The sequence below is a fragment of the Boleophthalmus pectinirostris genome, unplaced genomic scaffold (assembly GCF_026225935.1).
Source record: "Boleophthalmus pectinirostris isolate CB_2022bp ecotype Guang Dong unplaced genomic scaffold, ASM2622593v1 HiC_scaffold_22, whole genome shotgun sequence".
Lineage (NCBI taxonomy): Eukaryota > Metazoa > Chordata > Actinopteri > Gobiiformes > Gobiidae > Boleophthalmus > Boleophthalmus pectinirostris.
In genome coordinates this window covers 13,678,266-13,800,161 of record NW_026571190.1, presented here as the reverse complement: position 1 = coordinate 13,800,161, position 121,896 = coordinate 13,678,266, and the positions used below count along the sequence as shown (strand labels likewise).

General features: G+C 37.2%; 9 protein-coding genes across 10 annotated transcripts; 7 read left to right on the top strand and 2 right to left on the bottom strand.

Moving 5' to 3' along the window:
- The first annotated feature begins 484 nt into the window (after nt 1–484).
- Nucleotides 485–31,020, top strand: LOC110155976 (probable G-protein coupled receptor 158). Its single transcript, XM_055158437.1, has 12 exons — nt 485–1,044; nt 4,126–4,234; nt 11,069–11,165; nt 13,346–13,566; nt 14,301–14,369; nt 19,369–19,478; nt 20,166–20,404; nt 25,964–26,102; nt 26,197–26,299; nt 27,667–27,807; nt 29,027–29,673; nt 30,837–31,020. Exons 1-12 carry the CDS (start codon nt 485–487, stop codon nt 31,018–31,020), a joined length of 2,619 nt encoding a protein of 872 aa, XP_055014412.1.
- Nucleotides 31,021–31,159: 139 nt separating this feature from the next.
- On the top strand, nt 31,160–33,025 carry LOC129410376 (probable G-protein coupled receptor 179). Its single transcript, XM_055158436.1, has 5 exons — nt 31,160–31,271; nt 31,410–31,732; nt 31,877–31,964; nt 32,322–32,365; nt 32,411–33,025. The coding sequence occupies exons 1-5, from the start codon at nt 31,160–31,162 to the stop codon at nt 33,023–33,025; spliced, it is 1,182 nt and encodes a 393-aa protein (XP_055014411.1).
- A 1,152-nt stretch (nt 33,026–34,177) lies between these two features.
- On the bottom strand, nt 34,178–39,362 carry mrpl45 (mitochondrial ribosomal protein L45). Its single transcript, XM_020920116.2, has 9 exons — nt 39,205–39,362; nt 37,547–37,666; nt 36,708–36,900; nt 36,027–36,144; nt 35,850–35,948; nt 35,591–35,639; nt 35,360–35,509; nt 34,956–35,129; nt 34,178–34,791 (listed from the first exon to the last, which is right to left on the bottom strand). The coding sequence occupies exons 2-9, from the start codon at nt 37,607–37,609 to the stop codon at nt 34,693–34,695; spliced, it is 945 nt and encodes a 314-aa protein (XP_020775775.1). The 5' UTR covers nt 37,610–37,666; nt 39,205–39,362; the 3' UTR covers nt 34,178–34,692.
- On the top strand, nt 38,412–66,025 carry npepps (aminopeptidase puromycin sensitive). Its single transcript, XM_020920115.2, has 23 exons — nt 38,412–38,727; nt 42,511–42,595; nt 43,426–43,503; nt 43,589–43,710; nt 47,693–47,800; nt 52,160–52,360; nt 52,915–53,011; nt 53,101–53,134; nt 54,572–54,686; nt 55,514–55,678; nt 56,289–56,393; nt 56,462–56,522; nt 57,552–57,661; nt 58,539–58,751; nt 59,460–59,594; nt 60,816–61,035; nt 61,755–61,897; nt 61,991–62,047; nt 62,409–62,516; nt 63,118–63,273; nt 63,410–63,457; nt 64,289–64,432; nt 64,521–66,025. The coding sequence occupies exons 1-23, from the start codon at nt 38,605–38,607 to the stop codon at nt 64,551–64,553; spliced, it is 2,661 nt and encodes an 886-aa protein (XP_020775774.1). The 5' UTR covers nt 38,412–38,604; the 3' UTR covers nt 64,554–66,025.
- Nucleotides 66,026–66,863: 838 nt separating this feature from the next.
- On the top strand, nt 66,864–69,847 carry cunh6orf120 (chromosome unknown C6orf120 homolog). The gene is given in 4 exon segments (XM_020920128.2): nt 66,864–67,013; nt 67,949–67,979; nt 68,316–68,760; nt 68,763–69,847. Coding segments are annotated over 2 exon segments (570 nt in total). The 5' UTR covers nt 66,864–67,013; nt 67,949–67,979; nt 68,316–68,357; the 3' UTR covers nt 68,930–69,847.
- A 1-nt stretch (nt 69,848) lies between these two features.
- mrpl21 (mitochondrial ribosomal protein L21) lies at nt 69,849–71,556 on the bottom strand. The gene is made up of 2 exons (XM_020920126.2): nt 71,229–71,556; nt 69,849–70,615 (listed from the first exon to the last, which is right to left on the bottom strand). Exons 1-2 carry the CDS (start codon nt 71,535–71,537, stop codon nt 70,319–70,321), a joined length of 606 nt encoding a protein of 201 aa, XP_020775785.1. The 5' UTR covers nt 71,538–71,556; the 3' UTR covers nt 69,849–70,318.
- A 1,734-nt stretch (nt 71,557–73,290) lies between these two features.
- On the top strand, nt 73,291–97,117 carry wipf2a (WAS/WASL interacting protein family, member 2a). 2 transcript variants are annotated; one of them, XM_055158137.1, is made up of 9 exons: nt 73,291–73,689; nt 85,468–85,606; nt 86,207–86,339; nt 86,751–86,864; nt 90,228–90,588; nt 90,997–91,235; nt 92,590–92,820; nt 93,214–93,315; nt 94,022–97,117. In XM_055158137.1, exons 2-9 carry the CDS (start codon nt 85,547–85,549, stop codon nt 94,066–94,068), a joined length of 1,287 nt encoding a protein of 428 aa, XP_055014112.1. In that variant the 5' UTR covers nt 73,291–73,689; nt 85,468–85,546; the 3' UTR covers nt 94,069–97,117. The 2 variants fall into 2 exon arrangements, with proteins under 2 accessions (XP_055014112.1, XP_055014111.1); XM_055158136.1 differs by having other exon boundaries at nt 90,997–91,271.
- Nucleotides 97,118–99,394: 2,277 nt separating this feature from the next.
- On the top strand, nt 99,395–103,314 carry LOC110155973 (cdc42 homolog). Its single transcript, XM_020920149.2, has 4 exons — nt 99,395–100,377; nt 100,545–100,603; nt 100,701–100,730; nt 101,702–103,314. The coding sequence occupies exons 1-4, from the start codon at nt 100,101–100,103 to the stop codon at nt 102,215–102,217; spliced, it is 882 nt and encodes a 293-aa protein (XP_020775808.2). The 5' UTR covers nt 99,395–100,100; the 3' UTR covers nt 102,218–103,314.
- Nucleotides 103,315–104,525: 1,211 nt separating this feature from the next.
- hoga1 (4-hydroxy-2-oxoglutarate aldolase 1) lies at nt 104,526–116,194 on the top strand. The gene is made up of 7 exons (XM_020920114.2): nt 104,526–104,974; nt 106,965–107,093; nt 107,515–107,642; nt 107,960–108,094; nt 111,463–111,559; nt 114,763–114,896; nt 115,618–116,194. The coding sequence occupies exons 1-7, from the start codon at nt 104,767–104,769 to the stop codon at nt 115,765–115,767; spliced, it is 981 nt and encodes a 326-aa protein (XP_020775773.1). The 5' UTR covers nt 104,526–104,766; the 3' UTR covers nt 115,768–116,194.
- Nucleotides 116,195–121,896: the final 5,702 nt, after the last annotated feature.

Sequence of the window (121,896 nt, the reverse complement as noted above, 5' to 3'; positions counted from 1 at the left end):
CCTAGACACATCTGACATTTGGATAGTGAGAAAGTTGCTCTAAATAAACTGGCATTCTCTAATTTTCTAATGAGAGCAGCTTCTCATCCTTACAAAACCAGTGAAAGACATTGAAATTGCCAATATTTTCAACATGGCTGCTTGGACCTCTGTCTTTATTTTGGGTCTTTTACCATTTATTTACAAAGCTCAAATCCCCTCTGAAATATCAAATTTAGAGGCAGACAATAGCACTTTAGATTTGACCAACTCTACCACAGTTTCCAATGCAACTTTTGGTCCATTTAGTCCTGCCAAAACAATTTTAGTTACAACCCCGTCCATAGCAACCACAACAGAAAAAGATGAGTGGTCACCAGCCGAGAACTACTTGTACACGGGAGATTCGGCTATGCTAGAAATATCACGTTGTAATCGAGCTTACAGCCCAACTGGACAAGATGGACCCTTACCTTATAGCTTTGACGTACCACTAAGACCAGCAATGGATGCATTAGCTAATACTGCCAACTTTCTCAACATGATCTACCAAGCTAGCGATTTGAGAGAAAGCACAGTGGAAGAAGACATGGAGTGGTATCATGCATTGGTCCGTGCACTTTTAGATGCTGATGGGCTAATTCAAAAGGCCTATCTAACATTTGATGCGGATCCGGCAGCACAAACTCCACAGCTAGTGCTACGTGCAACTCGTAACCCAATGGCTAAAATTCAAACTATCATCTTGCAAGATTTATCAAAGTATTGGAATACATTGCACCCTCCTGCTCCAGCGCCGGACGATTCATGGTTTAGGAATTTAAAATTTCCAGTGAATAATCGTCCAATAGCATCGTTGTCCAAGAGAGTGTTGTTGAACGATTTGAGCACACTGGAGACCCCAAAATGGCGGCAAAGTGACAGTTACGTGACCAGTCGCAGTGGGGTGAGGTGGGCCAGTGCTCCCTTTTTGGACTGTGAGGATGGGCGCTTTGTGCCCGGGTGGATGCTAAGTTTGTCCACGGCTTACTACGGACTCAAACCGGACCTGACTCCAGAGTTCAGGTAAGGACATTAAAATATGCTAATTAACCATTTACTATCTAATGACTGTGAAATTCTCTTAACACATTTTTGTCTTATCGAACTTTTTCTGCCTGGTGATAGGCTTTTGGTTCCTCATGGAATTATAATGTCAATAATATTCTTAATTTGGGGATGATTAACAGGTTATTTAAAAGTGCACTATGTAACCTTTCTTTTGTAGGACTGTACATGTCTACATGGAGATGTCATTGTGTGCCCGGAATGTTCCATAGTGAGGCATTCAACATATCTAATGTGCATTTATTCAAATACAGATGTTTTTGTTCCTCAAAATTCCTTGAAGAAAACACATTCTTACTGTCATTTGACTCACCTCTTCACAGATCTGGCATGAAGACAGACTGAAATACTATAGAACATTCAGGAAAAAGAAATTGCCAATTGCGATGATTTTAAACAACTGGATCCTGACTCAGTTAAGATTGATTTATTGCACAGCCCATACCTCATAAATATTTAAAAACACAAAGGAAACCAATTTTCCTGTCATCTCTCTGACCTTCATCCTATAACTGAATAAAACCTAAATCTCCCTGAACATGTGAAGTATGTTAAAGTGCATGTGACAGGTTTTCATGTTTTTATAATTATTACTTGGTCTGCTGAGATAGCACTTGTGGTAAATATTTTTCATAATTTAACACCAGTTAAGTGATAATGAGGAAAAAAGAAGAAAAATTAAAAATAATGCAGAAAGTAGCAGGGAGTTTGAAAATGTAATGTCTACTTAAGTCAGCACAGAAAATTCCAACCAAAATGCAGAGACAATTTATGTGCAAGGAATGCATTTTTCTGAGATTTAAAAAGCTTATTCAACTAAATAAAGCGTTTTCCTTTTATTTTTTATTAGTTTTATCATTTTAGATAATTGCAACATAATGGACCAAATTTTGCTAAATTTAACCCACATGTACAGCATTTTTACAAAAAAAAAAAAAAAAAACAAAAAAACCCCTAAAGTTAAATCTTAAATATGAACTCATGAAATGAGTAATCTAATTTGGGGGCGATGGTAAAAATAGATAATGCTGATCTACCTATGGTCTCTCAGAGAATAAGCACACTAACACACACACAAAATCAGTCATTGAAATGTTTTTGTCCAAAGAGGAAAAGTTGATTTATAAATTTTGTTATCTTCAACCATTCTACCACCATTGTTTTATCTTGTTTTGAAAGCTATAACAATGTTTATCTTAATGTACTTAAAATTGTATGTGAAATGAGCCAACATAAAATTATTACATAATACATTTAATTCAAGTCAACAATATTGGCTAGTGTTTGTACATGGGTGAAAAAAAAAAAAAATCAATTGAGTATCACATGAAACTTGAATAGGCTGTAAAATTTACCATACAATTGCAGAAACATCACTATATGCCCATATTTAGATTTATAATCAGCAACGATCGACGATATACTTTATAGTCCAATGTCATTTGCATATCTCCAAAACAATTGTGATATCATTATCCATTTTTTCATTATAGTGTACACCAGGGGTTTCCAAACTTTTTTAATCAAGGGCCACATATCTAAACACAGACAAAGTAGAGGGCCGATATAGGGCCATAGACTGGTGCTCAATACAGTGAATAATTGAAATGTGTGCATGTTTAACATGTTAGAATGAGCCATCAGTCTTTAGTCATGCTAAGATCCTTAAAACCACACAGTAAATATTAAATATTGGCTTCATCAAGATAGATTTTCAAAAAACTTGCGGTAAAAAAAATATTTTTTAATTGATGCAAGGTAATTTGGGCCAATTCACCTGGACATCTGAGGGCCAAAAAACATTTGTCCGAGGGCCGCATTTGGCCCCCGGGCCATAGTTTGGACATGCCTGGTGTACACTGTACCCCACTTCTATCACTTAAAGTACTGCCATAATAAGAAGTTAAGAGTGCTTTGTCTGCTTTGCAAAAATAATTAAAATCAATCATATATCAAAATAAATGAACGTAGCAGGTAATTGCTCAGATGTGGTTTAGGCCTGGTTTAGTTTTACATTGCAGTTTGTGGTCCAAGTTTTGTTTGACAGAATAACTAAATACTTTCCCATGTCTTCCCTTTAACTTGACTCTTATTTAGGCTCAGTGACATTTATGTTGCAGATAAAAGGGAAGTTTGATCAAGTGGTTTTGGAAATGGCAAATAAAAGGTGAAATTGTACAACTGAATTTAGATAAAAGCCAAAACATTGCTGTGTCGTATGGAAACAAATGTTCATTGTTCAAACAGATATTTTTGGAATGATGAAGTAAAGATGGAGTAAATATTATGTGGCTGGCTCTTTACTTTTCTGTGCAATTAATTCAAGTCATTTGTGCATCAAAACAGTTACTGACATAAGCAATATTTAGTTTTTTGGGTAGTCTCCAAATTGTACTAAAATATTATTATTAAATAAATAATTATGAATGTTACTGCAGAAATAAAAAGTCACTCAAACATTGATGGATCATCTGAAGGGGCTCCTTACAAATAAATACATATTTACCCAAGTGAAATTAAGGGAAGTGTCTTGCCCAAGGTCACCTGTGCAGTAATGGTGTTGCGAGGGAGTCAAAACTATCAAAAATCAAATACTAATCAATAAATAGATGGTATTGAAAGTTAATACTCATTTAAGAAGGTATAAATACTAAAAAAATCACATTAAAGGTGCATTGTGTAACTTTTCTTGTGGAGGGTCTGTCAAATCTTTTCTCCATGGAAATGTTATTGCTTTGTCTGGAATGTTTCACAGAATGGCATTAAACCTTTCTATCTTCACAGAGATTACAAGTTACAGGTCTATTGGTATTTTTGAGCTATAAACTCACCAACTGTGCCTTGAATAAATGTAAGGTAGAGCTGTTTAATGTCATAATATGGAACTTTACAGGCAGAGTAATGACATCTATAGAAAAAAATCAGCTTTATCAAAACTAGTATGGTAATATAAAGAAAATATTATTATTTTGGCCCTGAGTTTTGAGCCTATTCCTTGCTATTAAAATCATGACACCACTAACTTTATTTACTTGACAGAGGCGTGATCCGAGTGGACGTGAACATTCAGGACATTGATGTGGACCAGTGCGCCTCAGGAAACAGCTGGTTTGCCGACACCCACCAATGTAACCGCACCAGTATGGAGGTATGTGAAGAACACTGTAATGCCAGATCATCCAGAACATTATGAACACTGTAATATAACATATGAAAACACTGCAAACACTGACAAGTGACCGACATTATAATGTTTAGATTTATTTCAAGAATTCAAGAGTGGTAAGGATTTAAATGAGTTGATAAGGATTAGAAAACAGGGTCAGAGCGCCTTCAAAACTACAGCTCAGAGGTGATGCTGCAAGCAAAAAATTTAATAATGGCTTTTTAAAAATGTAGTTAGTCAAATCAGAATTATCTTCAATTATCATATGCTTATTACTAAGTTTTCTATTGGCTGAAAAAAAATGTGTTCAGATTTCACACGTACATATTTTTTATAAATTAATGCATATTGTACAAATTTAACCACATTTGGTAGCACATTCCTTTTTTGCAGTTGTATACCATAATGTTGCAATTAGATTTGTGCTATATATTTAAAAAGAGAGATTGTATTCAGAGTTCACTTTGTCAACAACTCCAGGAGCATTAAAATTTGAAAGAAGACTAAACTACAAGATTTTCAGTGAAAAGGCAGGATATTTTGTTATTTGCAGAGGACTTTCTTTTATCAAAATAATTTCTGCCTTTGTGATTTCATGATTGTGCCATCTCAAACTGCAATAAAATTAGATTTGATTGCAATATATTGTTCAGCCCTACAGTGAACAGTGAATATGTTTCTCTCAACTGGCCCCTGTTTCTTGTGGCCTCTGGTCACTATAGCCTCAGGCTCCGTCCTGTTAAAGGCTGATGGTTGGTGGCAGTGATGATCTGACGGATTAGAGCTTAATCCAGAGTCTGACACACTTCTGACTGAACAAGAGCAGTCTCCTGGAAAACCACCTCCACAGCGCAACCATTACTTTAGCATGTTAATAGCTCTTTGTTGGTGCTGCCAGATGAATCACAATCAAAACAAAATTGCTATTTCAATGGTCAAAATATGCAAATAGCAAAGACTTATATTTACAATAGGTAAAGATAAACTTTATTGCTCCTGTAGGGAAATTTGTCCTCGGATTTGACCCACTCTTCAATACCACTAGGGCTACCTGTCAGGAGCAGTGGGTGCCCCAGAGCTACACATGGGGACCCAACTCCAGATCTTGAGGTAGGCTTGGTCAGGTCTACCTTAGCTGGAGGATCTATAGTGCATGCTTTGAGTTTTGCAAAGAACTAAATAGCTTGTCTTATTATGTATTAAACTCACAAACTCTGTAGGTCAGAGCTCAAACAGTCTTCTGATATACACTGGATTCTTATATAAGTCTAGAAGTGCATATTTTCATTCTTATCTGAAATGCTTCTGTACCTTTTCTGGCCACACCGTCTTGTCAAAGCCTGATCTTGGAAGCTGTTTTGCGCAGGGTTAGTACTTGGATAAGAGACTGCTTGGAATAGCAGATGCCACCGTGTCGCAGCAGTTCTATTACAAACTGTTGTTCTGTTTTGGGGCAAGACACTTCACCCATCTTGCTTAATATATATATATATATATATATATTCACTCACCTTCCTTGACTCGCATATGAACTTACGTGACATTCCATTCTTAATCTAGAGGTTTTAATATGACATCGGTCCACTCTTTGCAGCTATAACAACTACAACTCTTCTGAGAAGTATGTCCATAAAATTGGGAATGGGATTTTTTGACCACTCTGCGCATTTGTGAGGTCACACACTGTTGTTGGCCAAGAAGGCTCTCAGTCTCCACTCTAGTTCATCCCAAAGGTGTTCTGTCGGGTTGAGGTCAGTACTCTGCAGGCCAGTCAAGTTCATCCACACCAAATGCTCACATCCATGTCTTTATGGACCTTGCTTTGTGCACTGGTGCACAGTCATGTTGGAAGAAGGGCCATCTCCAAACTGTTCCAACAAAGCTGGAAGTATGGAATTGTCCAAAATCTCTTGGTATGCTTGGTAATTCCTTTCTCTGGAAATAAGGGGCCAAGCCCAGCTCCTGAAAAACAACCCCGCATCACAATCCCCCCTCCACCAAATTTTACACTTGGCACAATGCAGTCAGACAAGTACTGTTCTTCTGGCAACCGCCAGAGAACGCATCTCCACTGCTCTAGAGTCCAGTAGCGGCATGCTTTACACCACTGCCTCCAACGCTTTGCATTGCACCTGGTGATGTATGGCTTTGATGCAGCTGCTCGGCCATGGAAACACATTCCATGAAGCTCTCTGTCCACTGATCTTGAGCTAATCTGAAGGTCACGTGAAGTTTGGAGGTCTATAGCAAGTGAATCTGCAGAAAGTTGGCAACCTAGCACTCTGTGGCTGAGTTGCTGTGATTCCCAATTGCTTCCATTTTATTATAATACCAGTGACAGTTGACTGTGGAATATATATGAGTGAGGAAATTTCACAACTGGACTTGTTGCACAGGTGGCATCCTATGACAGTACCATGCTGGAATTCAAAGCAACCCATTCTTTCACAAATGTTTGTAGAACAGTCTGCATGCCTAGGTGCTTGATTTTATAATCCTGTGGCCATGGAAGTGAGTGGAACACCTAATTTTGATTATTTGGATGGCTAAATACTTTTGGCATATAGCGTATATATCTTTGTGAACAAGTGTTTATTATACAGATTTTTCACACTGCATAAGAACAAGCTCCTAATATCATAATTTTTTCCTGCCTTTTTTGGTTTTTAGAGATTGCTTAGATTAGGCCTTTGTTATAAGAATAGTTCAAATTTGTAACCAAAGGATTGTGAAAAATACTTCATACAGCCTTAGACAATAATAATACAATAATACAAACTTTTACAGAAAATAAGCATTGTTAGAATTGTTGCCATAGCTGTCCAGCATGGGAAACTGACTCGTGTGTGACTGACTATGAATCTGGGCTAACAACTTCCTTCGAGCAATCACATCTAATTTTCATTGCAGAAATTGAACCACCAACCCGTGGGTTCGTGGGTAAACTGAGTAAATTATTCTCTGGTTGAGTGTTTTTTGTGGATATTTGTGCATATTTCTTTAAAAAACAGTGAATCCCCCATAGTGTTATACAGGCCAGATCCTCTATCTAATTTGATCATGAAAATATTGCATCATCAAATTCTAGTACATGAACAGAACCTGTGCCCTTTTAATAAATCCAATTGAATGTGGTACAACAAACCTATTCATCACAATTATATTCCATCACTTTGTTGCATATGTGCTTGATCTTAGGCCTTTGCTGTCTTGGTAATGTAATTGATATGTAAGCTGACCTAAAGCTGTTCACAGTAAACAAAAGCTGTGGATTTCCCCTGTGACAACAAATGTATTTCGACTTACATGTAGACGCGATGAGGCACTGCTACAGGAAAAGGCCATGGGCAATTTAATCCTATGGTTAATGTCAGTGGTAGCTCGTGCATTAGCCTTGTGCTGCTACTCCAGTTCAGTGTGAGTGAACCCAGGATTATAATGCTCTCAGTACAAGCATTATGTGTCCATTTAGCTTTTAACTTAGATTAATTGCAGCAGCCAGTGACAGAGTATGAGACAGAGGAAGGATAAGAGAACTTTTTTGTTAAATTATTGCAACAAAATATATGGTTTCAAGATTGAATCTTTAATACTGTGCTTGAAGTATAACTAACCACCTTCATGCTGAAAGAAACCCTAACTCCCCCTCGACGTACAATACTGTGCAAAAGTTTTAGGCAGATGTGAAAAAAACAAAGAATGTTTGCAAAAATATAAATACCGGTAATGATTGTTTTTATCAATTTACAAAATGCATATTGAGCAAACAGAAGAAAAAACTAAATCAAATCAATATTTGGTGTTACTACTAGGGATGTAACAATTAAAGAAATATTGTGATAACGTATCGTCCGAGGTCTCATAATAATATCGTGGGCCATCACAATATATCAAATTACAAGTCACTTTGCTTAAATTAAGAGTTATGGTGCAGCAATAGACTACAGAGGCTACAGACTACAAAGAAGGAACTACACAGACCATGATCCTTTGCTCCATTTCAGTGTAGACTACAAGAAGAAATAACAGTTCTAAGCACTTTTAAGTCTTAGTTCTTTGGATTAAGTCTTGTCAAGGCATTTTAAGAGGAAAAAGTAGCATATTAGCCTTCACAAAATATCACAATAAATATTGTGATATGGGTCCGGTCAAGCGGTAATGGAGGGAAACAGGGGCAGATTTTTTACATTTAAATAGTTCTTATTCAGAAACTAGAGGGACTATTGAAATAAGTAAGGTATCAGAATGTAGGAAAGAGTTAGCACTCCAACAGGGTAAAGTTAACCCTGCGATATTCTTTCAAGTTGTTGACAAAAAATTTAAAACTCATGTTGGTAACGGAGGGAATGAAATATGCAGCACTTTTTGGGCAATAAATACAAACAGTTCTCCCTTACATATCCTTAACAAACTGGTTTGAATATTTGCTTAATATAGTTTTCTACCATATGTTACAAGATTAGGTTGAAAATCGTCTTACTTTTTGAGTAATGAGATTTTTAATTAAAAAAGGTCATGGTAACGGAGGGAAAAGTAACAGAGGGAAAATTGTGCAAGCAAGTAGAAGGTGCATGATTTTACATAATTTGTCAACTTTTTTCTTCCGAATACTTTAATATTACTTAAAAATGAAAGGTAATTATTTCTATAAAATATGTCAGTCCTTCCAAGCTAATTTTTATCATTTTAAATTTAATTTTTTTGAAAAATCATGTACCTTCATCAACAGTTCAAAGATCGAATAACACAAGATATGATGAAATACATCCATTTATTTACATGATTTGCAGGTCTTTGAAATTTGGGAAATAATTTTTGTTCCATGTTTCATACATGGTCTGTTTAAAACATATGTAACTTTAGAACCAAAAATGGTACAGAAAAAAGGTAAACAGTTTCATAAACTAGAGTACATATGCTATCTGTTGAATACATTTTTATTTCAGATGCATTAACTTGAATTTTTGGCCTTGCTGTATACTTCTGCTTGACCGGGCCCAGATGTATATCGTGAGAATATTGTACTGAGAGATTTGAATATTGTTACATTCCTAATCGTGAGCATTCCCACCATATTGTGAGCTTTCACACGAAATATCGCAATAAATATCGTACCGTGAGGTTCATGCCGTGATGATATCATATCATGAGACTTGGATATTGTTACACCCATAGTTTACTACCTTTTGCCTTCAAATCAACATAAATTCACACAAAGGGGTACACACAAAGTCAGGGATTTTGTAGGATTATAGTCAGGTGTATGATCAACCAATTATACCAGACAGGTGCTAATGGTCATTAATGTCACACGTAGGTTGGAACACAGTCATTAACTGAAATAGAAAGAGCTCTGTAGGAGACTTAAACTGGGTGAGAAACAGCCAAACTTTACTACCAAGGTGAGGTTGTGGAAGGGTCTCATGTCACAGGTCATACACCATTGCAAGACTGAGCACAGCAACAAGGCACAATGTAGTTATACTGCATCAGCAAGGTCTCTCCCAGACAAAGATGTCAAAGTAGACTGGGGTTTCAAGCTCTTTTGGAGAAGCACAAAGAAACAGGCAACATTGAGGACTGTCAACACAGTGGTCAGCCAAGGAAACTTAGTGCAGCAGATGAAAGACACATCAAGCTTATTAGCCTTCGGAATCAGAAGCAGTCCAGCAGTGCCATCAGCTCAGAACTGGCAGAAAACAGTGGGACACAGGAACACCCATCTACTGTCTGGAGAGGTCTGGCCAGAAGTGGTCTTCATGGAAGAGTTGCAGCCAAAAAGCCATACCTCCAATGTGGAAACAAGGCCAAGTGATTCAAGTACGCATAAAAACATAGGTTACCAAAAAATGGCAGCAGGTGCTCTGGATTGATGAGTCAAAATTTGAAATATTTGGCCGTAGCAGAAGGCAGTTTATCTGTTAAAGGGTTGGAGAGCAGTACAATGATGAGTGTCTGCAGGCAACAGTGGAGCATGGTGGAGGTTCCTTGAACATTTGGGGTTGGGAGTTGGAGATTTGGTCAGGATTAATGGTGTTACAGTATTATCAGGGAGGCATATGATTGGCCCCACAGGACAATGACCCCAAACATACAGCCAAAGTCATTAAGAACTATCCTCAGCATAAAGAAGAACAAGACGTTCTGGAAGTGATGGTATGGCCCCCACAGAGCCCTGACCTCAACATCATCGAGTGTGTCTGGGATTACATGAAGAGACAGAAGGAATGTGAGGAAGCCTACATCCACAGATGATCTGTGGTTAATTCTTCAGGATGTCGGGAACAACCTACCAGCCGAGTTCCTTCAAAAACTTTATGCAAGTATACTTAGAAGAATCGATGCTCTTTTGAAAGCAAAGGGTGGTCACACCAAATATTGATTTGATTTAGATTTTTCTTTTGTTCATTCACTGCATTTTGTTGACTGACAAAAATAAATGATTAACACTTCCATTGAAGGCATTCCTATACAGCATTTTTTCCACACCTGCCTATAACTTTTGCACAGTACTGTATACAGTATACCCTGTATTGTGAAAGTACTGCACAATATCCATGCAGTCACCACCTTCTTAAAGGGGGAGGAGTACGAGAATTACCTCAATATGCACAGTACATTGAAGGTGTATTGTGTGTCTTTTCTTGAGTAGGATATACAAACTGGAAATATTCATAACATTACATATTGCTTAGCTTGCAGTGTTGCACAGTTTTGCTTTAAACAAACTTTCATTTATTCAATTACAGGCAAAACATAAATCACAACATAACATACATAACATAAAGCCTAATCTTATTTCTCTTGTCATTTCAGTGTGTCCCGATTCCCGGTCGTGGTTTTCGACTGGGACAGTACTGCTGCAGGTGCAAAGAAGGATTCTACAACCCAGTGATCTCCAACCAGGATTCAGGTAGGACGACATCACATGAAACACTAACCAAAGGATACCTGACTTGACACCTGCCACTACTACTACGACTAGTGCTGCTATCACTGCCACCACTTCTATTTTATCTAAATTATTAATCTTAATAATGGCTGTGTTGTGTTTTGTCTTTTGTTCACTCCAAATGCATACCTCAAGTACTACTATTCTACTACTATTAATACTGTATTATTAAGTTTAAAGTTACAGTATGTAACTTTCATGATTTTATGGACATAGAAAGTTAAAACCATACTTTGAATCATTCTCCATGGAGATAGATCAGTTTTATGTCATACAGTGACAGATTATATCCAAAGGAATAACATTTCCATGGAAACAAGCAGGTGGAGGCCTAGCATTGTGGAGATGCAAGCCAATCATAGGAGCAATAAATACAACCAAAATGAAAAAGACATGCTTTTATTTGGGTTTCTATTTTTTGGTCATAAAAGTTACATACTGTGCTTTAATGTCTGATATACGCACAGCGTGTGTAGCGTGTGTATCCTTTTATTAACTCCTAATATAATAACTACTACTGCTACTAATGTTAATGCTAATATTACTACTCTTTATATGTTAGTTATAATGATGCTCTCTTTCACTATTAAATTCCTGTTGGATTTTGAGAGCGGCAGACAGAACAGGTGGGCAACATTAGGAACAAACATTACATAACATTAAAAGACACTTTGAATAGACTCTTTTGGGCCATTATCTGTACGCTTTAGTTCATTTCAGCCTCAGTACCAAACACTGCATGAGTCATAACTTCACAGTGGCCATCTGTTCCTCGTGTTTTCGCCCAAACTCTTCTCTGGGATTGTGTGGTGAGGGCACAGATGTCAGCCATGTTGTCTTCCTCCATGGAAACAGACAGGAAAGGAAATATTTTATCAAGACTAGAAGTGCTGCAGGCACATAAGCATTTGGCAGATTTTACTGCTTTTATATTGCTACAGTGAAAAAATAGGAATTTTGGAGTCCCTGCACATGAGGCAATATATTGTCCAGGAGTGGTTGACGGTACAAACGTTTTCAAATCAAGTTTAATCATATTTGTTCTTATCTGTTTGACCAGATAATGACAATACTGAATTTATACTAAACTTAAAGGGCATATGGTTTTTGTTGTGTTTTAGTAATTATTACTTGATTTGGTGGGATAATATGTTTGTATGTTCTTGTATATTTATTAGAGATTTTACATCAGTTAAGTGGCAGTTTGCAGAAAAAAAAGTTGAAGAAAACCACAAAAAACGTAACTAGACCATTGACCAACATTATGGTTGCAAGGAAACAGAGAAGTACCTCTGTATATGTCAAAAGGAATTATAAACTTCACCAAACATTTTAAAACACTCAGACTACACTAGGCACATTTTTTTATAATATCTTTCTTATAATTATGTTGACTATAATTTAGTGCAAAAAGTGCATATGCACTTTAAGGGGAGGAGAGTGTATTCACACTTTATTACCTCCTAGTTTGAGCCCAATTTCATTCATATGCAGATATGGTTTAGTCCTGGTCTAGACCTAATAATAATTCAAGACATAGGCCCAGATAAATATGCTTGGTAGGACAACAACTGAGATCTACAATTGTTTAAGAATAATATTATTAATAATAAATATAATTATATTTTCAATATTATATAATATTTCATTATCATCCCTGACAACTGACAGGTTGAGAACCACTCCTCTGCAGAATCTTTACTATTAGAGTAAAATTACATTTGCTTATTTAAGAACTAAACAAGGACTGACCGAAACCAGGACTAGCATAGGTCAGAACCATTTGTAATTTAGCACAAAATCAGAAATGAACCAAGCTAAAAATAAGTTAAACTGAGACTAGAACTGAATTAAAACAGAATCAGGTCTAATTGATCTCTCTTATTGATTATTGTTTGCTTGAGCTTAGATGCCGACCATGTTGTGTTTCTACTGTTGGTGCCATGGAAACAGTGGCAGGAAAAGTGGTGTTATTAGAATTAGTGTTTTCGAATCATACTGGATCTTATATTGATCTTTCACTTTTTCTTTAGGGTTTTGAGAACTAGGTTTTAGTTTCATAGAAAATGACCAAGTCTTGAAGTTGATTCTGTTGGAACTTTGTTAGATTCTATATCTCATTTAACAAAATTATCTTGTAGTCACTCCAGATGCCCTCCCAGTGAACAGCAGCGATGCTTGTTACCCGTCCATGCCAGTGTGCCTGCCCTGTTACCCGGGTTGTGGTCGCTGTCAGGACGGTGCCCCCTGCAGGGTGCAGGAGGACTGGCTGCTCCGGACGGCGGTGCTGGGCATTCAGGGGGTCTTCATGGTTCTAATATTCGTCAGCATGATGGCTGCCTACAGACACAGGAGAAACAAGGTTATTACTTTCAAACTAATGCGACTACTGGGTTTCAGATTACGTCACAACAATCTATAGGCAAATACTTTTTAATACAAGGGAAGCTGAAATGACTATGAATAAAATTTTGATTGTTGTTGTAATATAGCAAATAGGAATTTGGCCTATTTCTTATTAAAATAAAATAAATTCAACAGGGAATCTGGTGGTTTTAACAATATGAGTATGACATCACTTTCTGAAAATCACCAATAACATTTATGTTGGAACCTATGTGAACCTATATGAGTGAATTATATTGAGTTTAAAATCAAATTGTGATCTGAATCCTTATGTTATTTTGGTGATATGTCCATATTGTTAATTAATTAATTAATTAATCATTGCATTTATATAGTGCCTTTCAAGATACCCAAAGCGCTTTACAGTTCTCTGTTAATTCACTCCACTCAGTGGTGCTAAGCTACTACTGTAGCCACAGCTGCCTTGGGACAGACTGACAGAAGCGAGGCTGGCAGTCTGCGCCATCTGCTCCTGTGACCAACACTCATGCACACACCACTTTCATACTAGGCAATATGGGTCTCTTGCCTAAGGACACAATGAGAGTTATATATATATATATATATATATATATATATATATATATATATATATATATATATATATATATATATATATATATATATATATATATATAGTCCCATGCCACATTTGAGAAACTGTAACTACACACTTTCTTGTCTTTGCAGAGGATCCGAGCATCTGGTTTGCTTCTATTGGAGACCATTCTCTTCGGCTCCCTTCTCCTCTACTTCCCAGTGAGTCCACTTTCTTGTCTATATACTCTCTACACCATTTTACATGAAAGAAATAAATGGCTGTCCGGACGGAATATGGTATACAGGTCTATTGTGCTGTGTGAAGCAGTGACCCACTGGTTGCCCCATGCCTAAAAAACAGATCCCAGCTCTGAAACAATGCCATTAACATTGGATCCTGGCGCAGCAGACTTCATAATGTTTTGGATGTTTTGAAAAGTGCTATATGAATCCAAATCATTATTATTACTACTATATAGGAGGTAATTGGTAGTGGGGCAGCTGTAACTACTGTATAGTAGCTACTAATACAGAGTGTGGAATATGGAGTGAACGAATAATGCATACAATTGTGGAGCAACTTTTCAGCATCTGGAAAAATTCTATAAAGTTTGAAGGTTAAAGTAAAAATTTTAGAAGCAGTGTACATTTTTTGAGAGTGTTTTCAAAGGCCATATCTTTAGTGTGTTTGAATGAAGATGCAAAGGCTGTTTGATAGAGTATATGTATAGCAGAGTAGAGTATGTAGAGTACAGTATATATATAGTTTTATATGAGTGAAGCAATACCAAATATATATATATATATATATATATATATATATATATATATATATATATATATATATATATATATATATATATATATATATATATAGTGTCTGAGGTATCAAAAAATATAAATTCTTGATCAAATGTCATTTAAAAAAAAAAATGCATTGTTTATTTTTTAGTCTGTACATTTATTTAATTTTTAGATCAGTTAAGGCTGGTGTGGAGCAAAGATGATGATGCCTAGCTAAAATTCTTTATTATCAAGGCATTTCAATGCATTTTAATACAAAACATATTGGTATCAGCATAGAATCGATATTATGATACTTACTTGCCATTGTATTTCTTGGTATCAAATTGAAACAAGTATCAGTGGTATTGCCCTTCACTACTGTTATTTCTGATCTATTGTTTTCATGTTACCTCCAGTACATTTTTATAAGATGATGAGGCACATTTTCCTCTCCCCTAAAAAGTGAATTGATTGGATTAGGGGTGCTTCCAGCCGACTGCTCTGTGCTAGATTACTTCTTCATAATGGACGAGTTGTAGCGAGTTGAACGAGGTGAGCGGTTTGTCTCTGAATAAATGGGCCACGAATGGTTTTCATAACATCATTAATCAGAGCAAAGATCAATTTTTCCAATTACGAAGGCGGTAAATGAAGGTGACGTCTTATACAATGATGAGAGAAGCTCAGTGTTCCTGTGTGAAGGTTGTGTGAAGTCAGTGATGAGAGGTTTAGTTCAATAATGCTCTGCTTCATATTACAATACTGTCCACTACTTTCCAGAGGACAGTTGCAATAGCAATTAACAATTAAAACAAAGTATTATATTTTTTGAATTGGGACACTGTTGTGGGCCCAAAGTGAGGTAGTTTCACAATGATTTTTTTTTTTTTTGTATGCATTCCTATTGTGAGCAGACTTGCCTCTTTTACAAATCTGACCTGTAACTTAGCCTGGTTGTGCAACCTGCTTATCTCCATTGAGATAGTGATACTGCGGAACATTCTAGACAAGTAACATCTCCATCAAGAAGATGATAATAAGATTGCATATTGATTTTCATAGTACATTATTCACTTCTCATTTATGGCGGGGTTTCTATTATTTCAGAAATCACTTTTTTTCCCCCTTTAACCATTTTTGTGACAACAGTAAACTTTAGTCTTTACTGTTTGGTCTAAATGTTTTTAGTTGGTAAGCCAGAATTCCGGGCAGGTCTAACCCATAGACTGTATATATAAATTGACATAGCTAATGTGCTAGCTGCTGCGTTCCAAATAGGAAGTGAGCATGTGGGCTCTTCCGGCTCCTACTGACCCTGGCTCCCACATACATTGAATTATTATTGCTCCTCTCTCTGTAACTGCTGCTGTGAGCCTTGTCATTTTGGTCTTAAAATGTTTGTATTAATCCACTATACATGATCCTGGGGAATTTTTTTTTGCTTTTTTTTTTTTTTTGCGATTCATAATATGCAGTCTGGTCCTGCTAGCATCGCAAGCTTCATTTGAGTGTAGCCGAACGCTATGGGTGACACACACACACTCGCTTTGTCCACTTTTTTATACAGTCTATGGGTTAACTACTAACACTATATACCACCACACTACCGTACATTCATACAGTTAGAGGAAGTGTCTTTCCCAGTGATGCAAACAGAGAGTCAAACACCCATCGTTTACGATTAGATACAAAGCTGACATTATACATCCTATAATATACAGAGGTGGAAGGAATAATGAAACATTGGACTCAAGTAAAAGGACATGACGAGAAATGTACAATTACAAGTACATATGCTACCACATTTGTACTTAAAAGTATAAAGAATGCATACTACTCAGAGCACTAGTTATTATTTATACACTTTCAGTAACATTTTAGACTTTTATGCAAAACTTAATAAAAAACAAAACAACAAAAACAAAAACAAAGCTGAATTAATTTATAATAGTAAATTAAGTTTTAAACTGCATTCTACAAAAAAAAAAAATAAATAATAATAATAAATTAGAGCAGACAATGCACAACTCAAGGGATATTTCTGATGAAGTAACAACATTTTAACATGGCTTAAAGCTCACAAGAGTCAGTTTTGTGTATTTGCTATCTATTTGCTAGTATTTGATAATTTGCTATTTGCTAATCAATATTTAGATTTTATAGTATGCAGTAAAATATTTGCCTGATTCATCAGCCAGTTTCACTTCATAAAAGCCATCTGACCTCACAGTGTTAGAATTCATTCGCTCGACAGTAGGCGGGTACTTTTCATCATTTAACCAATCGCTGCTATTTGGTAGTCACGTATGCAATGCGCCGCTAATGGGCTAACTGGTATATTAAGCTTTTCCCAAATCCCGTACAAAGAAGGGCAATAACGTCTTTCCCCTTGCTAAAATTCACCAAACATTCTCTAGTCTCTAGGTGGCGCCAGCATGGCTAGGAAAATATTCTCTTCCTGGAGTAAAAAATGGTGGTATCAAAGAAGAGGAGGACAAGAGGCTGATGATTTTGCCGCTGTGGTGGAGATGGGGAGGAGTGTTGAAGCTGAAATTTGTTGGAGGGCGAGAAAGTATATTTAAATAAATGGCCGGGGATGTGACAGGGAAATGTAGCAAGATGAGATGTGCTGATGACAACAGACAGATGACAGTAGGTAGGAACTAGTAAAGAAATATTATATTGTTTTTCTATGCAATTAGATTCGTCTATTTGACATAAATAATAAAACTGATAATAATGACTTGGATTTATAGGGTTTGTTAACCCACTAAATACTCAAAGTTGGCAAGTTACTATTGCCACAGATACCATAAGAAAGACTAATGGAAGCAATGCTACCAATTTGTGCCATCAGCCCCTTAGACCAAAATCGCTCACATGACATTCATACATACTCAGCGTGGGTGAAGTGTTTTGCCCAAGGACACACTTCTAATTGGTTCAAGTGGGAATTAATCAACATTTGGGTGTTGGGTATCACATTCCTCAGCCTCCCCGGTAAGGTCTATGCAAGGGTACTGGAGAGGAGAATCCGGCCGATAGTCGAACCTCGGATTCAGGAGGAGCAGTGTGGTTTTCGTCCTGGCCGTGGAACACTGGACCAGCTCTACACTCTCCATCGGGTGCTCGAGGGTTCATGGGAGTTTGCCCAACCAGTCCACATGTGCTTTGTGGACTTGGAGAAGGCATTCGACCGTGTCACTCGTGGTGTCCTGTGGGGGGTGCTCTGGGAGTATGGGGTCCGGGGCTCTTAGCTAAGGGCTGTCCGGTCCCTGTATGACCGGAGCAGGAGCTGTGTTCGCATTGCTGGCAGTAAGTCAAACCTCTTCCCAGTGCATGTTGGACTCCACCAGGGCTGCCCTTTGTCACCGGTTCTGTTCATTGTGTTTATGGACAGAATTTCTAGGCGCAGCCAGGGGTCGGAGGGGGTCCGGTTTGGGGACCACAAGATCTTATCTCTGCTGTTCGCAGATGATGTTGTCCTGATGGCTCCATCAAACCAGGACCTTCAACATGCACTGGGGCGGTTTGCAGCCGAGTGTGAAGCAGCTGGGATGAAGATCAGCTTCTCCAAATCCGAGGCCATGGTCCTCGATCAGAAAAAGGTGGCTTGCCCTCTCCGGGTGGGTGGAGAGTCTCTGCCTCAAGTGGAGGAGTTCAAGTATCTCGGGGTCTTGTTCACAAGTGAGGGGAGGATGGAGCGTGAGATTGACAGACGGATCGATGCAGCTTCGGCAGTGATGCGGTCGCTGTATCGGACCGTTGTAGTGAAGATTTACCGATCAATCTACGTTCCTACTCTCACCTATGGTCATGAGCTTTAGGTAATGACCGAAAGGACAAGATCGCGGATACAAGCGTTCGAAATGAGTTTCCTCCGCAAGGTGGCTGGGTGCTCCCTTAGAGATAGGGTGAGGAGCTCAGTCACATGGGAGGAGCTCGGAGTAGAGCCGCTGCTCCTCCACACTGAGAGGAGCCAGTTGAGGTGGCTCGGACATCTGTTTCGGATGCCTCCTGGACGCCTCCCTCTGGAGGTGTTCCGGGCATGTCCCACCGGGAGGAGGCCCCGGGGAAGTCCCAGGACACGCTGGAGGGACTATGTCTCTCGGCTGGCCTGGGAACGTCTCGGGATCCCCCTGGAAGATCTGGAGGACGTGTGTGTGGAGAGGGAAGTCTGGGAGGCCCTCCTCAGACTGTTGCCCCCGCGACCCGACCCCGGATAAGCAGAAGAAAATGGATGGATGGGTGTTGTACCTGGTTTTCCCAACAGTCTTGCATCCCAGTATTAACCAGGTCTAACCTTGCTAAGGTTCTTAGATTAGACAAGATAGGGCATGGACCATGTGTGATTGCTCAACATGTGATGCGAAAACTTTAAAATAATAATTATAATTTATTACCTAATTGTGTTATTTTTTGTCCTCTGCAGGTTTTCATCATGTACTTCAGGCCCAGTACATTCAGGTGCATCCTCCTGCGCTGGGTTCGAATGTTGGGATTCTCCATCGTCTACGGCACTGTCACTCTCAAAATGTACCGGTGAGCTTTATGTCAGATCTGTGGACTATACCACAACAGCATATATCCTGAATGGCACTGGATGGATGTCAACAATGGAAAGAATCTGAGGTGTCAATCTTTAGTTGGAGCCAGTGGCGGAGCATAGTTGCATTAGGCCCTGGTGCAAGTCTAGCACTAGGATTCCCCTGGGAAAAAAATTTTGTGAAAATACTCACCTTACAAATTATTGTTCTGATAAAAGAATCTTAAAAACATAAAATGAGAGTGATGTAGTGATGTAGTTTGAATTTTACCCAAGTCACACACTGTAGCTATGTCACCCAGGTCACCAGGGCCTTTCTATGTGGATTTCACATGTTACTTCCTGGGTCTAAGTAGGTTTCTTCTGGGCACTCCTGTTTCCCCAGTCAATCCAAAACATGCACAATAGTTAATATCCTTCAAGACTAGCTCAAAATCAATTTGGCTTGATGAAGGATGTGTCAAATGTAGAGGTAAACATTTTTTTGTGAGACAATAAAGTAAACCTTAGCTAGTTTTGACATGAAAAGCGCTTAGTGTTGGATTTTTGTATGAAAACAGCCCTGTAAATAAAGTTTGATTGATGATTGATTGATTGATTAAATAAAAATCTGCTAAATAAATCAAAATATGAAACACCCATAAGAAAATAAAAAACAAAAAAAAATTGACTTTTCTTTACAGTGTTTTGAAAGTGTTCTTGTCGCGTACCGCCCAGAGAGTGCCGTACATGTCCAGTCTGCATGTGATGCGTATTCTGGCTGTGATGCTGATGACGGTGAGCTGGTTCCTCTGTGCGTGGACCGTGGGTGTCCTCCAAAACAGGGACAGGAACATCCCCGTGTACCTGCCCACCACCACTTCTGACGGGCAGGGATTCAACCTCTGCTACCTCGACCGCTGGGACTACATGATGGCTGTGGGTAAGTGAGAAACAACACACAAGGGAGGTTTTGGCGACATCTTGTGGTAAAAATGTAAGCTGCTTTAACATGGAATAAAGAGCATTTTGCAGAAGTGAAAATTTTGTCTTTTACAAATTTGCACATTCAGAGAGACCTCAACCTGCTCAGATGTGAAGCGCTAGTTTATCTGTATCTTAGGCATTATATATGCTAGTACAGTCTGTGATTTCTACACAGTTGCTACATGCCTTAATTTGATTTCTTTCTATTTATTTAAAGTGCAAAGGTTAGCTTGTGAACACGTGGTAAAAATATCAGTTTTCTATTGCCACAAGTGGAAAGAACCAGTTTCCCTGTTAACTTTGGGTTGTTAGCCTCTATGTTGGAGACATGCTACTCCTGTGTAGTGTTAGGGAGTAACGGATTACATGTACCGCTGTTACGTAATCAGAGTACAAATTATGAATAACTGTATTCAGTTACAGTTACTGATTCAATGAGTGGTAATTGGATTTCAGTTACTTTGCTGAAATAAGTGGATTACAAGGCGGTATTTTCCTGTTTTCACATTTTGTGCTACATCCCATTTATTTATTTTTTTATTTCGGTAATTCCACTCATTGCTGGAAACCCAAACAGAACGTGGCAATAAGAGCGATGTAAACGTCATGTTAACGTTCGCGGCGTCAGTCACACATTGGACGAGGTCGAAGAGCCAGTAGAACAGAGCCAGCAATGCATTTGTGTCTTGGAAATTCTTCTCCCGACGTGAGATATATAAAAAAAAAAAAAAAAAAAATATATATATATATATATATATATATATATATATATATATATATATATATATATATATATATATATCTATATATATATATATATATATATATATATATATAATATATATATATATATATATATATATATATATATATATATATAAATCGCCTACAACTTAAATGTCAAACCGGAGCTACTGGCACTGGGGAAAACAACCTGCATAGGCTAATGATATCTGCAGTACTGTCCTATAGTGACCTGCCACATGAGGGGACACGCACGCAAACAAACACCTTCATCATCATCATCATCAACCTGAGAACGCGCGGACCACGTCTCCTTTCGTAGTTACTGTGCGGACACCGCCGTCCTCCCATGCGCTGCGTGTGGACCGTGTTTTCTCGCGTACACTGCAGAGACCGCGCTTCCTCCTGTGAGCCTCTAAACCAGAACTAGCACCAGAACTAGCACCAGGTCTAAACCAGGGCTAAATCAGGTCTAAACTATAGGACTAAACCAGGTCTAAGCCAGGACTAAACCAGAACTAAACCAGAACAAAACCAGGTCTAAAATCAGGACTAAACCAGGACTAAACCAGAACTAAACCAGGTCTAAAATCAGGACTAAAACCAGGACTAAACCAGAACTAAACCAGGCCTAAAATTAGGTCTAAAATCATGACTAAAACCAGGACTAAAACCAGGACTAAACCAGAACTAAACCAGGTCTAAAATCAGGACTAAACCAAGTCTAAACAATATTACACATAACAGTATGTTGGACATAATTTAAGGTGATCTCATATAAAAATAATTTCTTTATCAATAATATTTTTTTATATGGTTAAGGAAAGAGTCCTAATCCTAACAGATCCTAGTCTTTGCTTCTCTACAGTAAACATTTGCTTATTCATGGAGACTTTGGGTCAACAGAAGAATTTTCAGGATGTGGTTGCTACATTCATGTCGTTTTAAAAAGCATGACAATATCAAGTATTCCAAAGTATTCAGATTATGTTACTCACTTTAAGTAATTTAATGGATTACGTTACAAACTGCATTTTGGGGTATGTAATCTGTAATCTGTAGGGGAATACATTTTAAAAGCAACCTTCCCAACACTGCTCCTGTGCACGCTCTTTGTAGTATACATCACCAAACATATTCATAGTTACTTTGAGGCACAGAGCTGTTCTGCCTCTACAATTTGACTGAACCAGTTATTTACAACCAATTATAGATGCAAAAGTAGACGAGTAGCGCTAGCTGCCTCTTTCTCAGAGCAATAATGTGTCCCTTGAGGGTCTCCGTACATTATTGATGAGTATTGGCAGTTTGGTCACAGTTTGTAATTGGACTGGAAATGAAATGGAGAGTGATAGGTGATGACATGGGACTAGTAACAGCAAACATTGATCCAAGACCCATTTGAACATGTGTGTTTTCTGTATGTTAGGTGAGTAATTAATAATAGATCCCATTTTCACAAATATTAATTTACACAAATTCTAATGACATTTTCAGACCTGGAATCAAATCTTACATGTTACACTCCTTGGGGAAAAATATTTCAAAATATTTAAAAAATTCAATCAAGCCACACAGTATTGAATCCAGTAATGATTTGTAAGTACATGTTATTGATCCCCAAAAGCAAGTTTGTTCCCTGGTCTTGACCTGTCAGGGGCAGTTTATGGTTAATATCTCTGTAATTACTGGGTCTATCCACATGAAAAAACTGGTGCAAAATGTCTTCTCTGTCAGTATTATAACTAAAAAAGAAGAAATTCATCTCAGAAAACTGTTAGAGAATTTTTATGTTATAAGCATTTCTCATGTAAAGGTAATCATGATGTAGTATAAGTTACCAACATTGGCTTTTTGTTTTACTTGTTTTGTTGTGTTCAAGCTGTATCAGGTGATCTTGCTGATGCACCAGCTGACTCATTAAAGATAATGTACCAGGAGAAACAAATAGTAATGGTAAACATCAGGAGGTTAACACAGAACTCTGGGGAATTGCTAGAGGCTATCTACCACCTGGAATGTGAAACCTGTGTATAATGGGGGGCTGTGTCAGTGGAAGCTTGTCAGTCATGAGATAACATGTGAACAATAGGTACTGTATTCAAAGTAACCTACTGTATGATAATTGTGTGCTCTACAATAAAAGGACGTTGGAGAGAAGAGAGCTTCAGTTAGGATGAGACAGGCAGCTCTCTCCTACTCCTTGCACAAGTAAAATGAACCACTGTGTCCCTGGCTTGTTTTTAATATTTGAGGTCGGGGTAAATTCCCTGACAAAAACCATGCCATTATTCAACTACAAAAATGTGATTGTTGTCAGTTTAAAAAATGTTAAGCCAAGTTTGTGGACCAAATGATAAGGGACAACATTTGCAGATCATATTTGTTCCAGTGAATCTCCCATAGGGCCAAAACAATATGAAGAAAATAAACATACTGTTTACAGTACTACAAAACAGAAGCCTGCATGCCAAAGCCCGCATGTCTCCCTATAATGTATAAAATCTGCTAACCCTATAGATCTCTACAAATGTGCTGAAATGCACAAGATTATTGTTTAAGTTTTACAGTTCATGTTTCATTGTTCTATCAAATGTGTTAAAATGTGATCTTGACTGGAATTCCACAATTAAAACATAAATTGGGACTAATCACAATGCTTGTCAGAAAAATAATTTTTTGTCATATACAGCTCTGGAAAAAATTAAGAGACCACTGCATTTTTTTTCTGAAATCAGCATCTCTACATGTATGACAGCCATTCCATTCCAGCATCTGTTGAATTCCAACACACGCACACCTCATTCTGCTTACCGATGTACTGATTAGGTGATCAGCTGAACCAAATCATATTTAAGGAGGAAAGTATAAAAACACTGCTGTGTTCATCACTATCCTCTTGCAATAGGACCAGCTGGATGGCAAAAACAGTGCTAGTGGTACCTCAAAAATAACTGGAATCAAATAATAACTATTGACCATGCCAAAAGAGTTGAAAAGACAAGTTTTGAGTGAGGAAAAGAAAGGTTAAATTTTGGCTTTACTGGCAGAGGGATACAGAAAGCGTCAGGTTGCTTCCATCCTTAAAATGTCTAAGACGCTGGTTCATAACAACAAGGTCAAGCAGCAGACACTGGGCACAACGAAGCTACAGACCGACAGGGGGCGGAAACGACTCTCCACTGACTGGGATGAGGGTCAACTCATTCAAATGTCACTCAGAAACCGTAGGATGACATCAAGAGGCCTACAAAAAGAATGGCAGCTGGGGTGAAGTGCACAGCAAGAACTGTTTAAACAGGCTCCTAGGGGCAGGACTCAATTTGTATAAAGCTAGAAAAAAGCCCTTCATCAATGAGAAGCAAAGAAGAGCCAGGCTGAGGTTTGCAAAAAAAACATAAGGATTGGACCGTTGAGGACAGGAGTAAGGTCATCTTCTCTGATGAGTCCAATTTTCAGCTTTGCCCAACACCTGGTTATCTAATGGTTAGACAGAGACCTGGAGAGGCCTACAAGACACAGTGTCTTGCACCTACTGTGAAATTTGGCGGAGGATCGGTGATGATCTGGGGGTGCTTCAGCAAGGCTGGAATTGGGCAGATTCGTCTTTGCGAAGGACGCATGAATCAAGCCACATACAAAGTTATCTTTGAAAAAAACTTGCTTCCTTCTGCTTCAGAAAATTATATGTGTTGGTGTTATGGTTTGAATTGCATAATACTTGGAAATTTTTCCTTTTAATGAGACAGCTGAGATCATTGTACATTCCAACTTGGACAGACAGAGTCTAAATTTATTTTCTTTTAACAATATACAAATTTGAAGGTATTCGTAGAAATCCTTAACAGGTATATGAAATTCATCTCTAATTTGTTAAAAAGATTTTATGATATTTAATGACCACAGGTCTGAAAAGTTGGTAATGCCAGCAGAAACCCAAATGTTTTTTTAGTCTTTTCACATCAATCATGTATTATATAGAATATAGTTTTTACTTAACCTTTCCATGTTTATTGCATTACTGATAAACACAAAGTCCTCCAGTCTAATAGGACTACATGTAAAGGATTCCAGTTCAACCCAGTTCAGTTGACTGTCTCTTTATCTTCTTTAAAAAAAAAAAAAAAAACAACAGCAAAAAAAAACAAAAAAACAATTGCCAATCATTCTAATTTGGGCAAACCAATAGTAGAGTCGGAAATTGGCCAGTGATACTCCTAAGTGTTTTGGTTTGGTTGGTTCTCTGATGCTTCTTCCATATAATATGAAAACAATGGTATACAGTATTTTAAAGAAATTAATTGACAAGCACCGAGGTAGATTCTGAAACAAATTATTTAGTCTAGGAAGAACATGCATTCTGATGATGTTAACGGCATGCATTAACCAAAAAAGGTATTGGTAATGATGACCATTTGGTTAAATCTTCTTTTATTTTTTCAATTAAGGGTATATAATTAGCACCAAATGAACGATTTGGGTCAGCTGTTATTGTCAGCTGTTAGAATTCTAAATATTTGAGAGCCTTTTCAGTAACTTGAAATGGGAAATTTGGCAATTCCACAGGGGGCATGTTAAAAGGTAAAACAATTGATTACTAAGATTAATTTTGTATAAATGCAAAAGAATATCATCAGCAAACAAAGAAATGGTATGGATATTCCCACCTGCTGTTATTCCATTTATTTTAATGTTGGACAATATTTGAATTAAATAGCAAAGTCCAGCAAATATTATATTAAAATATTCATTCTATTTTCTAATTGTGTAGCGGAGTTGCTGTTCCTGTGCTGGGGCAGCTCTCTGTGGACCGCTGTGAGGCCTGTGCCCTCTGCCTTTCACGAGCCTCGTTACATGGGCATCGCCATCCACAATGAACTGCTGCTCTCCACCATGTTCCACCTCTTCAGGTATGCATGTCGTATATTATGTCGTATATTGTTTATATACTGCCAAAATAACATTATAAAAGTAAAAAAAAGTGACTCTCAAATCTTCTTCAAGGTTCACGTTCCCATCTCTGCACCCCGACTGGATGCTGCTGTTGTGCTTCACTCACACTCATTTCACCATCACAGTGACTCTCGCCCTGCTCTTTCTGCCAAAGGTAACCTGCACAACATAATACAGAACCAAAGAAGTGTCTCATGATGTGACAAATCTGGGTTGATTGGGTCATTAAAGCAGTCAAACACATCTCTTCAAAACTGCTTTCAAATAACAATGAATTTTAACTTACTGTACCTTTCTGTATGCTGTTTTGTTAGTCCTTTGAGTGTATTTATATTTCATTTTATTTATTTTGTATAAACCTCACATGAGCGCATAGTTTAAAATCACATGAGTGTAAAACAGAATTCTAGGTAGAATTTGCTTTTGCTGTTTAACATCTAATGCAGATGGTTTATCGTTAATATCTCTGTAATTACTGGGTCTATCCACAAGGTCTACTTTATTGTACTTATACTGGAAATATGTCCTTTGTCTTGGACATACTTATACAATTAGCTAAATCAAATATATCCTCTCCTGCCTTGACATGGAAAAAGTCATCCACTTGCTCATCTTCTCCCATCTATTATTACAACTCCCCTCTCTCTGGCCTTGACACCAAATCCATCTCCCACCTCCAACTGGTTCAGAACGCAGCGGCTAGTCTTCTTACTGGTTTTAACCAACATATCACCTCAGTTTTAGCTGTGCTTCATTGGCTACCTGTGCGTTTTAGAGTTGATTTTAAGATTTTACTGATGTTTAAAGCTAGTTTATGTCATGCAGTAAGTTACATCTCAGAACTTTTAACTTCCTACAAGCCTCCCCACAGTTTTAGATCATCAGGCAGGTCCCTGTTTCAAGGTTGAGGCTACAGCTAGGCTAAGGTGACCTTCTCAGCTTTGGAATGACCTGCCTAAGAAAAAGGTTGCCATTTGAACATTTTTAGTCAAGAAGTGCATGAAATGCATGTATGCATGAAAATGGGGGTGCATTAGCCACTCCAGGCAAGGCTAGTGCCCCCTCAAGCGCTCCACGTCACCTCTCCTGGTGAGGAGATAAGCTTAGGCACTGATGATACTATGTAGTGTTATCTTTGTTAAAGCAAATTTAAATTATTATCAAAATTATTATTTTTTATTTTGTGATTTATTTAGTATTTTTAATTAAATTGTTTGGTCCTACCTATTCTGCTAATTCATCTCTGATTGTCTGCTTCATTATCTAGTTTTTAAGCTTCCTTACTGCATGCTATCTTGCTGCTGATCTTGTATTAGGCTTGGTCAGGATTACATTAGCTAGAGGATTTATTGTGCATATTTTAGGTGACACTGATTAATATGACAAATTTGTGGAGCCAGTAAATGGTAAGGTCCAAGATTAGTGGAAATTATTATATTTTGCTGGATTCTAGAAGGTTGTGACCTCAACATGTTCAGTATTTTAATGTGCTGACTAGCTTGCTTCGTACCTTCTGTCTAGTTCCTGTACGTGTCCAAACCGGGTCGTGAGGAGATTGCAGCTGAAGTGTACGAAGACGAGGTGGACCTGAGGCGCTCCTATCTAAACAACAGTTTCACCTCAGCCTGGAGCGAACACAGTGTGGACCCAGAAGACTTCAGGGTAAAACATGAAAGATACCAGCAATACTACAGAGTGGACAGGGACATTCCGCAGGGCAACAAGAACAAATGAATATAAATGGATTTCAGAGTGTTGAAAATTGGGGCATAATATCTGAAGGAGAAGTGCAACAAACATTAAAATTACATATATAATATATATATATATATATAGTCAGCATTAAGCTTTTGTCACTTATCTGTAGTGGCAAGAGTAACTAAAGCCGTTATTTAAGTTAGAGTACTATTACAATGTAAAATATATCACTCAAGTTTGAAATCTACTCTAAAGTTACAAAGTAAATGTAACTGAGTACTACCCACCTCTGCCTAGAAATTAACCACTTTATGAATGGTCCTCACAACGGCGCTTATAATACTGAAACCCATGAATAAGCTAAGTTCAGTCACAATCAAGTAATGAAGATTAAACTGTCCTCTAAGATAAAATTCAGAAAAAGTAAACTATTGTCTTAAGTTTGTACTTTGTCTCATTTGTGATTCATGCTGTTGTCATTCATGCTGTTCTGTACATGGTTCCAGTAAAATTGTCCTGTTCTTTAAAATGTTACTGTTACAATTTCGACATAATTCAGTTTCACACCTTCCTACGTTAGCCGTTATCATATTTTAGAATATCAGTTTGACTATTTGATAAAGGGTAGGTATTTATTTCCCCAATTCCTTTGCTTTCCATATCTAGAATAATTTTTATCTGTTTTTCTTATTTATTATTTTCTTACTGGTGCTATTTTTATGTAAATATGTTTACAGTCAATGAGTGTTATTATTATTTTTTTGTCTATAGATATTATTAGGAACCTTGAGAGGGAATATATGCAAAGGTCTAAGTTTATTCCATTATATAAAAAAAAACATATTTGTCTTTTTATTTTATTATGAGTTTACTTTAAGGGAGAAAGGGGCAGGAGACCATCTTTTCAATATACACATTCACCAAATAGTCCAATATATTAACACCTTTTGGTACATTTTGAGTACTGAAAATGAGCAAAAAGATGATCAAGTATCACCTTTTTGTTATGAACACAAATGAAAATAAACCTGTCACCAAACTGATTCAACGCCGCTGGTCTATCCTCCCCTTTTCTCCACATTTAACTGTCTTTCCTGTGAAGTGCTTCTCTTATTGTCTTGTCCTATTCATAACCATTCCATTCTCTCCTCTTCCACCCCTTTATGATTCCTTTGTGTGCCAGGACGAGCTGAAGAAGCTATATGCCCAGTTAGAAGTCCACAAGACCAAGAAGATGGCTGCCAATAATCCTCACCTCCCAAAGAAACGCAGTTCTCGGTGCGCAATTGGACGATCCATCATAAAACGTATCACAGAATTCCCGGAAACTGTAAGTCGCCAGTGCAGCCGGGAAGACAAGGATGGATCATTCCGAAGTCGGAGTATTTGCCATTCGGATTCATTCAGGAGAAGCCCGGATAATGCTAGCATCAGTTACAGGAGTTCAATATTAACACCAACACCGTCAATTCGGAAGTCTCAAAGCGACCATCATTCCATTCAGGAAAATCAGCCATCTTTGCGCAACACGTCAAGGTTAAGGCCAGATATGATCAAAAGATGTTCACAAAGATCAGAAACTGACTCGTTGGATATGCCTCCTGGAGTGTGCAAATCAGCAAGCGCACAAAATTTAACCATAGACACGAATTTGCTATACCCAGACCATACAAGACTGCACAAGACATGGAGCTTGACAACAACACCTACACATTCAGTTGAAAATATTACTAAAGTTGAGCGATCCAACTCAGTGCTTTCAAAATCAAAGGAATTCATATCTATTGGTGAGCAAACGAGAAGTGCTTTGCAATCAGAGTCGTTTGACAGGTCAGAAATTTGTCCATGGGAAGTAGAGCTGGATCATTCCACAGACAAGAATCAAAAACATGTAACTATTGCAAATTCGACTGAAGACAAAGGAGGAGAAAACACGTCATCAGCCTCTCCTGTAGCACTGGTATGTCCATGGGATCACCTACCACCACCGGTTGAAAAGATACCATCTGAGGACCTAGAATCGTCAAAACCACCGCTAACAGTATCCGCTAGTGCACCCGCAACTCCACAACCTAAAGTATTCAAAGATCATCGAGTTTTCTCATTCAGAGCTGCTACGACAAAATGGCTATCTGTAAAATCGTTTGTGGAATCTATCGATTCAACAAATAAGTCTTGCAGTTTAAGTCGGGATGATTCCCAAAAAAGTCACGATGGAGCTGCTACTACTTCAAGGTTAGGAATGTCGAGCAGTACTAGGCGTCCAAGTGATGAGAGGAAAACATTGCAAAAGAGAAGTATGACCACGGTAGATGGGAAGCCAAATCTTGTCAAGCAGCATGCTATTAGGTTGTCTTCTGGTGATTCTTCTGAAAGGAGTCCTATAAGGCTAGCTGTTGTGAGATCTACAATTTGTCCATGGGATATTGAAGATGTGCAACGAGAAGCTACGTATGAAAATATCAGTTTGTCAAGGCAAAATAGCAAAAGAAGCAGTGGAAGTTCATGGGATACCGCTAGCCATTCAAGAACGCCCTCAATGCATAGAAGAGGTAGTAAAAGGCTAACTCCAGCTCGTAACATAGCAGATAGTGCAAGACAGCAAAGTTTTAAAGCTGAGGTTTGCCCATGGGAAGTGTCCGAAAGGGTCAACATTTGTCCGTGGGAGTCCCAAGAGCAAGAAAATAAAGCAACACAACAAGGAAGTGGTCGCGGTGATGTGTGTCCATGGGAAACTGAAGCCATGTCTGCCACTTCAGCTGGTCATAAAGAAGTCCAAGCACAGCCATCTTTGAAACGCAGTACAGACTTTTGTCCTTGGGAGTCTGCCGAACTGCAAGTACCTGTAATCAGACAAGACAATGAGTACGCCAATGTTTGTCCGTGGGAAAGCCCAGAAGTTGTGTACGAGAATTTGAACCCATTGGATTCTAGGGGATCACTGAAGGTGCCTCAAAAACAACCTGGAATTGTGAAAACAACGTTATTTCCAGGTGCACAAAAAGATTCAAAATCGCCAGTGCATTTAGGAGTACCAGTGTCCAAGATGGTCGAAAGCTGTCCGTGGGATTTTCCAGATCCGCCTCCACTTTTAGAAACAATTTGTCCTCGGGAGGAAGGAAGTATGGAAACCTTAACTGTCATGAAAAAGGACTCAACAACACAAATGACTATTAAAGTAGATGTGTGTCCATGGGAAAGCGAACAGCAAGGAATTTTAGAAGATGCTAGAGAAGGTAGTTCAGTACAAGGTAAAGACAGAGGTAATATTTGTCCATGGGAAGCAGAGCAACATGTGCAAGTTGCTAGCACCAAGATGGTTGCACAGTCACAAGAGAAAATTGCAAGTGTATGTCCATGGGAGAGCCAAGAAAAGTTGCCAAGTCAAGAAGCAACTTATGCAAATGTTTGCCCATGGGAAACTGAAGGTGGCAGTGAGGAAAAACAAGAAAAACAGTCCAAGCAAAGTTCAGGAGATCATTCAAGTAAAAAGCAGGATAGTGGTGGTGGTAGAATAAATGTATGTCCCTGGGAAAGTGATGATTCAAACACTGTGAAAATGCAAGAAAGTGTGAAACTTAACATTGTACAAAAACAAGATAGCAGTAGTAGAGGCAATATTTGTCCTTGGGATACTCAAGATGCAAAAGTTTTTAAAAAGCAAGACAGTTCTAATCGTGCTAATGTATGTCCTTGGGAAACTGAAGAACCAAGTATAGTTAAACAAGATAGTGGTGGAAGTAAAGACACAAGGATGGTGAAAAAGCAAGATAGTACCACTAGCAGTAGAGTTGATGTTTGTCCGTGGGAGGTACAGGAGCCCAAAGTGGTCAAAAAGCAAGAAAGCGTTAGAGCTGATGTATGTCCATGGGAGGAGGAAGAGTCTCAAGTTCACAATGTAACAAAAGACCTTAGCAAACAAGATGGTGGTAGCAGAGTTAACATTTGTCCATGGGAAAGTGAACTGCCAAAGATGGTAAAAAAGCAAGATAGTAGTAGTAGCAAGGGTGAAGTTTGCCCGTGGGAGGTACAGGAACCCAAAGACGTCAAAAAACAGGATAGTAGAGCTGCTGTATGTCCATGGGAAAGTGAAGAACCGCAAGTTGTCAAGAAGCAAGACAGTGGTGGAACAAATGATCAAAAAGTGTTAAAACAGCAGGAGCGTGAACAGGCAAATGTTTTTATAAAACAAGAAAGTAGTAGCGCTAGGACAGATGTTTGTCCATGGGAGAGTGAAGAACCAAAAGTTGTCAAAAAGCAAGAAAGTATTAGCTGTAGCAAGGCTGACGTCTGTCCATGGGAAGTACAGGAACCCAAAGAGGTAAAAAAGCAAGAAAGTATTAGCAGTAGTAAGGCTGATGTTTGTCCATGGGAAGTACAGGAGCCCAAAGAGGTCAAAAAGCAAGGAAGTGTTGGCAGTAGCAAGACTGATGTTTGTCCTTGGGAAGTACAGGAATCCAAAGAGGTCAAAAAGCAAGATAGTAGGGCTGAAGTATGCCCGTGGGAAAGTGAAGAACCACAAGTAGTCAAGACAAAACAACAAATCAGTGGGGGGACAAAGGAGAAGGTGCTCAAAAAACAAGAAAGTGGTGCTAGATCTGATGTTTGTCCATGGGAAAGTGAAGATCCAAAAATTGTCAAAAAGCAAGACAGTGGTAGCCGGACAGTTTGTCCATGGGAAAGTGAGGAACCAAAAGTACTTAAAAAACAAGAAAGTAGTAGTAGTGCTAGGGGCGAAGTTTGTCCTTGGGAAATACAAGATTCTGAAGTGAAAAAGCAAGATAGTGGTGGTCGAGTAGATGTATGTCCATGGGAGATGGAAGAACAAATTGTAACTCCAAGAAAGGATAGTAGTGGTGGGGAGGTGCGTTCAAGAACCCATTCAGTAACGTCTCGGACTCTATCTGTGAGCGACTCTCCCAAAATTCATGGAAGAAGTAGCACAGGGGAGGTTTCACCAGAGCATGGAGGAGCAGAAGAAGAGGGGAAAGCGAATCTTGCTTTGGGACGAAGAGATGCCCTTTGTCCTTGGGACATGAGCAGAAGTAGGTCTGGATCCTTCACGGATAACACGTCAGATGTATTCACGTGGGAGCCAGAAAATATACCTGAAGAGGAGGAGGAGGAAGATGGAGATGCAGAGTCAGCTGCAGAGGCACTTGTGTTCCCACCTGATTTGTGACATTGTTAGCATTGTGGTGGACTCCTTCCCCTTTGAAATGGCTAGAAGTTTTGACGTAAGTTGTAGACTGGACATTACAATTATGACAGGGAGCGACTGAGTAACCAACTTCAAACAACTAATTTAATCCACTGCTTGGCATTTGAAAGTGTAGAAATATTTTAAGTAAAACATATAGGTTGTATTTGTTGGAAAGTTTACAAATCACCTGGACTATAAGCTAATGTTTATAAAATAATATTACATAAAGCATATTTATTGTCATTCAAGATTAGGAGACGGTAGTTTAAGCAGAACATTAAAGATGGCAATTTCGCAAATCATATTACTCTTACACTTTTACACTTACTAAAAATAAAACATTAAATATTGTTTGTAAAGCAGGCTTTTTTCAAATTTATTCTTTAGTTTTTAAGTATAATGAAAATATTGTACTAATTTTGAGAACTAAAAACTGCATTGTAAAAGTACTGAACTTGACTTCCAGACAGAATACCAAACATATAATGTAAAGTTGTTTTTTTTCTGCTTCACTTTAATAACTTTAATTTGAATATCTTATCTCCATATGATGAAGTGATTGCCTTCCATTTATATATGTATGTAAAAATATCATAAAAGGTATGTTTTTTTTTACCAACTTTTAAATTCATTCAAGATGGTTGAATCTTGTATTTCTAAAATGGCAATAGGCAGACACAAAGACAATACAGGATATACACTGAAAAATTGAGATGTAGTGGAGTTTAAATATCAGTCAGCTGAATGCTAAATGTTGTTTTTTAAATTATTCACCATTTGTATCATTCTATTTAACTCATTATTTTGACTTCTTTGTTAGCAATTCAAGGGATGAATGCTCAAAAGGTTAATTGTTAGTGTACTTTATATCAGCTATAACAAATTAAGCAGCACATTTACATAATTTTACAACCCGTTTTTGTCAATCTGTGATATTGCATGTTTGTGTGTCTCACGAGTGAGCATGTTGTAATTTGTATTGACAGTTTATAAAATATTTACATTATTGGTTTACTGTCATTGATATTTGTAATGTTTGTCCAAGATTGTTACTGCTTAAATTGTTTGCACACGGCACTATATTTTTGTATTTTTAAACATGGACTTGACATATATTCAAACAGAAATAAATTCACAGAAATTTCAATTATGTTTTATCGGTACAAAACCTTTAACAACCAAGCATAGAAACTATGTGAACAGATAAGAACTCAACAAACACGGTGTTAGCCTATGTATTTACAGACGTAAAAATTTTTTGCTGTACATTATGAATTCTCAACTGTTGGAAGGGATCCTTAGACGCCAGTGCATATCCTCAGTTGTTAGCCTCATCCATTATAAAAACACAATAGTAAACAAATTATTCTTTATTTAAACATTTGATAGGTTTGAGTTTGCAGTTAAGATAATTGGGCCTTTCAGGTAGAACAAACTGATGTATGTCACCCACTTAAGTCATGTACCTAAGATTCAATAGTAATAACAAAGAAACTGCAGGAATACAGTGATAGGATCCGTGATTGAGATCGATCGGGGCACACTGAAACTATCCAACTAAAGCTGGATTGAAGGCTTCCACTGGCCCATACATTTTATTATCACAGTCAGTGTTTTTTGTTCAAAGAGAACAGCCCCCTCTGGTGTTACTTGTACCACTGCACTGCTTCAGGTTTTGGTACTTGGTAGTTCTGAGAGTCAAACTCTTCCCACGGCTTCAGTTCTGGACCAGGAATCCGTACAGTCTGAAAGAAGACATTTTTATTAATTTAATTTTAATGTAATCAAGATCCATTTATTTTAAATCATCATTGATCAACTTGAGTCTTTTTAATTGAGAGGTCTACAGACTAAACATGTGGTTTTGACATGATGTATAAATTTGATTAGATCTGGAGTGACCGGTCACCTTAATAATAGGATCTTTGGCAGGAGCCCAAGATGGCACGATCTTCCCATGGAGTCTCCAGCTTCCATAAGGGTTCACTAGGTGGCGCTCTATCACCAGATATTCCAACACATCTTTAGGCTGGTCCTCTCCTCCCAACATCAGCCGGCCAAAGCGGTCGTAAATGGCTAGAGTCTGAAGAACAATGAAGATGTGGGAATGAATAACAGTGCTACTGTGTACTGTGTAGCAGTTTGTCATTTTTTATTAAAAATATGGCTCCATGTTTGTTTATGGAAAAAAACATACATTTAAACCAGCTAAAATACTACATGACAAGTCCTCTATTAATAAAATGAAAAAATTTAATAAATTCCACAGTGTGCAGGTGCTTCAAAAGCATGTCAACACATTTACACTTGTACCTGTTTTGAGTGCATGCGGACTGTGACCTGTCCGTACAGATTGCCTTTGGAAACCATGTCTGGACACCGAGCATGAACAACCCGTGGAGGCTCCAAAGACTCAAGAAATCTCCAGCGAATCGTCTTGTATCGGTTTCCTCGAGTCATCTCCTGTTTTAAAAGACAAATGTTATATGGTATTAAGGAAAAGATGAGAGGAGAGATCAAGTAATACTGTGGTAGACTACTTACAGGGTAACATCTCTCTGTTACTAGGGAATGAAGTCTTTCTTTATTGAAGCTGTAACACATGAGAACAACTATCATCTGCTTGAATAAAACGTCACTTGTGTGTCACTTGTACAGACCCCACATAAAAGTCAAGACTAAGATAAAGTAGGACTTGCACTGGACTACACATTTACTGCACCTAATTTAAACAATAATTAACAATACAATCTGAAACGTTTAACTGAAGAATGAATTTAAGATAATAAGTGTATTTTCTTACTTTGATAATGCATTATGAGCTTCAATGAAGATTTCTTGAGCTTTTTCTGCAAAAGTCTTTGATGAGAACTCGGGGTCATTTTCTTTGATTTTACGAATTCTGTAATAACACAAATGAATTGATAACTATGAAAAATAATTAAATAATAAGTTTGATGTAAATGGGTGTGTGTCTTACGCAAGTTGTGAAGCAGCGCTCTGTCGAATCTGTTCTGTTCTTTGTTTAATTCCTTCTTTGGACAAAGTGGAGAGACGAGCATCACCTTCAGGAGGGATGTATGGGTCAAATATTCCAGCTGGAAAAACAAAAGGAATGAAAAAAAAAAACATTAACATCAGAATGGTCAACAGTGACTGTGGTTACATGCACGCTCAAAATCTAATTATTAACAGATTTTGTGTTATAAGATGATTAAAATTACATGTAAACAGCAAAATCATCTAATTACTTTCTGATAATGATCCCTCTGATTACTTCTGATTACTACATCAGAATTTGTGTGTCATTTCAGTAATGTTGAAAGTCCAGAAATCAGATAATGATCAGATTCACATAAACAAAGCCAATGAATCCTTAACCCTCTTCTCATCTAAAACCTCCCCCTCACCTTCTTTATATCCTGAACTTAATTCAGCTCTAACCTCACCATCCTTCGGCCCATATATTCACTGCCCCTCCTCTGTACCCCAGTAGCCACTCTCCCTCCTCTGTACGATTCATGATCCATCTTCTAAAAATTCACAACAACAGCTCTGTGTCATATATTCACTATTCCTCCACTGTACATGTCCAAACCATCTTAATCTAGAAACTGTGTATATAAAACATCACACATGACAAAAAATCTGACATTTTTACCAGTGCAGGCAATGTTGATGGGCCTCTCAATGTACTCCTGTCTGAAAACAATGCCTGCAGCTCGGGCATGTGCCTCTGGGTTAGCACTCCCTTTTTTTTTAAGACCAACTGCTGGAGGAATAAAGTAGCGCTTCTTTGTTCTCACGGTCAGCAACAGAGGGACAGGGCTACGGATGTCCAAAACCTCTGGGGCCTGAGGCAAGAGTTAGTAAAAACAAAAAAATGATTGTACATTTTCCACATGTTCTGATACAATGGCTGGTAGTATTGGAAGTTTTATCACTTAAATAACAGACTTAATCTTGATCCGGGCATAGTAAGAATGGTGTGCTTAATATTTTATATAAAAACTCTAAATAAAGATCACCATTACTTACCCATCTTTAGTTTTTGATGAGTAATGGGCATTACTAAGACTTGTTTTGTTTTCTTAGTTGAAATACATTGCATGTTCTTGTTAAAATATAAGAATGATTGGTTTTAGTATTATAGGTACTATTATATATTATATTTATGTTATACGTAGCGATAACAATGCAACATTACAATTATGTTTTTTTTTTCATTAAAAACTCTAAATGTAATCCAAAAAATAGGATAACAACATTTCTTTATAGATTTGAGCTTCAAAGAGCTGCATCGCGATGCATTATGCAGTGCTAATGGTTTATATGCGTTTAATTACGATCGGTCAGTTATCCATACAATGGTCTTTGCTTAAACCGACTCTCCACTTGGCTCCGATTGCAATTTCGAATTCCTTCCTTATAAGACAAATACTGCATGTTATTTTTATGACTTTGTAGAGGGGAAATGAACACGTTAGCCAAATAAATTACCTTTAAAGTATTGTATGTCGTTCGATTGAATGACAGCAGCGTCCTCCTCATGTGCAGCGCCATCTTGAGTTTTTTTGACCGGAAGCAAAACTCGCATCGTTTCAAAACTTCAGCATAAAGCTGGACAGCAATAAAGTAATTTGGAAAAGGTGTAAAATATTATTATTTTATTTATCTGTCAAAATATGTTTATCATGTTTATTCATGGATTTCTTCTTCTTCAACTACTTTTTAAACATTCCTTTATATTAATAACACATAAATAAATCCTGCCACGTTGATACAAAGAATATATACATTAAAAAAGTAATAATAATCCTAATCATTAGCAATTATTGGAGTTTATTTTTAGCTAAAGAAGAAATTAAATTTTCAATTGTAGTTCACCAAAACTGAAGAAGCAGCTTGGATGAGCTGTGAAACGACCAAAAACTTTTGTCCAGTTGACAAATTGAATTCCTCCTTTTGCCATGGATTCTACCTGGACGATTGAGGGCTTGTACACATATTAGAGCTTTATTGCAATGTGTGTGTGTGTGTATGTATGTATATGTGTGTGTGTGTATATATATATATATATATATATATATATATATATATATATATATATATATATATATATATATATATATATATATATATATATATTATATTTTTTTTTTTTTTTTTTTTTTTTTTTTTTTTTTTTTTGTATTATTCAACATGTAGATATTAAAATGTAAGAAATGTTTACATCAAATAATTCGCCTTTTCTTTGTATTTTCCCCCTGAATTTCTATTTGAATAATTACTATCTTATGTCGTAAATGATGCATTTATTTGTTAAGAGGGACTCGTTTTGATGGTGTACGTAGTGACGCAGAGTCCGTGCGTGCCGCCGTAGCTCGAGTGTTTGGCTCAGAGGCCGCAGGTTTCCGCTGTCATCCTACACACAGTCACTACCTGCTGTCCATCCTCACCGCAGAATCCCGTTTGGCTGAATAAACGCTTAAACTACTACTACCACCCCACACCGTACCGTGCTTATTGGCAACAACCGACGCCAAAACACAGAAATCATGCCCGAAAGAAGGCCCTTCGTGCGGTTACCCACTGACGTTACCCCCGTCAACTATGGCTTGTGTTTGAAGCCTGATCTCATTGACTTCACGTTTGAGGGGAAACTGGAGGCGCTGGTGGAGGTATGTGGCTCTAAATCTGCAGCGAGACTGTCTGGAGGATTTGTGTCGATACGGCTGGGATCTTGTTATGTAATCCGAGCAGCTAGCGTTACAAGCGGCTAGTGTCTTGTCTGCTGCCGTGCACAATTCACTGATAGCGGTGAATCGTTAGCCGCTAGTTCAATTAATGACAGTCCCCCGTCAATGCAAACACACATGTACGCTTTTCCATAACGCCAGGTGCACTGACATCTCTGACAGTGTGAAACGATTGTATACATTTAACAATGAATCTCACAATTCCTCCATTTAAGTTTACGCTAATTCATGCTAGCCGATTAGCTTAGCTGACTCACTCATTGCGTGCACTTCGCCTGGTCAAATTAACTGTTTATGTGCATATTCCAAGAGTTTGTCTGGACTACTTTTAACTTCGTGGTAATCCATAAGGGATGTGTTTTTCTAGTTGTGAATATTGAAAAAATAAGTTTGAATTACCACGCTAGAATGGGTTTAGCACGTTGTAATGTTTGCTAAATCATGGTTATCATCGTGCTGCCCACTCCCCCTGCGCTGCCACACGCGCTTTATCCGAGTGGATCCGAGTCGTGTGTTATGTGTCCAAGCTCTTTGACCCTGAAATGTCAAGTGTTCATGAGTTTATACAGCTCCTTTATGCTTCCGTTTCCTTTGTGCGACCTGCAAAGTGGCCACTCATATGGAAACTGAACCGTTTTGTTTTGTTTTACAGCCAAGAAATTAAAGACTAATGTAAAATACTACCACCGTGTAACATAACTCCAAATTAACTAGAACTCGTTGAGGTTAGACACAGGTCATGACTTCTAACCCAAACAATAATCCATCACATTGTGATGTTTAATTTATTTAAGTAAATGTTCACTTTCAAAATATTCCCGCTACTACTTTAAATGAGGAACGATTCTCAATGGTATATATTGCTATTTGGGCTGCAGTAGCTTGATTCTTACTTGTTGACTTGCCCTCCAGTGTGTAAAATATCAAATAGAGGTGAAAAAAGCTATGTTTTTTTTTTTTTTTCTCTCTCTCTCTCTCTCACTAGAGAACTTAAGGAGGTTGAAAAGCTGAAGCTACTCATTTCAAGGTTTTTGTTTATTATAAACAAAGAATGCAATGCCTGTTCCATTGTTCTTTAACTTCACAGTAGAATATGGTAGAGCTGTAGTCCACTAAAGAAATTCTTGGTCCATTAAAGACCGATTAGTCGACCAAAAAGGGGGCGTGGCAAAAGCACTTACATCTTTGCGTCTGACCCAAAATGGTTTGAAAGGAAACCTTTGCTGCAGTTTTGAATCTTGATGAAGTAGTCGATATTTTGTTGGGCCTTATGCCTAATAATAGCTTGGTTTACAATTATTTAATACTAAATTGTTATCACCCCATTAACTCTGTTTTAGTTATCTTTATTCATTGGTTTGAGTGGAGACAAAGCGCTGTTGAAACCTCTTTGAATACTAAAATACTATGCCAAAAACTATAATAATAATATTGTACTTATGGCATATAAAATATGTTAGATGGAATTATTTTAAAGATAAGACTGTTGGATATCTAAAAATGAAAAATGAATGAATACGTTCTTACAAATCATAATTGTAAGCAAACAAAAAAACTGAGAGTAGGGTTGTACAGTTAACAAGAAAAAAGTTCAGGACATTTATATTAAAAGCTTTTAGTTGCTTTTTACAAGACAGTATTAAATCCAATAGAAAACTCTGATAAATTTGAAGAAAAAAATTTGATAGTTTATTATTTTTTCTTTATCACGATAAATACTATATAAAATTATCATTTAATATATGAAAGTTGGAACAATATATTTTGGGGTCAATATTTATCATATGTAAATTTTTCTTTGCACTAGCAGGAATTTTTTTTATTTTTTTGCAATATGATTTAAGTTGTAAAACTTTATGGTGCAAATTAAGTACTAAAGCATGTTTTGGTGTTTATTTATTGCAGCTTATGCATTTTTAATAATTGTACGTTTAGAATAGTTTTTGTGGTTTAAATCTGCTTTTGGGTTATTGTGTCAGTGGCATGAATTGGTTTCAGTATTATTGTTTATCGTCTATATTTACGATACTAATGCATATATTGCACTTCTAAATTTGTTATATCACACTTACAAATTTTATTTGTTATCGTGACAAGCCTATCCATGCCCAGCTCTAGTTGTATGTTAGCATACAATTTGCACACATTTACTTGCTTGTAGTTGAATTTAAAATGAGCTTGCTTTTGGCTTATTGCCCCATGCTGATATCCAGGCATGCCCAGGCTTGTCTTTTAATTGGAGTTTTGAGCATCAGCACAAATGAATGTCACTGCAGACACAGAGATGCAGCCATCATTTCACATCACATCAATTAAACTCCCATGATATCCTTTGAGCGAGAGAAACCAGGGCTAGACTGGATAGTTCTCATACTACTGTACAATCTATATGTAACAAAAGAAATGGAAAATATATGGTGACATTGTTGTTTTGAAGGTATGCAAAACATAATGATGATATTGTCTATAAAAATTATTTTTAAAAATTCTTTTAAAGAAAAGCTTTCGAAACTATTACATATCTCTGTTTCTGGCCTAAACTCCATGCACAAGACTACACCTGCTCAGGAGTTTATACAAAAAAAAAAAAAAAACGAACTAATGCAGAAATTAAACTATGAATCATGAGTGTAATCTGCCTTGTACATAAAAATAAATACCAAAATAAATACTTAATCTTCAGCTCACTCACTAAAGTCTACTTTCTGTTGTTGTCCCATATAAATAAATAACATGTTTAGCTGTCTTGATTTGTTCTACTCTGAGACTCATCAGTCTATTAACTGACAAAAACAGAAACTTGTTATCAGAAAGGGTATTTATAAAGTGATATTTCTGTACTTTCATTTTAGTTAAATATTGCCTGAATGTAAAAGGCCCACTACTAAATTTCTATACCGTATCCTATTTTTGTCTGTGTGTGTCTAGTATCTAGTTAAGTCTCAATCAGTATCTGTGTATCGATAATTTTGACATGCCCACCCCTACGTAATAGGCAGTGAGGATTGATAGTCTTTCGATGGGTTACTTGGGTCTTGTCTAAAGCATTGTTTTCACTAGGGACACCCTGATTGTATTGGACAAAACATTTAAACCCCGTGACCTCTTTGCTCCATCAGTGATCTCCTCCTAAAAGGATCAAGGAAAATGCTTACACAAACACAAGCTACAATCACATTTTAAAAGAAGGAAAGCTTAGTCATGATCCAAGAAGACAGGATTATTTACCCTTTTGTTCTGTACTCAAAATGTTCAGTTTAATATCAGTTAATTTAGGTTTTATGTTCACTTCAAATTTCAAAGAGGTGTGCACTGTATAACCTTTTTTGTGGGAGCCTTCCATTATTATGACAAGTTATTACTTTGCATCAGATGTTCCAGAATATGGCATTAATTAAATGACCAAATTATAAAATATATTTTTTTGAGAAATACAATTTTTTACTGTCATGTCTCCACTGTTTTTTCCTGTAACTTGGCCTGGTAGCAGCTCCATGGAGATAAGTTTGGGCCTATTGTGAAACATTCCAGGCAGACCAATATCTGCATTTCCATGGAAACAAGCAAGTAGCAGACCCTCCACCAGAAAAGTTACTTCTCCATTTACTGTACATTGTTTTGTAGACGGTTAAGTCAGTTCACTTGTTGCTATAGAAAGATTCCATCCCTGTGTTTTCATTGGTCTCCCTTTTTCTGTGTTTACAGGTGACACAATCGACCAATCAGATTGTGATGAACTGCGCCGACATTGACATCATCACAGCCTCATTCTGTCCACAGGGAGCAGAAGGTTGGTCTGTTTGAGCCAATGAATCAAGGTTTACATGAGACTTTTAGAGAGATGCATACCTTTGGAAAGAAATGTAATTGTATTTTATCTGACAAGTATTGAGATTAGATTTGCAATATATATTTAAAAGAATCTGTTCTGAATACACATTGCAAACAACTTCATTAACCTTTGAGAGAAGACATGTTTGTCTAGACTACAGGTACAAGATTTTTTTCTATAAAAACACACAGTCTATTATCTAGTTGTAGTCTTTTCAATTTGATGATCCCATATTGCAATTTCAGTACATTTTGCAGTGCTAGTTTAGACTTTAAAAAAAAACAGACAGTGTTAAAAAAAATTTCTCTGTCAGCTCAGTCTAGCACAGAACTGAGATTTCTCTAACAGTCTTGCATAGTGGAACAAGCTATTTTTTCTTAGTATTAGCAATGGATCTATTATGAAATCTGGATAGGGTATTGTAACTGCTTATATTCGACTGACAGCACCTACAGCTTTAAATTGCGTGGATTTTGTGGTGGTGTTTGCCTTTATTCAGATTATATTTTTTCTCTTGTTTCAAAATCCATCAGTTGTCTTAAAAACACTTTTCATCTTTAGCTTCGGTTTGCTCTACGCTAAAGCCTAAACTAGCACCACTGAGCTCTGCCCATTCATTAAACTGGCAGGCATATAATGGTAACCTTGAGTATTTCCAAGGTTACTCTTGTCGAGTTCACCCAAGAACTATGTGCCAGTGTAGCCACTTATCCATTTTAATATGAATCATTTATAGTTTATCATTAAGTTTTTAGGATATCAATGTTCTTATTTTTGTGTTTTTGTAGAAATTAACGCCACAGGTTTTAACTATCAAAATGAAGATGAGAAAGTCACGCTGTCATTTCCCAGTGCGCTACAGAAAGGTGAAGGCTCTTTCAAATACAACTATTTATACATTTATTTTTGGGAATTCATTTTCAAACTCTGTACTATATTTTTGTATTCCAGGGTCCGGTATGTTGAAGATAGACTTTGTGGGAGAACTCAATGACAAAATGAAAGGATTCTACAGAAGTAAATACACAACAGCAGCTGGAGAGGTCCGCTATGCTGCTGTCACACAGTTTGAGGTAAGACAAAAAACAATCCCGTCAAAGTTACAGCTATTTTGGGACTATGCATTTATTTGTACTGTGTACATAAATTCACTGCATAATTTTTTTCCTGAATGATATGAAAAGGTTGGTTTAGGATGACAAAGACTTGAGAGCAAAGTAGGGCTGAGCTGTTAATGGAGATCAAGGTTTGATCAGCCTGGGTCTACAGCCAGTCCTTTGTCAGTACTTTGGAGAATGAAATTGGACCAGAAAGTTGACTTTTGCTCATGTTCTGGGAAGTATGATTGAAAACCATTTATATTTGTTTTAAATATATTTTCTAAATACAAAATCTAATTGGAAATGAGGAAATTCAACTTGGAATTAGGGATGGGCATTCGATGAAATTTTCTTAACCGATCGTCGGAAGAATTAACAATCGATTATCGATTAATCATTAACGTTTTTATATTAAAATGATCATCATCATTATTACTATCTGCACTACTAATCTGCATAAATAAATTCAACTTTACGACATATAAACCGTAACGACTCTAGAGCCACATCAATCCGTTTGACGACATTAATTATTTATGTGTTTAATTCAGTTTTGCGCAACTCTCACAGAAACGAAACTTAAAACCGCATCGCTAATTTGCATAAACTAAGCGAAGATAAAACTACAGCTCTTGTGTCGCTGATGCGGTCAATTTCTGTCGGATTAAAAGACATGACTCAGTGGAATACAGGTTAGTGTGACCAGATTTGCGTTTGTCAAAACCAGGACACCGTGCGGGGGGAGGGAGGTGGGGACTCGTCATCGACATTGCGCGACTCTCACCTGGTAAAGCTTTTTCCCACTGGACACCGAAACATATGTTCCTGCTTTATACACTGTGCACCTGGCCTCACACTTGTCCCGAACGCAACGGAAAGCGTGGACCTTCTTGTAGAAGTCATCGTTAAATACGCATTTGTGCTTCGGTACGCTGCAGACTGACCGAATGTTTGTGTTTGCTCGCTCCTTCTGAGTGCAGAGAGACACATGTACAGACCCCTGTTTGGTCACGCTACACACAGCAACCTACATTCGGTTTGTCGATTAAAATTAACGTAATCGACGAAATTCTTAATGATCAATTATCGATTAATCGATTAATCATGCCCATCCCTACTTGGAATTTCATATTTATCTTTTTTTCGCTGGGGCTTCGAGATTAATCACAATCAAATTAAAATTGCAATTTGAATGGTCCCAATTGGCAAACTGCAAAATACTAATTATTTATGTAAGGATTTAAGTAATTTTCTCTGTAAACAACAAAAAACTCACAAACTGTGAAATGCGTCTGATCCCTGAATTCAGATCATATTTCAGTCTTCTCTTAATTTACAATGCTTTTGGATGTGTTAAAAAGTGTACTTTGAACAGAGTTCTACTATAAATCGCAAATCTCACTATTGCAGTGCTTGTCAGAAAAGCACTATATAGACAACAGCTATCCCAAAAAACGAGGCATTTAACATTTTATTTGATTTGCTCTTCTTCACTGCTGTTGTCTGTCAGGTTAATGTTTCGTGTTTATTTTACTAGTTGTTTGGCCCTCTTTTATGAGATCTGCTTCTCCAATTCTCCTCTCTTTTGTTTAAGCAAATCGTTGAAGCCTGTAAACCTGTTAGCCTCTTTCAGCACGGCTCCCCACCTGAACTGGTTCTGAGGTGGAGCACAGTGCACCACAGAAAAGCAAAATAGGCACGTTACAACAATTACTACATACACACTTATTGTTTAATAAAAGAAAGACATGGTCAATATTTATCATGTGTAAGTTTACTCTGATAGCATTTAAGCTGTAAGGGGTCAAATAATTTACATCTGTGACTCATTCAAGTCTCACCATGTAACTTTTAGCCTAAAAATTCAGTACCGGTAATTAGAGCATGTTTTTCCATTATATATTTCAGTGAAAAACATAGAAAAACGTTTGTCCGTACTGTGAGTGGGCTTGCATCTCCAAAAAACCTGACTTATTTGGCTGGAGGAGGGCCTCTGTTTCCTGCGTTTTTCCATGGAAATATTGTTCCTTTGGCTGTAATATTTCAGTGTATTGCTATCTCCATGGAGAATTTTCCGAAGCATGGTTTCAACTTCCCCCTGTAATCATGCAGGTGATGTGCCACCTCCAAAAAGTTTAATAATACTTACTAATAAAGTTCAGTATTTCATTCTGCTATTTATTTATGTATTTATTTATGTATTTTTTGTGCCAATATATTAGATTTCATATTTCCCTCTTTAACACTTGTTTCATACCTGCTTTGTCTATCTTTGAGACTATAGGGTCATTTGTTCTTGTGAAAGTCAAAACTGACCCCAATCACTGTTTATACTGTAGGTTAGGATGCCCTTCATTGATTTGCCTTATTATAACTAACTCAACTGTTAAGCAATATTTGTTGTTTTTTCCTTGAAGTGTATCACCTTCTGTAGCAGCTGCTGAGGGCTCGGTTATTCCATTTTGCATGCTTTGCATTTTTTATGGGGGTACTGATACCAGCCCATCATAGTTGTAAATGATGTCATCATAAGGCACTTATGTAAAAAAAATTAAATATGATTGACTTGTGAATAGTCTGAGATTTTTAGACCTATATTACAAAATATGTGAACCAGCTAAAGCTAAAACATGAGTGTCTTACTATACCATTTACCACCGGTAAACGGAGACTCAGACCTACATACTTTATTAATATTGTGAGTGCAGGATTTTCCAAGAAAAATTTACTTATTCCTATTTGCATACAAGTTGATGTTAAAACATTGTGTTGAAATTGCATTTTTTAAAAGTTTCAGGTTGTTCATAATATAATAATATTTTGTAAAAGAAAGAGTTCATCAATTAAAAAAGATTTCTGTAATAGATTTGCTTTTCTCTGCACGAATATTTGAAGTTATTGCTATTTTTGGGATACATATGCCAAAGTAGGTTGGATACGGCCCCCGGTAGTTGTTGCAGTAATAGTAATAGTAATAATAATAATAATAATATTTTGAAGACATATGAGAGCTCTACTAGTGTAATGCACTACACAAAATGAGCATTTGTGAAGATCATGAAGTGATACTAACAATAACACACACACAATAACCTGATCCCATAGGTGCACTTATAATACAGCCTGATGTGTCACAAATGTCCCATCAAGTTAGAACAGCGCGTTATCACTCACCTCTCACTGACGTAAAACTACTTCTTTCCTAAAGAATCGTCCTGCATTTCCCTGAAGCAGAGTAGGTCTAGAACAGACACATGTTCCTCCACACGTGTGTAATAGTACTGTTATTCCACTGCCCCTGTTGCTCCTTCATAAACACACAGACGAGGTGGAATCCTGGCTACAGCAGCCACTCACTTTGCTGCTTCGTTTGGATCCTACATTTTACACAAACTGGCCCTGAAACTAGCTCACTGTTGGATTAAATGACTGCCTGTATTTCTAAATAATATCTAATCATTACAATCGCAAAACTATAAACAATGACTTGCCACTAAAAGTGGGTTATTTTTAGACACTTGTGTTGAAAGTTAGTGCTGCTGTTGTCATCTCCTTCCACACATCTCCGGTTCCCATGAATGATGATATGGGTTTATTCAGCGTTGTTTGAGCCGGTTGTGGCCCTCAGTACCCATGCGCAAGCCTCTAACACAACTGGCCTCTCCAGTTCAAATGGACAGAAGTGAAAACAGGGTTATTTGGACATAATTTTAAACTATTTAATTATACTTTTGACACACACAATAATTTTAGCTTTTGTTGGTTTTATTGGTTTTATTGCCTTGATTGCCGTTACCGCATACCACTGGTATAAAGTGATATCTCTGCAGGTTTGTGGTCAATTCACATTTTGTGCTAAATTTGAACCTCATCCAAGACATTTACAGGCACAGGCAGTAATTTGTCAATTTTCTCAGCATTGCATCATTAATATAATGAGTACTTTTGTCTCCAGGCCACAGATGCACGCAGAGCTTTCCCGTGTTGGGACGAACCTGCCATCAAAGCCACCTTCGACATCAGCCTGATCGTCCCCAAGGATCGTGTCGCCTTGTCAAATATGGTATTCCTCACATTTGTACTTTTACACACAGATAAAAAAAAATAAAAATTAAGCATTCGTGAGCTCAGAGGTAACTTGGGTAGTAGTGTTGTCACGAATCAATACACGAATACCAATTCTATTTCCATAGTAAACAAAGGACTCTGTACTGATTTTGATACCATGATAATAAAAACAGGACACCACAGAACACAAAATTTTAGTTTCTTTAATACTATACTTACTATACTTTACTCTTTTCTAATAATAATTCTGATATAGGTCAAGAACATTGTAATCATTGTGAGAAAGTCATAATATTGAAAGGAGTATCTACTTTTGACCAGTTTTGAAGTATATATATTATATTTTTTCTGTGGTCATTACATTATATTGGTTGCCAAATCTTTTTATATTTTTTGAGCTGAATAATGCTATTTCTTGAGAAATCTCTGACCAAAACACTTCTTGTAAAAACTAAAATAGACACTTAAGTTCATGCACTACTATCAGCCCCCTTCCACAGTTTGAGAAACACAACTATATTCACATCTTTGGGCCGTCATTCTCCTCTGCAGAATAGTTTACACAAGAGTTCAAAACCCCTGGCTAATGTTATACTTCTATTTTAAAGAGCCTTTGTTATACCTGAAAGCCATACAAGATGTCTGAATTTTACATCAAAGTGACATCAAAATACCACATCTAGCTCATATAAAATGTAACGCTGCCCTCAGGCTCAAAAGGACAGCAGATCTCTCTCAAATCTGAAGTTTGAAACTGAAATATTTGAATAGTATTGCACTGTAGTTTCATTGTAGCCATCTTGAAAATAACTACATACTATCCAAATCCAAACTTTATGAATCTTGTTTTTCAACTGACAACAATCATGTCTTTAGGGTTGAATAATGACAGCACTTTGTGAAGCATTTGTGGAAAAAAAAAATATATATTTTTTGTTCAAGCTGACAGATATCAGATATATAGGCTCAGTAACTACAGAGGTGTTAGCCATAAATCATGTCATCAAATCTTCAATCTGAAAGTTAAACTGCTAATGCTACCATAGAATTCTGACCTGTCCTCCAGCTCAGTGCTAAACTATAGATTGTAAAACTGTGATGAAGTCACTTAAACGCAACCAATATTACATATTGAGATATTTCCTGTAGCGGTATAACTTCAAAATGACGTATTGTAACTGGACTAGTAGTTGTTGCTTGTTATTCCTTTTAACAAGCAGACCTCAGTGCATTTAAAAGATGTCAGACTGGTCTATAAAAGTTTACAAAATAGTAGCTTGAATTTTCCATTGGCCTTGGGCAAAAGAAATTCTATAGAAGCATCACCCTCAAACTTTGTTCAGACTTGACAATCCTGTAAAAGTACTTGAGATGTCAATGAAGTAACATTTTTAAGAAAAGGAAATGAAATGAAATTGTGAAACATTAACTCTGAGTACTGAAAACTGTACAATAAAATATGACAAAATGGTGCCTTTCCTAAATAGTTTTACAATGGTCTGGATCAAAATATTAACTAGTGTTTTACTACAAGATAACATTAAAAAACTGCTATAATTTTTTATTAACAGTTTTGAGCATCAATCCTTTTCCTTAATATTGAAATTGAGTTTGAAATTTTAGTATCCTAACAGTACTAGTGCAATAGAAACCAAGCCAATGGTCCTAAATAGTCATGCTTGATTGTCCCAGGGCAACTGTGGCTAGACTGGGACCTGAGTGAGAGTAACGATTAATGAAAACCTGAAAGGGAAAAAACATATTATTTGCTAAATCTTTGACCACACAACATTAGTTTTAATATGGAAACTGCTGTATAAAAGCTGCTGACATTTAGACTTTGTGAACAGTATTCCCTGAGCCATTGCAGTGACCTTTACAGTCTGGCCCGGATAATGGAGCCACTTTGTTTGAGCGAAGGCCGACGCAACATGAGAATCCACTTCAAAATATAAAGAGAGGAAGCTTATTTCAACTATCAGGGCTTCTAAATGTCACCGCAGATTTTTTTTGTGAGTTTGATGTAGTAAAATTGTCCGTTACAAAGCTTAGCACATAATTTGGGGGATTTTAAAGTGTCAGTCTCTATGCAGATGTCATTGCTTTGTGTGAAATGTTCCAAGTATGTTCCAAGTATGGCAGTAAGCTTCTCTATCTCCATCAAGACAAGACATTACAGGTCACATCTATGCTGAGGCGAGCCCCCACACAATTGAAATTAATATTTTTCGAAGTAGTTGATGGTGAATACACCTGTAATGTATTAAATGCAAGATGAATGTTTAATGCCATTCTGTGGAACATGTAGAGGAAGGCAGAGCAAAAAGACAAGCAGGTGTTGGATCCTCAAAATATTCAGCTCTAATAGGCTAAAGCACAGGTTTCTTTATCGCGGCACACTTGCTGTATATATAAAGCACAATCTGCACATTTTATCCACAAAGCTGCTTAGTCAGACACAGAAATAAGTTTGGGGCAGAGAATTTCCAAACTTGTTCACTGCCATTATCTGTAGGAGGTGCTTTAGACCTGGTGAGTTCTAGTTTAGACCTGTTTTAGTCCTGGTTTGTCTTGCTTCTGTGGACAATTATCGGTCATTAATATCTGTCTGAGGTTAGACCAGATTTACTAATTAGTCCTTGAATAGTTCTGGTTTAGTGCAGTTCTGGTCATTATATAATGGTCTAAGGAAGGAACCATGTTGAACTGGTAACCAACAGACAATTTTTATCTTGAGTTTTGACAGGAATCGTGATGAAACAGAAAAACAATCCACAAAAACTAGATCTAAAGTGGCTTTAGCCTTAAAGCAGACCTGTTATACAAAATTGACTTTTCAAAGTTTTAACAATGTTGTAGCTGTTTCTTCTCACCATTTACTCACCCAAAGTTGTATTTGGAGTGGTATGTGCATGTTTGAGCAATCTTTAATCACGTATTTTCAAGACAGCACTTTTGGCGATCAACTCCTGTTTGCACCGCCACGGTATACTACTACTACGACTACGACTACGACTACGACTACGACTACGACTACGACTACGACTACGACTACGACTACGACTACTACCACCTTTGTTCTCGAATGTTATTTTCTTAATAGATGATACACAGCATTACATTGTCAATATGGTACAAATGAAAAAAGAAATCCACTACTCGCAATTATTATTATTTCAGTATTGTGATTTAAATAGTCCAAATTATAGCATGACACGGGTGTTGTGCTTGAATCTGCTATATAGTTATAATCTACCATATACTGTATCTTCTTTAATTTATGCTCATAGATGTAAAAATGGTAAATTACCTTGACAGGACTTAAAAGGTTTACTTTTAAAATCAATGTATTGAAACCGATCTTTACTTTATTGCTACTGCGACACTAGGGACAAAAGGTAAATAATCCTCACTATTTACCAAGTGCATTGTGGACTTTATATATACAGCCTCTTGTATTCCGGCTTTGAAGCTTACAATAAAAACATACAGCAGAAATGTGTTTTACCCATTGTAATCATTAACTGCTATATGGTGTGACAATAACAGTGAAGCTACATTCTTGTCTCTTATTATGAAAGAGTTAATTTGGACTCTGTCCCAGAGCGGTCCCATTGTAAAATCATTCATCTCTGAAAATAAACCAGGAGTGTTTGCTACTGTCTGAGCTACAGGCTGAGCTACAGGGCTGTGGTCACTTCAAAACAAAGGGCTGTGTTTGTGCAGCTGTAAACGGGCATTAAATCTAACAGTCACGGAGGCTGAACTGTAATATGTTTAACATATGTCATTCATGCGTCAATCTATAGGTAAAAGCTACAAAGCAAGAGCAAAGCACTGATTTGTCTATATGTATAGTTGAGGGTGGCTTAAATAGTTCAGTAGTGGCATATGCTACTATATCAATATATTACTCTAGTTTTTTACTGGTTTCAGGCTCTTGTAATTTGCAACATTTTGAACAATAAAATAAGTGATCACTGTGACAACAGTCCCAGTTAATCGTCATTTTAAAACTTTAATTTTGTGACGGCACTACAATATTGTTGTCCGTTTATAGACGGGAAAGTTGTTTATGCAAGACATTTGACATTAATTGTTTTGTTAAAAAAGGTGTAGTTCATATTAAACATTGATAAACATTATTTTCCTATTGTCAAGGGCCCATATTGGCAGCCACATGTAGTTTACCATCACTATGTATGGGGAATGAGTCTCACTCTTGGTCTCACTCATCTTGTTCTAGTTTCAAGGGGAAAAGACAAATTATTTATTTAATTATTTATTTAGTTTTTAGTCAAGTAGACTGATTAGACCTAAATAAATTAATAGATTTTTCCCTCTATTTGTCCAGAATGTGATCGATCGAAAGCCATATCCAGAAGACGAGAACCTGGTGGAGGTGAAGTTTGCCACAACCCCTATCATGTCCACTTATCTGGTCGCATTCGTCATCGGAGAGTACGACTTTGTGGAGAGCCAGTCCTCTGATGGAATCACAGTCCGGGTCTACACTCCTGTGGGGAAGGCCGAGCAGGGCAAGTTTGCACTGGAGGTGAGGGGATTTCATCATGTTCAAGAGATAACAAGATGTATTAATTTAATATTTTACTTAAAGGTGCACTGTGTAACTTTTCTAATGGCATGCCACTACCTGCTTGAATACATTGGGATGTCATTGCTTTGCCTACAACATTCCAGGCACTGGTTAATATTGTTCAAAACATAAATTCTTACTGTAAGTGGGCTCACTGGTGGGTTCACCTGCTCATGTGGATTGAGTTAGGTAAGTTTTATGCCATACTGTGGAACATTCCAAGCAAAGCAATAACATATCCATGGAAATGGGTATTTGCCCCACCAAAAGTTTTATATTGCACCATAAAGACTCAGCGTGCTGGTACTGAACAAAGTTGCTTACAAAGCAATAGACCTGGTAAAATTTTCATTAGATTAGAGAATTAATATATCATTTTTATTAATATAGGTCCTTTTACTACAACACATAAATATTGAATCATGCATACAAATATAATATGGACAGAAAAATGTAGATAGAAATATATGAAAAAATTAAAAATAAAAAATATTTCTCATTGTCTTTTTCAGGTTGCTACGAAGACACTACCTTTCTACAAAGACTATTTCAATGTTCCTTATCCATTGCCTAAGATTGATCTCATAGCTATTGCTGATTTTGCTGCTGGTCAGTACTAGTCTTTTTATTTTTATCTGTTTACTTTAATTCAGCCATTTATGTCATAAAAGTATGAATTTTACCTTTTCTCTTTTCAGGTGCCATGGAAAACTGGGGCCTTGTAACATACAGGTAATTACATGTCCAAGAGTTTGAAATAAATAAAGTGTTTGTCTGTTAAAAGACCTAAATCTGGTCAGGTGACATATTTTTAAGTTATGCAATGAGTTTTCTGGTCAGGCCCTGGGCACTTGCTCTGTTGATGGCAGTGTATGCATGGCTGCTGATAAGGACCATGAAAACAGAGTTGAGCAATAACAAAGTTGTGCTCTAGTTTCTTAAAGGACTCAGAACCATTGCATCTTACAGTAATTTATTTTGAAATAATTATTTTTTTAATGTTATTCAGAACCACAAATGTCCCCTGTGCAATCTCATCAAAGTTGTTGTCGTATACTAGAAGTAACAGTAGCAGTAGCAGTAGCTGAAGTTGTAAAACAAGAATACAGCTGGGCAATATGTCAGAAAATGTATCTGTTTTTTCCTTGTTTTAGTTGAGTATGAGTTTTGAGAGAATTCTTAAATTAAAACCAAATTTTATGAACATGAATGAAACAAGACACACTGTCATTTCACAGTTAAATTTATCCCTCCAAAATATGAATTCTCCTCCAACCACATGTTTTTACTGACTGAAGAGTGGCAGTGGACATCCCAGCTAAAAAAAAACTCAAAGTAGGTCACTGACAATTTGAAATTGAACTCAGATCTCAAATTGATAAAAATAGTTTCATTGCACAGTACAAATTGTATTAATGATAACACAATAATATGGAACTCTGCAGTACATATTATTCTATAATATAATAATAAGAAGAATATAAGGTCATAATATTATTGAAAATAGGAGGGAATTTGGTGAGGGTAGTAGTAGTAGTAGTAGTTCAACTTGTGATGTTAGGAGAATTATGACAGAAGAGATTATTTGTTCCTGGTGAAATTTCAGTTCTACGCACTCAAAAATGATGATGATGATGATTGACATTATGTTACAGTACTGCACATGATTACTACAGGTCACATCTCCACAACCTTTTTATATTTAATATTTAATTAAATTTCATGGCAAATCACCTTAATGATTGTTTCAGAATACCCGCATTTATAGCAGAGAATAGAGATAAGGGCTTCCCGGGAGAGTGGCGAATGCGAGGCACATGTTGTAGGCAGGATATGAGATTTTAATGGCTCTGTTTTTGTGACCAGCTGTTCACCATTCAAGCGAATCGTGATCAGAAACATAAGTAGGATTGTCTCAGCGCACATGTAACAAGCTTTTCTTAACACCAAACTATTTTGTAAATCCAGCTACTGTGCCATTTTGGAGGCCATTTTGATAATTTTAAAACGATAATACAATTTAAACAGGAAAATGTGTCATTAATGGGGCTTTTTGATTTTTCATATTTTTAAGACATTTAAAAGTTTAAGAGTAGGTACGGCATCTTTGTTTTTACATACGTAGATTGCAGATCATCCATGTGTTAATCTTTAGTTTGTATTTTACAGAGAAACGGCGCTACTAATCGACCCTAAAAACTCCTGTTCCTCGTCCCGCCAGTGGGTGGCACTGGTAGTGGGGCATGAACTGGCTCATCAGTGGTTTGGAAACCTAGTCACAATGGTAAAAGAACTGTATCTTCATGTGCACTAATGTTTCTCAAACTGTAATATGTGAGCTCCTTCAGGTGGTACTTGGTTTGGGTTGGGTTTGCCTCATTTAGAGTTCATTTTATCAATCCTATATCAATTATCCTTTGAATAATTTCTTTAGAACTACAGTAGAAGCACAGTACACTCTTTAGACCTGCTTCAGCCCTTTGAGAGCCACTGCCAATGTAAATTATTTATAAAACAGGCTCATTAGTGTTTGTCCATTGTTAAAAAAATGATGTATGACATAAACGCATTAAACTTTGCATTGCCCTTGAAATTGCATATTTGTTTTAAAAATGTGTGTAACCATTATAGCTGAAATGTGTGAAGAATCCCTCAGTCGTCCAGGTATAATCCATGGTGAGGAGAAAATTCTGAAGAACTGAAGAAGCAGCTTGGATGAGCTACGAAACGTCTTCAAACAAACTAACTTTTGTCCAGTCGACAAACTGAATTTTCTCCTTGCCATTATAACTGAAACTCACAAAAAGTCCACTTTGGATATGCACCTTTTCACTAAAGTTTTTAAAATGTTTGTTAAGTACTACTTAAACTTCTTCAATGGAGATTATATGATCCTTCTACTGCACAATACTACTGGCAATACTGCCTACTCTTAGTTGACAAAAGTATGACATGTACCAAGTTAACACTGTACCTGATCGTTACCATCTTAAAACCATGGAAAACAAAATAAATTTGACTTTATTAAATTAAAATATTTGGATACAGCATATTTTACCTGTTGTTAATACTACATTTACTTCTGTCTCCCATGTATTTTCCTGTTTTCAGGAATGGTGGACCCATCTGTGGCTCAATGAGGGTTTTGCGTCATGGATTGAGTACCTGTGTGTGGACCACTGCTTCCCTGAGTATGACATCTGGACTCAGTTTGTGTCGGCCGACTACACCAGAGCTCTCGACCTGGATGCCCTGGACAGCAGCCACCCCATAGAGGTAAGGAATAGGAAAAGGATTTTTTTTTTTACAGTGGAAAATTTCACTTGCATAACATTTCAGCCAATACACAGACTAAAATTAAAATGGTTTACCATTTTAATGGATGTGTGACTACCACTCACACATCACAAGCAAAAAGGTTCTGGGTTTGATTCCTGGGTTACTTTTCTGTGTGGAATTATCATGTTTCTCCCTATGTCTGTGTGGCTTATGGGTCCCCAGCCGCTCGTGGCAGGTTGCCCCAGCAGCATTGAAGGATGCTTAAACTTAAACCTAATCATGGTGGTTTTTATTGCTCCAAAGTGCATTGAAAAAACTTGGTCGACTCCATGTCTTTCCAAGGAGCTACAAAAAAACACATTTAATTGATCCAAAATTGCAAATATTTAAAGAGATTTATGGTTCAGTTTTGAGGTTGTACAAACATGCAAGACATAAAATTATAGAAAAAAGGAAATTTACAAACTATAGACCATACATTTTAAAAGTGTTGAAGTAAAGCAATGAAAGGTGTGCTAAAACTACACTTTGAAGTACAGGTCCATCAAAGTTACCCCAGTAAAAGTAAGAGTAAATGTAACTCATTACTGTCCCCTGTGGTTTTCAGGTGAACGTGGGTCACCCTTCTGAAGTGGATGAGATTTTCGACGCCATCTCGTACAGCAAAGGAGCCTCTGTGATCCGAATGCTGCACAACTACATTGGAGACGAGGTTTGGACCGCGCTGATCCCAGTTTGAACCGGTCTATTATGCACTGACCTCTGTATCTTTTTTTATAGGATTTTAGGAAAGGAATGAATGCATATCTGGTGAAGTTTCAACACAAAAATGCAGCAACAGGTACAGAAATATTTTCTTATAATCATGTATTTTTGTGAATTTTTTTGGGGGGGTCTGATGGTAGGTGTTTTGCATTTTGCATATAATTCTAAAATATGTTACAAGACTGAGGTTGTTTCCTTCATTAAAGTTTGTTAGACTATGTACTGATAATCAGTTTGATAAACAATCGATTTGTTGTAGAAAGTTGTTGTAGAATGTCTTCTGTGTGCCAACTGTTGGTCAGGTATTAATCCTGTCAAATGGTAACTACTCACTGAACATTACAAGTGGATGTAGAGTCTGTTAATTAGCAAATGCAGGTTCACTATCTTACTAGCTGTTTCATTGCAAAGAGTGGACAATGGAGGTTATTAGGCCTGTCACGGTAACACAAAGTTTGAAGCATGATATATTGTTACAGAGATGTATTACTATAAACGTTAATATTGAAACTACATTATGGCACTGACACAAAGCAGGACAATCCCATTAAACCAGTTTTTAAATATATAGCATCATTAAATGAACTACTTAGTTCATTTAGTAAAATTTAATCTCACCAGTGCAATGAAAATATACACACAATAAATGATTGCCCCCCCCCCAATATACTGTTCTGGCTATCATTTATTGAACAATAACTTTTAATAATTATTACAACAGGACTACTTATACTCTTGTTTTAAAGATGGAATAAGACTGTGTTATTTATTTCATGGGCCCTGGTCTCCAAAGTATAATTATAGCTTGCATTTTTTAACCAAACATTTATTGTCTAAATTAGGGCTGATTGATTAAGGAAAAATATATAATTGTGATTTTTTTTTTTTCTGACAAGTGTTGTTCAAAGTTCAAATTTTAAATACATGTGAAACAATTTTCAAAAGTACTGATACCTGACAAACTAATACAAGAATCAACTTTCAGAACATGTTTGTACAGATCTAAATGACAAGGTTAGCAGTTTTTTATATATAGTTTGGGGAGAAAAATATGGTACTAGTCTAAATTGTTCATATATATTTTGCATGTGTGTCTCTCATTCAGAGGATCTATGGGAGTGTCTGGAGCAGGCCAGTGGCAAACCCATTGCTGCGGTGATGAGCTCTTGGACCAAACAGATGGGGTTTCCGATCATCGTAGTCGACCAGGAACAGGTGCTCAGTCTGCTTTTCATAATCTCTGCTCTCATTACACAGGTCTAAAAGGCTCTATAAAAGCATAAAACACACTAATTCAAGCACATTAAGAGGAAATGGTTCAATATGTTTTGCAGCTGGGTTTTGGAAACTGATGTTAGTGCCCTATGGACTTGGTGCGTACCCAAATCACACTCAGAGTTCATGTAGTGGTCAGTAGTGATGTTTGTTAAAGATGATATACCTTATTTTATTTTTAAAATCTGAAAACATTTCATTTAAAATGGTTCAGTTTTTCCCCACTTTCCAAATGCATTTCTAGTATCCTAATTGTTCACCTTAATGAATTTATAAGTGACTTTATAAACGTAACCTACATTGTATATACTTTTAGATATTTGTAAGTTTGTTGAGCCACATTATTTCATGATTAGATCCTCTGCACTGTGTAACTTTCATTACATCATTAAATGTACATGTCCATGGAGACCAGCAGGTGCTGTCACCTAGCCAAGTTAAACGTGCTCTAAGAGGAAGACTGCATGTTTTTCAACTCAAATTAGCAATAAATCTCCCTGTACGATTAAATGCAAGGTGGATAGCCATGTTGTGGAACATTCCAAACAAATTACACGTCCATGAAGACAAGCAGGTGACAGATCCTCTACCTGAGAAATATACATAATGCATCTTTTAATACAAGCTGTGTACAAATTATGCTGTACAAATTTGCACAAAGTAATCCAAGGTGATTTACAGAACAAATTGACTTTAAAAGAGAAAACTGCAGTAAAACTAAATTTTTATGCACAGCTAAACAGAATAGTTTTGAGCCTGGATTTGAACTAATGAATGTTTTATCTTTTTTTTTTTTTTTTTTTTTTTTTTTTACTAGCAAGGAGAAGATCGTGTTTTAAAGATCTCTCAGAAGAAATTTTGTGCCAGTGGTCCGCAGAGTGAGGCTGTAGAGGGAGAGTGTCCGAACTGGATGGTCCCGCTCAGTATCTGCTCCAGTGAAGACCCCAAATGCACCAAACTCAAGGTCCTGCTGGACAGACCCGAGACCACCATCACTGTGAGCGAAGTGGGACCTGACCAGTGGATCAAGGTGAGTGCAACAGGCACCCAGAGACATGTATAGATTGCTAATAGATTGATGATAGAGCTCAACAAGTTAGATCATGCTGTCTACTGGAAGTTTGTCTCAAAGGTTTTCTGACTCTTTAATGTGATAAATGTGTTTACCTATAGCAAAACAAAATGTGATTTTGTCAACCAGACAAAACTGAACTGAAGAAGCTACATGTGTCGAATAGTGTTGTCACGATACTAAAATTTCAAATTCAATTTAGTTTCGAAGGAATATACTCAATACTTGGACAATAGAATGTTAAACATTAAATCATAGCACTTTCTTGTGCATTACCGTGTAATATCTGTGTAATCCCTGACTGGTCCATGGGTGTATATTAATCTGTGTGATCTTACACTTGTTCTGATACATCTCAAGATCATTCTAAAGCTACTCAGGAAAGGTTCATTTCTGTTCTGTAAATGTGAATTTTTTTGTGTTGATACTAGTTCAAATCAATGTCTAGTGTCTATTAATATCTGATTTTCAATACTTTTGACAACCCTAGTAGTGTAAAATATTCACTCTTCAACTTTGAAGTTTGACAGAATTGAGTTTTCTTTTGTTAGTGATAGGATGACTGCTTTTCCCCTAAAACATTTTAGCAATATTTAATTTAAAATGTGACTTTGTCTACATTGCTTGTAAAGTCTAATCTGTGTTATGTTCTTCGTTTCTTCCCAGATAAACCCGGGCACAGTGGGCTTCTACAGGATCCAGTACAGTTCAACGATGTTGGAGAGTCTGCTCCCGGGGATCAGGGACCTGAGTCTGCAGCCTGTGGACCGACTGGGGTTGCAGAATGATCTCTTCTCCTTGGTAACAAGAACTTTACATTAGGCCCAATACTACACAAAGGGAATGTGGTAAATAGGAATGTAAGAATAGTGTGATATTGCCATCCCTTACATCTCTCGTCACTGTGGCAGTGCTGTGGATCGTTGAAGTTCACATGACTGAGAGTAGGAGCTTTATTAGCTATTCTGCCTTTTCTGTTAATCAAATTGTATATCCATCCATTTTCTTCCACTTATCTGGGGCTGGTTCGCGGGGGCAGCAGTCTAAGCAGGGACTCCCAGACTTCTTTCACCCCAGATACGTCCTCCAGGGGGACCCCGAGGCGTTCCCAGGTCAACCAAGAGACAGTCTCTCCAACTTTGGGTGGAGATTCCCTGCCTCAAGTGGAGGAGTTCACGTATCTCGGGGTCTTGTTCACGAAAGGACAAGATCGCGGATACAAGCGGTCAAAATGAGTTTCCTCTGCAGGGTGGCTGGGTGCTCCCTTAGAGATAGGAGAGAGAGAGCTGCTGCTCCTCCACGTCGAGAGGAGCCAGTTGAGGTGGCTCGAGCATCTGTTCTGGATGCCTCTTGGGCGCCTCCCTCAGGAGGCATGTCCCACCTGGAGGAGGCCCCAGTGAAGACCCAGAAATTGTATAAATTATATGAAAATAGACCTACACATTCCTATCCAGGTCTAATTACTGTCTAATTGCAATGATTGAACAATACAATTAACAATGAAATAGAAAAGTTATTATTATATAAATGAATGAGGCGTTGAATTGGATAGTCTCATACCCTCTTTTGAATGAACAGGCTTATGAATTACTTACTTAATTCTTAATCCTTTGGAAATAACTCTTACAATTGCTCTAGACCATTGCCAGGGCAATTATAGATATAAATAATACGTCTACATTTCTACTTTTTGCTTCCCCACAAAATTGCAATAAATCTTGAGAGGTGAGATTTTGTAATAAAAATAAATGTTGTATTTTACCCAAAGAGTATATTGTGACCTAATCAGACAAAATCATATGATAAATGATAAAGTACTGCATATTTTGTAAACCCAGAAATAAGAGCTGTGCCATGCACCCAAAAATGAATGTATGTGAATTCTAATGATTTTCCAAAGGATTTGTGAGGGATTGCTAGTTGAATAGATCTATATACATATTCCTTTCATGGTTTGAAAGTTAGGTACTCCAGTTACTTTTAAATATATTTTGTTTCTCGTTTATCTTCTCGTCCCTCCAGGCACGTGCAGGGATGATCAGCACAGTGGAGGTGTTGAAGCTGATGGAGGCATTTGTGAATGAGCCAAACTACACGGTCTGGAGTGACCTGAGCTGTAACCTGGGCGTGCTCTCCTGTCTGCTCTCCCACACAGACTTCCATGAGGAGATCCAGGCCTTCATCAGGGACCTCTTCACCCCCATTGGCCAAAAGCTGGGCTGGGAATGCAAACCTGGGGAAGGTACATGTCCAAACTATCTCAACCTGGACACTTAACCACCAAAACATCTAACTTGAGCTGAGGTAGATTTTTGCAATAATGGGAATACTCTGTTGTCAGTGCCAGATCTTGTCATATCTCAGAAGTCAAGCAAACCTGGTTAGTACGTTGATGGAGATCTCTAGAAATATCAGGTGCCACAATGAGGCACTAGTGGGTCTAGTCATTTTGTTCTTTGGCAAGACCCTTCACCCATGTTGCCCAGTATGCATATTGTATGTCCACTGAGGGTCTGATGGGTAGATGATACTGCTTTACTTCCATCAGTCTGCCACTGTAGCTATAATATTTGCTTTGCTTTGCACAAAGATTGGAGTGAATGAATAATGCACAAAACTGTAAATCCAATGCATTGTGTTATCATCAGAATCATGCTCAGGTTGAATGGGCCAACTTACCTAATTACTGTTGCATGAAAATTGCCAACCCTGTTGTTTGAACTTGTACAAACATGTTCTGAAATGTGTGGGATCATGGTGTTAGTTAAGCAAATGTTGAGAATGCTGGATGTGTTTTAACACTCACTGAAATAAATATTGCCATGCAAATTTGTTAGTTTTACAAACAGGTCCCAATTATTTTTCAAAATTTGTTCACGCTAAACACTCTCCATCATGAGAGAACAGACACTCTTTCAGATCTACTATTTTTACTTCAGTGCTTAATATTGGTGTTTTCAGGTCATTTGGACGCTCTGTTGCGAGGCCTCGTCCTGGGTAAACTGGGGAAAGCGGGGCATAAACCCACTTTAGAAGAAGCTCGTCGGAGGTTTAAAGATCACGTGGATGGGAAATTGGTGCTGCCAGCAGACCTCAGGAGCCCGGTAAGAATCACATTTATATAAGTTGTATATCAACTATACAGTACATACACTACTATACAAGTAAAAACAATAAACATTTGTGTTTACCTTCAGGTGTATTTAACAGTGTTGAAACATGGAGACAGTGCCACGTTGGAGACAATGTTAAAGGTAATAGAAGAATTGCTTTTATTTATAATCAAGAGAAAAATCTTTTTGATACAGATATGCAGCCAACCAGCAGAAGAAATTGAGTAATTGAAAATAAAGTAAAAAATAAATAAATAAAATTGAATGTCACACAAATATTGTGTTGTACATATGAATGTACAATAAACAAACTACCGGTAATACATAAACAGACTATTTCAGAACAATGCTGTAAAGAGAAGCAGGTTAAGTGGTTTGAGAAAAAGATGTTTTTGGCTGCAGTTAATTCAGTTTTTCATTTGTACAGTGGTAAATATATTGAAAAAGCAAACTTGTTTTATTATTATTTTCTTTAATTCTATGATTATGTCTGTCCCCTCAGCTGCACAAACAGGCCGACATGCAGGAGGAGAAGAACCGCATTGAAAGAGTTTTAGGAGCCATCTCAGCCCCAGACCTGATCCAGAAAGTGCTAACCTTTGCCCTCTCGGTACGCCCTAAATAGACTTTTGATTGCATTGGTGTTACAGAGAATTAACAGGAGATTTCAAACACATTACAGATTAAGATAGAATAGATCACAGCCTGATTACGTTATTCATGGGTTTCAGTGGCCTGTAGTCAGAATCAGAATACAGGTCAGAGGAACTAAGAACTTGCTAAGAATTATAAAATGAGGATAAAATAAAAAATAAGGGCATTCATCAATATAAAATAAAAATAATGGTAATAATTTTTCATCATTCTAAAACCCATAGAGTAGCACATTTTATGCTGATTGTTGTTCAAAATGGTCTGATCATATTTTTTAATATACCAAAGATGGGCAATGGGACTTTTTTTAATACTTCTCGTATTGATTGATGACAATTTGCAATTTGATTTTGTCTTACTAAAAAAAAAAGGCTTCCAATATTCATTTTCTGAAACCTTAGCAATGCAGCTTTGAATCATTGCCATTTCCATGACTGTAGACCTGTAGATCGATTTAAAGCCCCAAGCTAGTCATTGATGATTAGCAATGATTAAATCTCAGTTACAGACCAATTAATCTCACTGCCCTATTACAGTTTTTGTATTTTTGTTTTCAGGAGGACGTGCGCCCCCAGGACACCGTGTCTGTGATTGGGGGAGTGGCCGGTAGCAGTAAACAGGGACGGAAAGCTGCCTGGAAATTTGTGAAGGACAACTGGGAAGAACTGTACAACCGCTACCAGGGAGGCTTCCTCATATCACGGCTCATCAAGGTGTGAATAATAAAACTAAACACAGGGGACAGGGACTCGTATATGGATTTATTTATTGTGTGTTATTTAAAAAAAAAAACTATATATTTGGTGTTGGTAATTTGCTAATGTTCTAAATTGAATTGTCCTCTTGCAGCTCACAGTTGATGGGTTCGCAATTGATAAAATGGCTACTGAAGTAAAGGTGAATATATTTCTGTTCATTCGGAGTCCTACTCATTTCTTTTTTATTTAATAAAGAAACATATCATTGTCTTTAAACCTGAATTCTGTTTTAGGATTTTATAGTGTAGTTTGATTGGTTCCTGAAGTAAATTAATTACCACTGCTCTTAAGAGATGTTTTATTACCAGGTCAGACCCCTAGATCTTGTATAATATAATATGAGCAGTACTAATTAATTATAATTATATGGGTTTCAGGATATTTGCTTTTATATATTATCCATCAAGAGGCATTTGAGGCAGCCTTGCTAAACAAAACCAACAACTTTTCATTCTTGCCCATTATTATTGAAAAACATTTTTTGTTCATAATATGACCAAATAAGATGTTTTAAAAATCGTGATAGATCAAAATAATAAGTTTTTGCATGTCACCCAGCACCTGTTGATTATAGTGCAAGAGTCATAAAAGTGCCTTGTGTAACTTTTCTGGCAGAGGGTCCGTCCCCTGCTTTTTTCTGTGGATATCTCATTGCTGTGCCTGGAATGTTCCACAGTCTGACATTAAACAGCTCTACCTTACATTTATTCAATTGCAGATGGTTTTACAGCTCAAAATACCTAGTAAAACAGCCATTCTGACTGTGAGTGGGGACACCTCTCCACAGATCTGACCTGTAAATTGGTCTGGTTTGGTCTCTTTGAAGATACAAAGGTTCATTACCGTACTGTGAACCATTCCAGACAAAACAATAACATCTCCATGGAGAAAAGCAATTACCCAACCCGCCACCAGAAAGATTACACAATGCACCTTTAAATCTCTAATAAACTGATTTCTGTTTCTTCAGAGTTTCTTTGAGTCACACCCTGCTCCTTCGGCCGAGCGTACAGTTGAGCAGTGCTGTGAAAACATCCTCCTGAACGCTGCGTGGCTCAAACGTGATGCGGACGACATCCACCAGTATCTACTGCAGAGAAAGTCCGCTCCTTCGGTCTGATCCAAATCCTCCTTCTTCCTTCCTTTTTCTTCCTCGTTTCCTACAGCCTGGACCTAACGCTTCTGCCGCTGCCCCATTTTAGGAGCAAGAACCCAGGGCCACAGCGCTGCTTTAAGACTGAAACAAGCCAAGAATCCAAGCGCCGCAAACACAGAGACTACTCTTTTTACAGAAGTGGCATGACAGTGAACTGGGAATGTAGTTTGGAATGCTCCCTTCTGCCCTCTGACAGCAAAAACAACTTCTCTAATACAACTACTTTGTCTCATATGCATCATTTCATAAATTTACAGTATTATATCCTTAAATTGGAAGCACCTGGGACATTAGGACAGCAATGAGTAATTCTAATCATTGTAACTAATTGTCCAATGATGTAATCCTCAGCTAATTAACCAACAGCCTTATCACTATCTCAACTATAAATGTAGGCCTTGTGCTAGAAAATGTTTTATCGAAATGATGGTGCCGTTATAATATCGCAAATCATTGCGCCGTTAGTCAAAATGGCACAAAGAATGTACATGATTTTGATGAAAAAATATGTTGATATTCTCTACCACGTGGTCATCAATCTATATATTTTTACCTTAATCTGGTTATTAAATTAATTAAAAACATAAGGCACATTAAATAATATAAGTATTCAATAGAAATAATAGTCTGACTAATTGAAATTGTCCACGACTAATAATCCTTAGCAGTCCTACTATACAGCTCACGTTTGTCCATTGGAAGTAATTTATCTCTTTCCCAAGCTTCTACCAAATTGAAGTTGTGAGAGGTGAACTCTATCTCAGCTACTTAAAAAACTTTACTTCATTTTATAACCACTAATTTATTGATTTTTGCCTTAGCTTTCATCCACTTCATTCATTCATCTACTCAATATATCTCAGAACTGTGGATATTACAATACAATCTTTTCATGAAACACTTTTATATCCAGTATTCCAACATCTGCTGTGATTGTGCAGAATGGGGCCTTATATCAAGAACATATTTGTGAATTCTATATTGCTAATAATCAAACGTTAGCACTTGGACATATATTGCTAATAATCTACGGTTAGCACTTGGACGGCGGCGCTAGCATGGTACTACAATGAACTGTAAAATGCAAACTTTTCTTTTTGCGGACAATGTTCCTTCAAGACTAAAACCATCATCTTTCCCAATTCATCCACCTGGAATTGTATAGTCTGAATCAGAAATATCAGCTTCCCTAAATGAGAAATGTTTTTACAAGAAAAATGCAGTGATTTATTTAAACAAATCCTATTTACTTGTAAGAAAAACACTACGAATCTTTTGGGGCCTTAACATCGGCTACAAACGAGAACTTCAAGCCTTAAATTGGTCGACTGGTTGTGATCATTATATTAAAAAAATGGTGAATAAATAATAAGTTGTATCTGATGTGATGAAATATGCAGACTTGTTGAAAATATAGTTTATAAGATTTTAAATGTGAGGTTTGAAACTTAAGCCTGACGATGAGACTTCCCAGATCATTTTTTGTCAATTTGTTTCTTTTTCTTTTGTTTAAACAGTTGGTGTTCATTAAAGTGAAAATGAATTATAAAACATATTTGTCTTGTTTTATAAGTAATACTCATTTAAAATGGAATTTCTTCATATTGTTGGACCAAACTAGTATTAGGGCTGACATATGTAGTCTAACTAAACACAATTAAGGGTGCACTATATACGTTTTCTGGTGGAGTTTTCATCACTTGCTTGTCTTATGAAAATGGATTTGCTTTGCCTGGAATGTATAAACTCTTCTTTCTTTCATTTGTTAATGGGTGTTTTAGTGGAGTCACCTGCCTGTCTCCCTGGAGTTTTGTGCCATTTTGGAACATTCCAAACAAATCATGTCCATGTGGAATAGAAGCTATCAAGCCCTCTACCTAAAAACATAAATGATGCACCTTCAAATGATATTTGGAACCTAATTAGACTTTTTTTTCAAATATTAATTTTAAACATTAATATATGTACCAATGGGTGATCAATAGTTGGACTATAAACTAATTAATGACAAAATGTATTAATAATACAGAGCTGTAAGACAGCAACCCTATACTTGTCATTGCAAAATAGTTATTTAAATTATGACTGTAGAGCATTTAAAATTAGCAATAAAAAGTATTTCCCAAGATAATATGTGTGCATTTGTTACCCAGGTGCCCATAGTTTGGAGACCACTGTTTTGAAATATGCTCCACCAAGAAGTCCTTGCAAAAAGATTCTAAAAATGAATGTGGTTGTAGTGTGGTACCAGTAGTTTTTCTCAGTTAAATAAAAAGCAACATATACATTTATCATAGCATTAGCGGTTTGCAACAAAAAAATTATTGTGCATTTAAATGCAGGTGAAACAAATGCTAAATGTGATTCTCGTCAGTACCAGTGTGTGTCAGTGGGAAGCGTCGGTGAGTCCCTGTCTCTGCTGTGCTCCATGTAAACACGACAGAAGAAGCGGCAGCAACAGCAGCAGGTTGTTCAAGAAAATCTGCAAATGACATCTTCATAAGTCTCCCAAAACCACAGATTTACCACCTTTTATCATGTACGTATCACTTACATTTAATAATTTATGTTTAACTACAATAATATTACTCTTTTACTCAAATACCGGCCAATTTGACTGTGTCGGAACAAGCTAATATCTCAGGCTTAGCTTCGTTTTGCTAATGGCTAGTTAACCTAAATACTTTGCTAACTTAATTTTCGGTAAATGTGTGTGGTTTGTTGCTAGTAGTTTTAACATGTAGGTTCATAGGATAATATATAATTTTAATAAAATAATCTGAAGAATATATTTTGATAAATTAGCCAGTTTTGTTGCAAGTCATAGCCAAGTTTTGATTTGGGTTAGCGTTAGTAGGTTTCGTTAGTTAAGAAATTAATGTTCTAGTTTTGTATAATTTTGTGCTGTTTTAGGATGTGTACATGCTTCAAGTGTGTGTTAAAGAATTAGTATGTTGTGTCTCGGTCAAAGTTCAGTGAGTTTTATTTTTAACCCAAGGATCATTTTTTGCCTTGTTATTTACTGTCAGCTGTGTGGCTGTTCTGAAGTGGAAACTCGTCTACAATACATTATGAACGCAGTTGCAAATGATCATATGATGCTAATGTGGGATTAACGATATAACATGCATAATGCAGTGATATATAGAATTAAATTTTCCTTAAATTTATTTGGTGGATTTTTAGTGGACAAAGAGATGCCACCAGATATTAACAATAATTACAGTTTCACATAATTTAACGTGTCAATCACAAATCAGCTTCAGGTAGTGTTTTTCAAAATTATGTTTTTCAAAATTCAAAATGATAATGTGGAAAGTTGGCATGATGACATAACTGATTGCATTTGTCTTCAGTTCCTGGTTTTGTTTTATTCCTAATTTTTGATGAAAAACCTTTTTGAGACTGGAGGTCCTGTTTCAACATTTAAGGACCTAACCTGTCTGCCTTGTGATCTTCTCCTTTGTGGTGTAGTGGTTTCCTGTTCCAAAAGTAAATAAAGCTGGTAGGTAGAATGCATGCTGACATCTTTTGCTTATGCAAGCTACAGCTGCAATGATTATTTTATCATAGTAGCAATTATTTATATTGTTAAATTTGAGTTTTTTTTTAAATATATATAAAATCGAATTAAGCTTAAAAAAGTTAATAAATAAAACTTTCCCCAAGCAACCCATATACACTAGTAAAATATTTAAAATACAAAGCTATAGTTTTTCAATATTTTACAGTATGGCATTAAATGCATCTTTCTAAGGCATCTTTAAGTATATGACAAAGGCGAAATATAAAACTCAGCACTAAGCCAGAAAGAATCACTCTTTCCTTTCTCTTCCTGCAGGTGCGCTATGGTCCGACTCTACACCATTCCCATGCATTCACCATGATGCTGGCTCAGTGCTGCCCCCCTGTGGCCCTCCTCTTCCTCCTGCTCCTGTCTCTGCCTCTCTCTCTCTCCTTCCTCAGCTCATCAGACGACCAGGAAGCCGTGCCTGAAGAATGGGTCCTGCTTCATGTGGTACAAGGACAAATCGGGGCCGGAAACTACAGCTACCTTCGTCTCAACCATGATGGGAAAATTATTCTCCACATGCGCAGTCTTCGTGGAGATGCTGACCTATACGTTTCGGATAAAACTCTTCGCCCAAGTTTTGATACGTACAAGCTGCAATCGGCAACATGTGGGCAAGATGTTGTCGTGGTACCTGGGGAATTCGCTAGACCAGTTGGAATTGGTATTTACGGACATCCCTCATATCAAGAAAGTGAATTTGAAATGAGGGTGTTTTGGATGATACAGTGCCTCAAGATCCATTTGAAGATAGCACCTTTGAAAACGAACAAAATCAGAAAAAAACACAAGCAACTTCAACAGACGATTTTCAAGAAGAGGAGTCGATATTCTGGACAATACTCATAGGACTGCTTAAGTTAATTGTGGAGATTCTAGTTTAAAATTAGTAAATAGAGATGCAATTGTAATTATTTTTCTAATCTGTCATAAAAATTAACAAAATCTTTGTAAGTTTAATTTTGTTTTTTGGGGTGGAACAAATGTAGGATGCAGAAAAAAAACTACCTCTGAATGAAATTAGATTGACAAATCAGTATTTCGTCACATAATAATAAAGGGTCATTTACCATCATTAATACATGCTATACAAATCTTACAAATTAACTACAATTTGGGTGGGTGAAATGGTAAAAAACAGCAACAAGTAACAGTCTAGGCCACTATTTTTATCTCAAGTACTTTAAGAATCTTTATATTGTTGCTAATTGATTCTTAGGGGAGTTCATATTTGACAGGCTGAATTATATATTATGGCTTTAACGTTTAGCACAGAAAAGTGCGAAAGGGCTAGATGGGCTGGTGAGTTATGTAGGTCACACCCAAAGCCATAATGTACAAAGATGTGCTACATCACAGCAAATATTAAAATTGTGTGACAATTTAAAGGCAGTGTTTACTATAAATGATGTCAAAATCTTGTTCTGTTCCAGTCCCATGTACCCCACCCATAGTTAATTGGAAGACTCCAGTATAAACAACTCTTGATTGGAAGACCATTGTCCTTTTAGTGGTAGCATAACATATTAAATAAAATCAGGAAACGGCTCATATTGGTGCCCTGAGCCCGTTGTAGCCACAGTATTACAAAAAGTTGCCAAAACATAACTTGTTGTTCAACTTGTGTGTGAATCTCCCTTGTTTAAATTGGACATTTGACTCTTAAGTCAAATACAACACTTCACCTGTAGAACTGGATTCAGTGGTTCAGTTTGAGGTTGGTTTTCTCAGATCAGAAATGTTCAACAGTGCCTTGAACTTCAGCCACAAAGTTTGATAATAAAACTTTTTTTTTTCAAGAACTGTATTTTTGCATTTACTTTATTTCACAACACTTTTAAAAAATGTCTAGATGGATTCATATTAAGTTGCATTTTTGTCTTTACTTAAAGTTCACTATCAGTCCGTAAAATCGATCAGTAGTTGGCAGGTGAAAGGACACACCCATTTACATACAGATGGGGAGCAAGAGCCAAATTAAATTATATTTTACTGTAGGTAAATTCACAAAATGCTTAACCTGATTTCTATTAGGCACTACACCTTCACAACAGAACAAAAATCTGTCCCCCATCTGTATTAAATAGTACTGGCCTACAGAATTATGTAATTTGAAACCCAGCAACAGCTCCACGCCCTCAATCTGAGATCCAATTTTAGTCCATGAACCCAACCTATTGTCAACCCAGATAAAGCTAATGCAGAAGACAGCAGTCTCTCTTGTTAATCACTTTATACACAGCCTGTCTGTTAAAGCACATTTGTAACCCAGTTCACGTGAGCATGGGGGCCAGTCTGATGTTGTTGATTCTAAGCACAGTCTGGGGTTGGACTATGATCTTCTTTCTCTGAAACCTTTTACGTCTGAGGAACATCATGTGAACTTTGGGTCTGGACTCTGTCTTCTCGATGACTGTGGCCTCGACACACACCAGGTCCTTTGTCAGGAGGGGGCGCCCCACCAAAGTGAAGTCGTGAGCCCCCACCATCAGCACCTTCTCCAGCCTAATGCGGTCTCCACACTCTGCCTCGATGTGATTTTCCACCAAAATCAGGTCCTCGTCTGTCACCTGTGACAAAAAGACGTCCGTTAAATATACTTGTTCATCTAAACCAGGTGATATTTGGACAGCTCTTCAATATGTATGTTTGCCAAATTTAGAGTTCATTTTAACAACTTTTTGTCTTTTTGGTATTTTCTTGTTAGAACTACAGTGGTAATGTTCCATGTTTAGACCTCGTTTAGCCCTAGATTAGACCTGAATAGTCCAGTTACATACGTGGTTCAGATCTGGTGATAATTTTTTTTTTTGGTAGTACTTGATGGGAACCGTTTGAGAGACACTTTTCTAAATTGTAAAGATGGGAGCAGGGCTGCTACACACCACATATCAGAAATGAAATTACAATTAGAGTTGGCACAATTATCAAATGTCAGTGATGAAAACTTATTTTTATACATGCCCAGTGTTTATCACTGCTTAGGTCTACAACAAAAGACCATTCACGTTCCTAGTCAGTCACTTACACTTCTTAAGAAAGTCATAGAAACTGAAGGTTGGTAAACACCATTAGTGTTATAGTAGTCGGGTTGGCAGTTCGAATCTAGCTCTGGCCAGTTCATGTGTCCGTGAGCAAGACAATGCACAACGAAAACTGAATAAAACAAAACAACAATCAGACCTTCCACTGTCGGCCAGCGAAGTGCACCACAGCGAACAGTCTCCCGAAGTCTTGCCCGGAGATGATGCTATTCACGGCGGTCACCACTGCGGCGTGCTGTGCCTGCTCCTCCTCCAGAGACACGGGGCTCGGAGCATCGGCCCACGGCGGCTGAGAGAGCGAGGTCCTCGGTACAAGGGGCTGAGCGGGGGCCGGTGTAATGCTGACGGAGCTCTGGAGGCGGACAGCGGAGGAGAGAAGAGAGGAGTGAAGGGACAAAGATGCACTACATGCCCTCCAGAGCCGTGGACACACTCTGCACAGCGCCATCTTTGGAAGGATGCAGTTACCGCGCATGCGTAAGGGCTACTTCTTCTGATATTTGCGCAAACTGCTTTATGCTTTTATTCACACGCCACCTCCTGGAAACTACGCAAAAGGCCATTCAGTTTTACTCAAAAAGAGCAAATCTGATTTAATGTTCTAATAATTAGGTCCCAGAGCTATTTACTTCAGCCTACACAATGCTTTATAGTGCTCACTTTCAGGGGGCAGCTGAAATGAATATTATTAAAACCTTTAAAGGTGCACTATGTAACTTTTCTCTAAATTGTCTCCAATGAGATGTTGCTTTACCATGGAATTTTCCATAGTATGATGTTAAAATTATCACTTGCATGTATTAAATTGCTGGTGTTTTATTGCACAAAAATACATAAGTTACATAAGAGTCAAATACATAAGAGCTGCCTCCCCAAGAATTGATTTATTGAGATGGAGATAGATAAATTTAATGTCATACTTTGCAACTATTTAAGCAAGCAATAATATTTTGTTCTAGACAACCAAATGGTAAATATTACTCCACTTGAAAAATTTTACATAATGCACCTCTAAAATGCTGAATTTTATTTTTATCATTAATAGAAATCATCAGGCTTAACATTTGGTTTTTTTTGTTTTTTTTTTTTTCTTCTTCTTCTTTTTTTTTTTTTTTTTTTACTGCAGTGAAGTCAATAAGGGAAACTGACTCTTGGGAGTGTGGTATGACCACATACATATCTGAAAAACATTAATAGCTTATAATAAACAATTTATAATAAATCAGTGATTTTGATATTGCATACCTATCATATATGCAATATCAAAATTATTTACTACTAAACTGAATTTAATTGTTTCGAATTGGTGGTTGCGGAATGAATGGCAAGAGGTTGGATATTTAGATTTGACAAACTTTAGATATTTTGCATGTGAATCATTTTGAACAATGAAAAGGGTCATAAGGGCTCAAACAGTGTAGGACAGTGTAGGGCTGGTGAACACTTCAGCGGCAACTGGATATCTTTCAGATAGGTGAAGCTCATAACACTTTTTTATACAATGATGGATTATTATAGAACTAAACAAACATTGACAGATATAAGAGATATATTTTTTGGTGTTTTCTGATGTGTATAACAACATAATTCACATATCACCTATTCTTTGTGAAACCTGGACAGATGGACTGGAAAAGCATTATACACATAAGCCACACTAATTAAATGGAAACTATGATGTGGCTCATCTCTATATCGTTATCTGAATTCCAGTGTTAACTTAAGCACCAGCTCAGATTGTCCTGTCATATAGCCTACGGAGACTGTGAGTGGAAGTGTCTTGCTCTGAGGCACAACAATAGTGTGCGCAGTGCAAACCCAGGGAAAATGAAATGCAGCCTATAATTTAATCTACATCTTATTTTATGTAGACATATTTATTCTGTGTTCATGCCTTATTTTGTCTTACTATCCACAGAAACTTTAGCAGCTGTGTGCAACAACAAATGGCAGCATCTCAAGAGTGACCCATTCATCTTTGGAAGACCCACCACAATAATAGTTAAAATGGCCCTTATTCTTATAAAACATTGTATTTGACTGAAATAATAAATGATCTTAAATCAATATACTAAAATCAAGTACTTAAATGATCTCAGTATTTGTAATGAGACAACTTTGGTGCATGGTTGATTATCGGACGTCCCCTGAACTCGGCTCCGCGCTGCCTCCATTTTGTGTCGGCTGCAGTTTCCGGGTTTTCCGCAGAAGGAAGGACCGATAAACTGCGATGTTTGGTCCGCTGGCAGGTCAAGAGTGCGGCTAAAGTTTTCCTTGGCCTCTCGAGACATTCTGAAACCTACCATCCAATGCTTTTACCCCTTTAAATTGCCTACAGCTTTATCTGGACGTGGATTGATGTCCGTATCTCGCAGCGCGGACACTGACAGCATAAAGTAAACACATATATGCTAATTGCTAATGCTAACTAGCTTTAGCTGGGAACCAAGACTTTTCAGCAGCGATTTGGCAACAAAATCAAAACCTGACAGCAACATCCCTTCGAAAATCGTCAGAAAGCTCACCTAGAAGATTTGGTACTTGTTATTCATGTTGTTTTGGAGCGACAGACTGACAGTCCTGCGCTTTTACGTCTTAAGGTAAGATAAGTTTTATCAATCAACGCTAACTTTACCTGGGAGCGGTTCAGACTCACCTGTACAGGCCTTAACTCATTCCACACGAAATTAGGGGAAAGTTGTAACTTCATCTCCAGCTAATGGCATCACATAAGAGAAAGCAAGTGCTAAAAAGTGTGGTTAATGATTGCAAATATTCTAAGTGATGCTAATATTTAATTCTTGGACTTATAGTATAGGTATTGGTTGACAACTCCCAGTTTTGGAGATGCAGAGAGGTCATACGACACAATATAACAAGTATAAGTACTGATACGGTCAGTGAAATAAACCCACTGCTAGAAACTTAAACTTCTGATAACTTATAAGTCTGAACTAAAGTAATACATAACTATAATTTACTAAAATGTAGTAGCAGAGATTGCAAACTGGTAGGGAGTAGGTTATAGTGACGCATCCTAGTACAAATACTTCATTGTAGATTGATTAGTTGAAATTGGTGATGTAGTTAGAAATTCCTCAGTGTGGTAGTAAGACTAGTGTTACAACTATTGCTCTTATAGTCTTATTGCCACGGCCATAGAACATTTATATACTTAGTAGGCTGGGATCCATGAAATGTCTAATAAAGTTGATCTCTGTGATCATGAGCAAAATATGTATAATCACATTTAGTATTGTTTATTTTAACTGTGTATTTATCATATCTGATCTAATTACATTAAAATATACACTTTAAGTTTAAATATGAATGAAATGCTGAGTCAATTCTTTTTCAACCATATCTCTAAATCATCTCACATCCCCCAGCTCATGCCTTGTGACACCTTAGCCCCCACTTTGGGAACAACTCGTCTATAAAAACTAGGGCTGTGTATCATTGCAAAGTTGCCAATACAATACGCATTTCTATACAGTGCACTTGATACAATTCAATATAATATATTTCAAACTGATTTTATTTGGTAAGTAAAAAATAATGGCTATCAGCCCCTTACTTAATGCTCAACCCCATTTTCACAAAGAATTGCTAAATCATGGCTGTGATACTAAAAGTCTTTGATAAACCACTACCTGTGCAAAGGTCATATGAAACACCCATTTTAATAATCAAAACGGTGAATATGTCAAATTTATGGCATAAATTTGTTTCCTTCCTATAAACAAGCAACTAAATTGGCTTTTAATGATACTCTATCTATTCAATAATTGGTTTACTGGGATTTTCCTGCTGTATGTCAGTGGCATTAATCAATATTAGCATTTATTGCAATATGTCTCTGTAGTGATATATCATGCGTCAAAAATTGTTTTTGTGACAGGTCGAGAGAAGTCATAAAATTAATTGGTAAAATATACAAAAAATACTCTTGGCAATATATCGATACAGTAGCGCACGATATTGAACATGTATCATCAAAAGAAATGATACAATATTGATATTTGAATCTAATTATTGTTTCCCAAGTAAACTTTGTGCCTGTTCCCCATGTTCCCTGTGCATACATTTAGTTGAAATGTTATCTGTTTTGCAAATATATTTACTATTTAAATGTTTGAGTTTAAGTTGATGACGTAGCAAATCACATGACATGCATAATTGCTTTGTACTTATTACTTTCCGTATTGGGTACAGGTATATTTGATTAGATGGGAATAACTGTATTTATTTACCCAGATATAATCTCCAAGTTACTGTAAAATAGGGCTGGGTATCGTTAAGAAGTTGCCGATACGATACATACCTCGATACACAGGCCACGATACCATACATATCTCTATACAGTGAGCTTTTGATTTGATACGATATATTTCAAATCGATTCCATACGGTTCAATAAAAAATTAAGTCTAAGTCATGGCTGTGATACTAAAAGTCTTTGTTAAATCACTTCTTGTGCAAAGTTCATACGAAACACAAACATTTTAATCATAAAAACAGTGAAAATGTCAAATGTATCACATACGAGTTTCCTTCCTCTAAACAAGCAACAAAACTGTAGCTGTAACAAAATAATTTGGGTAAATATACCAAAAAATACTCTTGGCGATATATCGATACAGCAGCCCATGGTATCGATACTGTATCATCGCATTAAACGATACGATATATTGATATTTCAATATTTTTGCACACCCATACTGTAAAATATTTATTATTCTTTCCAGTGTATTATTGTAATATTGGTATGTGTTTTCTGCATTTCTAGGATATTTTTTTGCAATAATAAGACATACAGTAATCTTGGGCTATAGTTTAAGTTTAAGTAAATTAATCGGTCAATGGTGTCTTCAACCAAAAATTGTAATTGTTGACTAATTATTGTATTTAAATCGTAAGGATTTGCAGAGAAACAGAAAGAAGATGGAGAGTGGATTAGTTGAAGATTGGGAATTAAATTCTGTGTTTAATCTTTCTTTTTAATATATAAATACAATGCTTCCTAGCACTTTTTTTTCCTAGGATATGTTTTTAGTTCACCAAGAATTCCTTTAGTTGACCATGGTCCTACAGTATTCTTTATTTTGTTAAGCTCAAAGGTAATTGTGCTCTTAATATCACTTACAAACTAAAACTGTAAGGTTAGCCCCCTGACTGGTCTGGTACCAAAAAATCATCATGACACTTGGTTTGTAATCCCACTAATAATACTGACTGTGTTTCCAAGATTGAAATATATAAAATCAATAATTAATGATAAAAAAGAATACAACACTCTGTGTAAAAAGGTCTTGCTTCATTGAATAATAATATATTTCTGTTTAGCAGCAGTATGAACTTGAGCACAAATACCTGCTCTTCTCTTCCTCATTCAAAAACAGGCTCAGTTTAGATTTAATGCATTGTCCAGATGCTTTGATGGGCTCCACATCATTACATCCAAGTCACATAAAACTTTACTTCAGACTATTTATGAGAAAAACACTGGCCTGTACAATAATTGTTTGTGTTATATAGGCCTGTCACAATAAATACTATATCAACTAACTATATGTCGGATGAAAACATAATTTTGGGGGGGTCAATATTTTTCCTGAGTACCTTTTCTTAGCACTAGTCAGGGAACATTTTGTTATTTGTCCTGCTCTACGATTAGATTTGAGCTCTCAAAGATAAAATAAATAACTTCTATCACTTATTATAGATACAAACTAACTACCAAAGTGTTTTATTCTTGTATGTATTTGTTGCTGTTTGTGTTGTTTAACCATGTCATAAATTTAGAATAGTTTTTGGAAAATTCAACTTTAGGGTTATTGTGTCAGAGGCATAAATTTGTTAAATTAAATATTATCGTTTATGGTCTGTAATTTCTTCAGCAAGATATCATACATCGAAATGTATTATCATGACAGGCCTAGGGTTATGTCTTAAAATGAAACTAAACTTTCATTTTAATTAGTTTAATGATATCATGTGGCTTATCTATAAAAGATGTAACTGCCCTTTACTGTAAAGGCTGCCACACACTACAGGAGAACGGTAACAGCCAATAAAACAGAACGTCAGGGGCAGATGGAGTGACGGACACAGAGGCACAAGACACAAACTCAAGAAATAGCGAAAATAATGATTACTTACCTCTCATAAAGTTGTAAATATAAACTGCAGCATCTCATCCACATTATTCATAGAATTTGTCCTCTGCAAATAATGACACCCAGTCCACAAAACAGCGATATTACTCCAGTTTGAAGCATTTTTTAAAAGTAAAAAGACAAGAGTAGTTCCTCACGTGTGTTTCTTTACATCCACGCAGTGCACGCACCGGGGAGAAACTGCAGATTTGCAATAGTGACTCTTACTTCCTGTGTACTTTATCGTCAACCTTCTGTGCATTAAAAATCATGTACTTGAAGTATTGCGCCACATTTCACAAATAATAACACAGTTTTGTGTGTAAACTAAAAGTGCAGTGCTCTGATCTTTTGAACACTCAAAGCGAGTGTTTTTACTCTAGACAAGAAACAGTAGACTCGATCGTGTTCACAGTTTTATAGCCTGTGATACGCAGCCATATCCTGCAGCAGGTTTTGCGATCGGAGATTTAAAATCTCTTAAGATTCTCCTCATGTCTGTGGTGTGCGCTTTTTGTCGCACATTTAAAAAATCATTTAAGACTGAAAAATCCTGTAATGTGTGGCGCCCTTAGTTAGGAAACTGTTAAATGTTAACACTTACATCAGCTCAATTGTCCCATCAGATACTGAGGTAGGGGTCAGTGTGGGTGAAGTGTATTGCTCCAGGGCACACCAGTATGCACTGATGAGGTTTGAAAAAGAACTGGTTTACTGGCAAATTTGACTGGATCTCACAGTCACTGAAAATTTATCAGTGACTGTGTTAATTGATAATGCAATACAAGAAAGTTTTATTGTGACAAATATCTGCAGTAAGAAAACCTATAGAAACATTATATGTCATTATTATCACAGTGTGTTTCACCTCAATATTTATTTGACCATACTGTGGAGCCGCAGCTAACAGGACTGAAGAAATGCTTCCTTTTCTTCAAAAAAGCACTGCAGGATGCTCGGACAAGCCTTCAATGTAGTGCTATTCTCATTATTGTCTGTCCTATTGGGGGAAAAAAAACAACAACTTAAATCATGATTTAGATTATATCATTTTAAACTGCTCATGCCTGTTATGCTTGGGGCTTTCAATTGAGAGGTATTCTAGAGGTATACTAATAATGGAAAAAATAAATTAAAATAACAGTTATTTATTGCTGGTTGCACTGAATTGGTGCAATGGATTATGGTCTATGTAATAGAGTTGGGCGGTATCCAAATTTTGAAACCGTTAAACCTACTCAGGATTTTACCGGGGTATACATTATTACCGTATTAGCAAAATGTTTTTTGCCCTTTATAGTTTATGCAAATGAGTCACGTGGCTTTAAGTTTCATTGCTGTAAAACATAAACAAATGTGCGCCTGAAGCCAAAATGCTGCCAAACTGCAGAAGTACTAGGATTTTTGGGGGGGGACCAACTTGCTTGCGGTCTGATTGCCATCTTGTCTTGGTCTCCCTTATAAGCTGTCAGGTGACCACGGAACGAAACTATTCGAATGTCTTCTTCCCACACAGTTAAAAGAAACATTATAGACTACTTATTGTTTTAAATGTGTTGAAAATATTTTCATTTGTGAATGTGTGATCATAAATTCATCAATTTAGGTGTCAATAAATTATAATGTTATATTAGGTCCGTATGCGCTGCAGATTTTTGATGGTAATGAAACTGATGCTGATGAAACTGATACCACTGATACTTTTTGATATTGCGGGATATCGTAATACCATATTACTGCCCAACCCTACTATGTAGTTCCATCTGCCCTTTTGCATGGTGAGATTCACTATCCATTCAAAGTGCTCATGTTGCAGACTCAGAAAGGGACAGCCAGTTTCATAAAAACATTGCAAGACAGAATGGCAGCCTATTCTTTCAGATATTTTCAGATATTTATGTAAATTACACAGTTGTAGAGCTTCATTTGTTTAGCCCATGGGTCTTTCCAGTTTGTTCCTGTAACTTTAGTGCCCAGTACAGCTCAGAGCCAACTTCCTTATATCAGCTCTTAACTTATTAAGCCACTTTGGTTTATTAATAATTATCTATGTTTTTAGATCAACTTTGTGACCCGATCTAACGCTTCTGTATTTAAACTAAAGTATTTTCAGATTAAAATGTGCTCAAACCAGATCTAAAGTTTCACTGTTGATAACATCATCAGATTATCTTGCTGGGCCAATATGCAGAGATCTTGTTGTCGATTCAATAGACCAAAAACAAACTTCTCACTAGGCCTGCCATAATAAGTGTGATTAAAAAAATGTATCTAAATGCCACTGACACGATAACCCTTAAATTGCAATACTGTTGTTCCTGAATGAAACACTTAAAAAAATACCAAACATTTCCTTATGAGTGCAAAGAAAAGATACACACAATGAATACTGAGTCTCAAAAAATATTGTTCTGTTATATTGATAGTTTGATATAGCAATTATCAAGGCAGGCTTACTTCTAATTGGCTGAGTGGTTAGCAAGTCTCATAAATTTTTTTTTGATTTTTCACTCTGCTGAGCTTTTCTGTGTGGAGTTTCAAGGGCAGCCCACATCAACCTAAAAGTGTGGGTGGATAGTCCTTTTTCAGCTACTCCTGACCAAGATTGTGGTTCAGACCTGGAGATGGGTCCCTGGCACTGCTCTGTAGACGCCCACCATTTCTAACATCTTGTCTCAGTGATGTTGAAGAATGGCTCAATTGCAAAGGACACATCTCTCTGAGTGAACATATATGGACCTATACTTTGAACTAGAGCCCGACCGATATATCGGTTGGCCGATATTATCGGCTGATATGGGCAACTTTAGGCATATCGGCTATCGGCCGATATGCTTGCTGATAGGGGCCGATATTTTACGTGGGCATGTTATACCTCGTTATAAAGCTTAGACTCTCTACATTCTGTTCATTTAATCCAATTTACAGACAGATAAATGTCCTAATATGTGGCTCCACATCAGTATTTATCTACAGAGTCATTTGTCTGTGTGTGTCCATACTGTCCCTGAACACACCACAGAGTCGCGTCACTCACTTGTGTTTGTTTACACCTGCAGACACAGATCCAAACACTGAGATGATATTCTTTTTACGGACAATCGGTTTGAGTCTGGATTAAAAGGACATTTATTAGTGCAGATTTGTGATGTGAGGAGGAGCCTGTATGAGCGGTGAGTGTTGGAAATATGTCGACTCTGAAGCTAGTTTTTGTCATTTGTTATGGGTTAGCTGCTGTAGCTCCCGCACATAAACAGACTGTTTTCTATTGGTCTGTTCTAAAGTGACTATATTGGCCGTATATTTGTTACTGGACCTGCACTGATATGTAAATGAGCTGTGAACAGACGTGTGAATTATGACATTTGCGCATATAATTAATTACCGCGGCGCGCACGTATATTTACGGCTAAAGGCTAATAGCGCTACTTTCTTTACTAGTTATGGGTCCGTCGCGAATGAAATGACTCTTAGAACCGGCTCTTTGAAGGGAACGACGGGAGCCTGATCCTTATTGGGAGCCGTGTTTTCTCTTTCTCTCACTTTTTTTCTCTTCACGCCGCGTGATTCGTGGTTTGACAGCGGCAGCGGCTAAAAACAAAACTTTGAGAAATTTGCGTGTACGTAGGATTAAAAAAACGAGCATATTTGACTGTAGTTTAGCATAAAATAAATAAGTCCCGGTTTAGTCCTTTTTCAGTCCTGGTTTAGACCTGGTTCAGTCCTGATTCAGTCCTGCTTGCAACAAAACAATCTGAAGAGCCACTTGGGAGCCAAAAGAACCAGCAGCTTTTAGTGAGCCGAGCCAAAAGAGCCGGTTCTCTGAAAAGAACTGCAATACCCATCACTAGTGTCTAGAATGTGATGCAAAAATGCCATTAAGCCAACCTACTGTCTGTAAATATGATGTAAAGAGGCAGAATAACAATAAATGTTGCCTAAATAAACCCAATTTAAAATCCACCAGAGCCAAACCTAAGTTTTTTAAACAATTGAACATTTACAGTGAATTTTTAAATCACTAAATATATCGGCGATTATATCGGCTATCGGCAGCGCCAACTCCCATTATATCGGTTTCATATCGGCCACAGCAAAATCCATATCGGTCGGGCTCTACTTTGAACTACTGCAAGACCCCAATTTAAACATGAAATGGGATCTAAGAGGAACTGCATAAGCTTAACTTTCACGGAATTTTAAAGGAACAGTCCGGAATTTTGGACATAGGACCTTATTTCTTAGTTTGCCAGAGTGTTGGAGATGTGTGGAATAGAGCCCGACCGATATGGATTTTGTTGTAGCCGATATGATACAGATATAATGGGAGTTGGCGCTGCCGATAGCCGATATAATTGCCGATATATTTAGTGATGTAAAAATTCACTGTAAATCTTGAATTATTTAAAAAAAACTTAGGTTTGGCTCTGGTGGATTTTAAACTGGGTTTATTTAGGCAACATTTATTGTTATTCTGCCTCTTTACATGACATGTCATAGGACTAAAGCAGATCTAAAGCAGGACTGAATCAGAACTGAACCAGGACTGAAAAAGGACTAAACCAGGACTAAAACAGATCTAAACCATGTGTAAAACAGGACTAAACCAGAACTTAACCAGGACTGAGTGTCGGGACTCTGTCTCTATCTCTCTATCTCTCTCCCTCTCTCGACCCCAAGATTAGTCCTGGTTTATTTATTTTATGCTGAATATATTTATGCACGTTTTTTTACCCTATGCACACGCATATTTTTGAAAGTTTCGTAGTCTGCCGCTGTCAAACTACCACAAGTCTGCATGCGGCGTGAAGAGAAAAACAGTGAGAGAAAGAAAACACAACTCCCAATCCCAGTAATGATCAGGCTCCCGTCGTTCGCTTCAAAGAGCCGGCTCTAAGAACCGCTTCGTTCGTGACCGACCCATCACTACTAGCGAGTAAATAAACAATCGCTATTAGCCTTTAGCCGTAAATGCTGCGCGCCGCGGTAATTAATTATATGCACAAATGTCATAATTCACACGTCTATTCACAGCTCATTTACATATCAATGCAGGTCCAGTAACAAATATACGGCCAATATAATCACTTTACAATAGACCAATAGAAAACAGCTTGTTTATGTGCAGGAGCTACAGCAGCTAATCGCTACCCTATCAGAACGAACCAAAACTAGATTCAAAGTCGACATATTATCAACACTCACCGCTCACACAGGCTCCTCCTCACATCACAAGTCTGCACTAATAAATGTCCTTTTAATCCAGACTCAAACCGATTGTCCATAAAAAGAATATAATGTCAGTGTTGCGCACATGGATCTATGTCTGCGGCTGTAAACAAACGCACGTGACTCTGGGGGTGTGTTCAGGGACAGTACGAACACACACACTGACAAATGACTCCGCAGATAAATACTGATGCAGAGCCACATATTTGGACATTTAACTGTCTGTAAATTAGATTAAATGAACATAATGTAGAGAGTCTAAACTTTATAAGGAGGTATAACATGCCCACGTGAAATATCGGCCCCTATCAGCAAGCATATCGATATGCCGATAGCCGATATGCCTCCAGGTGCTCATATCGGCCGATAATATTGGCCAACCGATATATCGGTCGGGCTCTAGTGTGGAAACACTTTTTTAAAATATTCCATCCAGTCCTTTTATTTGTAGAGGTTGCTGGTGCTAGGCTAGTGCATGTCAATAGTAGAGATGCGCGGATGGGCTATTTTTTCATCCACAACCGCGACACAAAACTCATCATCCGCCCGCTGTCCATTTTGCACCGAAGGTTTTCAAAACCGCACCTGCCCGCTATCCGCCGATTGATTTTAGATTTTAGAACAATCATACAGCAAACAAACTAAGGAGTCTCGATAAAAATGCAAACTCTGTAGCTCATTCATTCCAAAATTCGCTCAGAGTGTATGTTCGCATTCTTAATTGTCCGTAACAACTCCAAACTTACCTGGTTTTCTTGCGCAGCTAATTAATTGACAACGTTTTCCAACTAGGCTATTTTTGAACCTTCTTGCCTTCGTGTTGAATGTTGTTACATTCTGAACATTCTGCCATTGCCCGATGTTATTTCAAAGTCATAGCCTCACTCCATCTGTCTTTCTTTAAGTTTTAAATACCCCGAGTGGCAGTCTATGCTATAATGTCTGTGTGCTTTAAAATATAACTGATATCGAAACAAAACAAAATAGACAGATCATCTCATCCAGATGAACCTTTATTGAAATCAGGCAATGCCCTCTTTATATTCCAATTGAAATAGGCAAGAAAAAATATGCATAACTAAATAAATATGGCCCTATAGCCACTTATGTGTTGGCAAACAGCTGAAATAAATTAGAAATAATAAAATAAACTGCATATAATATGTGCCTCGTAAACCTTAGGCTATCAATAACCCGACACAACCTTAACCTTCAGAACATAAAAACGAGGTCAAATGGGCTAATTAAGGATATGACGTACACTTCATACTACAAGCATAGACAATGAGACTCGTCTTTTCAATCCGCAAATTTCCGCAAAATTCCGCAATCCGCGCATCTCTAGTCAGTAGGCATAGTTAGCCTGCCACTTAAAAACTTACCCACTCCACAAAACACCCGAGGCAAATCAATTATAATGCCAGACTGTCGAGGGGAATGTCTCTGTTGATAGAATAATTTTAGAAGTAAAAACAACCTTGCATTTGAAGGATTTATGTCTGAGCAGCAGCAGCGAGTTGTACTTCCTGATAGAAAGCTTGGCAGCGGCAGACTGATATCACCTGGCACCAGTCTTACCGGCAAAGTAAAATTCTGCTGTTGCTGAGAAAATAGTCCCTCAACATGCAACGATTCATGCAATGCAAGGTTAGTTTTATTTCAAACATTATTCTATCAACACAGACATTCACATTGACAGTCTGGTGTAATAAGAGATTTGCTTCAGGTGTTTTGTGGAGTGGGTAAGACTGTTTTTAGTGACAGGCTAACTATGGCCATTGACATGCACTAGCCTAGCACCAGCGACCTCTGCACATACAAGGACTATATTTTAAAATATTTTAAAAAGTGTCTCCACATGTCTCCAACACTCTGGTTAGCTAGGAAATGAGGTCCTATGTCCAAAAATCCGGACTCTCCGTTTAACTTTAATTTTGTTTATTTGAACTATTTTGAAAAGCTAAAACGTAAATGCATTCAATTTATTATTAAGCTCCCTCTATCACAATGTACAATACAAGTAATCGTTAGACTATTCAACTAATTGGAGAATTACTGACTGACTGCTAAAAGAATGGTTAGTCAGAGCCCTCCTTTAAAATGTCTAACCCTTTACTGCTGATGACCTGGTTATTTCCCCCGCTCTCTCCTTTTCCACTGTGTTCGTTTGTCTTGTTCGGTTGGATTCCTGGAGTTTCTTCTAAACTTGAGTTGAACAGGTTTGAGGAGCTCCTCACTGCTCAGGCTCAGAGACGCAGAGACTCAGACAGCACTGCTGCAGTGAAGTGTGTCAGGCATAACACAGTAAACAGCAAACACACAGCTCATGAAACAGGTTTTAGGTGGTTCTGACCTACATTCATGTGCTTATGTCCAATCACTTCAATACTTCTACTACCACTAAGAGACATGAGATTGGTTCAATGAGAATAAGACCTGATTTTTACATGATGTGTGAGCATGTGGCATTTTCAACCTGTGAGCAGGGATGCACTGATCCAATACTGGTATTAGATATCAGCATCCATCCTGGGAAAAATGCTGTATCACATATCGGTTTCCAAATATCAGCCAAAATCCTGGTTAGGTCTATAATTTGATGTAATAAGAAGAATATTTACTGGTTGTAGTTGGCCAGAAAAGTCTCATAGTATTGGAATTTTTTATTTTTTTATTTTTATAAATTCACATTCTGTTTTTATGATAGTGATTTGACCCCGACATGACAGCAAGTTGCAGCTTACATGTTATACACACTATTTTTCTTCTATTTAACAATAGTTAGAAGGTTTTTACTGAAGGATTTTATGACACAAGCTATGGCATGATGTATTGTTTTAACTCTAAAAGTAATGTCTACTGCAGACTTGCATATTATATGTAAATGTATTGATTTATTGGTATCTCGTATGTCAACAAAATTAACCACCAATTTTACACCTGGCTCTAACCATTATTCAGATTTAACCATCTCCCTGTCTCTGTCCTCCAGGAGAGCGTGTGAGAGGCTCCAGAGGAGGCAGTGAAGTCCGGACTGTTGTCCCAGTCCGAGGAGCCATCAGTGGGACACAATGCCCATTCCTCCGCCTCCCCCTCCCCCTGGGCCCCCGCCTCCTCCCACCTTCAGCCAGGTCAGTCTGCTGCAAATCACTCAACACACATTATCCGATGCATTGGGCATTGATATACATCTGGCAAAATGACACAGTAATTTATATAAAAAGATCTTTGTTACACTATTGGAGAAATGTAGAATGTAATGGCAAATGTTATTGTTATATGTTACCTTTTTAATTTAATAGAATATATATCTTTTCTATTGACAGAACAAGTTGTCGATGAAGTATTTTCAACTGAAAATGTATAATTATTGTGGAATATATAGGCATGTCAAACAAATTTTAAAGCACAATATATTGCTACAGAGATGTGCTACGATAAACTGTAGTACTGAAACTACTTTATGCCTATTACCTTACCATAATGGCCTCTGAAATAATTTTAAAAGCTCATATAAACTAACCACAATGAATAATAAGGATGCTCAAAATACAAACGGTAAGTGAGCAATAACTTTGAACCACTGCAAAACATTTAAAATAGTTCTGTTATTCACATTTAAAAAAAAAAAAATCAGGTACACAGCTTTTAATCTGAGAGCTATTTTTTAAGATGCCAAAATGTCTACCACACTTCATTTTCTAAGACTGATTTTGTTTTTGTTTTCTCAGGCGAACATCACTCCGCCTAAGCTGAGTTCGTCAGAGGCCAAAGGTCGCGGGGCCCTTCTCAGTGACATCCATAAAGGAGCCAAACTCAAGAAAGTCACTCAAGTCAATGACCGCAGCGCCCCTGTCATCGAGAGTGAGTGCATTCAGAACTATACATACTACTACTACTATTACTATTTGACTATATTATAGATTATATTTATGATTTATATATTTATTTTTTTGTCAATATTCTCTTATTAAGAGGCCTCTGTGTGGTTAAATGGTGTTTGTGTTTGAAATCCTTGATGAGTTAATGAAAGAAAAAGCTTATTCTTGTTACAAAAAACATTGCTGTTGTGGATTTGAATTAAACATTGTTAACAAATCCTCAATTGCAAATAGAGTAAATGTAAAGTAAAGTAAAGGCAGTGCTGCAGTTAAGAACACATCCCAGACCTCTACGAATTGAGAGTTTGACTGTTCTAGTTAAATGTATTTGGTATTTGTGAAAGTTTGTTTTGTTGTAAGAGTTTGATTATTAAAATTTGTCTGTTTGTCCCAGAGTCTGGAGGAGGAGGCAGCAGCGGTGGAGGAGGTGGAGGAGGCGGAGGAGGGGCCCCGATGGGAATGGGAGGTCTGTTCTCGGGAGGGATGCCCAAACTGCGCTCAGTAGCAGGTACATAAAGTATGAAACGGTCAAATCACTAATAAGGCCAGGTCTTTATTGTTCATATTTTTAGTTACAACATCTAATTTTAGTGTTACAATTATTCACAATTATTACTACTAACTACTTTTTAGGAGAGTATTACTCCCAATTGCTTCTTTAGTGTATGCCTTGTTTATGTTTAGAATAGGGATCAGAATCCACAATAGGGCTGCTGTTATTATTTTTGTGAGTTTTCAGAGTTAATCTGATTAAACTAAATAATAGCTGCTAATGATTATTTCTATTGTGCAATGACATTTTTTTGAAATACATAAAAGTTCAAATATGGTGATTGAAGGCTTATTGATAGAGAAAATTTACAAATGGTGTTGAGGAGGTGAGGAGGTGCTGCGTTGTATGAAATACTTGGCCACATTTTGAATAATTGTCAGTTATGTTTGTGTTTATACGACTGAGGTATGAGTTCAAGAGTCGACTGAGTACACGTGTTGCGTCTGGGCATCTGCAGTTCCTCGGTGCTCACCCTTGGGTCAGGATTACATGAATGTTGGTGTATAAGTGCGACAACACTCCTCTGTCTTCATTGGCACTGATGTCATGGCCTGTGATCTGCACCACAGAACTAGTTACTATTACTCATTAATCTTGACAGCCCTAATCTACAGTACATTTGTTTGTTATTGGCTATATATCGAGCATAATTTCTGTTCTTTTGCTGAGCTGTACTAGTATGGCTGTATCTCTCGCATAGTCTTGTTCTCAGTGAAAAAACAATAAATAATTCAGAGCAGGTTTGCCTCTGCTGCAGTTGCATAATTGCCCATGATTTCAATAGCTGTTAGTTGTTTTTTTTAAAGGCGATAAGTGTTATGACATACACTGAAAATCTCCCACTGCATTGGTGGACAGCGGTTTAGTGTTCAGCACCTTTACCTTTCGGCCAGAAGGTCCTGTGGTTGTTCCCTGGATGGGGCTTTTCTGAATGGCGTTTCCTTCAAGTGTTCCTCTGTGGTGTTTTTTCTTTTTTACTTCCAAAAACATGCTGGTCACATTCTACCATGGTAGTTTAACTAGACATTTAATTTCAGCCTGCAAAAACCTGCTATGATTATTACCATAAACAATAATATTGAAGAGTGCTATATGGAAAAGCGCTTTATACCACCGTCTTGGGATGGAATAATAAAGGTGGTATGAAAATGCCATAGTATCAATACTGCAAGGATGGCCATCTCAAAGTATTGACAGAGCTCATTTATTTCACTGGGTCTGTAGAAAAAGCTACTCTTCATAGCATTGTATTCATCTATAGATTATTTTTGGTCATCCTATATAGGTCTATAATAGGGATGTACTAATACTTTTTCTAAAATGAGTACTACATTTTTGCCAATATCAGTCATTAATTTTTACAGGAAGTTTATTACAGTGGTAAATCTTATTCATTTAATAGGATTTTTTGGCATAACTTACTTTTTCACTGGAATACTTATTTGAGTACCTTCTTAATATTTGCTTAATCTTTGCAGACTGCGCTCTGTGGTAACTGCTCAGGAGAGTTGTTACTTTTTTATAAATTATAATTAGGTCCCGATACAGACTTTTTTGTGGCTGATATTATACCACTAAAATGGGAGTTGGAGGTGCCGATAGCAAATATAAAAGCCAATATATTTAGTAATGTAAATCTTCAGTAGAGCCAGACCTAAGTTTTATAATCAATTGGATTTTAAATTGGGTTTGTTTAGGCTACATTTATTGTGATTCTGCATCTTTACAGTCATATTTGAAGACAGTAGGTTAACATAATACCATTTTTGCATGACATTCTCACCAGTAAAGAAAATAAAAACTACCACTATTAGCCTTTAGTGGTAATTGCATGCGCACTGCGATTATTAATTATATGCGTAAATGCCGATCATTCACACCTCTCTTCAAAGCTCATTTACATATCAATGCAGGTCCAGTAATGTGTATACAGCCACTATATTCACTTTACACTAGGCCAACAGAAGAGAAAACAGGCTGTTTATGTGTGGTACTTAAAGCAATCAAGTGCTAACCAATGAGAAAGAACGAAAAGTAGCTTCAAACCCGACACATTTCAACGCTCACCGCTCATACAGGCACCTCTCAAATCACAGGTCTTCACAAATAACTGTCCTTTTAATCCTGACTCAAAACGACCGTGCGTAAAAATAATATAATCCAGCATGTTGACAGCAACTGTGTGTGTCCTCTCTCTATTGCACAGTCCTCTCTGCTCCACACTCTCACTTTGATAAAAACAAGCAGTAGTTTTGGTGCTAGCTTAAACTGCGCTGAAGTTCACTTATTTATAATTAGTATCAGCATTTAAAGCCAGTTCCTCAGTGTTGCACACATGGATCTATGGCTGTGCTCAGTTGTAAACAAGCGCACGAGTGACGTGACTCAGGGGTTGCATTCAGGGACAGTACAGTGTTACAGACAGACAAATTATACCGCATATAAATATTAATGTGGTGCCACATATTAGGACATTTATCTATCTGTAAATTGGATTAAATGGACATAATATATAGAGAGAGAGTCTAAACTTCATAATGAGGTATAACATGCTTACGTGGACTACGTCGACCCATATCGGCAAGATTTAGGCCAATAGCCAATATGTCTCCCAAGTGCCCATATCGCCCGATATTATTGGTCGCCCCAAATTATAATGTTACAATGCATGCACAAGCTAAGAATCGGCTCCAGTTACTTCTAGTACACAATGACTGCACTGATATCTACTGTGAATTATGAAAATATTTAATATTCTTTTTATAGTTCTGGAGACAGTCATATTATGAAAACTGAGCTTAAAGTTCAATTGGCAGTTAATGTGAACCCTTTATGAGCTGTGCTCAGCACACTGGACAGTTGAGAGGTGAGCTGTGAGCATTAAATAAAACGCAGCAGAGTTACAGTAGTACTAGCACCCTGTATCTGACCAATACTCAATACAGTGATTGGTGCATCCCTAGTTAATATCAAAATTAATGTAAAAGATATATTCACAAATGAACATGAACATTTCTATTAGTGACTAACCTCAAGAACTTGCTATATAACAATGACATCAGCATTGTAACACAAGCATTGTAAACCTAATCCCTGTCAGCCACTTTTTTTTTCCCTGATCTGTGTTTCCCTAAATCTCTGCACAATCAACTGCACAATATATGTTTTACTTTTACATTTAGTTTCTTCTTTTTGTTAAACACTATACAATATCCAGCTCTGCAGTATTTTTCGATAGTCATACTTTTATATCCCTATCATCAGCACAATAACCTTAAAGCAGGATGGTTAGTTAACCTTTCTCCTCTATGTCCTCAGATGGTCCAGTTGGTGGTTCAGTCGGCCGCTCTGCCCTGCGCCCACCCGGTGCCCGCCCGTCTGCCCCTCGCCCGCCCGCAGGCCGCTCCCCCTCGCCCAATCGCTCAAACAAACCCTCCCCTCCCGAACCACAGCGTACCCAAAGGCCCTCACTCCCTGACATCACACGCCCTCCCTCCTCCGGCATGAAACACAGCTCCTCTGCACCGCCCCCTCCTCCGCCCTTCAACCGCCAATCAAATGCTCCACCACCACCCCCGCCAGCCAATCAGAAGAACACACAATCACACAACAGAGAGAAGCCCCTCCCACCCACGCCAAGCAGAGGGTCAGATCGGCCCCCCTCTTCCTCCTCAAACAGGTATTCTTATTCTTATAATATAGGCTATGGGTACGGGTAGTATTACATTAACAGATAAGTCCACGGAGACTCCCGCATAGATTTTGAAGACATTGTACTATTTATATTGGAAAAGCGTAGTGGTAGCTTATGTTGCAAGAAATCCTTCAACTTTAAAAGACTATATTCTGGTTATTTTTGTATAACTTTTTGTTGAACCTCAAACAACTTATTGGACACAATTTTTTCATCATACTCCAGTAAACACTTTATTCAGTAAATATATTTAATTTGTATTTATAAATTAATAATCAAATTAACACTATATATGTTGATAATTTCTGGCTAGAGTAAAACGTTGCAGATTAATAGATTGCTTTCCCTGTGTCATTTCTTTTATTATTGTTTCTTGTATTGTCCCCTGATCAGGTCACAAAGTGGAGGGACCACTGCGCCCCCTCCACCACCCCCCTACAGACCCAACTCAAACGGACCTTCCCAAACAGACGCTCCAGAGCTGCCCCAGAGGCACAACTCTCTGCACAAGAAGCACTCGTCAAGCAGCAGCCATCAGAGTCGCAGTCAGGCCCCACCCCCTCCACCTGCACCGGCCAATCACACAGCTCGACCTCCACCTCCCGCCAGAGAGCCACCCGGGCGCAGGACAGGTGAGCGAGGCACTGACGCTCAACCAGGAAGAACAGGTAAACATGGTTAACATGATGAGAAAAATCGCAAAGTGGGCATATTGATGAGACTACCGGTTACTGGCATTTGATTTTAATCAACTGCAAAGTGTGCAGTTTCAGAGATGACTTTAGTCACCTCTTTAGTTACAATCAAAATTGTGATCTGGCTCCAAGGAAATTGTAATATAGATTTTTTGGTATATAGCCCAACCCTACTACTAGTTATCAGAGTGGCAGAAAGGACTAAATAGCCAGCGTTAACGGTTCAAGCTAAACCATTTTCCATTGGATGCTGACAGTGGACACAGAGGAGGGACACTCTTGACCAGAGGGCTGTTACTCAACTCAAACTATCATTTTACTGCTCATTGTGCTTAAATTGCTCAGCGACAAATAAAGTATTGATTGAATGACACACTGACAACTTATAACCCATGTGATATGACATGTAACTGTAATACTCATCAATACTCACGTAGTTCTCATACATATTGTACCAATTGTCTCTCCCATTTAACCTGAAAAACACAAACATCTGAATTCTTGTGGATGTTTGGGACATGTCAGTTCATTAGAGGAATGTAGACAAGAGGCTGCAGCAGGTTTGGGCTCGTCTGTCTCTAGAGTTTATCCAGAAGAAAAAAAATTTAATAAATTTAGTGTTGGGATTTAATGAAACTAAACGACCAAGCCCTAGCAGTTTTAACACCTGGGTCAGAAGGGTTTGGTCATGTGATATCACAGCATTTCTAAAATAGCTATAGTCAAAAATTGAGCTGAAGGACAAGTCAGAATTATAGTATAATCTGGACCAAGATCTGGGCAGATTGCAGATTTGTTGACCTGGGTTTATGGTTAATGTCTTGGTAATTACTGAGCCTGTCCACATGAAACAAAGACTGTAATAAAGTTCAGCATCTTCTCTTAGCATAAATTAACCAAAGTGAAATTATTTTCACAATAGCTTCAGAAAGTAGTGCCATTAGATGTGACCGTTGGCAGTTGCAAGCATTGCAAACTATACAATTACACGGTTTAACATTTGGGGGTCATACGTTTGGATATTTCTTCCTAAAACAGTGAATCTCCAATAGAGATATATTGGCTCCTGCCCTCTCTTTGAAATTATGACAATATCAAATTCAGAACGTGAACGCAACCTAATCATGGGTGTCCGAATGCTGAAAAATAAAAAATGCCATTAGCAATTAATAATTTAATACTAAATATTATACCTCTTTGAATGGGAAAAAATCCTCAAAATGTTGCATATAACAGTAAGTTGAAACCCATGAATTTTGCTTAAATGTCTGACCCTCTCCTCTGCTTTCAGCTCCCCAGGCTCCCCCTTCGTCTGGCTCTCGTAATGGTTCTCGGGACGCCCCCCCACCCCCTCCCCCGTATCGCGGCCACAGCTCAGAGCCTCACAGTCGGATGGGCAAACCTCCACCTCCCCCCTCCTCCGCCTCCAACTCCTCTCTGAACTCCAGGACACCAGCTGGACCCCCTCCTCCACCCCCACCCATCCGGAACGGGCACTCCAACCTCTCCAAGTCCATACTAGGTCAGTAAGGGAAGTAGAATTGTTAAAAACAACCAAGTTGAACATTTCCTGAATAGTTTCAGAATGGTCAACACTAGCTTAGTTGAGTTTAAGATTCTCATAAGCTGCATTCTACTCTTTTATTTTATTTAATTGTCACTGCTGTATTGAATCAGTAACAAGTATTTTCCCTGTTACCAAAATTGAGTTTGAAATTTTAGTGAAAAGTGAAGGAAGACCAAGTGGTGTCTTGGCCTAAATATTAAAAAAACAGTTTAAGTGTTGTATTTAATTGTATTTCATGGGTTGGTTTATCAGCGGTCTATACTGTTCTGTCTAGAAATGGAACTCACATTTGTTTATACAGAGAAAAATAGTACTGACACTTTATATTCTTCTGACACTCTGTTGTAGATGATTTTGAATCCAAGTTTAACTTCCACCCGATCGAGGACCTTCCGCCTCCAGAGGAGTACCGGCATTTCAACAAGGTCTACCCCAGCAAACACAACAAGGGTGAGTGTGTTTGCTTTGTGCCCTGTAAATAAAACTAAGACCATTCTCTGGGTAATCATTGGTCTTAGTTTTAGTTCTTTTTTTTCTGTAGGTTTCCATGTTTTTGCTGTGCTCCTGAACAACACACTTGCCAGAATTAAATTATTATTGTTTGCTGTTGATAGGAGAAGCTGTCATTATTCTTGTTGGTGTACTAAAATAACGTAGTAGGTTTGTCAAACTTATCAAATCAGCATCTAGTTTCCACACTAGTTTCATGATCAAGTAGTGTTTGGGTATTTAACAATCAAAAATAGTAGTATCAAAATCTCACCCATGGACAACATTGAACCTTTCCAAAATAGGTTTACAATGGTTTTGATCACATGGTAACTTAAAACTACCATTATTTTGATAATTCTATTTTAAATTATTGTATTGCCAACACTACCTCATAGAAAGCATTGATTTCTGAAATTGCTCTGCGCCTGTTTACATAGTTATGAACTTTAAGACTGATGGATATAACCAAATTTTCTGTATTTCACTGCTCATACGCTGCTCTCTGATTCATATTTCATTTATTTCATACAATGTGAATCAAAGAAGACATAGCACTTTGACTACTCCCCATATATATGTAGTTGTGAATGATAATCTTGATCATCAAAACTGCTAAACTATGCTTTGAATTTATTAATCCTTCCTTTTCTGTTTCTGTCTCTAGCCCAGATGAGAGGAGCGCCCCCTGCCCCTCCGATAGGCTCCAGGTGAACTGACCTCAGAGAAGTAGGAAGCAGCAGCACTTGAACGCCTCATATCAGGACCAACAAAACCAGTGCATTCCTTTATAATTTTACACACTTTACATAAATAACACACATTCCACATTCACAGTAACATTCACTTTGGCATTTTGAAGTTCTTTGACGGGAGGACGCATAAATCCTCCCTAAAAGAACAGTGCCACACGTTTTTTGTTTTGTTTTTATGTCATGTCTTGTCTTAAAATGGCCATTCCTGCAGTGCCAGGCGAGGGTGCATTTGATTTCCTCTTTAAATGTGCCAAAGGCAGGTGGAGTCTATCAAGTTGCACACAGAACACTTTCTACATATGAAAAAAGAAACACTAGATTTTTTAATTTTTTGGATAAAGTCTTCACTGACGCCACGCCTCTCTTAAATTCTTTTTTTGGACCAAGGGACTTCTGTTTTTCAATTTTTTGTTTATTTTTGGGGGTTGATGATTATTTTTTCTTCCATCACGCAGCGATGTTGCACGGCAGCTTCAATGCTATACCGAGTCACTGTGCATGGACCGGAGTTGCACCTTTTGGGGATGTCTTTAAAATATACTTTGAAATTATACTGACAGTAGTTCTCAGAGCCAAGTTTGTGTTAGCCGTTTACTTTCATGTTGTCTAGACTTTTAATGAATTATCCATTGAGTACTTTCACTGAACTGTGGACAGAGGTAGGTCCAACCATGCACTTTTTAATATTTCCATTATAACCATTTTCATTGACAACAAAACAAAGTACAACAAAACATAACAAAAACATAACAACAGAATATAGTAGTATAACTGTTGTTGACAAAGCCTGGTAAAGGTTAAATTTCCAAAGTTTACTTCCAAAACTTTCACCATATATCTGAAATTTGAAAGTGTTGTTCACTAAAAACAGCTAAATGAAATTGTTTTCTAAATATTACACACATATTCAACATTTTTATGAACTTAGAATTTAAAATGTATGGATTGTGCACCAACACTGACTTTGCAAATAAACTATAATTGTAATTGGTCATTTCTTAAAACGAGCATTCATAGAGCAATGAAGGTGATTCAAATATGGAAAACAAATATTCAATGGACACTAGTGGATTATGTGTAATTATTTGTATAGTTAATCATATATCATATAAATATCAATACATAAAAAAAAAACATGTTTGCATAATTTCAAAAGCACAAGTTATGGCATTTATCATTACCACATTTACATACCTTTACCATTAACAGCCCTTTTTCCCACTTTGACTCATATTGAAAGTTAAATTACGAATCAGGTATCTAGCAATTGAATGTTGACTTCCTCAGGTCTAAAATTGCAGCATATTCCTACCCTACCCTGAAGCACTTCTATTTTGTTTGCTAATCGTATAAACTCTTTGGGACTTGCCTTGCTTTGTTCCTGTATGTCGTGTAATCTTAATTTGAATCCTACCTGTAATTGTAAAAACTGGATAAAATGCCTCTGTCCACAGTACACTCAATTTGGATATATTTTGGGGGGACAATTTGGGCAAATCTTATGAAACACTACTTTTAACTACTTTTTTTCTTTTTTTTTGATGCAGAGATTCGGCAAACGTGTAAAGGGATCTTGTTTGTGTCATAAAAGCTAAAAAAAAAATGTCTGAAATTGTAAAAGAGAAGAAAATGGATATGTGGCATCGCTATGCAAGAAGAGACTAGCTGGTATTTGCTAACCAAAAAACATAGATAAACAACAGTAGAGGAAGCGTTTTTTATAGGATCTGCCATTTTAGGTAGGGCAAGAAAAAGGTAACCTACAATAAAACAAACTCAATTGGATACTTTTTTATTGTTACAAATCAAATAATTAACATTTGAATCTTGTTATCTTCATTTCTTTTACATCAGATGCTCTTACAGAGTTCTTATCCTGTACTTGGTAGAGTCAAAACATACAGAGCTTAACAATATATATTTTTCATACTGGCAACATTCCAGTTATAAGATGGTTAAAGTAAACCAATTTAAAAGTCTTTTAAACACTGTGGTCATGAATCAGATAATGGAATAAGAATACAAAACTAGATTATACTGTATGTTGAGATGATACTCAAAAAATCTAATTTAGTTTGTTATTTTTGGCTACAGTTTTCTAAAGCACTCATTTGTTCATATAATTTTAAGAAAAATGTCCAGTTTTTGACATATAACACATTGCACTATATGATATTTAAATAAATTTCAATTTCCCAGTTTGAGTTGAGGTCTTATGCAGGGTAACTAGATAGTGTCAAATAAAATTATATGCAAAGGAGTAATTTGTCATGCTTTTAAATTGTTTAGAATTACTTAAAACCCAATTTGTTGTCGTCACTAAAAGTCTTAATTTAATATGCCTACCTATTAAAAAATATACATATCTTTTCACTAATATCAACAAATTTACACACTAAAACACTCTGTCTTCTACTGGTGTCTGTCTATGGCTCAAAACAGGAAAACACTAAAGTGCCAGAGAGAAAACAATTCTTTATTTTCTTACAAACCATATACTTATTTTAAAATGATATATGTTATTAAAAATGCCATTCAGGTTAAAATGTTTTATTGACACAGCGCCCCCTGCTGGCTCTCGCCTTAACACTTATCAATAGGTACCTGTACTTTTGTTTTAATGTCTTTGGGGGATAAAGATGATAAAGAGTAAAGAAAAAAGCACGTCTATTTGAAAATGCAATAATAAATACTGTATAGTTACGTTATGGATATGGTAATCATAGTTATTGATCTATTTTTATGTTGTACAAAGCTTGTAATATAGGAAAGAGAATGATTATAACGATGTTCCCTGATGTTTGGGTGAATGTGAGCCAGGTATGACCCACGGCTACCATTTTGGATCTAGTTTCTGTGAGTTTACAAAAAAAACCTTTATTGAAAATCAGGACTCGCTGGCCTCACTTTGACCATGTTCACTTCACTGTGCTCCTTCATGTAACCAATCATGTTTTTATCATTGAGAATAAAGAAATATATTCCTCTGGGAGATGGGTTTAAAACAATTCTGTGTTTTGTCTCTTCTTTGACCCTGTATGCAATTTTAATCGTGGAGGTTAAGACCTGAATTTGTTGAGTAGGGCTGATGTCACTGAAAGAAATTCATGATTTACTCGATTAGTCGACTAAAAAGGGGCAAAAGCATTCAACTATTAAGTATCACTACGTATCTGATCAAACTGTACTCACAAGATTACAACAGTATAGGAGTTGATGCAAAAACAACTGCAGAAAGAAATACTCATTTTAAAAATGAACTGTTGAGACTCTCACTTAATAACTTCTCCTTTCTCAGCAAATTGGGCTGTTGGGAATTATGCTTTAAATCAGAGGGGAACTGTCAGGCCTTCACTTCCATTCAAATTTGATATTATAAATGCTATTAAATTGCACAAAATATTCTCTTCATTGGATAAAACGTATATTTCTAAGGCCAAGGGGGCACGTATTGGTCAAGAGCAAAATGGATAGCAGAGAGAGAGAAGTTCAGCCAGACAGGAACGAAATGCAATAAATACCCGGCATGTTTATTTTACGTTCTATTCATTATTTTCCTGTATAATAGTTTTATTACTAGGTGGCTGAGAATTCCCTGGGTCAGGACTCATATGGGCATCCTTTATCTCTGAAGCCAAAGCCAGGGTGGATGCTCTCATACAGCTCCAGTCAGAGCTCCAGTCAAATGTGGCTACATTTTCTTAAGCATTGCTTTCCTGTTTTTCATGTCTGACACTGCTGCAAGTCAATGTCCCTTTATGGAACAATGATAAAGCTGAAAGTTGAATACAGAGGCAGGAATAGTTAGAATCTAAATCATACTGCTGCCTCTGCTGAAGATGGGGCATTCCAATACAGAAGTGTCCAATACTGAGCTGTGGATGTGCCCTTGAGATGGCTACTTCTCCCTTCATTACCTATGAATGTATTTGAACCATTACCATGTTACTAATAAAACTACTGACACTCAAAGACTTTTAAAATTGAATGTTTTATTCCTGATTAGTCCAGAATTAGGATCAGTTTCTTGAGACACAAGCCACTCAGTACTCCATCTCCTCTATCTCCTGGTGGTGGCACTGCTGGGCTAAAGTCCTTTTGACCGTGGCCTTCCTTCAGGTAAATAGTCCCATAGATCTTACTTTTAGCCCTGAAGCGCTTGCTGTCCACTTTACAGACAAGAGACCTTCTTTACTCTCTCTCTGGATGGCAGTTCAGTCTTCCTTTTCTTGGTTGTGCTCACAACCAACCAACAGTTTGCCTCCTCCATGGACGCCACCACAGAATATGGTCTTTTTTTTTAATCCCACATTTTCTCTCTGAATGCCCTTCATATTGTTGAGCAGACTTGAACTGAAGATGCCCATGTTTAAAGATGAATCCTCAAAGTTCATGCCTTTGAGAGAGGAAAGACACACATTCTAAAATATATTCCTCTGGTTGTTGACTAAACTGAAATGACCATGTCAGATGTTTCCTCAGCATCCATGGTGTTAGAAGAGGAAATGGACAGATGCTGCAATGTGTCTGTTTGTGCGGAGCTGTAGGAGCCTGTAAGAAAATGAGCTCCTCTGTCCCTCTATAGTCTGGTGCAGTGGGTGAGCAGGAGTGTCCATGACGGAGAGCAGTTTGTCCAGTGTAGAGTCTACTCATGCCCTTCTTGTACACACTGTTACTGTTGTCCCTAAAGTCCAGCCTGTGGTTCATATGGATGTTGAGGTACTGGTAGCAGGCCACTATTTCCACTTCATGGTCCTAGATGGTGATGGACTCCACTGGTGTCCTCTTCCTCCCGAAGTCAATCACCAGTTCCTTTGTCTGGTCATCGTTCAGGAGCAGATGGTTTACCTGGGACCACTTCACAAAATTTGTAATCAGTGTCCTGTTCTCTAACTCCTGACCATCTCTGATACACCCAACCACTGCAGAATCATCAGAGAACTTCTGCAGATGGCAGGACTCAGAGCTTTACTGGAAATCAGAGGTGTACAGAATGAACAGAAACTGAGACAGGACTGTACCCTGGGGTGCTCCTACATTACTGACCACAGGGTGGTCCCCAGTCGTACTGAGGCCTGTTTGGCAGGGAGTCAGTAATCCAGGAGACAATGTAGGAGCTGACAGCCACCCTGAGCAGCTTTTATCCCACAGAAAGGGTTGGATTGTGTTAGAGGCACTGGAGAAATCAAAAAACAATATCCGCACAGAGCCCTTAACACAGTTTGGCAGTGCTCCCACAGATGAATGCTGCCATTGTGTCCTTGGGCAAGACACTTAACCTGCATTTCACTGTTGTATGAATGTGTGTGTAATGGGTGAGTGGTTCCTTGATGTAAAGTGCTTTGAGAGCCTTGAAGGTGGAAAAGCACTATATAAAAATGTGACCATGAACCATTTTTTTGATTGAAAAATTCTGAAAACAATGAACTGAAAAACTAAATTAAAATCATGCACTCCGTTTTGATACATATGTGTTTAATCCTGGTCTCTTTTTTCATCCACAGCATAACAATGAATGCTTATGCTGCCTTGATCATTTTGACTTGTGCACAGTTAAGATGCAGAAGAGGGCGCCAGAGAGCTGCAGTTCATGATACCTTTTCATAAGTTTCCACATCACATATGAATATTGTTTCTGTCGCTTTCTTTCACTATATCTAATCATCCATTAACAACTCACTATTTTAAACAATTATTTAATATTTTTATTTAAATATATTTATTGACAGAAGAACACAGTAATCCAAGAAACTAAAGACTAAAGTAGGTGAGAGACTTTCTGACTTCTCCTGCTGTCCACTAAGCCTATTACACGGGGGTTTTAAAAACAGTCTCACGAATCACGACTGACAACAAGACATGCTCTGCACCGTCTGTTTACCAAATGTGCGACTGTGCGTAAAAAGCGCACGGAACAAAATGAAGACAAATTACGCACCAAAACTTTGAAAAACTGGGCCATTAACATCTTGTCTGTTTTAAGTTAAAGCCATGTGGCCCCAAGACATGGATAAAAACAAACCAAGATGCGTTTCAGAACCGGTTTTTGGTCCGGATTTCGACGCTGGCTCGATGTCGTCACGGTTGCTGAGGGCGAGAGAGTTTTCAGTGAACGCGATCCGGCGCCGGTCAGGTTCCGCCGCGGAGCGTAAAGTGAGCTGCGTGCTGGTGGGAGACGGGGCCGTGGGGAAAACGAGCCTTGTCGTGAGCTACACCACAAACGGATATCCGACCGAGTACGTGCCCACCGCGTTTGATAACTTCACAGGTGAGTTGGAAAAGTTTGAGTACACTTTATTTTATTATAAACTGTATTTTTGGGATACCAGTTTAGCATTGAATTAAACTAAGTAGTGCAAAATGTAGCCACAAAACACAACAGTCTGAAAATTAGCAACTAATTTCTCTTAAATTACTAAATTCTCTCTTGTATAGTTATGGTTGTGGTGGATGGAAAACCAGTGCGGCTGCAGCTCTGTGACACAGCTGGACAGGTGCGTTCAACACTAGAACATGAACGTCACAAAGTTCATTAAACCATGTCTATATAAAACCCCACCCCCTTTTTTTCTTTGTATTTTGCTGATACAGAAGTGGGGATTGATGGATGGAGCCATAAACGTAAGTGCATTTTACCAACTTAGGGATGAATGTGTTTGCAACACCCACAGCACTGATAATAATATAAACCTATTCTTTGAGAAGTTACATGGAATTATAGAATAAGGAATATGTGAAAATTAAAGTTCATTTGCAGATATCTCAGTTTTAAAAATTTCTTGTTGTTGTTTCTTTTTGATACCATCTTCTTTTATTACAGGATAGTTGAAAGGATTTGCTCAAGAAGGGACAGAAAAATATTTTTAATGCTCTAAAATAAATTTGGCTTTTGAGTGTTTTCACTGCTAGACAAAGCCTTTGACATGTTTTTCAAATGGCACAAGTGATTTCTTTATTACAGGGACAGTGCACATTGACCAACAATATATACTGTTTAATTTCATTTTTGTTTTATTTGAGCAATTTGTTACACAGTACAAAGAAAACATTCTTTAAATAAATACTACAGAAAAAAATGATACAACAATGCTCAAAACAACCGTCACATGTCAGGGTTTGTCATGAGGATTGTTTTCACTATTGCCTGGGGTACAGTGCAAACAAATGAAACACTGTAACTGTAAAATAACACTGACTATCATATGAATCAAAATGACAAAGTAGCAAGACATTTGCAAACAAGTGTTGTCACTACCAGCATTGCATACTGTTGTTGTGCAGTGCACTTCACCTTCCTAGACTGTGTGAATGTGTGACTTATGCGCGGTTGGAGACTGCAAAGAATTATCTTTCTGTCAATCTCTCTCAGTGTGACCTAGAAGAAGTGTTTTAAAATGTCTAAAAAGTTCACAAATGTAGAACCTGATTAATTCTATTAGTGACTACACCCAAGAACTCACTATATAAAAAAAACACAAAAACTTATATGTTAACAGCATTCAATTAAGTTTCTTCCTTCTGTATTCAATATTATTGACCTAGAATTTTGTGAAATCCCCTGAAAATACATTTACCTCTCCTCTCTCCCTCAGGATGAGTTGGAGCGTCTTCGTCCTCTTTGCTATCAAAACGCAGATGTCTTCCTCTTGTGCTACAGCGTGGTCCGACCCTGCTCCTTCCAAAATCTCACCCAGCGGTGGCTCCCCGAAATCAGGCTGCACTGCCCTGACTCGCCCCTGGTCCTGGTGGGCACTCAGGTGGACCTCCGTGAAGACGTCCAGGTCCTCATCCAGCTGGCCCAAAATCAGCAGCGTCCGGTGGGCTGTGAGGAGGGCCGGCGCCTGGCTCTGGAGATCGGGGCGGTGGGGTTTTGTGAATGCTCCGCTTTGACACAGAAGGACCTGAAGGACACATTCGATACTGCGATTCTGGCCAGTCTCCAGGAAGGGGCAATCTGCGGGGGAGAGGGGGAAGAGGAGAGGAGGAGGGGGGACACACTCAAACTGACTCTGAGGAAGAAGACCCCGGAGAAGATGAAGAGGCTGAGTGAGACATGGTGGAAGAAGATCAACTGTCTGATGGGGGAGCACAGCTGTGAACTCATATGAACAATTCGAATTTAATGGGGCACTGTGTAACTTTTATGTTTGTGGGTACACTACCTGCTTGTATCCATGGAGATGTTATTGCTGGCTGAAATGTTCCACAATATAACATTAAACATCTGTTTAGCATATTACAGGTGTTTGCATTGCTCAGAAATACCTCAAAAATCATGCATCTTACTGCGAGTATAAGGTTACCTCTCCACAGACCTGACCTGTAACTTTCCCTGGTGGCATGACCTTGTCTTCATGGAGGTCCAGAGAAAGCAGTGACACCTCTACGTACCATTAAAAAAGTTAGTGCAGATTTAAGTTATCACTCTATCACGCTATTTTCTGATCTTTGTTTTAATGTTGTTTCCTCTTTACAAACGTGCCTGGAGTTGTGTTTTGTTTCATTAACACATATTTAACACACAGACCTTCCACATTTAGGCTGGGTTCTTCTCTCAAACTGAAAAAACTCTGGACCACTTTGTGATTTGTATAATTTCAGCTCTGGAATTTTGTATCTCTACTGATCAAAAGGTAAAAGGAGCTGTTAACTTGAACTACTGCTTCATGACATCACAAGGTGGAGCTGAGCACTGGAGATGTAGAGACTAATAAACCAGGGTTGCTCAATGAAACATAACACAACTCCAGGTATGTTTTTGATGAGGTAACAATGTTCTAACATGGCTAAAAGCACACTGGAGTAAATTTTGCATATTATTGAACTTGAAATGCATATGACAGATTTTCATGTTTTCTAATTATTTATTATTTGGTAGTATCTGTGGTAAACATCTGTCTGTTTTAGTCAGGTAGCAGTTAATGTAAAACGTTTTTAAAAGTGAAATTTACTGGAAAAATGCAATACTGATCTTGACACCACAATGATGATAAAGCACTTTTTTTTAAGAATGTAATGTTCACCATCAAATAAAAGTAGTCTTTTATTTGTGCCATGTAGTCTAATACTTCATATATGGATCAAGAATTTAAGAAGGTCCTTTTTTTTTCAAGATATGTAATTTTTCCATCATTGATATTTTCTCAAATGAGTATCTAGTTTCAGTAGGCTCTGCTTTAGTATCCAGTAGCGTATCCTACCTCTTCCTGTCATTTCGTAATAAAAGTATTTGTATTTAAGCACTCTCTCCTGTGGTGTGCAGGTGACATGGTGCTGGTAATTGGATGAGCTCAAGACTCACGTGAGACTTCAGAAGATTAAAAACATATGGAGTTGCATCTGTTTCACACTTGAAAGGTGAACCCAGGGAGTGCATCTAGCTTAAGTACCAAGGAGGGATAGAAAATATGAATATATGAAACTGTGGTTAAAGAAAGAGACAATTCACTGTGTATTCTTTGTGTATTCACTTTGACTTATTATATGTATTTTGCTGACTTTTTAAAATGACCATTCAAAAGATATAATATTTTGTTTTAAATAGGTAATCACTATGGCAACGGTCAGCTATCATCTTTCTTAATTTAACCCATGGACAACTCAAAATTAGGCATAGAATATTATGCATCAATTACATCTGACCATAACTCTCAGGCCTATAAAAGCACTATGTAGACTAACTTTTCTGGTGAAGGGTCTGCCTCTTCCCTCCATGGAGATGATTTTTGCTTTGCCTGGAAGTTTCAGATGTATGGTATTAAACAGATCTATCATGTACTTATCTAATAACTAAGAGCTAATATTTTTTATATCTGAAAAGCAGGTGGCAGATCTCCACCAGAAGTTATAATGTAACCTTTAAGATATTAAATTCCTATCTTCACAATTGTGCCTGGATTTATCTTTGATTAGTTCTAAATAATAATTCTCTCTTTTTTTTCCTTTTACTTATGCATTTAGATCAGTTTACTTTATAGGCTATTAATGTTAAGTGTAACCTTCCAATGTTTGCCAAAGATTCATTTGACTATACCTGGCTTTATTTTAAGTTACTCATCTATATCCTATAAACCAGGGTGAGCAAAATTCAAAACAGGGACACAACCGAGTTGGAATGGTTCACATAAATAAAACTGAAAAGACCATGTCTCACATGTGGGTCAGTCATAACATGACTTCTGTTTTACCTAAACAATTACAATTTATCCCCTTCTTTACTGTTGGTGTATCAGCTTGGTCAAAAATAGGGACAACTGGGACATTTCTTGCGTAAAACTGAGACAAATATGCTGGGACAGAGACCTCAAACCTGGGACTGTCCCGGGTCAATAGGGACGTCTGGTCTCCCTACAACAGACTTAATTTTGGCTTTTTGCCCAAAGTCTTGCAACTTTTACATGTAGGCGGAGTTTAGGAAATGCGCAGGAGGCTAAATTTGCAGCCTGCGTTTGAAGTCTATAATATTTTGTCATACAAAAATTACACGTAGGTCCACGTGGGTTTCTGCTGTTGGTGGGTTGAACCGAGTTGAACTTTGAGATAGAAATCGCGCTCGTGGTGAATATTTAGCTAAAAATTTGGGGTCAGTCAGCAACCCCGCAGCTGCCGCACTCCCACAGACACACCGCGGCCTGTCTTGAATCGTGTCCGCGTCGCCATGCACTGTCCCCGGGTCTGGAGTGCCGTGAGCGCCCTGAGCAGAGGAGCGTTATGGAGGGGCCGAGCGCAGAGCCACTCCACCGCCTCCAGCCTGGATCTGAGCGGGATCTACCCGCCCATAGCGACTCCTTTCGCGGCTAGCGAGGACGTGGACTACCGTAGACTAGAGGAGAACCTGCAAAAGTACCAGCAAATCCCGTTCAAAGGTTAGAGATGCTAAAGTCGCATAACATTTGAAGTTTCGCTATTTTGAAAAAATGAAACTTGCAATGGCACAGAGGCTAAACGAAAACGGAACTAGGCTAGAGGTTGTTTCATGATCAGATGTTGGCCCCATAGATTGTGTATTACCCCAGCCGGTCAATTCTAAGTGTTTGGCGCCATCTACTGGCCAAATACAGCAGACGCGTAACACAATCAGAATGGAAATCTACAAGCTCTAATGAAGATATTAGTTTTTGATCGTTAAAAAAGTTATAGTTGGGAGTTGAATATTTATATTCATGGGTTTCAGCTTCTCGTTATGCAGCATTTTGGGGATTTTTTCACCCATTCAAAAGATATAATGTTTAATTTATTTCTTATTTTTAAATTTTATTTATTTGTAAAGGGACAGCACATATTAATGAACATAAAAAATGTAAATATATAAAGATTATAGCCAACATGGCTAATTTTCATCTTCAGTCCCTTGGCAGGTAGATGTAAAATCATCTACAGGACAAAGAAAACTACAGCAACAATCACACAAAAGTACACAACACCAGCACACTCAATATACATACAACACACTCACTATACACATAATTAATGTTCATTTGAAGTTCAAAATCAAGAGTTTAAGAGTTAAACCAACAACCCCTCAATATAAAAGAAAATGTAAATTGGTTAAACATGGTGACATATTTGACCATTGAACAACCACTGTTTTAAGGCTTTAGAAAATGCAGCCAGTGTTGAAAGCTCTCGTATATGAACAGGCACTGTATTCCATGTTTGACCTGCGCGATAAGCAAAGGAGAGTTGTCCACACACTTTTCCTATACGGCACAGAGCAGTCGCCTCTAGAGCCTGCTCTTGTGAGATTTGAATTTCTTTTCACAAACTCATTCAGAGGAGGTGGAGCAAGATGATTTAAAACTTGTATAACAAAATTAAATCTGCATATTTGATTGTGTTGTCCCAGTTTAAGAATTTGTATTTGTCAAGTATTCTGCAGTAGTGATCATTTGTGGGCTTTTTGTCTAATACATTAAGTGCTTTTTAATAGATAGTTTCAGCTAATTTAAGCATAGTTTTGCTTGTCAGAGTCCAACTAGTTATGCAATTAGACGCAGCAAAATCATTGAATTTAAATACATTATTGCCATGTTTGTCGTTAGATTATTTCTTATATGATGAAAATTTGATAAATTATGATTTTATGCACTGTTCTTTTGACGTGTTGTTTGAACGATAGTTGTGGGTCCAGTGTGACTCCCAGATACTTCACTTCATGGACCAGTTTCAGTTTTGTTCCAAGCACAAATACTATATAAGATATAGATATAAGATATAGATATAAGATATAATATATTTAAATGTATTTATTGCTATGATTTTGAAAACCTTCTGAAAATGATGAATAGTCCAAAATCACAACAGCAGTCACCTCACAGGCCTTCACAAAACTGTTGGTTTACTGAACAACAAGAAGATTCACCAGCACCATTGGAAACAACTGTCCCAGGGCATCATACTTTTTTTAGACCTTCCTCCTTGTCAAGAAAAAAACTCTTAAGATCTAGCAATGATTCTTTTGAACCGATAAATTTGTGTATTTATTTTGGGGACAATGCATATTATTTAACCTTTCTTTAAATATACCAAAACACCGGGGTGTTTTTTTAAACTAGAGATATACTAATGTTTGCCAATAGTAAAATAAATTAAAATAATAGGAATTTATAAGCTGCAATAGCCAATTACATAGGCAACTCGTCAAAAATATTAACGCTATTAACGTACAAAATATTTTAGAACTAGTAGTAACCAAATAGTCGCAATAATTGAGCTTGTTCTGAGATAATTGCAAAGAGAAAGACAGTCCAAAGTGATATAGGTTAGTTTTGTCCCACCTTGGAAATCTGTAATAAAATGGCACTGACATATCCTTGATTGTGTAACCCTGTTGTGATATGTAGTATGCTGGTGCAGGTCTGGTGGTGCAGGGCAGTAATGGGGAGTACCCGTACCTGACGGAGGAGGAGAGGGTGGAGGTGGTGAGAGTCGTCCGAAAGAACCTCCCCAAAAACAAGCTTCTGATGGCAGGTTCCGGATGTGAATGTGAGTCCAGCTTTTTATTCAGAGACAACAGCTGTGAGGAGTGATCTAAACAAGTTACATTACACTTTCTGCACACAACATAAGAATATAAGAAGGAAAACAGTGCTATTGTCTTGTTCATAATGGCAAACCTTATTATGCTACTTTAGCTACTCTGTCCTTCTGTTATCCATACAATGTCAAGTAATTAGATATATACCTATGGCGAGTGGGGCTGCGGTGACTTTGTCAGCAAATAAAGGAGTTTGGAACCTCAAATGATGTTGAGAATGGCTGGTCTATTTGTTTATAGGGATATCATGATATGATATTTTAGTAATACAATTATTGTCAGATGAAACATCCCGATTTAACTATTGACATCGTGACCAAACCAAACTTGCCTTGACTTTTATGTGTGACTCTGGTCTTTTGTTTGTAGCGACTAGGGCCACAGTGCAGCTGACTGAGAAGATGGTGTCTGTTGGAGCAGACTGCCTCCTGGTGGTGACTCCGTGTTTTTATAAAGGGAAAATGGACACTGCCGCGCTCGTCCACCACTTCATCCAGGTCTGACCATCTCCTCACTATAGGCCTATGCAGTATTTTCAACATAATATTGTAAATATTGTAGTGACTATTGTGCTTTTCCTAATAACATATGTAGATTTTGTGTACATTCAGTTTTTTCTAAACCTTAATAAAACAGTCTTCAAAGTGAAATCTCAGAGATGCATGGACAGACGAGCTGCATATTTTCTTATATGCGCTGCACGTTTCCATGGCAATAAGGCCTTGTCACCTGTATTACTACTGTTAAGTTAGGTAGTAGGTTTACTTGTAGTTTTAGCTGTAGTAGTTCTTACTTCTTGTCTCTCTTATTTTAGGTGGCAGACCAGAGCCCAGTGCCTATCGTTCTGTACAGTGTCCCAGCCAACACTGGACTAGAGATCCCCTTAGAGGCCGTGGTCACACTGGCACAGCACCCAAACATTGTGGGGCTGAAGGACAGTGGAGGAGACGTAAGGAACAAACACACAAGACAGCTGTTTACTATTGAGAGAGCTGAACTAAAACTACCTAAGAAAAGAAACAAGTCTGCTGACTTTAATCAAAAACAGCACCACTGATTTGCATCTGCCCCTTTATGATTCACAATGCAACTGAATTCTTCTATGCTTCTGGCTACACTTATATGCTCACTCAGAATCCAATTATTATCATATTTCTGGGGTTGTTAGACTATTAAACATTACATGTAAATGCCAAAAAATCATTTTAATATTTTTAGTCTTTCTCATCATGATTCCTCTGAGTACTCACAGAAATCAGATAATAATTAGATATTGGCAATGTAAACATAGCCACTGATTTAAAAAAAAAAAAAAAAAGAACAAGTATGTTATCTTTGTAGCAATTGTGCCTTGAATGCAGAGGAAGATTACTCAAACATGTACAAATTACTCTTAGCTTTGGATTTGGTAAATGAGAAGGGAAAACAATGAAAACATGTTTAGAAGTTTCTAGTAGTTGATTTTCAATTTGATAATATGCTCCTTAATGCTTCTGGATGTGTTATCACAACTTTCTTCACAAACTCTTCTCAGACAGATGCTAAAATGCCGGTGCGGTCTCGCCTGTCCGTCAGAGTGCCACAGCGTTGGTGAATAATCTTTTTCGTCCGTGTTTTAAATGACCTTTAGTTGGCGCCTCTGGCCTTTTCTCCGCCCACAGCTCCAAGTCTGAACTGCGCCCACGCCATTCTCGGACAGGAGCTCAAACCACTCCTCTCGTCTGGCAGCAGCCCACTCAGACTACCGCACAGGGCAAAATTTAACAAGGAATATTCAAGTATGTTTACTGGAATTAGTAGCAGTCGTAGAAGTTGTAAGAAATAACATTAGTAGTTGTGGTAATGATGGTAGTATTAGTACTTGTAGAAATGTGTAGTAATAATTGTCACTGAGGTATAGTTTAAAATACGGAGCAGAATTTTAAATGTGCACTATGTAACTTTCTAGTGAAGGATCTGCCACCTGCTTATAGAGATGGAATTGCTTTGTCTGGAATATTTTACAGTATAACATTAAACTTAACATTGCTGTTGCTTTTATTGCTCAAAAATATCTTGAAAAACATGCTTTCTTGCTGTGAAGAGGGTCGCCTCTCCACAGATCTGATCTTTAACTTGGGCTGGTGGCATTGGTTGATTGTCTCCAAATTTGGTTTAAAACCATATTGTGGGACATTCTTGGGAAAGTAATAAGATCTCACGGACACGAGAAGCAGAAGTAGTAGTAGTAGTAGTAGTTACTTTTGCAACTACTTCTAGGTATTCCTAGTTCAGTTACTGTCAACTTCACCTAATATATTTATACTTATTAGCCCACATTCACATCATTTAGTCCTGTCACTGGTTTGTACGATTCTCTGCTCTTCTTTAAGTGAAATCTGTCATAGAGTTATAAATGAGGTGTCAATTCCCCAAAGGGACCATTTCATTTCATTGTCTTCTGCCCATGTTGTTTTTTCTACTTTAATCCAGATGTGCACCGACAACTCTCTATATATCCAAATAATTATCTCAGGAAAGTAATTAAAATGCCCACTAACGACTTCTCCCAGTAAGAGCCAATTGCCTTTGTAGCATCATAAGACACAAGATGATCTTTTATTGTGAAAATAATGATTAAAATGACAAGCAGTGTAAATTTAGAGCAATAAAGAATAGCTTTCTTAATGGCTTGTTGTAGTGTAGTAATTAGTTAAAGAATTGATCTAGGATGAATTAGAGTCAAAGCAAATATGCCTGAAAAATAAGGTAAAAAAATACTGAATTGTTTTGGATTACATGGTTTCTTTGTTATGAGTGACTTGGTTATTGGGCCATATTTATCCATTTTAATACTTCACGGTTGCTGTCAAAATATTTTTCACATTTTAAAACATTTTAAAAACTTAAATTCTTAACTTGAACTGACAAATGTGTAACTGCTTTGGTGGATGGTCTGCCACTTGCTTTCTTTGAATGTTTCTCAATATGGCATTAAACTCATCTTCATGTAGACAAGTCAGGGCATGTAATAGGTCAGATCTGTGGAGAAAGTATAAGAACTGAAATTGCATAGGAAATAAATTTAAAGTTAGTTATGTGAATGGCAGTAGTGATCCCATCAAAACCTAAAGGTTAGTCAGTCTTCTCCAGGGTTCCAGTTATAATTAATTAATTCATTAATATAGATATTATATAACTTGCTTTTATAAAGATTCAATTTACAGTGCACACTTACAGTGCATCCAGGAGCATGAACATTTGAGAGAAGACTGAAATGTTATGTAATAATCAGAATCTATAAATCCACACAAAACTGGCTAAAATGTGTCTAAATGTAAAATGTATTAGTTGAGGTTGAAGTACTTGACATGTGAAAGGACTGATATAATTACCCATTCATGTGCAGAAATATCAGTTTATATACTGTACCTGGCTTTATATTAAAGATTATGAGACTTGTATACATTGTATCTTAACTTATTTTGTAATTAAGTATTAACATTATATTCAATATTAAAATTTCCTCAAAACAACATTCACAATATTATCATTGCCCACTCATCTAATGCTAAACCAATACACTAATCCCATGCATTTCACAACATGTTTGTAGAGCTCTCTAAACTACTGGGATTGCAGATTTTATTCCTTATAAGACCCCACAGAGACAGGATATTTTATTATTTGCAGACGTCAGTATAATACTCAGATAATTCGCTGCCTTTGCGGTTTTGATTGCGATCAATCTTGTACCTCTCTCTCTACCTGCATTTCTATATTCTCCCCATATTATCTATAATTCTCCATTACCTGCAGGGTTGTTTGGCTTTTCAGACCCTGCTGTGCCATTCGTTTACAGCAGGGAGCCAGGTCTAAATATCCAGCTACCACTCTCCAATCAATTACAGCTATACCGTGTGATGAAAATGACGCCCATTCTGACATATGATGGACAGGCGACCGCTAAAAATACCCCCTTTTTCTCCCCGGTGCTTTCCTCCGCTCCCTCCCTCCTTCTTAGCTCCTTACATCTCTCAACATTTCTGATTAGTATTTGGCTTTTTTCATACATCCACGTTGACAAAAGCAGCTTAAAAAGACGCAACAAAATGGCATTAATTATTCATGAGTCTACCTACCCCCCAAGTCATTTGAAGTCCACTTGGGATTTCAGTCTTTTTTTTCTACTTTCAAAATATAGGGGGAAAAACACCCACCTTTCTCATCACGTTTTGAGCGATTTGTTTACATTTCTAAGCCGTCCCGTGGGATTAAAAAAAACTTGACAGAAAAGAGAAAATGTGTGATTTTTTTTCTTCTCATTTCTGTTTTTAGATCACAAGAATTGCGTTGATTGTTCACAAGACATCTGCACAGAAGTTCCAGGTTCTTGCAGGGTCGGCTGGGTTCCTCATGGCTGCCTATTGTGTTGGTAAGAATCACAGTTAGCATGTTTTTTTCACTGCGGGAAAAGGGCAGGAGTCAGAGAAATATTGGGTTGTTGCTTGTGTAAATCAAAATACAATAGAAGTGTTAATAAAAGGAGTGTAGCTTTGTTTACATGGCCCAAGTGCATGTAACAACAAATAGAAGTAAACATGGTATGAACTGGACTGTGACTTTACATTGTCCCCTGTGGTTCTGTACAACACAAAGGGTATTAGTCTACAGCAGGGTAGTCACAAGTCAGCGATTATTTTTATAGCGTGTGTATTATTTGTGACATTCAGAAATGGTTAATTCTGTTTTGTTTGTTTTAAGGACCCACAATACACTATTTTCTGATCTATGTTATAATATTGTTTCCTCATCAAAAACATGCCTGAAGTTGTGTGTTAAACATGTGAATGAAACAAAACAGAACACTGTTCCACCTTGTGATGTCTTGTGGTAATACAGAAAGTCCTCCACTATGTTTTTAACTCCATACACCTTCACTAGAATCATTTAGATGATTTCAGCCCTGGAGTTTCCAATCTCTACTGAATTGTAGGTAAAAGGAATTTGTTAGCTGGAAAACTACCACAACGTGACATTATAAGAGGGAAGATTTTGAGCTTTGGAGATGTGTGAATGAAATAAAACACAACTCCATGTTTTTGATGAGGAAACAATATTATAACATACATGGCTTAAAGCTCACAAGAATCCATTTTGTGTATTATTATTATTATTATTAATAATAATAATAATAATAATAATTATTATTATTATTATTATTATTATTATTATTATTATTATTATTATTATATTAATTAATAATAATAATAATAATAATAATAATAATAATACTGACATCTTTTTTATGAATAAAATCTTGGCATGTGTTTTACAGTCTGTATGTGTAGTCCAGATAACCATTTCAATTATTTTAATAGTTGACCTGTCTGGGTTATTCCAACGAATTGTTGTAGGCCTAGTGTACAGTTAAAGGTGCACATGACATGTACTTTACTGAGAGAAGATCCATGACATGATCCATATAGAGGCTGCTGTACTTCTGAGTATCCATCTTGTTTTGAAGTTGCAACGTTTTCATGATTTCCATGTGGTACACGTTTGCGAACGCTGGATTAGATAACACTTTTGGGAATATTCATGGACACGGCACTCAAAACCTAATGAGTCATCTCTGCATACGGTGTGAGAGGAATCTAAACCAGCTGCAGAGACACTGATGAGTGACTGATATGGAAATCTGCACCTCGAGCGAAAAGAGCAGTTTTAAAGTCCGAATTCAGGATCTAGATGCCCCCAATGAAGGGGCGGGGCAATGAGCTGTCAGTCAAAACTCAACTGACAGATTTGAAGGAAATGTAGTTTTGAAAATTTGACAATTCCAAATGTCATTTGCTGGGGATGGGACATGATGTCTTTCCAGGATTTCTCAAGACCAAAATGTCCCAAGGCCTATCGACAGTTTTAAACAGGAAGTCAATTGACCTGTTTCTGTTTCTATTATCAAGCCATTTTAAGTATTGGACTACATTGAACAAAAATGATGATATATGTGCGTTGTAGCCTATAAGTACTAGTAAATACCTGGAAAAAGAGAATATGTCTTTTTACAATACTAGACCATAGAAACTCAATAATAACAATGCTACAATTAATTTATCTAGTGCTCTCTTGGTGCTTTACATTGCATTTTCATTCATTTCACTGTAAATTAGGAACATTTGATGAATGAATCATTATTTCCATATAAATGAACAACTTTCAAAAATGCATAAATGTATAAAAAAAACTACATGCATATTTAAATTATCCCACGATTGTATAGCTTTTAGGCAGTTTTAGTTTCTTCAGTTAGAGTTTTGACCGGCTTCTCTAGTTGTTGCCCATGCTCCCAGTGCGAATCTAAATGGGTGGGATGTTGAGCTGTCAATCAAAAACCAACAGCTTCGAGGAAAATGATTTGGTTTGGACAAATAGATTGAATTGCATAGATTTGAATGTTATTACTCCTTTGAATTTTTTTTATTACTTTACTTGGTAATTAATTTAATTGGTTATAAGTCAGTAATATGAGTAGATCCCAAAGTTACAATCAAAATAAACCACTTTTCAATATGCAAAATGGCCAACCAACAATATTGAATTTTGATGTCCAAATTTATGCTGTAAATGCCCACGCTGCCACAGCGACACTGAAGGGGGTGGGAAGATGAGCTGTCAATCAAATTCAAACTCATAGCTTTGAGGGAAAGTGCTCGAGTGGTGGTCTGTGCTTATATTGGACACCTAGATGGATCTGTAGATGTGTTATTTTTTTCTGATAGTTTGACATCTCTCTGACACCAAATCACATACAAGGTTTTTTTTTTTCTTTAGATTGATTTGGTCTGGATGTTAAGTCAGCTGCATCTTTATGTTTTTGTCCACATACTACAACGGGATGTTCAAACTATGGCCCAGGGGCCAAATCTGTCACTCAGACATTTTTTTGTTAGTCCTCAGGCGCAACTGACCATAAACAGAATGTTTTTACTACAAATGTAAGTAATCCTACCACTAGTACCTCAACAGCATCAAATTACATTGCGATAACAACTTAAAACTACTGTCCCAAGCCTTATTAAAGGTATGTAAATTACACCAATGTGAATGACTCTATGGCTCTCTGCTTCAAAAACCTTTGGGTATCCCTGCTCTAGAACTACGAGTTTGTACTTAATTTGAGTATATATGCTGTGCCAGTATATAATATTTAGAAGTTTGCTAAAATTACATATGACGCTCATGGTATTATAGGTGTTTCAAATGGGTTGGCAAGGCATTTGTGCATTTGGCCAATACTGTTTAATACACATTGGGGCTGATAAAATGAATATTGAAAATCTTCTTAAAAATAGAAATTCTCAGGTTCAACATTTGTGAATTCACCTTTTGGAAATTTCATGGCAAAGTACAATATTATTAATATGGAACACTGGCTTTTTCCTTCCATCTGGCAGTATGACATCTTCTAGAATCTGAAAATCATCAAGAAAAAGAAGCGTGAATGTGGATTTTGAGACGAAGAAAAATTAAGTACATTTTCTGTGATGATGTTCTTTGGCATAAGTTGTGCTTGCATTTTGTTTCCAGTTGTCCAGTTAGAGCACAGCATGATTGTATGTCGTCTGTGTACAGGTGCAGTGGGCGGAGTCTGTGCTCTGGCAAACGTCCTAGGCCCTCAGGTGTGTGAGCTGCATCAGCTGTGTTTGAGTGGCCAATGGGACAAGGCCCGCGCTCTGCAGCAAAGGCTCATCGAACCAAACACAGCTGTGAGTCACTGCTCATTATGCATATTATTTTATAACACTATTTGGTAACACTTTATAATAACTATTTATTTTTAATGAACAGTTCATTTGGTGGTACCTGTGGTAAATATGTATTATAATTTTACATTGATTAAGTGGCAGTTTGTGGAAAAAGTTGAAGAAAAGTACAAAACTGCATGAATACCTCTATGTATGTCATCAACACAGAAAATTCATTCCAAAACGCAGGGACAGACACAGAGTTTAAACCTTCATTTAACAAAGTAAAGGTGTGTTATTTATTTTTATTAGTCTAATCATAACTATTGTGCAGTTTAGACCTGCTTTGGCCCTTGTTAATTATAATTAATTAATTATATAATATTAATTAATTAATATTATAGTTTCTAAGTTATTGAATCACCTCTCCATATCAATTAACCTATGTCACATCTGCTGCCCATGTGATGTCTAACTGCTTGATTAAGGGGTGGGAGTTAGGGTTGGGATATTAATAATGTTCTCATTGGTAAAAAAAAAAATTACTTGAAAACTTGTATTATTACTGAGAGTGGGGCCGCCTCTCCACAGATCAGACCTGTAACTTGAAAGTGAAACGTGAAAGTTTAATGCCACCAGAAAAATAGTGCAACTTTTTCTGAAGCAGATGTTATTTCCTGAAATGTGAGGCATCTTGACTAATCCATTTATCTGACCGCCCTCTGCCTTGTGCTCCCTGCAGGTGACCCGTGGCCTGGGCGTCCCAGGTCTGAAGACGGCAATGGAGTGGTTTGGTTTCCATGGAGGCACCTGTCGCTCTCCTCTGCAGCCACTCACAGACACACAGGCTCAGCAGCTCAGGAAAAACTTCTCAGACAATGGATGGATATGAACTCAATACAGGACAGAAAACAGTATATGCAAACGACAGCCTTCCCTTCATTAGTATATTATGTCCAGTTTATTACTGAAAGACTGATTGGACGAGGGGAGTGTGAGCTATCAATAAGAAACTGTCAGCTTCGAGGAAATTACTTTCTTTGGACTTATAGATTGAAAATATATTGATATCGCTATTATTAAATAAATACATAAATAAATGAATAAATAAATAGGTAGTGCATTTAAAGAGAAATTTGCATATATATAACTTTATTATTTAGTTCAAGGTCAATTATTGCATTTTTTAAAACCACACTTATTGTTAATTATTTGTAATTAACAATACAAATGATGATTCAGTGACTGATTGAATTGAAAAAGAAAATATGCTGTATTTCAACAGATTACAATGTAATAAATCCTCAAAGATTTTTGTAGCCATGAGAGTATTTATGAGTATTTTTATATATTTGGCATGATTTGTTTTTTGACTATATCAAGTGTAGGGCATGCCAAATTGCTCAGTTAATGTTTATATGTTTCAAAATCTTAAGCAGTGAATTCATTGTGAAATTCTGATGGCAGTAGCTCAGTGGCTAGCACTCACACCTCACAGTAAGAAGGTCCTAAGTTTGACTCCTGGGCCTTTTCTGCCATGTTTGCATGTTTTCCAGGGAATTCCAGTTTTCCATCAAAAAATCCTAAAACAGTACTGACCAAGACTAGTTCAGGATTTGGAGATGGGTTCCTGAGTACCCACTGCTCCTGACAGGTTGCCCGAGTTGCATAGAAGGATGGGTCAAATGTCAGACAAGACAAGGCAAGTTTATTTGTTATAGCACAATTCATCCAAAAAAAAACAAAAACCACACAGTTCAAAGAAGACATAAAAATGATCAGCCATATCAGACATCGACCACACTGACATTTGAAATATTTACTCCCTTTGTAATACACAGGTTTAGAGTGTGCCCTGTGTTGTGGGTGGACTCACTGACATGCTTGAGTCAGACCCAACATTTCAAGGACAGCAGTGAGCTCTTTCTGTGCATTATCCACATGTACATTAGAATTCCCTGTAATGACTAAACCATCGAAGTCTGAGCGTACGACTGAAAACATCTCAGTAAAATCATTGATAAAACTTTGACCACAACTTTTTGCTGTGGGTTACGGCCTACAGTAGCTTTTGTGTTCAGCGAATAAACAACAAGAAGAATTTGACGTGTTTCCTTACACTGGAACGCTACACTGGATAAGGTTAACCTAACCCTAAGGCACTACAGACACATGTGCAGCGGTTATCTCATCACAAATTAACCATACAATAAAGTAATTTCTCTTGTAAGAATACAGCACAAATTTATTTTCACATTATTCCACTCTCTGTTACACAAAGCTTGAAGAGAGGGTCAGTGTTTTTATCGTTTCTTCATAAATAAACGTCTTGGTAGCACACAGCGTTGAGAGCGGGAAAGTTAAGAATCGTAATTATGTCTGTAATTAAAACGGTGTCCATAGCAACTGCACTTCGTCAATCTTATGCAATCAAGTCTCCAATTAGCACCAGTTAGCTTCAGTAGCAGAAAAACAAAAGAGATGCACTTTTCGCTGTTTGTATTTGCATTGTGGACCACACTTTTGGACATTGAGAGACATGTGTGGCTCATTCTCCTGATAACCGTCTTAAATACACCAAAAGTAAACACAAACTTGGCCAATATGTCCAGTGGTTTTGCAATAAGTCAGCATTACAATTCTTATCAGTAGAAGCTGTATTTGATCTGAACATGCTCATCTCGTATCGTGTCTGTGAAATTTGAATTATAAATGCTACATACTGTATCTTTAAGTGTTTGAGGACCTCATGTTTGCATTGCACTTCCCTATTTGTCCACTCGGGGGCGCTTTATTCCTCTGGTGTCTCTGATCTCTGAATAAAGCAGTCGGTGGGGTTGTGTTGAAAGGAGCAGGAGGCACAGCTCAGTGACACAACGAGACTCATGGGAAAAAAGAATAGCACAGGACAGAAGTTAATGATTTTGGGGACAACAGAAAATTACATAAATCAATACAATTAAATATAATACAATAAATTAAAAACAAAATTAATAATAATATAACAATAATTCAATAAGTTGTATTATTTTCTGTTGTGGGTCTGTTATGGAGATGTTATTGTTTTGCTTAAGCTGTTCAAGAGTATGGCATTACATTTATCTATCTCAATGCAGACGAACAGGACATGCCACCCGCCCAAGTTACTCGTCAGATCTGCAGAGATGAGCCTGCTGACAGTATAAATTTTTAAAGATATTTTTCATGGGATAAAAACACCTGTAATAAGATTGATTTGATTAACATGCATGTTGACAAGCCAACATCTTCCTGCAGCATTCAGCCATTTTGTTCCTCACTGTTGAATGAGCATATATGGATAATCACAGTTGATATTTTTGATATCTATTCTGTAAAATACCGTCAAATATACCCTGATATAGCCATGTCTTTTGCAAGAATCTTATTAACCCACTCCTCCTTTGTTATAATCTCAGACAATTAAACCTGACGTGTCTTTAGGCGTTTGAGCAATATATTCCAATGTAATTATGAGATTAAGCAATTTTCTCCAAAGGCAAATCTTGTCCACTTAGCTTTCTACCACTTTGTATAAGGACAATAGTGATCATCATATCCTGAAACTGGCTTAAATAAAATCCACAAATTCATTCCTCCTCTCCTATGTAATCCAATATAATGTAATATAATGTAATGGTAGTCTCCTCTCACTTTTAGCCCTATAGACTCTGTGTCTGTTAGGTGCTATGTCTTGCCTTTGCTTATTATAGAAAGGTATGAATATTTAAAATGGCCAACACAATAACAACAACTGTGTCTTGTTTATATATATTATGTCTTTTACCAGATTTCAAAGTATCTGTATCTGTGGGGAGCTTGTTCAAATCAAATCAAAGTTGCAAATTTAATCATTGATTCATCCATTGCTTTCTATTATCTAAACCTTTTGCCATGGCTCATCTATTATGTTTTTATTTGTTCACAGTAAAATACAGTTTTCAGCAACACAGCCCTTTTTCCAGCCCTTTTTCAAAGGTGCACTGCGCAACTTTTCTAGTGGAGGGTCCGCCACCTGCTTGTCTCCATGGAGATGTTATTGCTTTGCCTGGAATGGTTCCATGGTATGAAATAAACATATCCGTCTAGCATTTATTCATTACAAGTGTTTCTTTTGCTTAAAAATACAATATTCCTTCTGTGAATACGGCAACTCTCCACACAGATCTGAATTGTAATGTAGCGTAGTGCTGTAACCTGCTTGTCTCCCTAGTGATAAATAGGTTTAATCTGTGCTGTGGAACATTCTAGACAAGGCAATAGCATCTCCACGGAGACAACCAGGTAGTGGACCCTCCCCTAGAAATGTTACGCAGTATACCTTTAAATGGATCTTAAAAATCAAGATTCTTTGGTTTGGATTACCATAAAATTATTGAATCTAAAGGTGGCATATTTTTAAATAGGATTTTTATTTTATTTTTTTAACTTTGTCTTGTTTTTGCCCATTCTGGTGAAAACCTACAAAATATTTCTAGACACAAAATTATCTATAAACCCCAAATTATGTAGGCAATATTTATGGTTCAATAACCCAGAATTAGCTCAAATGAAAGCTGCTAATTCATTTTCTCACCCTCTCCCATGTAATCCAATAAATATAATGTTATAGTCATATCTATATGTCTTACACAGAGGCTTCCTTAAGGCTCTGACCGCTCTGTCTACTGGCCCATGTAATATGTGTGTGTATAGCCCAGATTAAACTAAAGCTAAAAACATGCCTCCCCCCTCCTCCTCTTCTTCCTCCTCTTCCTCCCCCATCATTTCACATTTTTGTCCCTCCCCCTTCCTCCCATCCTCCAACCAACTCGCACTGCTTTGAACCTGAACCATAGGCCTTTTTAACAACTAAAATGAGACGCAATCAAACAGATTCAGGGAGAGAGAGAGTGGGGGAGGGACTGCTTGTATGGAGACTGTCACACAAAAGATGCTATGTTAAAAAAAGCGCAGGAATGTACAGGAAATGTTATAGATGTGATTAAAAAGCAACGCGTTTTTGAGAAATATCACAAGGAATGCACAGGGCTAGCTGTAACCTTATGGGTACGGGGAATATTGGTGTAAAACAAAGTGGAAAAAAGGCATTCCTATATATTAAAAAATAGGAACGTATTAGAAGTATGTATATGTGGAGTTTTTTTTTTTTTTTTTTTTTTAAACAATAAATAAAGCAGGCATTCCTACACAAAAATTACTTAATACAGATTTAAAATGATTGAAATAAAAAAGGCATGTATTCCAAAATCAACGTTTTCAAGCTTTCAGTTGTGTTAATTTTTACTCATCAAAAATGTATCTGGAGATGTCTATTGAATAATCCTGATCATTTCAGAGATCGAATTGCTCATACAAAAAGATGAAGTTATCTGTTTTGTGCTGTTTTTATGCTCAGTTAAATTAACTTCACTTTTTTTAGGTAAAATTATAAATGCCAAAAACTAAGGTATTTAAAGAATATAACAAATATGTAAAAGTGCACAGAGCAGGATTTAATTCATATATTTTGAATTAAATCCATTTTAAAAGTGAAAGTGACAATTTTTTTTTTTTTTTTTTTGTTAGCAATGAAAACATCTGTACTTGAATAAAGCATTTAATTCCATACTGTGGAACATTCCAGGCAAAGCAGTAACTAACTAACCAGAAAAAATGACACAGTAAATATTTAAATAAAGTAGTAACTATAAGTAATGACAGCTGTAAAGTTTCTGATGGAGGATCCAGCACTTGCTTGTCTCCATGGAGATGATCTGGGATGTTTGACAGTGTGGCATTAAATTTATGCATCTTGCCTTGAGAGGTGTTTTTATTGAGTAAAATACCTTGACATTCATTCATATACAAATCAGGGTCACATCTCTACAAATCTGACTTGGTCATAGGTTTAACTGTTACACATTACAGGTCAAACAATAACATCTCCATGGAGACAGGGGAAGTGGCAAATCCTCCACCAGAAAAGTTACATAGTGCAGCTTTCAGTATCCTTTCCTCATGTTTCTTCTCTCTGCAGTGATCTCTACCAGACACCAGTTTCTATAGTGCTCCGAGTGATTCAGCCTTGCCCTGACTCCCGATTATTATATACATCACCAGAATCACAGGTGTCACCATGGAAACGGAGGCAGTTTGAAGTGAAAGTTATAGAATAACTCTAGAAAGTCTGTGATAGTGGGCGACTATTCATCTCATTGTGGAGACTGAAATCTGTGTCACTATATGGGAATGTTTTATGGTATCACTTCACCTTTATTAGCATAATAAAGCATGAACCCAGGCAAAACATATACAGAAAAAATTGTTTATTAAGAATTAATCCAGGTTTAGGAGCTAGCCTAAAAGTTAGTGTTACTAATCAATGATGCAACAGTACTAAAAACTATGAACTCAAGTAAAAGTACAGTTATTTGGCTAATCCGCAATTATAAATACAAGTTCTGATGTCAAAAATGTACTTAAGTAAAAGTAATAAGTGCATGGGAAAAAAAAAACTACTATTATAACTACTAGTTATTACAATAGTTATGTTTTAAACCAATTTTAGAAGCATTTTAGATCATGCTTTTGCACAAAACTTGGAGCAATCATGAAGTATAAAACTGGAATAGTAGTTTTAAACCATCTGCATCGTCTTTGAGCTCTGACCAATCGGAGCAGATGATGCAGTGTTGTGTGCTTGTTTGTACAGAAAGAGGCAGAGATGGCTGTGGATGTGGACTTGCTGTCAATAACTTCTATGGTTTAAAATGTAACTAATTACAATGTACCTGGTTACAATTATGCTCTTATTACAAGTACAAGTAATAATAATAATAATAATAATAATAATAATAAATAAATGTTACCCAATAAATCCAGAGTATGTGTAAGAGATAAATGCCTCCACAACTGTTTGCTTGATTTGGTGAAAATGTATCTTGTTTATTAATGTTAAACGTTAAATTAATTTCTTATTTCCCTCAAAATGTCAGATTTTAGCCTATATGTATATAAAACT

Excerpts from the sequence above, each read along its gene's own strand:
- hoga1 (XM_020920114.2), top strand. The coding sequence starts at position 104,767 with ATGCACTGTCCCCGGGTCTGGAGTGCCGTGAGCGCCCTGAGCAGAGGA. Across the intron at positions 107,643-107,959 it reads TCGTCCACCACTTCATCCAG|GTGGCAGACCAGAGCCCAGT; the intron begins GTCTGACCATCT and ends CTCTTATTTTAG. Across the intron at positions 111,560-114,762 it reads CATGGCTGCCTATTGTGTTG|GTGCAGTGGGCGGAGTCTGT; the intron begins GTAAGAATCACA and ends GTCTGTGTACAG.
- npepps (XM_020920115.2), top strand. The coding sequence starts at position 38,605 with ATGCCCGAAAGAAGGCCCTTCGTGCGGTTACCCACTGACGTTACCCCC. Across the intron at positions 43,504-43,588 it reads TCCCAGTGCGCTACAGAAAG|GGTCCGGTATGTTGAAGATA; the intron begins GTGAAGGCTCTT and ends TTTGTATTCCAG. Across the intron at positions 64,433-64,520 it reads AGAGAAAGTCCGCTCCTTCG|GAGCAAGAACCCAGGGCCAC; the intron begins GTCTGATCCAAA and ends GCCCCATTTTAG.
- LOC110155973 (XM_020920149.2), top strand. The coding sequence starts at position 100,101 with ATGTGGCCCCAAGACATGGATAAAAACAAACCAAGATGCGTTTCAGAA. Across the intron at positions 100,604-100,700 it reads TCTGTGACACAGCTGGACAG|AAGTGGGGATTGATGGATGG; the intron begins GTGCGTTCAACA and ends TTGCTGATACAG. Across the intron at positions 100,731-101,701 it reads TGATGGATGGAGCCATAAAC|GATGAGTTGGAGCGTCTTCG; the intron begins GTAAGTGCATTT and ends TCTCTCCCTCAG.
- LOC110155976 (XM_055158437.1), top strand. The coding sequence starts at position 485 with ATGGATGCATTAGCTAATACTGCCAACTTTCTCAACATGATCTACCAA. Across the intron at positions 19,479-20,165 it reads GTCACTCTCAAAATGTACCG|TGTTTTGAAAGTGTTCTTGT; the intron begins GTGAGCTTTATG and ends TTTTCTTTACAG. Across the intron at positions 20,405-25,963 it reads GGACTACATGATGGCTGTGG|CGGAGTTGCTGTTCCTGTGC; the intron begins GTAAGTGAGAAA and ends CTAATTGTGTAG.
- wipf2a (XM_055158136.1), top strand. The coding sequence starts at position 85,547 with ATGCCCATTCCTCCGCCTCCCCCTCCCCCTGGGCCCCCGCCTCCTCCC. Across the intron at positions 86,340-86,750 it reads CAGCGCCCCTGTCATCGAGA|AGTCTGGAGGAGGAGGCAGC; the intron begins GTGAGTGCATTC and ends TGTTTGTCCCAG. Across the intron at positions 92,821-93,213 it reads CCTCTCCAAGTCCATACTAG|ATGATTTTGAATCCAAGTTT; the intron begins GTCAGTAAGGGA and ends ACTCTGTTGTAG.
- mrpl21 (XM_020920126.2), bottom strand. The coding sequence starts at position 71,537 with ATGGCGCTGTGCAGAGTGTGTCCACGGCTCTGGAGGGCATGTAGTGCA. Across the intron at positions 70,616-71,228 it reads TCGCTGGCCGACAGTGGAAG|GTGACAGACGAGGACCTGAT; the intron begins GTCTGATTGTTG and ends TTTTTGTCACAG.
- LOC129410376 (XM_055158436.1), top strand. The coding sequence starts at position 31,160 with ATGGTTGCACAGTCACAAGAGAAAATTGCAAGTGTATGTCCATGGGAG. Across the intron at positions 31,272-31,409 it reads TTGCCCATGGGAAACTGAAG|AAAGTGTGAAACTTAACATT; the intron begins GTGGCAGTGAGG and ends TGAAAATGCAAG. Across the intron at positions 31,733-31,876 it reads GGGAGGAGGAAGAGTCTCAA|GAACCCAAAGACGTCAAAAA; the intron begins GTTCACAATGTA and ends TGGGAGGTACAG.
- mrpl45 (XM_020920116.2), bottom strand. The coding sequence starts at position 37,609 with ATGGCGCTGCACATGAGGAGGACGCTGCTGTCATTCAATCGAACGACA. Across the intron at positions 36,145-36,707 it reads CATCAACATTGCCTGCACTG|CTGGAATATTTGACCCATAC; the intron begins GTAAAAATGTCA and ends TTGTTTTTCCAG. Across the intron at positions 35,130-35,359 it reads TCCGCATGCACTCAAAACAG|ACTCTAGCCATTTACGACCG; the intron begins GTACAAGTGTAA and ends ATTGTTCTTCAG.